Raw genomic sequence first — 144,179 nt, forward strand, 5'->3', positions numbered from 1 at the left:
CAAAGATTGAGGGGGAAAGGGGGCACCCTTGTCTAGTCCCATTTTTTATGGAAAAGGGTTGTGAGGTAGTGTCATTAACCAGCACCGACGCCGAGGCATTGGTGTACATAGCTTTAATGGAACGCATAAAAGCTAAAGGTATACCAAACTGTGTCATAGTGCTGTGCATAAAATTCCAGTGAATACGGTCAAATGCTTTTTCGGCGTCGGTGCTGATCAGGACTAAGGGATGATGATGTTTTGAGGCGTGAAGAATAGCATTAATTACTCTTGCTGTATTATCCTTTCCCTCTCTACCTTTGATAAAGCCTGTTTGGTCTCTATGGACAAGTTTAGGTAAAAGAGGGGCAAGTCGGTTCACCAATAGCTTGGCCAATAATTTTAAGTCTATGTTTAGAAGGGATATAGGATGGTAATTGCCACATTCCGTGGGGTCTTTCCCTTCTTTGGGTATAATAGTGATGTTGGCTTTTGTCATCTCTTTAGAAAGAGGGTCACCCTGCAGGGATCGGTTGCAAACATTGAGCAGGTGAGGGAGGAGGATGGTTTGGAAGGAGCGGAAGTAAAAAGCTGGGAACTCATCTGGGCCGGGGGCTTTCCCTTTGGGGAGCTGTTTAATTGCTAAAAGAAGTTCATCGCCAGTGAATGGGAATTTTAGGGCTTTAGTCTGAATATCATCAATTTGGGGTATATTAATGGAGCGGAGGAAAAGATCTATCGAGTCTTGGTGTGTATGGCTCGTGGTGTCACTATCCTGGGGAGGAAGGTTATATAGGGAGCTATAAAAATCCTTAAATCTCTGAGATATGTCCTGTGTATTAGTAAGTAAAGTGCCGTCTTTACTGCAAATTTTACAGATATAGTTTTGGGCCTTTCTTTTTTTGATTCTGGACATCATAAACTTGGACACTTTGTCCCCGTGGGCAAAGTATTTATATTGCGTGTGTAAGAAAAATTTAGCAGATTGGGTGTTTAGTTGGTTCTTTAGTTCGGCCCTTAATAGCATTAGTTTAGATAGATGGGAGTCTAGCAGGGATCTCTTATGCAGGGCCTCTATATCTCTAATGTCTTTCAGGAGGGAGTCAATGTGAGCACATCTTAGATTTTTCGTATATGAGCCTAAGCTTATCAGTTGTCCCCGGATAAAAGCTTTGTGGGTGTCCCAGAGGGTATATGGATGGATATCAGGGGTATCATTGGTTTAGAAAAATTTGCTCAGCCATTTTTGGACTCTCTCTTTATTTTCTGGGGTTTGGATCAACTGTTCATTGAGTTTCCAGTGAAACATTTTGAGAGGCTTATTAGGGGTGAGTATATGCATCCAAAGAGGGGCGTGATCAGATAGACTAATAGAACCTATTTGGGCCTTGGTGCATAATTGGATGTGTTCAGAGGAAACAAAAAGATAGTTCAAACGCTGGTATGAACCATGCGGGTTGGAGTAAAAGGTATAGTCCTTTACATTGGGGTGTAGGGTTCTCCAGACGTCGACCAGGCAATGGTCGTAGAGGGATTTTCTCAATTTACACAAAGCTTTATTAGAGATAGCAGACCTTTGGGATGAGGAGTCAATCGGGGGGACCAGTGTAAGGTTAAGGTCACCTCCCAGAACAGTCACTCCTTCTCTAAAGTGGTCAAACATCTGTAGGACTTTATTGAGCCAGGTAGCCTGGTCGACGTTTGGAGCGTAAACATTAATAAATGTGTAGACTTGGTTAGCTATAGTACCCTTTAAAATAATAAATCTACCCTCGGGGTCTTGGATATGGTCCAAGAATATGAATGGTGTGTTCCTGCTGAAGCCTATACTAACTCCTCTAGAAGCAGATGAGTCAGAGCCACAATGGTACCAATTGGAGAAGTAAGCATGGGAAAGATTTGGATAATGATTAATTCTGAAATGTGTCTCCTGGAGGAAGACTACAGAGCAGCCCCTTTTTTTCAATTCAGAGAAAATTTGGCAGCGTTTAGAAGGGGCATTAAAGCCCTTTACATTATAGGAGGTAATTTGTAAATCCGCCATAGCAGCTCATAAATTAGAGGGTATAGCTCTGCCGTTCCCTACTCCAGAGGGCACATACATCAAAATCTCTGTACGACACATACAAACACATAGAATTCCTTCCATCTGTGGGAAATCAGAGAAATAGTGCAATAGAGTACATCCTAAAATAACAAAGGAATAAACAGCATATATAACAAATAACCGTACTAGCATAACTAGTTGTAGAGTAGGCATGGTCATGCCTGGGGATGGAAAGGGGGAGAAAAAGAAAAAATATGTTAGTTATCACCAAAAGCTTAGACAGCTGGTGGGTGAGAGATGATCAGTTGTCCATAGGAAGTCTTCTTGGTGCTGTTCTCCTGGAATTCCTAGGACTCTTTTGACGCTTAGGAGTACGTAGACGTTCCCAGGTGTCTGGATGTGGGATTTCAGGGAGATTGCCCAGATCCTGGATGGGGTCCCAGTTTTCGATCCTGAGGGGCTCTATCTGCAGATGATCATAGATTGAGTCCAGATCAGTGTAGTTGGATACAGAAAGTCTGCGACCCTCAAACATGAAGGACAGGCCAAAAGGAAAGGTCCATCTATAAGGAATCCTGTGTTCTCTGAGCCAGCTTGTTATCGGTCTCAGGGCTCTTCTTTTGTCCAGGGTGGACTGGGCTAGATCTTGAAAGATTTGAATATCGTGACCGTCCCAGGAAACTTTGCTTGATTGACGGGATTTGTAAATGACTGCTTCTTTAACAGGGAAGCTGAGGAATTTACATATTATGTCCCTTGGTGGGGCTGAAGCTGCAGGCTTGGGCCTTAGGGCTCGGTGCGCTCTTTCAAGTATAACTTCATGGGCTGTTTCTGGCCCGAGAAGGGACATACATATCTGCACTACTGTGCTGGGGATGTCACCTGTATCAACGGTCTCAGGGACCCCCCTATATCGCAAGTTGTTGAGCCTACCTCTATTTTCCTGGTCTTCCAGGGAGTTGCAGAGGTAATTCATCTTAAGCTGGATAGCCTGGAAGCGCTGGGATACCTGCGTCTGATGCAGTATGATAGCCTCCTGCTTGTTCTCAAGCGTCTCAACACGGTTACCCACTTAAGTAATCTCCTGCTTGATTGCAGCGAGGTCGGAGCTTAGTGGCTCTAGTGCTGAAGTTAAAGAGGAACATAGAATCTCTTTTAAGAATGTACGCGATATGGGGAGCTCATCAGCGTCCTCCTCTCCTCCGGCTGCATGATCCGACATCTCAGGTTGTTTGGAGCGCGGGGCGCGAGTCGGGGTCGGCGCCATCTTGGTGTCTCTGGACACATGCAAAGCCGCTGCTTTTTTGATAAATTTATCCATGTCTTGTGCAGTGTGATCTCCGGTTCTGGGGCCTCCGATTTTAACCATGTTCGGATCGCCAGCATAAAGTAGTAAGGCTTCTGTGGTGATAACAGTCACGTAGCTGCAGCCTCAAGCGTCCATGTTGTTCCGGCGCTAGCTCCACCCCTGTGGAGGTCCCATTTTAAGGAGACGGGGCACTGTGGGGGGGGGGTCAGTGTTAAGGGGTGGGGGGGCTGTGGAGGTCACTGTTATAGTCTTACTGTCGATTTCTTTTAATGACACACAAAAATTAAATGAAATAGATTAAATATACCCCTGTGAAGCCGGGTCCTTTAGCTAGTATGGACATTTAATCCTTAGAGCCTCATGTACTACAACTCTTTAAGGTGATCCCCTTGCTGTTCATGCTTTAATTTAGTTGTGACTTCTATCCTAAAGACATACCATCCATATCAAAGTCCCCCATTTAATCCCATACAGCTGTAATACATATTGCTACTAAATCATTATCATATTGCAATTAGCAACTGTGGAAAATATAAGAATTACTAAAATTCTATAAATTTGCAAAGTCATGAATAACTCTCACTTTATTGTCTTGATTCTAAGAACTGTTTTAAAAAAAACGACTTATGAAAAAATTGTAAGTGTGTATTTTCTGTATTAGATTGTCAGAATTATTCTTGATAGACTGATTTCCAGTTACAAGGTCGTATATTCTTTCTTTATATGCTTTTAAAACCAAGGTCAAATAGTAGCAACAAGAGACCTTGAGCGTGTCATTGACTGGAAAAGTATAGGCTCTAAAGCCAGCACTAATTATTTACTGCTTATATTGTTATGGATATGAAAAAAGATAAAGGAGAAAGAAGATAAAATGTTCAGGGAAATAGTCACTGGCACAAATATTATATACACTTACTTTATTGACAGTATTTTATATATGTGAAACGATATTATTAGCATAAAGATAAACCTCAGGATAAAAGTGAATGAGTCCCTTTGAACACCATTTTGTTACTAATATATAATCAAGGTCCAAACAACTGCACCGATTAATTTTTTTATGTACCTACTTTATAGAGTAATTGGAAATCTGCCTTTCTGTTACTGTGCTCCAATTCCCCTGGCAGGCATTGTTCTACCATTGGAACATCAAGCGTAGTTAAATAAAGTTAATAGAAAATATTTTAGAAAAGTAATTTTTTCTAATACTGAACCACAATTAGTTAAAGCACTGAGGTATTGTTATTACTCCCGGATCACTAAACACATAATAACATTGTTTATAAGGCTGAAAAAAGACATCTGTCCATCCAGTTCAGCCTGTTATCCTGCAAGTTGATCCAGAGGAAGGTAAAAAAAAACTGTGATGCTAAGGCCAATTTTCCTTATTTTAGGGGGAAAAAACAGAATAACTCCTTGGATCAACAACCCTTCTCCAGAAATGTATTAGTTGTAACTAGAGTTGAGCGGACACCTGGATGTTCGGGTTCGGCAGGTTCGGCCAAACTTGAAAAAAAAGTTCGGGTTCGGACCCGAACTTGAACCCGAACCCCATTGAAGTCAATGGGGACCCGAACTTTTGGCCACTAAAATGGCTCTAAAATAGCCCTGGAAAAAGCTAGAGGGCTGCAAAAGGCAGCAAAATGTGCTTAAGAGCATGGCAAATGTTTTGCAAACAAATGTGGATAGGGAAATGAATTAAAAAAACTTAAAAGACCTTAAAAAAAACCTTAAAAGACCTTAAAATAAAATTAGGAATGATGTAGGAGGAAGAGGTTGAGGAGACGGTGAATGGGTGGATGTGGCAGTGTAGGCTCACGTGGCGGTGTAGGTGGAAGCGGCGGTGAAGGAGGAATAGGTAGCCATGTGTGTTATTTTGCATTTTTACATAGGGGTATCCCCCAAAATATTGGGACATATAAAAAAAAAAAAAAGGAATAAGTGCACTTGAGTACAAGGATGGATGGTTGAGGCTGTTAGAACTGTCTATTCTGCACAAGGTACAGACAAGTCTTTGTGGGATCCAGGCCTGGTTCATTTTGATGAACGTGAGCTTGTCCACGTTGGCTGTGGACAGGCGGCTGCGTCTGACTGTAATGACGCCTCCTGCCGTGCTAAATACACGTTCAGAGAATACACTGGCTGCAGGGCAGGCCAGCACCTCCAAGGCATACAGGGCAGAACCATCAGTCAGTACGTGTAGGCATGTGCACAGGTACTGTTCCACCATGTTGTTCAAATGCTGCCTCCTGCTAACACGCTCCATATCAGCAGTTGGGGCCGGTTGATGCGGCGAGGTGACAAAGCTTTTCCACATGTCGGCCATGCTAACCCTGCCTTCTGAGGTGCTGGTGCTGACACAGCTGCGTTGGCGACCTCTTCCTCCTCCCCTGTCTTTGCATTGTGCTTCCACTTGTCCTCCGGCGTCAGTCGGGAATGCTCTCAGGAGCGCGTCTACCAGCGTGCGCCTGTAGTCGTGCATCTTCCGAATACGCTCCAGTGAGGGAATTAAAGACGTCACATTGTCTTTGTAACAGGGATCCAGCAGGGTGGCCACCCAGTAGTCAGCACACGTTAAAATGTGGGCAACTCTGCTGTTGTTGTGCAGGCACTGCAGCATGTAGTCGCTCATGTGTGCCAGGCTGCCCAGAGGTAAGGACAAGCTGTCCTCTGTGGGAGGCGTATCGTCTGCGTCCTCCGTATCCCCCCCAGCCACGCACCAGTGATGGGCCCGAGCTGAGTTGGGTGCCACTAGTGTTGATCACGAATATTCGAATTGCAAATTTTAATCGCGAATATCGGCACTTCGAGAATTCGCGAATATAATACTGCTGTTCTATTCTGGGTTTAAAAAAAATTTTAAGAAAATTTTTTCCAAGACATTTCATCTGGGGCCTTTGCTGCATTTGTCACAGTCAAATACTAGCGTTAGATACTGCGGTTATATTCTGGTTTTAAAAAAACACAAATTTTTTGCAAGACCCTACATCTGGGGCTTTTGCTGCATTTGCCACAGTCAAATACAAGCGTTAGATACCTCTGTTGTATTCTGGTTTTACAAAAAAACACCCAATTTGGGCAAGACCCTACATTTGGGGCCTTTGCTGCATTTGTCACAGTCAAATACAACCAGTCAATACTGCAGTTACATTGTTGGTTGACAAATTAAAAAAAATTGGGACCGTGAAGTAATTGTATTAAATTCGCCTGTCACATTGTTGTGTGACCTCAAGAAATTTTTCCTCTTTATGACACCGACACTGCCTTCACTCTCTGTGAACTTAATTGTTGACTATTGGCGGTTACATTGTCGCCTGACATAAACCATCTGTTAGTTTGGTTGGTGAACGCAAAGAATGAGGAAAGCATCAAATAATGGACGTGGCCCCGGTCGTGGTGCTGCTGGTGAAGTTCCTGTTGCAGGGAGAGGACTTGGTCGATCTGTGCCAGGTACACCCACAAGTGAAACACCTTCCTCAGGTGCAAGTAGGCGACATAACCTTCAGCATTATTTGGTAGGACCGAATGCTGCTCTACGAATGGTAGAACAAGTACAGGCAATTGTAGATTTGGTGGCTGACAGTACCTCCAGTTCCTTCACATTGTCTCCCACCCAGTCTCCTGCTGAAAGATCAGAGTTGGCACCTGAAGCCCATGGCCATCAGTCCTTCACCTCCCCCCCTTGCAAATCAGCCAAGCAGTCTGAGCCCCAAGTCATGGAGCAGTCTTTGATGCTATTTGATGACTCTGCTAGCAGGGTTTCGCAGGGCCATCCACATAAGCCTGCCCCAGAAGTGGAAGAGATTGAGTGCACCGATGCCTAACCACTTAAGTTTCAGAATGAGTACATGGGAGGACCACCGCAGCACGTCTCGGACGATGACGAAACACAGGTGCCAACTGCTGTGGCTTTCGAAAGTGTGCAGACTGACAAGGAGGGCAGGGGTGAAGACTGGGTGGAAGATGATGTGGAGGAAGATGAGGTCCTTGACCCCACATGGAATCAAGGTCATGCGAGTAACCTGTGTAGTTTGGAGGAAGAGGCGGTGGTCGCACAGAGCCAACAGCACAGCAGAAGAGGGAGCAGGGTGCAAAAGCGGAGCGGCCGTCCCCTAGACAGTACACCTGGTACTGCCCACCGCAACAAGGGACCGAGCACACCATGGCAGTTCTTCAGACAATGTGCTGATGACAAGACACAAGTGGTTTGCGTGCTGTGCAATCAGAGCCTGAAGCGAGGCATAAACGTTCTCAACCTGAGCACAACCTGCATGACCAGGCATCTAAGTGCAAAGCACAAGCTGCAGTTGAGTAGACACCTGAAAAACCAACAAAGGTTTCTGGCTCCTCCTGTTTCCTCTTCTGCTGCAGTCTCGGCCTCTTCATCCACTTCTGGAGTGACAGTGGCACCTGCCACCCCACAAAGAGAGGATCTGCCAGCAACGCCACCACCTGGGTCATCAAGCATCTCCACAATGTCCCATGGTAGCGTTCAACTCTCTATCTCCCAAAAACTGGAGCGAAAGAGGAAGTACCCCCCTACCCACCCGCGATCCCTGTCCCTGAATGCCAGCATTTCAAAATTACTGGCCTTTGAAATGCTGTCAATCCGTCTGGTGGAGACGGAGAGTTTTAAAAGCCTTATGGCGGTGGCTGTCCCACAGTACGTCGTGCCCAGCCGCCACTACTTTTCAAGGCGAGCCATCCCTTCCCTGCACAACCAAGTGGGGGACAAAATCAGCTGTGCAGTGCGCAACGCCATCTGTGGCAAGGTCCCCCTAACTATGGATACATGGACTAGTAAGCATGGTCAGGGACGTTATATCTCCCAAACAGCACACTGGATTAATGCAGTGGTGGCTGGGCCTGAGGCGGATAGCAGTTTGGCGCATGTCCTTCCACCACCGAGAATTTCAGGGCGCTTCTTTTTGCCTCCTGTTGCTTCCTCCTCCTACTCAGCTTCCTCATCCTCTACCGCCTCCTCATCGGGTCATTGTTACACCTTCACCACCAACTTCAGCACAGCCAGGGGTAAACGACAGCAGGCAGTTTTAAAACTCATCTGTTTGGGGGACAAACCCCACACCGCGCAGAAGCTGTGGACAGGCATGGAGCAACAGACCAATGAGTGGTTGGTGCCAGTGAGACTCAAGCCCGGCATGGTGGTGTGCGATAATGGACGAAATCTCGTAGCAGCTCTGGGCCTAGCCAGTTCGACGCACATCCGTTGCCTGATGCATGTGCTGAATTAGGTGGTGCAGTGGTTCCTTAAAAATTACCCCGATATGTCAGAGCTGCTGCAGAAAGTGCGGGCCGTCTGTGCGCGCTTTCCGCGTTCTCACCCTGCTGCTGCTTGCCTGTCAGCGCTGCAGCGTAACTTGGGCCTTCCCGCTCACCGCCTCATATGCGACGTGCCCACAAGGTGGAACTCCACCTTGCACATGCCGGCCAGACTGTGCGAGCAGCAGCTGGCTATAGTGGAGTTTCAGCTGCAGCACGCACTGGTGAGTCGCTATGCGGAACAGCACCACTTCACCACCAATGACTGTACCTCCATGCGAGACCTGTGTTCCTTGTTGCACTGTTTGAGTACTCCAGGCCAGTGCCGATGACGCCGTTCTCAGCGTTACTATCCCACTTCTATGCCTCTTTGAAAAAAAAAACACTTCTGGCGATGATGGAAGAGGATGTGGCACAGGAGGAGTAAGAGGGATCATTTCATAGGGTTTCAGGCCAGTGATTCACAAGTGGCTCCGAGGGTGGGTTCCTGCACCCACAAACGCCAGGTACACAATTGTCCAGCCAGGGCACAGTTCTGGAGGATGACGAGGTGGAGCATGAGGAGGAGGAGATGGAGGAGGAGGAAACGTGTTCACAGCAGGGTGGCACACAAACCAGCTCATGGCCATCACTGGTGCGTGGCTGGGGGGATACAGAGGACACAGACAATACACCTCCCACAGAGGACAGCTTGTTGTTGCCTCTGGGCAGCCTGGCACATATGAGCGATTACATGCTGAGGTGTCTCCGCAACGACCGCCGAGTTGCCCACATTCTAACTTGTGCTGATTACTGGGTGGCCACACTGCTGGATCCCCGTTACAAGGACAACGTACCGTCCTTAATTCTCTCATTGGAGCGTGATCGTAGGATGTGCAAGTACAAGCGCACGCTGTTAGACGCGCTGCTGGTGGCATTCCCATGTGAAAGCGGGGGCACAGTGTAAGCACAAGGCGAAGGCAGAGGAGGAGGAAGAGGTCGCCAACGCAGCTGGGGCACCACCAGCACCTCAGAAGGCAGGGTTAGCATGGCCAAAATGTGGAAAAGCTTTGTCAGCACACGACAACAACCAGCACCACCAGCTGATATGGAACGTCTTAGCAGGAGGCAACATTTTACCAACATGGTGGAGCAGTATGTGTGCACACGCCTACACGTACTTTAATGACGGGTCTGCTCCCTTCAACTTCTGGGTCTCCAAAGTGGCCCTGAGCTTGCCCTTGGAGGTGCTTTCCTGCCCTGCAGCCAGTGTATTTTCGCATCACAGACAAGCGCAGCCGCCTGTCCACAGCTAATGTGGACAAGCTCACATTCATTAAAATGAGCCAGGCATGGATCCCACAGGACTTGTCCGTACCTTGTGCAAATAGACATGTATATCAGCCTTACCCAGGCATTGTTATACTACAGCGCAATTGCTCATTGTTGTATTTTTGATATTTCCCACTCTTTTGGGGTGTACCCTAATTTAAACAAAAAATAAAATAAAAAAATAAAAACCAAAAAACAGTGTTGGCTACCTCGTCCTCCTCCACCGCCGCTTCCACCTACACCGCTACGTTCACCGCCTCCTCAACCTCCTACTCCATATGGATCTCCACCTCATAGAGCAAGATAATTTTTTTCATTTTTACGTATTTTATTTTATTTAATTTTAAGTCATTTCACTAATTTGTCTGATACATTGTTGGTTACGTATCCCAAATTTTGGGCTGTGATATATCCCTGCTCTACCTTGTGGACAGGGAAATACATTTCAATAATTTGTCTGTTACAATGTCGGGTAAAATTCACCAATTTTTGGCTGTGATATACCCCTGCTCTACCTAGTAGACAGGGAAATAAATTTCACTAATTTGTCTGTTACAATGTCGGGTGAAATTCACCAATTTTTGGCTGTGATATACCCCTGCTCTACCAAGTAGACAGGGAAATAAATTTCACTAATTTGTCTGTTACATTGTCGGGTGAAACTCACCAATTTTTGGCTGTGATATGCCCCTTTTCTACCTAGTAGACAGTTAAATAAATATCACTAATTTGTCTGTTACATTGCCGGGTGAAAATCACCACTTTTTGGCTGTGATATACCCCTGCTCTACCTAGTAGACAGGTAAATAAATGTCACTAATTTGTCTGTTACATTGTCGGGTGAAATTCATAAATTTTTGGCTGTGATATACCTCTGCTCTACCTAGTAGACAGAGAAATACATTTCACCAATTTGTCTGTTACATTGTCTGGTGAAATTCCCAAATTTTTGGCTCTGATATACCCCTGCTCTACATAGTGGAAAGGGAAATACATTTCACTAATTTGTCTGTTACATTGTTGGTTGACATTCACCAATTTTTGGCTGTGATATACCCCTGCTCTACCTAGTGGATAAGGAAATACATTTCACTAATTCGTCTGTTACATTGATGGGTGACAAATGCTCATCTTTTGCGCTAGAAAATACATTTGCATCCTTCACTCCATTTAGGACAGTACGAATCAGGTGAGGCCAGAACTAGTACAGACTATAGTAGATTGGGGGGCTGACAGTGCCTACAGTTCCTTCACATTGTCTCCCACCCAGTCCCCTGCTGAAAGATCAGAGTTGGCACCTACAGCCCATGGCCATCTGTCTTTCAACTCACCCCCTTGCAAATCAGGCAAGCAGTCTGAGCCCTAAGTCATGCAGCAGTCTGTTATGCTTTTTGATGACTCTTCTGGCAGGGTTTCTGTGGGCCATCCACATAGCCCTGCACCAAAAGTGGAAGAGATTGAATGCATTGATACCCAACCACTTATGTTTCAGGATGAGGACATTGGAAGACCACAGCAGCCTGTCTCTGATGATGACAAAACACAGGTGCCAACTGCTGCAGCTTTCTGCAGTATGCAGACCGACGAGGGCAGGGGTGAAGAGTGGCTGGAAGATGATGTAGAGGATGATAAGATACTAGACCCCACATGGAATTAAGATCATGCGAGTGACCTGTCTAGTTCGGAGGAAGAGGCATTGGTCGCACAGAGGCACCAGCACAGCAAAAGAGGGAGCAGGGTGCAAAAGCGTCTGTTACATTCTTGGGTGACATTTTACCATTTTTGCCGTGAATAAACCCCTGCTCTGCATAGGTGACAGGGACATAAATTTCAAAAAGTCATCTGTTACATTGTCAGGTGACATTTTACCAATTTTGCCGTATACAAAACCCTGCTCTGCATAGGTGACAGGGACTTAATTTTCAAAAATTTGTCTTTAATTGACGCGCGCCGCCTCCTTTCATTTGATCTTTCTGCTTTAACAACTTGTCCCACATTTCCGCTCCATCACATTTCAGTCATTGACCTCCCTTGGATGTAGTATCCCTTTCTCATGCTCCTTCTCCTGCGTGGAACCCTGATTCGCCACTAACCGTGATCAACATGGTAGGCGCAGAAAAGAACATCGAAAGTTGATAGAGAAGATATCCAATTGGATCGTGTACGTCACGGGGACGTGCGATCAGGCATAAGTTATCTAGAGTCATCAAAGCGGCAGCGGGCCTCTCCTGTCTAGGGTTTCCAAATCCAAAATACCCCAGTGATATTCCCTGTAATTTTTTATTAATCATTCCAATAACAGGGCATCTTAGGAGTCCTGTATTGTTATTTATCGTCACTACCTCCCCAAGTCGGGAGTAGGTAATTGCCGTGTGCCCCCTCCTTTCATTCGATCCTTCCGCTTTGATAACTTTTCCCACATTTCCGCTCGATCACATTTCCTCCATTGACCTCCCTTGGATGTGGTATCCCTTTCTCAGGCTCCATCTCTGGCCTGGAACCCTGATTCCCCGTTACCCGTGATCACCATAGTAGGCGCATAAAAGAACATCAAAAGTTGATCGGGCAGACATTCAAATGGATCGTCGCCGTCATGGGGATGTGCAATCACCCAGAGGTTATCTAGAGTCACCAATGCGGCAGAAGGCCCTCGCCCCTAAGGTTTTAGATGGTCAGATCAGCAGGACTTGCTCCAAATGTTTTTGAGGGTCACCAGCAGGCCATCAATCATCATTTTTCAAGACTGTGTATGATGCCCTCCTTATGTGTAACAAAAGGTGTTTTGGAGTGCCGGTTCCTTGTAATTTTTGGGAGCCCTTTCACTTAGTGCATAGGCTTTATGAGCTTAGGAGTCACAGTACCTGAACAATTGTACCACAATGTGAATGAGGCCCTCCTTTATGTTACATACAGGCTGTTTCGGAGTGCCTCTTGCTTGTAATTTTTTGCAGCGCTTGCACTTTATATACAATTGAATGTACAGGAAAGAATGTTTCCTAATAATTTTTCCTGCAAAATTGATTTTTGGGGGCTTTTGTGTGTATTTTTGTCAGTCTGTAAAAGTAGCATACAACTCGGACAACATGGTTCCCAGCAGCGACCTGGGAGTCAATGATGCATCCAGACATTGTCCTCATGCTGTTCCCAATCAATTTTGGTGGTGTTTCTGTCACTTTCTGACTTTTTCCAATAGACCAGGCCCCCATCCCTCTTCAGAGCAGGGGGTGCCTGGTTGTCTCCCATTGACTTCCATTATACTCAGGTGTTCGGCCGAACACACAAATATAGCAATGTGTTCGGGTCGAACACCCGAACATCCGAATACTTTGGTGCTTTATCATCACTACTAAAGGGTTAACAAAGTTAGTAAAATCTGTTTTGAGTAACTTGAGGGGTGTAGTTTCTACAATGGGGTAATGTATTAGGGCGTTTCCACTATGTAAGCCTCATAAAGTGACTTCGACCTGAACTGGTCCTCAAAAAGTGGGTTTTAGAAATTTGGATAACCAGTGACCGTGTAATCTACCTCCAGCCACATACTTACTTGTTCTTTTATGTATGCTGAATGCATAATTTTTGTGGCCTGTAGTACACTGGTCTGCTGGAAAATTTATATCCAATGACCGTGTAATCTACCTTCAGCCACTTACTTACTTGTTCTTTTATGTACGCTGAATGCATAATTTTTGGCGCCAGTGGTGCACTGGCCTGCTGGAAAATTGATATCCAATGACCGTGTAATCTACCTCCAGCCACATTATTACTTGTTCTTTTACGTACGCTGAGTGAATAATTGTTGCGGCCTCGGAGGAATTCAACACCAGTGACGACCACGTGTTATCGAATTTCAACTATTATCATTAGGGTTTTTTTCAAAAGGGGGGATTTTGTTTTTAATCCAATTTTATATTTTTTGTTCTTTTAAATATATGTATTTGACCTGTATTTGTACTTGCCTGCAGTAAAATTGATATCCATTCACCGTGCAATATACCTCCGGCCACGTAATTACTTGATCTTTTCTGTCCGGTGAATGCCTAATGTTTGGGGCCTGTAGTCCAGTAACCTACAGTAAAATTTGGATCCATTGACCGCATAATGTACCTCAAGCCACATAATCAGAATTTCTTTTATGTCAGGTGAATGCCTAATTTTTAAGGCCCGTACTCCCGTGGCCTAAAATACAATTTTTCTAGGCTCCAACAGGGCACATTTCTGAGAATTTCCCTTTAAGACACATAAAAATGTCCCCTTATTAAGATACATATTTCTTTTATGTCACTGTCCATGTTGTACAGTAGGACTACTTGTACACTTCTACTAAGTATTTGGTGGCTGCAAATATGAGCTGAAGGTGTTTCAGGTTCACTTGCCATTAAAGTGAATGGGGCCCGCCGTGAACTCGCGTTTGCGAACCATCCTGGACGATGTTCGTTCATCACTACAAGAAAGCCACAATTAGATAGGAAATACTTCACTATTATGGGATCATTTCGAGAAATTGGAGTCGCACTTAATAGAAGATATGTGGCTGACACATGGCTGACACCGTAGTTCTGTGCACAGTGGGTAAGTTAAGTTGGTACTAAGATTACTGTCTTAGTTGCCCAAAGGAACCAATCCGATTGATCCTTTCAGCTTCCTTGTGAGCAGATAAAAATTAAAGTTTGAATAGGATTTACTGTTATGGACATAAGGTAGTTTACCTTTCCACCAATTATTTAAAATCAGCACTTATTAAAAAAAATAAAAAAAAGTTGCTTATGGTTGCAGTTCCATAATGGGTTAAAGAAACTGTAGTTGCTCTGTACACAAGTAGCCTTGCTTTTTTTGCGGGTGCGTCTGTGCCCCACAATTTCATATTCAGTTGTTGGCAACATTGATTTATCGAAGAGATCTGCAGTGTCTTGGTTTGTTTCATTGCCAACAGAAAATACAAATAATAATGATTATTTGCAATCAAGCCACAGTGGTTTCACTTAATTTGTGTGAAAATAGGGGGTTAAACTGACTTTATGCAGTTTGCAATTATTATCTTGCAATGGGAACAGGGCATACTCTTAGGGTGCAATAGGATTCACATACATAGATGCCAGTTTAGGCACTTATCCAGTTTTTCACTCTGAACCCGGCTTGCAGTCACCCATTCAGCCAGGGGTGCACCTAGCCTTTCTGCTACCTGAGGCGAAAAACTGAAACGCCTCTTCCCGATACCAATTTGTTAACCTAACTCCCTTCACTCCAGCCCTACTGTTAAAGACATACTTGGAAAACATTACATACAGCTCTACAAAACATACAGGGTAATATAGTGCCACAGACCTCTTACATCCAGTGATTTCTCCTCTGATGTAGATATTCTCTTTCTTTATCTTCTCCATTCAAACCAGATGACTACAATGATTTCTTTCAGCCATCTCTTGTCTCTGCAGAGTTTGACAAACAGAAATCTTAGTTTCCTACTTTTCCATCCTTCTCCCCACCTTCTAAACACCCCATCCTGCCACTTCTAATACTGTGCCCACTTTGCTTCCCAATACTATACTGCAGAAAAAGATAATGCCCCTGAAAATACTATTACCACACAGATAGTGCCCCTTTAATAATTATTGGCACACAGTGCCCTAAAAAATAACTGTGCCCAGCAAATAGTATCCCTGAAACTTATAGTGCCATAAACATAGTGTCTTTCAAAAATAATTGTGCTAAGCTGATACTGTCCCAGGGTGCATCCCAATGTAACAGTCCTTCCAAAGGTCCCACTAATAGTAATAATTATCTTTTAGAGTGCAATATGTGGTAAAAGCACCGCCAATAGTAATAATGTCCCTCATTTTGCCCTCAGAAGTAATAATGACCTCATAGTGCCCCCAGTAGTAATAATTCCCCCTATAATGTGTGCCTGTAGAAAAATACCCCCATATAATGTGTGCCAGTTAGTGTTGATCGAGCACCAAAGTGCATGTGTGCTCTGGCTGAACACATCAGTATGCTCATGCGCTCTACCGAGCACCTGAGCACAATAGAAGTCAATGGGAGAATCCCAGATACCCCTTGCTCAGAAGAGAAGAGGGTGTCTGATTCACAAAAAAAAGGTTAGAAATTGATGGAAACCCCATAAAATGGGTTGGAAACAGCATTAAGAGGGTGGCTGGATGTGTCTTGGACTCCTACTATCTATGACATACAATATACAACCACACAAAGGCTATATGCCAAAAGCCAGGTATGTGCAAGTCATCAATCTATCCATGAGACAGATGACATGCTTAGTCAGCATACTTTACAATGGCAGCCTTGTGCACTATGAGACATTCCAAACCAGCTCTCATCTGACTGAGAGCCAATAAGCCTCAAAGTTACTTCACATCTGTTGAATGGCTTGGGTGGACCTACGCACCTAGATCAATATCATTAGGGAGACAAAAAGTTTTCTGATTATCCTAACATAATATTCCATAACTTTTGTCATGTAAAAACTTATTTGGATAAACATGGGCATATGGGAAAGACATGCAAATGAGCATAATCTGCCTTGTTTTTCAGCTGAAAAAAACATTTGCATGGAAAATTTGCGGTCTACACTACTCATGAATAGCGCCATCTATTGGTTTCATAGTCTTATGACAAGAGTAATAGTCTTGTCAAACTATGAAACCAATAGATGGCGCTGTTCGTGAGTCATGAACAGCGCCATCTATTGGTTTCATAGTCTTATGACAAGAGTAATAGTCTTGTCAAACTATGAAGCCAATAGATACACCTCAGGTAAAAAGGTCCCAGTCAGACCGACAATCTGTATTAGACCTCATATCAGACCCTCAAACTTTATCAGACCCACAAATTGTATCAGACCTTAGTACAGACCCCCAAACTTTATAAGACCTTATATCAGACCCCCCAATCTGAATCAGTCTTCATATCAGACTCCCAATCTGTATCAGACCTCAGATCAGACCCTCAACCCTCATCAGACCTCAGATCAGTTATGAAGTATCTTTAACACCCCAGAGTTGTGTTACAACACTCCTCTACCCCGCTACTATCTGTTAAGAGCCTTTACCTTGTCATCTGATATGATTTTACATTATATCATTTACAAATGTGCATGAACCATGTTAAATGTAAATTATTGTTGTAATTTTCCATGTTCACCAGCAGGTGGTAGCAATGCGTTGGTAAGGAGTTAGCTACAGTTTAGTACATCTAAGCTGGATTGGTTCATTCCAGCTTAGCTCCCCCTCTGTGGAGGTGTGGACTATTCCCACAGCCTACACCCTGGGTGGAGAAGGAAGTTAGTGAGAAGTGTAGCCTACCCGCTGCTAGGGGTAGGGTGTGTGTGTTAGGAGCTCCCCGATATAGGAAACCAAGCCAGGATCTTGTCTCAGCTGAGACATTGATCACAATCCCCGGGCCTGAGCCCTGCAGCCTCGGCTGGATGAAGCAAGCAGACAACCTCCAGTTCCAGGAAGAAAGCATACCCTGAGATGATAACTGTGAGTAAAGTCCAGAGACCCAGGAGAAGCCATAGTCCTCCTCAGCTAGTCAGTCCCCATAAAGCAGAAGATAGAAAGAAGTGCAGAAGCCAAATTCCTGCCACATTTTTAGAGCTAAGTAGACGTTCTTTCCTGCAAGCTCCAGGTTTATAGAGCAATAGAGTCATTCCTGCCAACCATTGCCAAAGCCTGCTGGGATCTAAGACCAAAGCTGTATTTTGCTTGGATGAGAGTTATCTTCAGTAAAGACAAGTTTGAACTTTACCAAAGGTCTGTACATCAGTTTCTGCTGCAAAATCCCTCTATTACTCCTCCTATTACTACACTCAATTTATTGCAAGTGAGCCAGGAGCCAGGAGTCCAGCCATACCCAGGTAGGAGACACCGTTGACACCATTATCACCACCATACAGAGACATTATAGGCAATCACACCACTCTGGCATTCCTAATCTGGGGAGTGAGTTATAACATCTTGGAAGGGCCCTGTGATAGTACCCTGTGCACGCTGCAATTGGCGTCACGCACAAACTACAAACTATTATCCACCCATATCCTGACCGACTGCATAAGTGGCGTCAGCGTACCCTGTTCCTGGTCACTGCATTTTTTGCGTCACTGGAACAGGATCGAGCTGTGTGCCAACAGGATCGAGCTGTGTGCCAACAGGATCGAATTGTGTGCCTAACAGGATCCAATTGTGTGCCTAACACTGATACAACAGGATCGAATTGTATGTCTTGTAGTACTGCAAGATATAAGGATTGTGCCAAAACCCTGAAAGTTTACTTTTATTGCCTTTATTGCGGTGCCAGAAAGCGCTACACGGTGCGCATCGGCACTCCAGGGGTTAATCCGCCATATTCCTGTAATGGCGCCGCTTCTACATGCTCTTCAGAAGCAGGAAAATTTAAGAACGCCCTCTCAGGAGTGCAAAAATGTTGAATACGCCCTTCTAGAAGTGGGAAAACTCAAGCCTATCCACCAAGAACTTTGCAATGTGAGCGAAGGGGGTGAAGACTCCTCCCTCTGGGATCCACCCTCTTTCCCTGAGTGAGAGAGGAGACGCAAGAAACATGGCGCTTCCACCACCCAAGTGGGACCAAATGTCGATCCAGGGAGAACCAGTGTACATGGCTCACCCACCAGAGATCCAGGTCTCCCATCTTGTGAAGAGAGCTGGCTCCAGCGCTTTTGGAGTGTCCCTGGAGGCTGTAAATTCCTTAACTGGTGGCCAGATGGCCGCCATTGCTCTAATAAAGATGGCCGCCGTTCCTGAACCTGCTCCAGCGGATGATGACTTTGCGTCTGCAGTCTGGTCCCCGGAGGCTGTGGATCCCTCCGCAGCTGCCGAATCAGCGACCAAGATGGCCGTCGCACCCAAGCCCGCTCCCGCGGAAGACCTTACCTGCCAAGCCGTCCAGACGCTGGAAGTGTCTGCACCGTAAAGTGCTTCGTCGTCAACGACCGACATCCTGAAACAGGAACTAGTTGCGTCCTCGGAGGAGTTGACCGCCGTTCCGCAGACAGCCGCGACAGCTGAAGATGACCAGCAGGAGGCACCGGAACCAGACGCCCGGCCGCGACATCAGGTAGTAGCAGTTCTGTTCCCTGAGGCCCCGGTCCGAACCATTGCTGCTCCTGCACCACGCCCGGTGGGTCCCGACACTGCCACTAGGCCCGAACAGGCTCCGCTCCGCACGCTTGCTGGTGCGGCGGAGGCGGCCGGAGTTTCCACTCCACCGCCCAGAAAAGACAACCCCCAAGTCAGGAAGGCTTAACCCGGAGGTTCCGTTGGAGGTAACTGCTCATGCTTAGACCTCGTGGGAATATAAAACGGCAATGGAGGAGTGGGTCAAGCAGGTCCTAGAGGACCCTCGGCCCGGTGGTGACCCTAAGCTCATCAGGCGCACCGGGACAGTCCTATGGTTTGCTGTGGAGAGAGGAGTGGGCTTCCTCCAGGACAATCATTCCAGAGCCTAAATATTTGTGGGCCGCAGCTCCGTTAAGCGCCCCTACTTACCACAGGCCCGTCACAACCTGTATGTGGGTGACCAAGTTGAATACACCCCAATGCAATCCATTCCCTTTTGCCACAGAAGTGACCATTTTGGCCAAACCATTGTCCCCTGAACTTACCCCATAGACCTGGCAGGAAGACTCAGGCTCTGCAGAGAGAGTCCGCTGCCTTCAGGAGACCCCATACGGCAGGATGGAGGTTCAGGGAACAACCCCAGCCAGAACTGGAGCCCCTCATCCCTGACCTGGCCGCATCACCAACACTACGGGTGGGCCAGTTTAACAATTCAGTGCTGACCTTCAATCCCAGGGTGCAGCCATACGTACTCCCATGGAAGCTCCTACAGGCACCCCTAGTCTGCCTCCCAGAGCCTCTCCAGCCAGAGGTATTGCCCACCTCTTCACCGGCTAGGGATCCCGGCTTGCAGCAGGTCACTGCAGCGATCACCAGGCTGGCTGCTCAGCCAATTACAAAAGACACCATAAGAGGGCAGTGGCGCACCACTACAGCTGCTAAGCTAAGTTACCAGAGGCGAGAGCACCCTCTAATGAGCTTCAGTAGCTCTAGCAGCGATGAGGACCTGGAAGTCCTTCTCTAAAATGCCTTTCTTATCCTAAAAAAATAAATAAATTAAGAACTATTGGGAGCCACAGAGTGGACTGGTCTTGAAAACTGAGAGACTGTTGGCCAGTTTTGTTTTACTCCATTGCCACTAGTGAATACCCTCTAAATTCTTAGCTTTGTGTCTATACGGGTTAGGTATGTCGATATAAGAAATAAGTTGCAAACTAAAAAAAGGGGGGAACATAGACAGGTGCTCAATGTAGAGGCACCCTATTGGTGTTACGTTACCCGTTCTGCTGCTGTGTTATTCGCCGGCCGTGCTCTACCTGCCCATGACGTAGCGTCCCACGTGGGCGGGAGCGGCAGCTTGGAGTTTGAAAAATAGTGCGGGTATCGATGCAAGTCTTCCAATTGATGTGAATCTTTGAAATTATGCGTTCTTTGAAAAGATCGATGAGTGTCTTTTTAATCCTATATCCAAGTGCTGTGTGTGCGATCTGAAGGGTGGCGATGCTGCAGGGTACCAGTGCTTCTTCCTCAGTGGCCTGCAGCAGAGTGATATGTCCTGGCTTTTAAAGGAAGAGGTACTCCACCCCAGGGGGAGGGGCATTTTCCAATTGGTAGAAAATGAAGGGGAGTGACAGTAAAAACGTGGAGTGGATGCTGCTGTTGTTTGCAGGGTGTGGCTGCCCATGTTTTTGTACATTCATTTGTAGGTGTGTTACTGGTTTGTCATTTTCTCAGTGTGTGTTATGTGCCAATATGGCAGGGGATGAGCAATTGTGTATTCAACGGATATTTGATGGAATTGTCATATCCATCATAAGTGATTAAAGATAAGTGCGGTATTGGTGCATTATATGGTGAATGTGCGTTTCTTGTTGAATGTGCGATTTTTCTGATGCAATTTTTCTTGTGCGTTTTTTTGGGTGCGATTTTTCTGATGTGATTTTTCTGGTGCGATTTTTCTGGTGCGATTTTTTATTTTTTGGTGCGATTTTTGGGAATGTGTGTTTTCTTCTTCTTGGAGGTACGGGATGGATAGTGATATTTTCCAGGTGCTAAATGAGAAATATGGTGATAAGAGTTTTTGGAAGAATTTCTTGGGATATAAAACTTCTTGAAAAATGTTCTTAAATAAAGCTTCTAAAAAAAAAAAATTTTTAAATTTATATTTTTTATATACATTTTTTGGGTAAAGATGGTGGTGTTGGGGGACTGTTACTTTCCTTATATCTGTCAAGTTAGTATGATCTGTATAATATGTGTGGAGCCTTGTTGGTGATCCTATTGTTCAGATATTTTCTCTATTTATTTTGTTACAATAGTTTCCGAATGGATGTCTACATGAGAAATGTAAGGAGATACCCACTGCTAGGGGTAGGGTGTGTGTGTTAGGAGCTCCCCGATATAGGGAACCAAGCCAGGATCTTGTCTCGGCTGAGATATTGATCACAATCCCCGGGCCTGAGCCCTGCAGCCTCGGCTGGATGAAGCAAGCAGACAACCTCCAGTTCCAGGAAGAAAGCATACCCTGAGACGATAACTGTGAGTAAAGTCCAGAGACCCAGGAGAAGCCATAGTCCTCCTCAGCTAGTTAGTCCCCATAAAGCAGAAGATAGAAAGAAATGCAGAAGCCAAATTCCTGCCACATTTTTAGAGCTACTAAGCAGACTATCTTTCCTGCAAGCTCCAGGTTTATAGAGCAGAAGATTCATTCCTGCCAACCATTGCCAAAGGCTGCTGGGATCTAAGATCAAAGCTGTATTTTGCTTGGATGAAAGTTATCTTCAGTAAAGACAAGTTTGAACTTTACCAAAGGTCTGTACATCAGTTTCTGCTGCAAAATCCCTCTATTACTCCTCCTATCACTACACTAAATTTATTGCAAGTGAGCAAATGACACCGTTGACACCATTATCACCACCATACAGAGACATTATAGGCAATCACACCACTCTGGCATTCCTAACCTGGGGCGTGAGTTATAACATCTTTGAAGGGCCCTGTGATAGCACCCTGTCCACTCTGAAATTGGCATCACGAACAAACTACAAACTACAGGGTGGGCCATTTATATGGATACACCTTAATAAAATGGGAATGGTTGGTGATATTAACTTCCTGTTTGTGGCACATTAGTATATGTGAGGGGGGAAACTTTTCAAGATGGGTGGTGACCATGGTGGCCATTTTGAAGTCAGACATTTTGAATCCAACTTTTGTTTTTTCAATAGGAAGAGGGTCATGTGACACATCAAACTTATTGGGAATTTCACAAGAAAAACAATGGTGTGCTTGGTTTTAACGTAACTTTATTCTTTCATGAGTTATTTACAAGTTTCTCTTTGTTTACAGCCATTGACATGTCGCCGAGGTTAACACGTGAGGAGCGGATAGAAATTGTGTTGATCTCTGGTGAACGCAGTAACCGGGTCATTGCAGCAGATTTCAATGCAAGACATGTGGAATATGAAGCTTTGTAAGGAAAAAATAAATAAAAAAAAATCATCATTTTCCGCTAACTTGTGACAAAAAATAAAAAGTTATATGAACTCACTATGCCCATCAGTGAATACCTTAGGGTGTCTACTTTCCGAAATGGGGTCATTTGTGGGGTGTTTGTACTGTCTGGCCATTGTAGAACCTCAGGAAACATGACAGGTGCTCAGAAAGTCAGAGTTGCTTCAAAATGCGGAAATTCACATTTTTGTACCATAGTTTGTAAACGCTATAACTTTTACCCAAACCATTTTTTTTTTTACCCAAACATTTTTTTTTATCAAAGACATGTAGAACAATAAATTTAGAGAAAAATGTATATAGAAATGTCTTTTTTTTTTAAATTTTACAACTGAAAGTGAAAAATTTCGTTAAATTTCGATTAATAACAAAAAAAGTAAAAATGTCAGCAGCAATGAAATACCACCAAATGAAAGCTCTATTAGTGAGAAGAAAAGGAAGTAAAATTCATTTGGGTGGTAAGTTGTATGACCGAGCAATAAACCATGAAAGTAGTGTAGTGCAGAATTGTAAAAAGTGGTCTGGTCATTAAGGGCGTTTAAGCTAGGGGGGCTGAGGTGGTTAATATCACCAACCATTTCCATTTTATTAAGGTGTATCCATATAAATGGCCCACCCTGTATTATCCACCCATATCCTGACCCACTGCATAAGTGGCGTCAGCGTACCCCATTCCTGGTCACTGCATATGCAAGTCGGCATTCCAGTATCTTCATTGTGGTGCGAGCATCTTAGGATAGGCACTTCAATTCAAGTCATAAAGAAAAGACCAGCACTCACTTATTGGCAATATGCTATATATTTATTGCCACATTTTATTGCATGTGACGCATTTTGGTCTAAGTAGCTTTTCTCAGATATGACCAGACCTCAGATCAGACAAAAAAATAAAAAATAAACTTACCTCTCCTGCTCCAGGCGTGCGCTTTTCTTGCACTCACTGCTCCCTGTTCTTCTTCTGGGCCCCATGAGCTGTCAAGCCACAGTGAATGCCTATGTGCACTACATCATTATACTAGAAGCAATCAGAACGCAGTGCAGTGGTGGCCTGAAAGAAGACCAAAGAGCGATGAGTAAAGCTAGCAGTGCTACAGTCCCACGCCTCGTGCATACTAATGAACTTTTCCAGTGGAAGCACTTATTTGTAATTGATTTATAAGATGCACTGCATTTTTCCCCCCACTTTTGGGGGAAAAAGTGTGTTTTATAAACCAAAATATACTGTTACCCTGTCAACATCAATGCAAGGCATTGTGAAGTATTTCACATGAGCAAGGCCTAGTCGACATATCTCTGCTTTCCCAGTGTCAGTCTGTACAGTTTACAGAGTTTGCACAGGGCTCAGAGGGCTGTCCCTTGAGCAAATGATCCAAGGATGGATTTTATGTGTCATCTGTATTTTATGCAGACCCATTGACTTAGGACATCTTTTTTTGTGGTATGGACATAAGGACATAAAGATGTGGTCAAGCACAAGGAGGACATCTGTGTGCTGTCCTCGTTTTTTGCAGTGTCTATTGAAATGAATGGGAAAGGCAACCAAACCATAAAAAATGAGGATCGGAGGTGGATCCCAAAAACAGTTGTGTGCATGAGACCTTACAGTGAGCTGTCTTCAGTGTTCCGATGGGTTGTCTTGTCTTGTAAAAAGCAAATCCTTGTCACATTGGGGAACTTTTTTATTCGCAAACTGTATACAGTCTCTCCTTTGTATTTTACAGCCTATACACTCAAGTGTAAATTATTTTTATTTTTTTATTTTTTATTGCAGTAGTCATATAAAACTCTCACAACAACAGGAAAAAAGTTACAGTACTGCACGATAAGAAACAAAGAAAGTGCAATTTGGGGGAAACATACAGTACATAGGGGAGAATTTATCATTCCTACCACACCACTTTTGTGAAATAAAAAAGTCACAAACTCTATCACTATTCATCACTTTAAACAACACTACCAATAAATTTTGTCACACTTAACATTTTTATTCAGCCCTCGCTACATTCTCAAAAAGAGGGTATAGCAGGTGAGGGGTGGAGCCAGTGGACCCGACAGTTATCTTAATATCTGCCAGCTTTCTGGCAGAAATGAAGACAGAAATCTACCGAAGCTCCAGGCTGCCGTAGTTGTCATTCTGACACACTGGTGTAAAATGGGAATCATTGATAAATCTGAACCATAGGGTGTAACCTGAAAAGGTAAAAGTTTCTTCAGTAAAACTATGTAGCACTATTTATATGTTGCAAACATCAATCAAACATAATAAAATGACATACAATACTCTGAAGTTTATTTTAGCATTCTCTGCTTTTATAAACAGCTTTATCCAATCCTCTTCTCTAAGACTACACCGAAATGTAGATGGGTGTGGTTGGGGTGCCACAAAACTCTCCAGAGATATAGAAGATAGCCAATGTTGTCAATAGCTATATCAAAATAAACTTATTATGATATAGCTATTGACAACATTGGCTATCTTCTATATCTCTGGCCAGTTTTGTTGCGCCCCACCACACCCCTCTGCATTTCGGTTTAGTCTTTCTTTTTCCTTTTCTCATGATCTAATGCAGTTCACCCATGACCTTGGTTGAATTGATTACTGCTGGTGCAACCTACTGACCACTACTACATTTCCACCAGTTTCATTTCCCCAGGATAATCCAAATCCCTGTGTCCCTTGGCGCTTCTTCCTTTCCTTAACCTCCTTTCCCATCCACCCCTTTCATTCCCTCTCTCAGCCCTTACTCCATTTTTTCCTTTATTTGACTCTTCTCTAGGAAAGAATGGGCAGGAAGCCAAACTACTTTAGATAACAAATCAGTAACTTTCTTCCATAAATCTGCAATTTCTAGGTAAAACCATAACCTGCCCCAACGTCTGTACACCTGACCTCCTCCTGTCCTTGGGATCTTAGCAATTTTAAAGCGAACCAATGCAGTACAATCTGAAGGCAGCATGTTATAGCGCAGGAGTAGCTGAGCAGATCAATACAGTTTTGTAGAAAAAAATTATTTATTCATTTACATTTCTTGTCATTCTGCCCTTATGGGTCATGTAGGTGGTCCTATTAGTGATTGACAGTCTTCCCTGTATATGTTTATATACACTAATACCTGTCAATCACTGATAGAGCTGCACATTTGACTTCCAAACCTAGAAAGAGGAGATTTAAATAAATAAGTCACAAGTTTTACAGAATTTTTTTTCCTGACAAAATTATAAATCAATCTACCATATTCAGCTCATCCTGTTCTATAAAATGCTGGGACTTAAAATTAATTAATCTAAAATAAACTGGTTTTAGTTTCAGCACCTTAGAAAATATGACTAGTCTTGCATGCCCATGAAGACCAGAGAATGAGAGTGGTAGGAGCTCTGGCTGCAACAGTTATTCACAGTGATAATCCTCACATTGATTCTCCCTAAGGCTGGGCAGAGACGGGAGGACACATCCTTTCTTCCCTCAGGGTACACCCTGATGTTGAGGTCCTTGTTGTTATGAGTGTTGTATGAGTGCAAGGCAGAAGATGTAGGTTCCTGTGGTCAGCAAATGATGCTAGAGTCAGTAACCAGGTCGATTGTAAAAAAACAAACAAACATCTCTTTAATAAAGTGCAGAAGGAAAATCCTAGTACACCCAACGGCAACAAAACAAACAATTAATAGTGCAAACCTTCCCAGATAACCATGTATGGCTATAAGCAAGGTTGGGGATTGTAGTACTCCTTCTCTTTCTTTCCAAAGTCTCCTTCTGTAGAATCTAAGGCTGGCAATAAGGTTCTTGCCAACTTGTCTGTAATTCCCAGCTGAGGGATACAGGATTAACATACGGCCGGCCAGGATTATGTCAAAGCATGGAATGGTGTATTATTATCAATGTCACTTTCATTGTAGTAAAGTCTTTATCAGCCTTAAACAGAAAATACCTTACTCGCTGACTCCAATGCTTGGCGTTACAAACTCTAGATCTTCTAGTTCGACCTTTTCTCTCTCTGGAGTACCGTGAAGTAGAGGTGGTTTCACTCTGTGGGTTTCTCAGAGACAGGATGTTGGACTAGACCTCTAAGGAGCGAGCACATGTTGCTTCTCTCAATTCCTCAGTTAACTCTAGACTGAACTAGAGGCGGACCTAAGTACATCACTTAGCTTCCTACAAGATGGTTAACCCTGACCGATCCACACAAAGATATACTGGGTATACAATACATTACATAACATTATACAACAAGAAACAATTTACAAGTACCTTATTCTGGAGCACTGCCTTAGCTTTCCTATGGTCACAAGTCACAATGATTTCAACTTGCAATGTTTGTCCAAGAGCTAATTAATATTGTAACTTGAGGGACCGCTTTATATGTTCTTGATTGCCCTTCTATATTGAATTAGATTGTTTGGTTGTGATAGTCTCTCGCCACAATGAATATCTACATATAGTATTTATCTATTACTCTTTACGATGTTTGTTATGTGTACAGTATGTCTGTATGCTATTGATTCGTGTGGAACACAAAAGTGAACATTTCAAGATTCACCATGACATTTTTGAGGCATGTTATACAAAAGTTTATTTATATTAAGGTTTTTCATCGCAGTCTTTAGTAGTTGCTACAATCTCTATTTCAGTAAGGGGTACAAACTGTTCATTTTGCGCAGTGACATTTGCCTGAAAAAGTGAAAAAAAAATGTTTTTTTGAAGCACACACAGAAATACTTGCTCAATGATATGCTCAGCCCAAAGGCTCTCTCTGTAAAACATCTGACATGTGATACCTCATTCCACAGAATGATTTTAACACAACTCTGTGTGTCTCAATGTACAGTTACAGGCAGACAGAAGTGCAGAATGGACCCACATATTTCTAATAAACCAATCTGCAAGCGGTTATAGAGCAGGAGGAGCTGAGCAGACTGACGTGTAGTTTTGTGGGAAGTCTTGTTGATCTAGCTATTCTCTCTTCATGCTGGGCTTAGTAGTCAATCTGGCCAAAAGGTTTCCTTTTCGGATAAGTATGGTGAGTATACATCGAGATTGTGCAGAACCAAGTGTATTGAACAGTGCAGTGCCTTTTAATTCAGCTGCATACAGCTGAAAAAAGTACTGCATACAACATGCTATGTATTATACTTTGATGGTAGCCAGTGACAGTCATATACAGACAAATACAGTTTCAACTGAGCCTATGTATAAAAATCTAAATAGCGGCTCACCAGCATTATATATCACTACAGTATGTAAATCATTCAGAATACTTAAAGGGAACCTTTCATCATGAAAATCATTTTCAGTCTGAGTACAGCATGTTACAGTGTGAAAGATCTGAGCAGAATCATATATAGTCCTGTGGGAAATCATTCAGCATAACCTGTAATGTAGTGAGTGAAATCATTGTTCTTTCTGTGCTTTTGGAGTCCTGTGGCAGTCCTACTCAATGCTTCTCAGTCTTCCTGTTAGTACTGCAGTTCATGCCCACCACTGCTCCTCTCTCCGGGTGGGCATGGGTGCAACTTTACTCACCCTTCACATCTTGAAGGATGGCCAGGTCCCGCAGCTCCTCCTTAGCCTCACCCACAGCAGGACCAGCTACCGGTATCTTGTGCTTATCTAGAAGACAGTAGCCTGCACTTCCATCTTCAGCCACATTTCTCCCGTCGTACGGGGCATGTGGCTGTGCTTCTCAGGTATTAAAGGCCAGCACACACATCCTAATCTTTTCCCCAGCCTATGGTTGTCTGTCCCTGGGTATTTAAGGCAACTTCCTCAGTGGTAGGGTGCCTGTGCTTTAGGTATTCTAGCTTGCTACTCCTAGTGAAGGTGTGCTTTTCTGTTTGCCTGCCATGTACAGAACTCTGCCTACTGCCTGCCTTGACCTCAGCATGTTTAGTGCATTGACCCTCTGCTGCCTGCTCTGACCTTGGACTTGTTTAATGGATATGCACAAACTCTACCTGCCCTGACCTCAGCCTGTTCCCTGACTACGCGGTTAGCCTGTTCCCTCAAGCTCTTCGCACTGGAGTCCCTGACCCCAGTAGGTCAGCTGCCAACTACACTGAGACTATTCCATGAAAATCAAGGATCCTAAGTAAAACTGGTTAGTTGACACTGTAGTTCCTCACCCACTATCCGTTACACTTCCATTTATGAGCATGCATACAGAGCTCACTGAATAGGACCACCCACTGGAATCCTAATGACAGAAAGAACAGGAATTTCAATCAAGAAGTTATATTGAATCTTCTCCCGCAAAGCTATTTGTTAACCCTTCATAGTCACATTAAAATTTGGAAACAAACAAACGTTACTTTTTCATTGTAGATGTAACGGGGTTCCGAAGGCGCACTCAGTTTCCCATCACCCTCAGACCTGCTGCTTAGCTTCGGGAGCGAGGATCTGTGTTTGACCTTGTTCCCAGGGCAGCTTTGCTAGCTGGGAGGCTTCCTGCTCCTAGGTCTGCCTTGAGCGCCGAGCTGATCACTCGGTGCTCGACTGGTCGGTCTGTCGGTCATGTGATGCTGGCCACATCACATGACCCTCACTCCCCACTATAAATACAGGCAGCCTGCTGGCCACAGGTTGCCTGTTAATTTTAGGTATCTGGTGATTGTTTTGTTCCTGCATACTTACTTGATCCTGTGTTCCCTGACGATTCTCTGCCTGCTCCTCCTGTACTGCGCATCTCTCCTGGTATCCTGACACCGGCTTCCACTTGACGATTCTTTGCGGACTCCTTTTGTACTTTGTTTCTCTCCTGGTATTTGACCTCGGCTTTTCCTGACTATTCTCTGCTCATTCCTTAGTACTGCGTAGCTCTCTAGGTATTGACCCGGTCCGTTCACGTTCCGTTATTTGTCTTGTCTGTCTTCCCAGCACGTATCCTAAGTTAGGGACTGCCGTCTAGTTGTCCCCTGTCATTAGGACTTGCGAGGCAAGTAGGCAGGGCCAGGGGTGAGGGTAGAGCGCAGTGGTCACTATCCTCCCCCCTGTGTGTAGTGTACGTTACCGTCACAGTAGAATTTGAATTAGTAAATCTAGTTGGCCCACAACTCAGGGGACACAAGTGCATTTCTTAACCCCTTAATGACATAAATAATTTTAGCCTTACGGACCAGTAACGTTTTTCCAGCTCTATGTTCTAACTGTCATAACTTTTATTTTTTCTTTAATTTAGCTGTGACTTGAATTTTGTGCGACTAGATTTTTTTTTATTAGGAACCATTTTGGGGTTCATATAGTATATGAAATAACTTATTTTATTTTTAGGAATAAAAAACAGCAATCTTAACATTATTTTGTAGGATTTATTTTTACGGTATTCACAGTTTGGTATAAATGACATGACCGCTATTTTCTGTGGGCCTCCACAATTATGAGTATATATATATATATATATATATATATATATATACAGTACAGACCAAAAGTTTGGACACACCTTCTCATTCAAAGAGTTTTCTTTATTTTCATGACTATGAAGGCATCAAAACTATGAATTAACACATGTGGAATTATATACATAACAAACAAGTGTGAAACAACTGAAAATGTGTCATATTCTAGGTTCTTCAAAGTAGCCACATTTTGCTTTGATTACTGCTTTGCACACTCTTGGCATTCTCTTGATGAGCTTCAAGAGGTAGTCCCCTGAAATGGTCTTCCAACAGTCTTGAAGGAGTTCCCAGAGATGCTTAGCACTTGTTGGTCCTTTTGCCTTCACTCTGCGGTCCAGCTCACCCCAAACCATCTCGATTGGGTTCAGGTCTGGTGACTGTGGAGGCCAGGTCATCTGGCGCAGCACCCCATCACTCTCCTTCATGGTCAAATAGCCCTTACTTTCAAAGTTTTCCCAATTTTTCGGCTGACTGACTGACCTTCATTTCTTAAAGTAATGATGGCCTCTCATTTTTCTCTTGCCATAATACCAATTCTAACAGTCTATTCAGTAGGACTATCAGCTGTGTATCCACCTGACTTCTCCTCAACGCAACTGATGGTCCAAAACCCATTTATAAGGCAAGAAATCCCACTTATTATACCTGACAGGGCACACCTATGAAGTAAAAACCATTTCAGGGGACTACCTCTTGAAGCTCATCAAGAGAATGCCAAGAGTGTGCAAAGCAGTAATCAAAGCAAAAGGTGGCTACTTTTAAGAACCTAGAATATGACATATTTTCTGTTGTTTCACACTTGTTTGTTATGTATATAATTCCACATGTGTTAATTCATAGTTTTGATGCCTTCAGTGTGAATCTACAATTTTGATAGTCATGAAAATAAAGAAAACTCTTTGAATGAGAAGGTGTGTCCAAACTTTTGGTCTGTACTAATATATTTATATATATATATATATATATATATATATATAGATAGATAGATAGATAGATAGATATACACTGCTCAAAAAAATAAAGGGAACACTTAAACAACACAATGTAACTCCAAATCAATCACACTTCTGTGAAATCAAAACTGTCCACTTAGGAAGCAACACTGAGTGACAATCAATTTCACATGCTGTTGTGCAAATGGGATAGACAACAGGTGGAAATTATAGGAAATTAGCAAGACACCCCCAATAAAGGAGTGGTTCTGCAGGTGGTGACCACAGACCACTTCTCAGTTCCTATGCTTCCTGGCTGATGTTTTGGTCACTTTTGAATGCTGGCGGTGCTTTCACTCTAGTGGTAGCATGAGACGGAGTCTACAACCCACACAAGTGGCTCAGGTAGTGCAGCTTATGCGAGGATGGCACATCAATGCGAGCTGTGGCAAGAAGGTTTGCTGTGTCTGTCAGCGTAGTGTCCAGAGTATGGAGGCGCTACCAGGAGACAGGCCAGTACATCAGGAGACGTGGAGGAGGCCGTAGGAGGGCAACAACCCAGCAGCATGACCGCTACCTCCACCTTTGTGCAAGGAGGAACAGGACGAGCACTGCCAGAGCCCTGCAAAATGACCTCCAGCAGGCCACAAATGTGCATGTGTCTGCTCAAACGGTCAGAAACAGACTCCATGAGGGTGATATGAGGGCCCGACGTCCACAGGTGGGGGTTGTGCTTACAGCCCAACACCGTGCAGGACGTTTGGCATTTGCCAGAGAACACCAAGATTGGCAAATTCTCCACTGGCGCCCTGTGCTCTTCACAGATGAAAGCAGGTTCACACTGAGCACATGTGACAAACATGACAGAGTCTTGAGACGCCGTGGAGAACGTTCTGCTGCCTGCAACATCCTCCAGCATGACCGGTTTGGCATTGGGTCAGTAATGGTGTGGGGTGGCATTTCTTTGGAGGGCCGCACAGCCCTCCATGTGCTCGCCAGAGGTAGCCTGACTGCCATTAGGTACCGAGATGAGATCCTCAGACCCCTTGTGAGACCATATGCTGGTGCGGTTGGCCCTGGGTTCCTCCTAATGCAAGACAATGCTAGACCTCATGTGGCTGGAGTGTGTCAGCAGTTCCTGCAAGACGAAGGCATTGATGCTATGGACTGGCCCGCCCGTTCCCCCGACCTGAATCCAATTGAGCACATCTGGGACATCATGTCTCGCTCTATCCACCAACGTCACGTTGCACCACAGACTGTCCAGGAGTTGGTAGATGCTTTAGTCCAGGTCTGGGAGGAGATCCCTCAGGAGACCGTCCACCACCTCATCAGGAGCATGTACAGGCGTTGTAGGGAGGTCATATAGGCACGTGGAGGCCACACACACTACTGAGCCTCATTTTGACTTGTTTTAAGGACATTACATCAAAGTTGGATCAGCCTGTAGTGTGTTTTTCCACTTTAATTTTGAGTGTGACTCCAAATCCAGACCTCCATGGTTTGAAAAATTTGATTTCCATATTTTTTTTTTTGGGTGATTTTGTTGTCAGCACATTCAACTATGTAAAGAACAAAGTATTTCAGAAGAATATTTAATTAATTCAGATCTAGGATGTGTTATTTTTGTGTTCCCTTTATTTTTTTGAACAGTGTATATACAGGGAGTGCAGAATTATTAGGCAAGTTGTATTTTTGAGGATTATTTTTATTATTGAACAACAACCATGTTCTCAATGAACCCAAAAAACTCATTAATATCAAAGCTGAATATTTTTGGAAGTAGTTTTTAGTTGGTTTTTAGTTTTAGCTATTTTAGGGGGATATCTGTGTGTGCAGGTGACTATTACTGTGCATAATTATTAGGCAACTTAACAAAAAACAAATATATACCCATTTCAATTATTTATTTTTACCAGTGAAACCAATATAACATCTCAACATTCACAAATATACATTTCTGACATTCAAAAACAAAACAAAAACAAATCAGTGACCAATATAGCCACCTTTCTTTGCAAGGACACTCAAAAGCCTGCCATCCATGGATTCTGTCAGTGTTTTGATCTGTTCACCATCAACATTGCGTGCAGCAGCAACCACAGCCTCCCAGACACTGTTCAGAGAGGTGTACTGTTTTCCCTCCTTGTAAATCTCACATTTGATGATGGACCACAGGTTCTCAATGGGGTTCAGATCAGGTGAACAAGGAGGCCATGCCATTAGATTTTCTTCTTTTATACCCTTTCTTGCCAGCCACGCTGTGGAGTACTTGGATGCGTGTGATGGAGCATTGTCCTGCATGAAAATCATGTTTTTCTTGAAGGATGCAGACTTCTTCCTATACCACTGCTTGAAGAAGGTGTCTTCCAGAAACTGGCAGTAGGACTGGAAGTTGAGCTTGACTCCATCCTCAACCCGAAAAGGCCCCACAAGCTCATTTTTGATGATACCAGCCCAAACCAGTACTCCACCTCCACCTTGCTGGCGTCTGAGTCGGACTGGAGCTCTCTGCCCTGTACCAATCCAGCCACGGGCCCATCCATCTGGCCCATCAAGACTCACTCTCATTTCATCAGTCCATAAAACCTTAGAAAAATCAGTCTTGAGATATTTCTTGGCCCAGTCTTGACGTTTCAGCTTATGTGTCTTGTTCAGTGGTGGTCGTCTTTCAGCCTTTCTTACCTTGGCCATGTCTCTGAGTATTGCACACCTTGTGCTTTTGGGCACTCCAGTGATGTTGCAGCTCTGAAATATGGCCAAACTAGTGGCAAGTGGCACCTTGGCAGCTGCACGCTTGACTTTTCTCAGTTCATGGGCAGTTATTTAGCGCCTTGGTTTTTCCACACGCTTCTTGCGACCCTGTTGACTATTTTGAATGAAACGCTTGATTGTTCGATGATCACGCTTCAGAAGCTTTGCAATTTTAAGAGTGCTGCATCCCTCTGCAAGATATCTCACTATTTTTGACTTTTCTGAGCCTGTCAAGTCCTTCTTTTGACCCATTTTGCCAAAGGAAAGGAAGTTGCCTAATAATTATGCACACCTAATATAGGGTGTTGATGTCATTAGACCACACCCCTTCTCATTACAGAGATGCACATCACCTAATATGCTTAATTGGTAGTAGGCTTTCGAGCCTATACAGCTTGGAGTAAGACAACATGCATAAAGAGGATGATGTAGTCAAAATACTCATTTGCCTAATAATTCTGCACGCAGTGTATATATACAGTACAGACCAAAAGTTTGGACACACCTTCTCATTCAAAGAGTTTTCTTTATTTTCATGACTATGAAGGCATCAAAACTATGAATTAACACATGTGGAATTATATACATAACAAACAAGTGTGAAACAACTGAAAATATGTCATATTCTAGGTTCTTCAAAGTAGCCACCTTTTGCTTTGATTACTGCTTTGCACACTCTTGGCATTCTCTTGATGAGCTTCAAGAGGTAGTCCCCTGAAATGGTCTTCCAACAGTCTTGAAGGAGTTCCCAGAGATGCTTAGCACTTGTTGGTCCTTTTGCCTTCACTCTGCGGTCCAGCTCACCCCAAACCATCTCGATTGGGTTCAGGTCCGGTGACTGTGGAAGCCAGGTCATCTGGTGCTGCACCCCATCACTCTTCTTCATGGTCAAATAGCCCTTACTTTCAAAGTTTTCCTAATTTTTCGGCTGACTGTCTGACCTTCATTTCTTAAAGTAATGATGGCCACTCGTTTTTCTTTACTTAGCTGCTTTTTTCTTGCCATAATACCAATTCTAACAGTCTATTCAGTAGGACTATCAGCTGTGTATCCACCTGACTTCTCCTCAACGCCACTGATGGTCCCAACCCCATTTATAAGGCAAGAAATCCTACTTATTAAACCTGACAGGGCACACCTGTGAAGTGAAAACCATTTCAGGGGACTACCTCTTGAAGCTCATCAAGAGAATGCCAAGAATGTGCAAAGCAGTAATCAAAGCAAAAGGTGGCTACTTTAAAGAACCTAGGATATGACATATTTTCAGTTGTTTCACACTTGTTTGTTATGTATATAATTCCACATGAGTTAATTCATAGTTTTGATGCCTTCAGTGTGAATCTACAATTTTCATAGTCATGAAAATAAAGAAAACTCTTTGAATGAGAAGGTGTGTCCAAACTTTTGGTCTGTACTGTATATATATATATAAAAATGATGAAGAAAGGGCAGCACTCCGGTCTTGTAGTGAAATTCAGGTGATGTTTATTACACCCAAAAGCAATTCAGCATTTCAGCTCTCTCAATGGAGCCTTTGTCAAACTAGTGAACATAGTGCTCTCAACATATGTTCATGTGGCTTTTGACACTTTTGTGAATGCGGTTAGACTAGATTTGGATGCCTTAAAAATGTCTGAATATGATGGGATGTGTGTGAAAAGAAATATGACATTGAAGGAGACCAATGCCCTGAAGGAACTCTCCAATAACCCTTGTCTGACCATTAAACCGGCAGACAAGGGTGAAGCGGTAGTTGTTATGGACACAACTGACTATGTGGATGAAATTCATCGTCAATTGAATGATGAAAATGTATACCGTAGATTATCAGGTAATCCTAAGGTCGAATTTCTAGGAAAGATTCGTACGATTTTAAATTCTGCTAAAGAGGAGTGTGTAATTGATGACAAATTGCACTCCTTTCTTTATGTGGAACGACCAAGAACTCCGGTGACATATATTACCAAAAATCCACAAGTCACCAGGCCGTCCCATAGTATCGGGCATTGGTTCCCCTTTCTCTCAGATTGCTATTTTTCTAGATAGCCCTCTGAACATATGGTGATAGAATTCTAAGTCATATGTAAGGGATATGACACACTTTTTAAATGAAGTCAGCAAGGTACAACTCCCGGCACATGTCATCTTGGCATCATTTGATGTAGTCAGTTTATATACATCCATTTCACATGTCAGGGGTCTCGATGCGATGAGAGAATGTCTACTTGACACACCTTACTCTATGCAGTGTAGAGAGTTTCTGATTACACTCTTAGATATTGTGCTCACTTGTAACAATTTTTTATTCCAGGATGAGTATTTTATTCAATTACGCGGGACCGCAATGGGCTCAAATGTAGCACCAAATTATGCCAACATTTTTATGACACATCTAGAGGAGATGTACGTCTATGTTAGCCACCACTTCAGACGTGTTCTGGGGTGGTGGCGTTACATAGACGACATCTTCCTGCTATGGACAGGCTCTATTGAGGAGTTTCAACGGTTTGGTGATTTCCTCAATAGCATTGACCCAGAAGTCAAGTTCACACTTGTTGCCTCTGAGACAGAAATTCAATTTCTGGATGTGACAGTGAGTAGATCGGGTGATCATTTACACACTGATCTATTCACCGAGGTGACTGATAAAAACACACTGCTCAGATATGACAGTTGTCACCCCAGGAGCATGGTCAGGTCATTACCATATAGCCAGTTGCTCAGAGTTAGGAGGATAGTACAAGGGGAGGAGGAAGTTGTGGATAGGCTTGCAGAAATGGGCAAAAAATTTATCAAGAGAGGTTACCCCAAGAAACTTGTACAGCAACATACAGTGAGGGCTATGATGCAATCCAGAAAGACTCTATTGGAAAAAGAGGTAACCAAGGTAGATGATATTAAACGCATCCCCTATGTTACACGGTTTTCACCTTTGAGTGATAGGATTGGTGGTATTCTGAAGTAACATTGGCCCATTCTGGGCAGTAACTTCAGACATTTCCCCGAATTTGCCAACCCTCCAATGATGTCATATAGATGCACACGCAATATTAAGGACCAGTTGGTGCAGGCGGACATCGGTACAAGCAAGGTATCGTTTAGTACATACTGTTGTGCGTCTAGAAAAGGTTGCTTTCCCTGCCCTGGATGTGTGAATTGCCCATTGATTTTAAGGGGTGCCACTTTCACACATCTACAGACAGGGGATGAATATATGATCAAACATTACCCGACCTGTGACTCCTCCGACGTCGTGTATCTGTTAGAATGCCTGTGTCATCTCTTTTTTATGTAGGCGAAACCACATGGGACGTTAAGACAAGATTGAACCAACATAGATACACTATTAGGAAAAGAGGTTAGACTTACCAGTGTCTAAACACTTTACGGAAGCAAAACACACTGAGAGGGATTTACGTTTAAGGATCATTGACCAGGTCGCCATGCCACGGTGGGGTGGTGATAGGTCAGTCATGCTGAAACAGTGTGAACTCTATTGGATTTACCAATTGCAAACTTTAAAACCTAATGGATTAAACGTTGATTTTAGGGTGATATAGTCATGGACTTGTGGGGTCCTTGCCTTATATCTGGGAGTGTATATGTTGAGATTGGTGCTCTCCATTTATTGTTGTTCTTTTTATTTCAGGATATCTTGATGGAGAATATTGTCTTGATTAAGAGGACATCGCCCGACATGAAACCTCCATGTGATCATGTACCTATGCAAGGGGGTCTTTTATTTCTCCCTATATGTATTGTTTTCATGTACAAACTGGATTCCAAAAAAGTTGGGACACTAAACAAATTGTGAATAAAAACTGAATGCAATGATGTGGAGATGGCAAATGTCAATATTTTATTTGTAATAGAATGTAGATGACAGATCAAACGTTTAATCCGAGTAAATGTATCATTTTAAAGGAAAAATACATTGATTCCAATTTTCACTGTGTCAACAAATCCCCAAAAAGTTGGAACAAGTAGCAATAAGAGGCTGGAAAAAGTCAATTTGAGCATAACGAAGAGCTGGAAGACCAATTAACACTAATTAGGTCAATTGGCAACATGATTGGGTATAAAAAGAGCTTCTCAGAGTGGCAGTGTCTCTCAGAAGCCAAGATGGGTAGAGGATCACCAATTCCCAAAATGTTGCGCAGAAAGATAGTGGAGCAATATCAGAAAGGTGTTACCCAGTGAAAAATTGCAAAGACTTTGCATCTATCATCATCAACTGTGCATAACATCATCCGAAGATTCAGAGAATCTGGAACAATCTCTGTGCGTAAGGGTCAAGGCCGTAAAACCATACTGGATGCCCGTGATCTCCGGGCCCTTAAACGACACTGCACCACAAACAGGAATGCTACTGTAAAGGAAATCACAGAATGGGCTCAGGAATACTTCCAGAAACCATTGTCAGTGAACACAATCCACCGTGCCATCCGCCGTTGCCAGCTGAAACTCTACAGTGCAAAGAAGAAGCCATTTCTAAGCAAGATCCACAAGCTCAGGCGTTTTCACAGGGCCAGGGATAATTTAAAATGGAGTGTGGCAAAATGGTAGACTGTTCTGTGGTCAGACGAGTCACGATTCAAAGTTCTTTTTGGAAATCTGGGACGCCATGTCATCCGGACCAAAGAGGACAAGGACAACCCAAGTTGTTATCAACGCTCAGTTCAGAAGCCTGCATCTCTGATGGTATGGGGTTGCATGAGTGCGTGTGGCATGGGCAGTTTGCATGTCTGGAAAGGCACCATCAATGCAGAAAAATATATTCAGGTTCTAGAACAACATATGCTCCCATCCAGACGTCATCTCTTTCAGGGAAGACCCTGCATTTTTCAACAAGATAATGCCAGACCACATTCTGCATCAATCACAACATCATGGCTGCGTAGGAGAAGGATCCGGGTACTGAAATGGCCAGTCTGCAGTCCAGATCTTTCACCTATAGAGAACATTTGGCGCATCATAAAGAGGAAGGTGCAACAAAGAAGGCCCAAGACGATTGAACAGTTAGAGGCCTGTATTAGACAAGAATGGGAGAGCATTCCTATTTCTAAACTTGAGAAACTGGTCTCCTCGGTCCCCAGACGTCTGTTGAGTGTTGTAAGAAGAAGGGGAGATGCCGCACAGTGGTGAAAATGGCCTTGTCCCAACTTTTTGGGGATTTGTTGACACCATGAAATTCGGATTCAACATATTTTTCCCTTAAAATGGTACATTTTCTCTGTTTAAACTTTTGTTCCGTGATTTATGTTCTATTCTGAATAAAATATTAGAAGTTGGCACCTCCACATCATTGCATTCAGTTTTTATTCACGATTTGTATAGTGTCCCAACTTTTTTGGAATCCGGTTTGTACAAAAAAGAAATGCAACATGTACATTAACACTGACCTGACCTCCATAGAGAACCGTCCCCTTAACTGTGACCTCCACCATTTCCTGCCCCCTTAACAGAGACCTCCACAGTGCTCACCCCTTTAACAGTGACCTCCACAGCATCGCACCCCCTAAACAGTGATCTTCACAGCGGCCTCCCCTTTATTAGTGACTTCCACAGTACACCATCTCCTTAACAGTGATTTCCACAACACCCTGCCCCCTTGCCTCTACAGCAATCTTCCCCTTCCACTGACCTCCATAGCGGAACTTCCCCTTAACTGTGACCTCCACAGCACTCCGGTCCCTTAACAGTGTCATACACAGCGCCTCTGCCCTTTTAAAGCTGACCTGCAGCAGTGAAGAAAAATGGCTGGGTTGTTATGGAAACCTGGTGTAAAACTGTGTGTATGTGGAGACTAAGGACCTGCGAGCTTCTATTGGCTGATAAGGAACATGTGACCATGTGTATGGCAGTTGGGATATGAAGAGAAAGACCTGCAGGCTTCTATTGGCTAATGTAGGTCATGTGATGTGCTATATTTGCATTTTTTATATATATCAGGAACAGTACATGCTAGCGAGCTGAGACCCGGTCTAAAACATTCCAGGACACCTGATGTACCTGTGTGCTGCTTTGCCTGTGTCTGCCATGTGTTGCATGGGGAAAAGGCATCTGCTTGTCCTGTCTGCTCCTGTTGTGTATGTTCTGTGCCTTCGGTGAAAGGGCTTCTGGTTTCTCCAGAGGGAGGACATCTCTGTCTTGTGTATCGTTCATGTTAGCCTGGCAGTGCTTTGTTGCTTCTGTCCTATTTACATTCTGCCTTCTGTGGGAGGGCTCCTGGGTTCTCCTGAGGGAGGACATCTATTCTGTGTGCCGCTCTGCCACCACCATGTGTCATTCTGCATGGGGTTCAGGCTTCTGCTTGTCTGACTGTTTTCGTAGCCCTGGCTGAGACCGCCATGCATCTGTTCTGCATGGGGTCCAGGCAGCTGCTAGTGTGCTGGTTCCCATTTGTCTTGTCTGTTCTGTGTCATTTGCAGTTTGTTTGGGTTCCAGTATGTGTGCCTGGGTTCCATTCCTTGTTTGTGTGGACTGCTGAAACCTGCTTTCACTTTCAGCAGCTTTCACTTCTGACGATTGCTAACAGCTTTATCTTTCAATGTAGAGGAGATAATGTGAAATTCTTGTTATAAAACTTAGACTGTTACCTTTTACATAGGACCAGTCCCATACCTCTAGCTGTACCGAGCCTGAGATATGAGAAGAAAAACAGACCTCATCCTGCATCTGTTGCCTGCTCGGCCCTGGATGAACTGTTAGTTACATTTCTCAAATGCTGAAGCAAAGCTTGGGCAAAACTCTTAAAAAGTTAATCTGCTCAGCTCTTCCTGCTCTATGCCGCCTGCAAATTTCACTCAATGTTCAATGTGAAAGGTTCTCGGTTTTAAATTCAGTCTACTCCTGTTAATGCACAATTAAAAAAATTTAATAATTCAGGAATTAGTCTCTGTTCAACAGAAATTTACCTGTGTTCTTAAATCATTTTCTCCATTCATATACAACCAGTTTTTAATATTTTGAGATGGATGCGGAATTGGTTTAAGAAGCAGTATTTTCATATATCTGCAAAATGATAATATAATGCATTTTTGTAAAAATGTAATAATATAGTAACCAGATAATTGTGCACTGATATAACTAGAATGAAAAGGGAAAAAAATGAAGGAAAAAAACAATAAATCATATCAATAATATTAATAATGAAACACTGATGAAAACATTATATAAATGGGGAAAAGGTGGTCTAATACTCTGCCTTAGTGTAGAAAACAAAAAAAAAAAAAACATACCAATTATACATCTTAGAATGTAACCTCTACTGAAAGGTGTGTTTTAGTTTTGTATCCTTCTTGTGATAACAGTTCTGGAGCATCCATTCTTATATTATGCCATTCCTTTAATAATCCTTTTAGAAGTTATAAATGAATAAATATCAGTTTGCAATGAAGATTCAGGTGGGTGTTACTAGTTGGTGGTGGGTCCCTGCACAGTTTGATACTATCCAATCAGTGCTGCCAGTGTCAGACTGTGCAGGGACACATAATGAATGCCCAGGCCTGCTTTAAAGGGCTTCTGTCACCCCACAAAAGTCATATATTTTTTTTTGGATAGTTACATTCCTTATAGCGCGATATAGGAGAATATAATCTTGTCACTTACTTTCATGCGGCCGTTTCTTTAGAAAACGAAGTTTTATAATATGTAAATCCAGTCTCTACCAGCAAGTAGGGCGTCTACTTGCTGGTAGCCGCAGCAGAAAACCGCCCTCTCGCCGTGTTGATTGACAGGGCCAGCCGTGATCTCCTCCTCCGGCCGGCCCTGTCAGTATTTCAAAAATCGCGCGCCTCTGTTCATTCGGCGCAGGCGCTCTGAGATGAGGAGGCTCGTCTCCTCAGAACTCCCTCAGTGCGCCTGCGCCGATGACGTCTTCTCTTTCGGTGATGTTCCGAAAGAGAAGACGTCATCGGCGCAGGAGCACTGAGGGAGTTCTGAGTAGACGAGCCTCCTCATCTCAGAGCGCCTGCGCCGAATGAACAGAGGCGCGCGATTTTTGAAATACTGACAGGGCCGGCCGGAGGAGGAGATCACGGCTGGCCCTGTCAATCAACACGGCGAGAGGGCGGTTTTCTGCTGCGGCTACCAGCAAGTAGACGCCCTACTTGCTGGTAGAGACCGGATTTACATATTATAAAACTTCGTTTTCTAAAGAAACAGCCGCATGAAAGTAAGTGACAAGATTATATTCTCCTATATCGCGCTATAAGGAATGTAACTATCCAAAAAAAAAAAAATGACTTTTGTGGGGTGACAGAAGCCCTTTAAGAGTATTTGTAGCTGGCTGCGCCTCTCTGGCACAGGCTGCTGGTGGATGTCATTATTGATCTTCTATAACACATTGCATTGCTTATGCAATGGAATGTATTTTACTGTAAGTGATCAAAAGATCGCCTACTAAAGTCCCCATGTGGGACTAGTAAATAGTTTAAAAAAAAAAGTTTAAAAAAGTTTTCTTAAATAATATATATTTTTTAAAATCTTTTGCCATTGGAAAAAAGCTCTTGAGTGGAAAACATGGCTAAAATAAAATCCCCTCCACATATTTGGTATCGTCACATCCGTAATACATTTATCAGGTTATTTATCCTATACAGTATCCCAGTGGATGCCGTAAAAAGCTGCTCTACATTATACATTGCACATATCCATGGTTACGACCACCCTGCAATCCAGCATCAGTGGCCATGCTTGCACACTATAGGAAAAAGCCCTGGCCTCTCTGGTGGCTGGGACTGTGGGAAGACACACAGGCACGCCTACGCAGCAGCCCTCCTCCCCGCCACCTCGTATCTGAGCTGTAGCAGTGGCCATAACCCTGGATACAAGCAGTGTATAATGTGAAGGAAAAATGAATCAAGCCAGCAAAGGAGGCAATATAGACAGTCACAATACATTAGTAAGCGTCTTGTATTAACTTTGTCTACATGATTCATGCCATTTGCTGAAGTGAGACAACCCCTTCAAGGAGACAGCGTATGTTGTGAGTCCTTAGATATCCAGCAGTTTAAGAAGCTGCTCTACAAAAGCTCGTTTTAGATCATATAAATAGAAAAATGCTTACCTTTTACATAAGAAGAAAGCAATAGCAGCAAAGAAAGCGGGTACAATCACAAAAAAAATCCATTCTGGAAAGACGGTATTATCTAACAAAGAGAATGGAAGTATATGAAATTGATGCTATGAAGGGTTTTGTTGTTTTTTAGTATACTATAAATTTTAATCTTTTGACCAAGCTTAAGTGTAATTCCAATATTTTGTTCAAGATTTCTTGAAATAAATGTATTTAGGGTGCAGTATTGGTCCTGTATCACACCGGCAGATGCGGCTGACGATTGTCCTTCCCGACAATCACCTGTTCGTCAGTGAAGGAGACCGCTGCTATTACATGCCGCGTTCTCCTCCACAGTATGAGTGAGTAGGAGTGATTGCTATGCCTTTGCTCATCGCCAAACAAAATCATTATATGACAGCAGAGGAGAGTGATTAAACAGCAGGAAATGCCGATGGCAAACGATGATTATTTAGTCTACTTAAAAATTTGGCCGATAAACGTTCTCGTTCACCATGTAATTGGCAGCACCTTTACACAGGCAGATTATCGTTAACGAGTGTTCCTATGAACGCTTTTTAGGGTTGGCCTTACCAACCATCTCCAGGTCTAATACAGCCCTTAAAACACTTTGGGTGTGATTTATCAGAGATCGGCGATGTACACTAGTCTATGATAACCCCATGCACTGCTAGAGGCATGTCGCCTAATTTATGATGAGACATATGCTTCATCATAAATTAGGTACAGCATTCCTCAGTCTGTGTGCTTAGACTGATCTCCAGGCTGGCGTAGATTTCAGTATTCTTTTATGCCAGAAAAAGTGTAAAAGATGGTCAGTGTGACGAGCCCAATCGCCCCGTCCTCTACCTGCCTTGGTTACACCCCTTTATGGGAAAGTGCCGAAGGCAACAGAGATCCACAAAAATGATATGATAAATCAGGCCCTATATATTCTTATTTTAGTAAACCTTTTATGACTTAGAGTACTACAGAAATGTTCTTCTAAGGTTTAACCTTCATCGAAATGTGAACAGAAAAAAAATAATTGCTAGATCGCAAGATGTATGCTGACTGTCATGAGGCTGTCCCTACCTTAGCATATAAGTGTCCTTGCCTTGTTGTGACTAAGGCTACTTTCACCCTTACCTTGTTAATTCCAGTACTGAGATCCGGCAGACGATCTCAATACCAGAATTAAATGGATCAGTTTGGATTTTGCGCATCAGTATTTATCTGTTCCGTTAGGATGTGTTTGTGTGAAATCAAAACGCTAAAAAAAAAATCATCCGTCACCATTGACTTACATTGTTTTCAGTGACAGATCAGTTTTTTTTTCCAGTTTTATGACCGGACACAAAACAGAATGCTGCCGAACGGAAGACGTCCTGATGCACCCTGAATGGATCTCGTTCCATTCAGAATGCATGAGGACCAAACAGAATTTTTTTTTCTGGTATTAAGATCCTCTGCCGGATCTCAATACCGGAAAACAACAACTCAAGTGTGAAACAGGCCTAAGCAACTTGAAGTTTTCAAGGATGGAGATCAGCAAGGCACTTACTTATCCTATAGAATTCAGGCTGAATTGGCGCACAAGTCCATGCTGAGCCACAGTAATTGGATATGTACCTTACAGCTGAGCTGTTTGTCACAAGGCACCCAGCTTCCCATCCAAAAGGGGGAAAGCAGTCGGCACTCCTCTGGCAGAGTCGTGGTGCACGCGTCCAGGGTATGAAAAGCCCACTTACAATATGGAACAGAAGACCGGCAGCTTCCCATCCAAAGGCTATGCAAACATCCCGCTGCCAAGTCTGTAACAAGCAAGAAAACCAAAATGGCAGGAGTCACGTGATTAAATCATGTGACCGCTTTCTTAGGCTACTTTAACATCTGCGTTGTGCTTGCCGGTTTTGAGATCCGGCATAGGGTCTCAAAACCGCAGCACAACAATTCTGTTTTGTCCTCAAACGGGACAAAAAAGAACAAACCAGAACGGAGTTCACAAGAATGAATTCCATTGCGGTTTTGTTGCTTTTCTATGCCGGACACAAAATCGCAGCAAGCAGAGTTTTTGTGTGCAGCATAGGAAACTAAAGAAGCCGGATACAGCATCAAAAAACTGTGCCGTATCAGTTTCTTTCAGACATGAAAAAAACAGATCCGGCACTTCAACCATTGTACCGTAAGTCAATCCGGTTTCTTTATTTTCAATATAATAGAACTGGATCCATTCTGAACGGATGCAGCTGGTTGTATTATTATAACAGAAGTGTTTCACTGTGGTTTTAAGATCCTCTGCCGGATCTCAAAACCATACAGCAAAAACGCAGATATGAAAGTAGCCTTACCCATCCACTTCTTCTTCTGCGCAGGCGCTGGATGAGTAAAAATGCTGTCCGGTGTCTGTGGAGGATTCAGCTGTTCATGGGTAAGAATGGGGACATGTGATTACACCATATGACACCTTATGACCATTGTCATTTGGGTTCCAATTAATATGGTGGAAGCGGCGGTGGGATGGTTACATAGCTGGGGACCAATGAGACAAGCGCCGGTGATCTGAAATGACATGTCTATTTACTGTAGCACAGTATGGACTTGTGTACTTGTTCATTGTGGATTGTTTTAAAGTGGCCAACCCCTTTTTATTGTGTAGGGGCTTTTCCTTTAGTCACTGTCTGAGACATCTTCACTAGTGTTGGGCGAGCATGCTCGGCCGAACACAAATTTTACTGGAGCATCGCGATGCTCGGCACATCGCGGTGTTCAGCCGCAGCCAATAAACGTGCAGGTAAGTACTGGCCCTGACTGTAATGCCGTAGCCATGTTGGCTGCTGGCATTACAGTGATTGGCTGGGCGGAACGTGCCATTGAGTGCTATAAAGCACCCGATGACACGTGTTCGGCTCAGTATTAGTCAGGGAGAGCAGAAGGGAGAGATAGTGTAGGGAGTGAAATAGGAATATTTTAGCTTTTATACTTGTAGAGACCCAAAAGTCCTTTTAAGGACTATATTTGTATCTGGCAGCAATATATATTTTTAGCGCAACCTGTTTTAAATAGCTTGCAATTGTTTGGCTGCTACAGACAGCGACATTATCTGCGCTACATCTCCTGTCTAACGTATGCGCAGCCTAAAAATATCTGTAACATCCAGTGTACTTTTTCCGTACACGGTGTCTGCTGCGGACAGTTACATTACCTGCGCTAAATCTCCTGTATAACGTTTGCGTATCCGAAATATCAGTAACATTCAGTCAAATTTTTTTGTTGCTGGTGGCAGCGACATTACCTGCGCTACATCTCCAGTATAACGTTAGCGCATCCGAAATATCAGTGACATTCATTCAGTGTAATTTTTTATTAGGCGGTGGTGATAGTGACATTACTTGCGCTATACTGTAACTCCTGTTTAACATGTGCACATCCTAAATATATCTGACATTCTGTGTACTTTATTTGCACATATACTTACAAAAGCTGCGCTACTATACATGTGACATACTTGTAAGCATATATACCATTTAATAATAGGCGAGCAGTAAGGGACGGGGAAGTGGCCGTGATGCTGATTATCTTGAGACAAAAGCCATTGAAAAGCAATTGAAGGGGTTTGCTTAACTCATTTAGTTTAAATAACACGTCTCATAAATCATGAGTGTTAACTCTACTACATCCATACAGTGTACTTTTTTGTGTAGACACTGCGGACAGTGACAGTATCGGTGGTACCTTTCCTGTATAACGTTTTCTCATCCCAAATACCTGTGACATTCCCTGTAATGTTTTATTAGCTGCTGGTGATAGCATTGACATTATCTGCGGGATATCTCCTGTGTGACTTTTCCACGTGTTTGCGCATACACTTACAAATCCTACGCTACTGTACGTGTGACAGACTTTCAATCATATATAACATTTAATATGAAGAAGGCGAGCAGTAAGGCACGGGGCAGTGGCCGTGATGCTGATGGTGCATAGCAGAAGCCATGGCCCTGGGCGTGGTGAAACTGTTCCTGCTGCCAGAGCACAAGAAACACACTCATCCACGATACCTAGCTTCATTTCCCAGTTTGCAGGGCGGCGCAGAACACCACTCTTGAAGTCGGACCAGTGTGACCAGGTGGGCAGCTGGATTGCAACAGATAATGCTTCCAGTCGGTTAAGCACCACCCTGTCTTCCACAAAGTCCAGTCTCAGTAGCCAAGAGTCTGGTCAACAGAATCCTCACCCTGATACTCCTTCGACCCACCATGGAGAGTCTAGGCAAACAGGTAATCCCACACTCGGATATTCCATGTTTTCATCGCCATTCCTTAATTTGGGCTTCTCGCCAAGACTGCTTGAAGAGGGACATGAGGAGATCTTGTGCCCTGATTCCCAAACTCTAGAGCATCCACAGTCAGAAGAAGATGACGGTGGGGAACGGCAATTAGTGTTTAACAAGGTGGATGATGATGATGAGACACAGTTGCCAATAAGTCAACTGCAGTTAGTGTCTCAAGAGGTTCATGATGAGGATGAGACACAGCTGTCAATACCCGAGGTTGTTGCTAGGTAAGCAAGTCAGGAGGATGACCAGAGTGAGGAAGTGAAAGAGGAGGTGCTGGACGATGAAGTCACTGACCCAACCTGGAAAGGTGGCAAGCCGAGCGAGGACAGCAGTACAGAGGGGGAGGGATTTGCTGCACCGGAACAGGCTAGAAGAGTCAGTGGGGTAGCAAAAGGGACACAAGGCGGGCCACACCAAACAGGCCCGCGACTGTTCCAAGTAGCAACCCTTTGCACCTTGTAGGTGTTCCGCAGTATGACGCTTTTTTGAGGAAAGTGCGGATGACAATAGAATAGTAGTTTGCAACCTGTGCCATACCAAAATGAGCCGGGGCATGAACACTAGCAACCTTACCACCACCAGAATGTTTCCTAACAATTTTTCCTCGAAAATCTATTTTATCTTCAGTTTGGTGCATATTATTGTCAGTCTATAAAAGTGGCATACTACTCGGACAACATTGTTCCCAGCAGTGACCTGAGAGTCCAAGATGCATCCAGACACCCTCCTCATGCTTTTCCAGAACCATTTCAGTGGTGTTTCCATCAATTTCTGACCTTTTACTATGAACCAGACACCCCTCCCTCTTCAAAGCAGGGGGTGCCTGGTTTAATTCTCCCATTGACTTCCATTGTGCTCGGGTGCTCTGTAGAGCACCCGAGCATCTCGAGGTGTTCTATTTGAGCACCCGAGCACTTTGCTGCTCAACCAACACTAATCTTCACATTTATTGGTAGATTTGCTCTGTAGTTTTCTAAGATTTATATCCAATGACATGTGAACATCATATTATGGAATATGCATGCCAAGTTTCAAGTAATCCGTTTCGAAGGACAGTATAAGTGGTAATTTAGTATGTTCTCTACTTTGACATTCTGAAAACTTTTGAAATGGTAACTTTTTGTATACAATGTATCATACCTTTACTTATAAATACTGGTACACTCCATTCTCCCCATAATTTGCAGAATTCCTGCCTGTGCCGAGCCCTTATTTGCACATAACATTTTTTGTTCTTTACCAGATCAGTAAATATTTGTTCTTCTTTTTCAGTGTAATATTGCTGTAATATGGAAAAAATTATAAACTTTTTAGCAATGCCTTCTTTATATTCATCCATGTATAAGATCTCACCGTAGATACCGTGCTGTGAAATATGATTTGCCCCTTTGTACATGTTCATTATGCCTTTATTAACACATCAATGTTTTGGTCAGTGATTGCCATCAGTGATTTTGAGCCAAAACCTGGATTGTAGCCTCCACAAACATAAGGTCTAAGGTAAAGATCTGCACTTGTTATGTGTCACACCTGGTTTTGGCTCAAAATAACTGATGGAAATCACTGACCAAAACACTGACATGTGAACACTGGCATACATACAGGGGTCGCAGTTGCGACCGGGCCCGGCACTCCAGGGGACTCGGCTGCCTGTGGACCCCTGGCCCCGCCCTGCAGTAGTGCTGTATGGTAGGGCCCGGGGCCCGCCGCCCAGTGCTCCTCGCTTCCACGCGGCCCGTCGCCTGCCCCTTTAATATACTTACCCTCCCCTCCCCGGCCGGCGCTTCACTGTTCTGAGCGCGTACACCGTCCGGATGTAGTGCGCGCACTATGACCTGACGCTGCACGCTGTCAGGTGACAGTGCAGCGCCAGCTGGGAAGACAGAGAGAGGAGAGAGACTTCTGCCGGAGGCCCGAAGAGGAAGAGTAGCCCCGCAGCGCAGAACAGGTAAGTATTGGGGCCTGGTCAGGGGATCACTCTGTGGGCTGCCGCTGCTGATTGAGTGGGGTTCTGAAGGGGGTCTTTGGGCTGATCTGAGGTCTGATGGGGGCTGACTGGGGGACCTGGGGGTCTTTGGGCTGATCTGAATTCTGATGGGTGCTGAGTGGGGGTCTTTGGGCTGATCTGAGGTCTGATGGGGCTTAGTGGGGGTCTGATGGGGGTCTTTGGTCTGATCTGAGGTCTGATGGGGGCTGAGTGGGGGTCTTTGGGCTGGTCTGAATTCTGATGGGGGCTGAGTGGGGGTCTGATGGGGGTCTTTGGGCTGATCTGAGGTCTGATGGGGCTGACTGGGGGTCTGGTCTGATGGGGGTCTTTGGTCTGATCTGAGGTCTGATGGGGCTGAGTGGGGGTCTCTGGGCTGATCCGAGGTCTGATGGGAACTGAGTGGGGGTCTGATGATGATGGGGGTCTTTGGGCTGATCTGAGGTCTGATTGGGGCTGACTGGGGGTCTTTGGGCTTATCTGAGGTCTGATGGGGGCTGACTGGGGATCTTTGGGATGATCTGAGTTATGATGGGGGCTGACTGGGGGTCTGATGGTGATGGGGGTATTTGGGCTGATCTGAGGTCTGATTGGGGCTGAGTGGGGGTCTTTGGGCTGATGTGAGGTCTGATGGGGCTGAGTGGGGGTCTCATGGGGGTCTTTGGGCTGATCTGAGGTCTGATGGAGGCTGAGTTGGCTGATATGAGGTCTCTCTGCAGTGGCAGAGAGACTCACTGAGGCTAGCAGCAGCCATTTTAGTCAGATTACAGCCACTCTGCAGCTTTGGTTCTAATCTAACTGAAATGGCTGCTGCTGGCCTCAGTCTCTCTTCCACTGCTGCTCTTAGGGAGGCCAGACGTCCGGTTTTTAGACTCCTGGTCCGGCGCAAGGCCAGGACAGACGGCCAGAAGTCCCCCTTTTTTGTTGTTATGGATGATGGGACGGCGGGTCTGGCTAAGGCATGGTCACTTTTAGTACCAATGGTAGGGGACAGGGCCTGGCAGCATGTCCGGATCACACTGCGCGCTTACGTGGTGTCACAAAGTTATCAGTGCTGCAGGTCCATCAGGAAGTTAGAAACAGAAGAGCGTGGGAGCCACTGCTAGTCTGCCACTGCCCACTTGCCCAGTTGTCTGACTCTATACTACAGTCACTCACCCCACCTCGCCTCGTTCTCTCTCTGTCTCTGCCAGACATTTCTGCCAGCCTGAGCCAGGCCCAGGAAAAGCACTCATTTAGCCAGCCAGAGCCCACACTGAGCCGAGCCAGCCTCCAGCATTCAGCCTTGCCAGTTGCCACTGACTTTCAGCAGGTCGACTCAGCAGCTCTCAGCCTGAGCCATCCCAGCTGGTATTAGTTACTATCTGGCCTTGGTATGTTCTGTATATTATTATATGTGAGCTGGCCTGGTATAAGTTATACATCTTCTGGTATATTAAGATGTATAACTTATACCAGCTGTACATATATAATTATATACAGGAGATACCCAGGTTATACCAGCATGCTCCATATCCCTATATACAAAAAGATGTATAACTTATACAAGCTGTACATATATATTTATTTACAGGAGATACCCAGGTTATACCAGCATGGTCAATATCACTATATATAAGATGTATAACTTATACCAGCTGTACATATATAATTATATACAGGAGATACCCAGGTTACATCATCAGCGTGGTCCACTATATCACTATATACAAGAAGATGTTATACCGTATATCATCCTCTTGTATATAGTGATATACAGTATATAATATATACAGTATATACCTACATACACATGCACGCGCATGGCGGGGGGTGGAGGCAGGTTGTGGGGGGGAGCGGCGGGTTGGGGGGCGGCGACGAGGAGGGGGCCCCATGGATCAGATTCACACCGGGCCCCATGGATTGTGTGTACGCCACTGCGTGTGAATGAGGCATAATTATTGAAATTCTGCTGAGCCAAATGTTTTCAGATCTTTTATTTTTCCCTGCACTGCACCGTTATGGCAAGGCATGGGGGAGTGGTAGTTCCTGTACAATGGCATACCATTATAATGGAGGGATAGATCCGTCCAGTACAGAAATACAAAATAAAATAACACCCATGAGGTTGACAATTTTTGTCATCTACTGCCACATGCTACTCGCAATGGCTTGGTACCTCTGCCCGCAGCATCAGCGGTGGGTGTCAGCTATACGTTGTATGTGCTTACCCTGAATATTACCTTTGACTTGTCCTCTATTAATTTTATTTCATACAGAAAATTACCCTCTTCCTCATCATCATATGTAGACGTCATTCCCTCTTCAAGGCCACTAATCACGATACTTGGGGGTGGAAGCCATTTTATAATAATTTTCCCATTTTCAGATAACACTTGAATATTTCTTGGTGGGGTAAGTATTTCTACAATCAAGATGAGATTACAGTGAATTCATGTTTCATTTTGCAGTGTTGCATAGGGAAAATAGCAGTAAAGGAGCTTAGAGTAAGGTAATATTTGGTGGGGTGGGAGAGGGTGGAAGATACATTTAAATATTAGGCTATGTTCACGTTATTTCCATGCCAAAATCCACAAAATTCTGCAGCAGAAAATCTGTAGCATTTCTGCTTCCAATCTGCAGCAAAAAAAAAGGCACCAATGTGTGCATGCACACGAAGAATTCTGAAATTCTCATCTGCTGGTACTGTACAACGCTGCAGATATGCCGCACAAAAAGCCGCAACGGCAAATCCTTAGCTAATCAGTCACGTGTGAATCCAGTCTAAGCCCTCCTGCACACGAACGTGTGCTTCCCGTTGCCATATTGCGGCCCGCATTTGCGGATCCGCAATACGTGGGCACCTTTCCGTGGGCATTTTGCATCACGGATGTGGACCCATTCAATTCAATGGGTCCGCAAATCCGGAGAGTGCTTCCGTGGGGTTTCGTCCCGTACTTCCGTTCTGAAAAAAGATAGAACATGTTAAAGTGAATGGGTCAGCGATCTGCTGCGGCTGCCCCACGGACGGTGTTCATGCATTGCAGCCCGCATTTTGCGGGACGCAGCATGACCATGGGGCGCACATGTTTGTGTGCAGGAGGCCTAAGGGTCAGCTTTAGATTTCTGCTGAGAGGTCCACTGCAAAATAAACACTGGATTTATCCAACATATCTTTCCACCATGTGAACATGGCCTTATCCTGCTCGAATCCATAGAAAGTATATGGAATCTATAAGCCTCACATTGTTTTGATCTGCACGATGGGGAGATGCAGCAGGAGCCATGCGGGTCACAGGAGCAACGCAGGTGCCGGGGAGCAGGTTAGGTATACCATGTATTAGGTGCGTTTTGGGGGGCATTATAGGTTTTAGATAACCCCTTTAGGTTTTCTAGGTGCTCTTTTTTCATTTTCCAGTAGTGTATTTAGGGAAAGTAAATGAATCAAGTGCATCTCACCTACAGCTTCAGGCCTGAATGTTTTTGAGAAATTATATGAGCCACAAAAAAACCCGATCCTTATCTTATTCAGAGATGTGTCTGTACAGCCTGAGAAAACATCTTTCATATAACAGCCAACATTATTTTTCTGTCCTTTCAAGTAGTGTGGGCAAGAAAACCATTTAGCGTTTAACCTGTGCAGAGAAAAATATGTACAGAGTTAGTGCTTTTTGTTGCTTATGGCAGGAAAAAAAAATATATAATGTTATACCTCAAAGCAAGTGAGTAGTTGAGGTCATCAGGGGCTTCTGTTCCAAAGGTCCAGGAACAATTCAGACTGGTTATGTTGAATAATGTACATGACACATTGGTGATGTAAACTGAAAAAAAGAAATACACATCTTTATGAGTGAAGCGGAAATATATTCAATGCAAACAACACCTGATACCAGAACATAGGATGATGTATTTTATATCCTGAGAACTTTACAAACTCAAAGCAATGGCTATTCAAAGGGAAGTATCAACTTCCAATGGATTTACAGCTGTCGGTAGAGGTAAACAGTTTGGAATTTCGAAGCGTTTGTATAAATCCTTTACGTTATGCATTTTGTAATACAAGGCCACTCCTGTATAATAAACAATCGCTGATAAAGTAATAATTCATGGTATTTCCTGTAGAAAGTCTATAAAAGAGGAGAGAAATACTAAGCCTAATAGGGTTGTGATCAGGACATACATTCCTTATTCTGAGAATAAACTAAGTACGATATGACTACCTAACCTAACTGGACCTACTGTATACCACATTGTATGGCCGATATTACATTCATGTATGTTTATGGAGCTAACAATGACACTGACTGACAGAACTAATGGGGGAACCACTGTAATGAGTATATTCATTTATAAACAATTAGCCACAGTTAAAGGGGTTGTTTCACTTCCGAAAGTGGCATTTATCATGTAGAAAAAGTTAATACAAGGCACTTAATATATTGTAATTGTCCACATTGCCTCGATTCATTTTTCTGTCACATTATACACTACTCATTTCCATGTTTACGACCACCTGCAATCCATCAGCGGTGGTTGTGCCTGCACACGGTAGGAAAAGCATCGGCCTCTCTGGTGGCCGGGACTGTGGGAGCACACATAGGCTGGTACTTTTCCTATAGTGTGCAAGCACGGCCGCTGCTGATTGATTTCAGGGTGGTCGTAACCATGGGAACGTGCAGTGTATATTGTGATGGAAAAACAAATCAAACCAGAAAAGGAGGCAATATGGACAATCACAAGTGGCTTTTATCAACTTCCTCTACATAATAAATGTTGTTTGCTGAAGTGAGCAAGACACGAGATGTGCTGACAAGTTATTGTATGCATCACTTTGTGAATATACATGATCTACTGTATATAGGAATGAATGTGAGTTGGGAACCTAATAGCTTATTGACTTTGTTGTTCTTAATTGCTCACAGATTACTCTCTTAATAGGGTTGAGATCAGGACATACAGTACTTATTCAGAGAATAAACTAGAGTACGATATGACTACCTAACTGACCTCTCAGAGATGAAAGCTGTGATGCAGACAGTTTATTGCCCAGTTTGCATATTGTTATCTTGAAAATACATAAAGGTGTGCAATTGTGTCTTCTGTATATAGTTATTCAATTGTTTTATTGTGTAGCCTATATTGTATATGATCTAGGACTTATTGTTGTTGTTTTTATATTGTTATTCAATATTGTCAATTCAACCCCTTGTGTGAGTGCTGAACACTTTTTCACAATCACAAGTACTCTGCATAGAATCTATAGCTATCTTCATTTTAATACAGTATACTGGAAAACTTCTTTAAAGTGAATATCTCACCATGCTATGCTTATGGAAGTAGCTATATGCATCAGGGGCTGCTTGGAGAGTGATGTGGTTTTACAGGACATTCAAGATGCTCAGCAGCTCTCCATATGTTTAATAGTGATGGAGGAACATCGGCCGGGACGATTCGCGAATGGGAATGCTTGTTCGCGATCAAATATTAGCGAACCGTGAGTTCGCGGCGGACCCTATTGACTTTAATGGCAGGTGAACCTGAAAAACCTTCAGGTCATATTTCCAGCCACCAAATATTTACTAGAAGTGCACAAATAGTCCCACAACATGGACAGTCACATACCAGAGGGGGATCAATGGCAAAAATTCCCACAAAAAATTAATTTTAATCAGGGGCCATTTTTATGCGTCTTAAAGGGAAACTCTCAAAAATGTGCCCTGCTCGAGGTTAGAAAAATGTTATTTTAGGCCACGGGAGTACAGGCCCCAAAAATTAGGCATTCACCTGACAGAAAAGAACAAGTGATGATGTTGCTGGAGGTACATTAGACGGTCACTGGATAACAATTTTACTGTAGGCCAGTGGAGTAAAGGCCCCAAAAATTAGGCATTCACCTGACAGAAAAGAACAAGTGATTATGTGGCTGGAGGTATATTAGACGGTTGCTGGATAACAATTTTACTATAGGCCAGTACAGGCCCCAAAAATTTGACATTCAACTGACAGAAAAGAACAAGTGATTTTGTGGCTGGAGGTACATTAGGCGATCACTGAATAACAATTTTACTGTAGGTCAGTGGAGAAAAGGCCCCAAAAATTATGCCTTCACCTGACAGAAAAGAACAAGTGATTAGTGAAAAGGACCATTCTTTGTTCTGGGTGGTGGCGGATATGTGTGGGCTAGATTGAGGAAATTCAATTACACGTGGCCGTCACAGGTGTTGAATTCCTCCGAGATCCATGCCTCATTCATTTTTAGAAAAGTGAGGTAGTGCACACTGTCGTGAGTTAGGCGAGTGCGCTTATCGGTCATGATCCCCCCTGCTGCGCTGAACGTCCTTTCGGACAGGACACTCGACGAGGGGCAAGTCAAGAGCTCGATGGCAAATTGTGCCAGCTCTGGCAACAGGTCAAGCCTGCACACCCAGTATTCAAGGGGTTCCTCGCTTCTCAGAGCGTCCACATCGCCAGTTAACCTGATGTAGTCGGACACCTGTCGGTCTAGGCATTTTCTGAGGCTGGATCCGGAGGGTGGCTGTCGATGGGTTGGCTGCAAGAATAATCTCATATCTGAAGTGACCAACACATCTTCAAACCACCCTCTTCTTGCCAGCGCGATAGGATTGGCACCTGCACCTGTTTCTCTGTGGGTGGAAATTCCTCTGCCAGTGCCTGCAACAGCAGAATACAGCATTTCTTGCAGCAAGGCCTGGAAATGCTGCATTCTGACAGCCCTCTGTGATGCTGGTAACATGTCTGCCATTTTGTGTTTGCATCGGGGGTCTAAGTAAGTTGCCACCCAGTACTGGTCGTTGCCCTTTATTTTTTTTATACGGGGGTCCTTCTTCAAACACTGGTGCATGAAGGCCCCCATTTGCACTAAATTGGAAGCGGTGGAGCACCCCTTCTCCTGCTCATCGCCCAGGAGAATCTCGTCCTCAGTCTCCTCCCCCCAGCCACGGACAACACCAGGGATCCCCGAAAAATTTAAAGTCCCCCTCAAAGCCTGCTCTTCTTGCTCCTCCTCTGCCTCCCAGCCACCATCCTCCTCTGACTCCTCTTCAGACTCCTGCTGACTTGTCTCAGATGGAGTAGTTCCCCCTGGGAATTCATTCAGCATTGCGACTTCCTCATCTTCCAGCTCCTGCTCCTCAACGGCTTGATCAATGACACGACGCAATGCACGCTCCAGAAAAAATGTGTAAGGTACGATGTCACTGATGGTGCCATGGCTGCGTCTGACCAGTTTGGTGATCTCATCAAATTGCCGCAGAAGTCTGCAAGCGTCGCACGGTGAAAAAGAAAAACAAGCTCCCCAGAACATGTCCTGCTGCAGATTTCGTACAGGTAGTCATTAATGGCACATTGCTGCTGGAGCAGCCTTTCAAGCATATGCAAGGTGGAGTTCCAGCTCGTTGGGGTTTCACAAATCAGACGTCTGACGGGCTGGTGGTGTCGACGCTGAACGTCAGCAAGGTGAGCCATTGCCATGTAAGATCTTCTAAAATGGCCAGAGATTTTCATGGCCTGCCGCAAGATGTCCAGGACTCCGGGGTATTTGGCAACGAATCACTGCATGACTAAGTTCAGGACGTGTGCCATGCATTGCACGTGTGTCATTTTGCCCCGTTTCAGCGAGCTCAGCAGATTGGCACCGTTGTCGCACACCACTTTACCAACTGTCAAATTGAGCGGGGTTAGCCACTGATCGGCCTGTAAACGCAGAGCTAAAAGCAGTGCACTGGTGTGGCTCTTGGCTTCCAGGCCCAACAGCCGCAGCACAGCATGGCTATATATCTCACCTGGCACGTCGAATAGGTTCTGGAGAGCTTGGGTGGTGCAGCGGAAGAGGTGGTAGCAGTGGAAATGGAGGAGTCAGCCAAAGAGGAGACGGAGGATGGAGTAGGAGGAGGAGAAGAAGATTGGCGGGCTAGCAGTTCCGAGAAGCCAGAGGTCAGCAGTAGGACAAGAGGGTTATCCGGAATCATCAACTTTTTACGCTCGAACATTTGGGCCACGGAAGCCTGCCTTCTGCCAGATGAACGCGACGACGGCACAGCGGAAGGTGGAGTGGAGGACAAATGGGAGGAGAGAGGATAAGGAGAAGAGGCAGGACGGGGAGCGCTGGCAGTGTGGATTTGTGGGTTCTGATAGTGTTGCTCCCACTGGGCTCAGTGATGGGAGGCCAGGTGCCTTCTTAAGGCAGTCGTGCCTATGTGAGTGTTGGGCTTACCGCGACTTATGCGTTGACAGCACAGGCTGCAGATGGCAACACTATTGTCAGCAGCTGACATGTTAAAAAAGCCCACACAGAGAAGGCAGCAACAGTGGGGACCACCCTCCTTGGGCTGATCTGTGTTCTGTCGACAGACCGCTGGGTGGCGCCCGTTGCTACCTTCTCTTCCTCATACGATGCCAAGAATGGCTGCGCATCAGTAAGGTCTGGGAATCTATGGAAAAATAATTCCTCTGACTCGAGTGGAGGGGCTATGGTAGTGGTGGTGGTGGTGTCTTTGGGGGTGCACACAGCAGAGAGTGAGGAGGGTGCAGATACAGAGGATGAGGAGGTTGAAGAAACGGAAGGTTGAGTGAGCCACTCAACCAACTCTGTTGCGTCCTTTAACGTAACCGCACGCACCTTACCCAACTTTCCACTTAGGCTCCGGCCTGGTGCACCTGCCCGACCCCTACCACCCCTGCAGAAAGGCTTACCTCTTTCTTTGCCGGTCATTTTTAAAATTACCCTTTGCCAAAGTCCCTAGAGAAGAGCAGTATTTGTGGAAGCAGGCATATTGCACCCCTCAATCTGTATTTTGTGGAAGCAGGCATATAGAACCTCTTAATCAATATTTTGCGGAAGCAGGTATATAGAACCCCTTAATCAATATTTAGTGGAAGCAGGTATATCGCACCCCTCAATCGGTATTTGGTGGAAGCAGGAATATCAAACCCCTTAATCAGTATTTTGCGGAAGCAGGTATATAGAACCCCTTAATCAATATTTGGTGGAAGCAGGTATATAGCACCCCTCAATCAGTATTTTGTTAAGGCAGGTATATCACAACCCTCAATCAGTATTTTGTGGAGGCAGGTATATAGCACCCCTCAATCAGTATTTTGTTAAGGCAGGTATATCAAGCCCCTTAATCAGTATTTTGTGAAGGCAGGTATATCGCACCCCTCAATCAGTATTTTGTGGAAACAGGTATATAGAACCCCTTAATCAATATTTGGTGGAAGCAGGTATGTCGCACCCCTCAATCTGTATTTTGTGGAAGCAGGTTTATCAAACCCCTTAATCAGTATTTTCTGGAAGCAGGTATATTGCACCCCTCAATCAGTATTTTGTGGAAGCAGGTATATAGAACCCCTTAATCAATATTTGGTGGAAGCAGGTATATCGCACCCCTCAATCAGTATTTTGTGGAAGCAGGTATATCGCAGGCCTCAATCATTATTTTGTGGAAGCAGGTATATCAAACCCCTTAATCAGTATTTGGTGGAAGCAGGTATATAGCACCCCTCAATCAGTATTTTGTGGAGGCAGATATATTGCACCCCTCAATCAGTTTTTTGGGAGGCAACAGGTATATCACACCCGTTGCATATAGTTGTTCCAATAGTGCTTGTCCCTCTATATTGCTGCGGTATTGCAGTAAAACCGCACAAAACTGCGGCACAATACAAATTCACTATAATATACTTTCTATGTTAGAAAGTATATTATAAGTATATCACACCCCTCAATATATCATACATATCAATAGCACACCTATAGCAGTCCTTAAAAGGACTTTTGTGTCCCTATTAGCTACCGTTTGGTGTCCCTAACAGTCTGTCCCTGCTCCACAAAGCAACCTCTCCCTACACTGGCAAAAGACAGAATGTAAAATGGCTTCCAGATCAGGTTCTGTTATAGGGTGAGGGTGTGTCCATGTGCTAAATCGTCTCAATTGTCTGTCCTGTCCCACCTGATGGATGTGTCATGGGTCAAAGTTCGGCGCAATGCACAAGAATGTGGCGCATGCGAACATCGCTATTTGTTCGCATGTTCGGCGAATCGCGAACATGCAAAGTTCACCGTGATGGCCATCTTTAATGTTTAATAGGGTATTTGGAGCGCTTTTATGCTGGTTTTACAGATTGAGAAAAATTTACTTATCCTATAGATGGCACATTTTTAAAACGACATGCACTAAATTTATCACAGTGGCTCAGGCTGCATAATAATTTAGTGTAGGGTCAAGAAGTTTTGTTTAACTTTATACCAACTGTTGGTTGTCTTAGTTTTAGATAGAATTTTACTCCAGAATTGTGCAATTTTGGCAAAAATATTAGCACTGTAAGCCATGACCCCTTCCCCCCTCCTTTTCAGGCTAGGAGCACATAACTTCTCTAAAACTACATGCACCAAATTTTGGGGATGTTTTCTTTGCCATAGACATCCATTGTTTTCTGCTCCTGTTTTAACATTGTTTTTGACATTTGTTGCGGTGTCTTTTATTATAGAGATGCACAAAAGAAGTGATATTAGAAGGTGGTACAGTACATACAGTAGTCTACTGTATAAAAATGCTTGGCTTGCCAAAAAAAAGTACAAAAACTATGCAATATACTGTTTGTAAAAAGCGTCAGAAAATTCAACAAAAATGCCTCGAAAATAAAGGGACGCTCCTGCATACACTATGGGAATGTGACGCTATAAAACCCTTATGGAAGGCTACGGAAACTCTCATATACACTGTATTGAAACTACATGTTACCCTAACTCCCCAGCTGGCTCTGTTGTTGTTGGGACTCGATGATCTGCCAAACAATTTCAGGTCAATAGTCGCACATATTGTTATGGCGGCAAAACTAGTCATAACGAGACATTGGAAATCGGTGGACACTCCCCATATAAAAGAAGTCTGGCAGGCTGTGAATAACACTTGTTCATTCGAACAAACTATTGCAAGGGTCCAGGACAAACTTCATACATACCACTATAGATGGGATGAGTGGTTGAACAGTACCTACTATTGCTCTCAGTCTTGAGGGCTGTTTCTGCATTGTTTTGATGTGTTATTTGTCTTTATATTATTGTTAGACTTTTCTATGTTACTATTCAACTCACTTATCATTTTTGTTCACTTCGGTGATATAAGTTTATTATGCGACTGTAATCAAGTCTGAACTCCTATATTTGATATTTTCTCTGTATCATGGAAAAGTATTTTTTGTTTTATTTGTTTTAAAAAACTTTAATAAAAAGAATTTTACAAGAAAAATGCCTCGAAAAATGCTATTTTTGTGACTCAAAAAATGCTATTTTTGTATGAAGAAAGCCAAAGTGAGTGAGAGCCTTTAAAGTGTAACTGTTGATTTACAGAGCTATATGGCGACATGTGTCCCACGACAATTAGTCGCGCGTCACATAGGGTACAAATATATTGCAACATTGATGTCGCTCAAATGTCACGCAACAATTTTTATAATGATAGTCTATAGTGTTGCACTGGGACATGTGACATGCTGCGACTGCGATGCGATGCGACAGTCACAGAAAAATCCATTTTGGATGGATTTTTCACGACTGTTGTGTTGCTGTTGCAGCATGTCGCAGTGCGACACCATAGACTATCATTATAAAAATTGTCGCACAGCACCAAAACATGGATACCGGCTGTGTGCATTCTGTATTTTGCGGAACGGAACAGCTGGCCCCTAATATAATATTCCTATTATTGTCTGTTACACAGACAATAATAGGACATGTTCTAATTTTTTTTTGCACAACGGCCATGCTGACATAAAGGCATTTTTTTTTCCTGTCCCATTAAAGTGAATGTTTCCGCATACAGGCTGCAAAAAAATGGAACTGACAGAGAAAAAAAATACATTTGTGTTCATGAGCCCTTAAAGGCTGCGCTCACACGGGCGAGATTTCCGCGCGGGTGCAATGCGGTAGGTGAACGTATTGCACCCGCACTGAATCCCGACCCATTCATTTCAATGGGGATGTTCAGATGAGCGATGATTTTCACGCATCACTTGTGCGTTGCGTGAAAATCGCAGCATGCTCTATATTCTGCGTTTTTCACGTAACGCAGGCCCCATAGAAATGAATGGGGTTGCGTGAAAATCGCAAGCATCCGCAAGCAAGTGCGGATGCGGTGCGATTTTCACGCACGGTTGCTAGGAGATGATCGGGATGGAGACCAGATTATTATTATTTCCCCTTATAACGTGGTTATAAGGGAAAATAATAGCATTCTGAATACAGAATGCATAGTAAAACAGCGCTGGAGGGGTTAAAAAAATAATAATAATAATTTAACTCACCTTAGTCCACTTGATCGCGATGCCCGGCATCTCCTTCTGTCTCCTTTACTGAACAGGACCTGTGATGAGCATTCATTATAGGTCAAGGACCTTTGATGACGTCACTCCGGTCATCACATGATCCATCACATGATCTTTTACCATGGTGATGGATCATGTGATGACCGGAGTGACGTCATCAAAGGTCCTTTACCTGTAATTAATGCTCACCACAGGTCCTGTTCAGCAAAGGAGACAGAAGGAGATGCCGTGCTGCGATCAAGTGGACTAAGGTGAGTTACATATTTTTTTTTTTAACCCCTCCAGCGCTAGTTTACTATGCATTCTGTATTCAGAATGCTATTATTTTCCCTTATAACCATGTTATAAAGGGAAATAATACAATCTACAGAACACCGATCCCAAGCCCGAACTTCCGTGAAGAAGTTCGGGTTTGGGTACCAAACATGTGCGATTTTTCTCACGTGAGTGCAAATTTTCCCGCAACGCCCTTGTGAACCCAGCCAAACGGTCTCTCCCATGGCATCTAAACAGCTATGCTGCTTTTGCATTTTTGAATTTAAATTATCATGAAAGTAATGAACTTTGGATGAACCAAAGGAGAGCAGTGCACATTCTTAGGCATATTTTACACTTTTTATTCCATATGTAAAAAAAATAATTTAAACTTACCCTGTGGGGCATTGTAAATAAATTCTGCAGGCTTGCTTTGATATTTTATGTCGGGGGAATCACAAAGTGCATTTGATACTGACCCCACCAGTCTAGAATGCATGCGTAGTTTTAGAGTGTGATACTTTGTTGTCAATACTAGCTAAAAAAGAAAGAAAGAAAATGGTGAAATGATTAACATCAAACACTATCTAAATTTAAAAACTAGTTTTAGGCCTCATACACACAACTGTTTTTCGGATCCGCTGCCGAGCCGCAGTTTTTGCGGCTTGGGTGCAGACCCATTCACTTCAATAGGGCCGCAAAAGATGCGGACAGCACTCCGTGTGCTGTCCGAAACCGTTGCTCTGTTCCGAGGCCCCGCAAAAACAAATATAGCATGTCCTATTCTTGTCCATTTTGCGGACAAGAATAGGCATGTCTACAATGGGCTGCCCGTTCCACAAATTGCAGAAGGCACACGGGCAGCTTCCGTTTTTTGCGGATCTGCAGTTTGCGGACCGCAAAAAAGGCACGGTCGCGTGCATGTAGCCTTATATGAATAAATATGGAAGGCAGTTTTACACTTCACTCACTATTCTCTACATAACTGAAGAAATTAAATATTCAGTTTTCCTAATAATGTATTTTCTAACAAATAGAAATTGCAGGAGGACAAATTATGTGGTTCATATCAAAAGAGAAAAAAAAAGAGATGTCAATCTCTCTCACCCTCAGGGTTCAGTAACCTTCAGCACTCCAGCTGTTGTGAAAATTAAATTCCCAGCATGCTCCATTCATTTATTTGAGAGTTCTGAGAAGGGCAGAGAAAGTATGCATGCTGGGAGTTGTAGTTTCACAACAGCTGGAGTGTCGGAGATTGCCTACCCCTCGTCTAAAGCTTTAGGTGTCCACAGCCTGCTAACCCCTGAAATACGCACAGCATTTTCATGTATGCTTTAGGCCTCTTGCACACGAACGTGTGCTGCCCGTGCTGCGGACCGCAAATTGCGGTCCGCAATGCACGGGCACCGACCGTAGGCCGCATACACTTGAATGGGGTCCGCGATCTGTCCGTTCCACAAAAAGAACAAGTTCTATCTTTTTGTGCAACGGAAGAACGGAACGGAACCGCACGGAAGCAATCTATAGTGCTTCCATAGGGTTCCGTTCTGTGCTTTCGTCCCATTCCGCACCGCATCTCCGGATTTCAAGTGAATGGGTCCGCATCCGTGATGGCTGGTGACCCATGTATTGCGGAACCGCCATATGCAGTCCGCAGCACGGGCACGAAGCCCTTATGTTTGTGTTTAAAAAAATATGAGGGAACCTATGAGAAATACTGGTACAGGGTTTGAGGGGTTTGGTGACTAACATAGGGGTTCTTTCTATGGTGTCACAGTAGCCGCCTATACAAATCTGCCCTGCAACCACTAAATAAGGAACACTGGATCTAATAGGAAGTCAGTAATACCTTGGACAGGGATCAGCAACCTTCGACACTCCAGCTGTTCTGAAACTTCCAGAATCCTCCTTTTTACCTCTATAGTAGTTACAAGAACAGCCGTGTAAGTGTACATGCTGGGAGTTATAGTTGCACAGCAGATGGAGTGGAGTGGTTGCTGATCCCAGAGCTAGGATAACACGTTATGTGACCTGTTCATTATCATTATCATAAAGCAAGATATAACATACAATTGTATGATTCTAACGTCTTTTCAAAATAACTGAACTCTCCATGCAAAGATGTTAAGAATAATATAAATATTAATAATGATCAATGCATAATAATGAATGCTGATAATAATAAAACAGTCATTACCCATTTTTCTTTATCCAGAAATCGATAGGATAACTTATAGCAAACACTAAAATCTCCCCTTTCTGCAATTTCTTCTGCTTCCCAGGAAATATTGACAGAGTTGAAGCCAAAATTTGATACTGTAACATTGGGCTGTCTAAGAATAACTGCAAACAGGTTATTATTAGTATGATAATAAAAATGATGATCACCACTGTAAGAAGAAAAATACTAATATTAATTGAATTATTTTCTGTAAATTTAAGGGACTTTTCACATCTCGTACATCTTTGCTGTACGTTTGTAAACAGAAACAAAAAAGTATAGAAACATATGGCTTGATGTACCCATAAATTATAATTGGGCAAACGTAGTCCAATAGTGTATACTTTTGGCTCAGTTTGTCACTGTTTATATTTAGTGTAGCATAGCACGCTTTTCTATCCTGCAAAAAAGAAAATGTATGTACTGTAGGAAGGAACAAGGGGCCATCATTGATGGTCGGTACGTGTCACTGAGGTTTCTAGCCTTGGTGAGGTAAGAGCCTTTTTTTTCTGAAGTGTCATTATTTGCTTTGCAGTCTATCACTTCAGCTGTTTAGTATGGCTGTAAAGCCGATCCGGGACGGCTCTTACTGGGAGTAGCCAAAGTGCTGGGTCGGTGGCTACTCCCCATGTTCCATGCCAGGTCTTGGGAGGCTTATAAAAAGAAGTCAGCTTTATCAGGTGGTGTGGATTATCCTCCATCTGACAGAAAAGCTGTGAAGTACTCTGTGCTGAGGACTACAAACAGGTATGCACGCGGATACATTCCAACCGCAGAAACAGTGAGCCGGTATCCGTACTTCAGGTGTGCAGGCCGCCTGAAAGCCTGCCAGTGAACTTGTCTGGGGCTGAGCATATAGCCGGGTGTGAACTGGCACCAAGGATTCCAGGTGACCATTGTTATATTTTGCTGTGTGTGAACAAGCACCAAGACTGTGATGTTTTTGCTAAGTGTGAACAAAACACTGAAGTTGATTTCAACGTGGTTCCTTGCCTACTTTTGTATATGTCTACTTTTTTTTATTTATTTAAGTGTTACACAATAATATCCTTTGTGAAACAAAAAAATAAATTGTGTTTTAGTGTTTCCATATTCTGAGAGCCAGTTTTTGGGCTATTGTCTTAGGTAGGATATCATTTTTGCGGGAAGAGATGACGGTTTTATTGGCACTATTTTGGGGTGCATATAAGTTTTTGATCGCTTGCTATTACACTTTTTGTGACGTAAGGTGAAAAAAAAAAGGCTTTTTTGGCACGGTTTTTCTTTTTTTTTTTTTTTTTTACGGTGTTCACCTAAGGTCATGTGGTATTTTTATATAGCAGGTTGTTATGGACGCGGCAATACCTAGTCTACTTTTTTTTTATTTATTTAAGTTTTACACAATAATATCATTTTTGAAACAAAAAAAAATCATGTTTTTAGTGTCCCCATATTCTGAGAGTTATAGTTTTTTCAGTTTTTGGGCGATTGTCTTAGGTAGGGTATAATTTTTGTGAGCAGAGATGACGGTTTTATTGGCACTATGTTGGGGGGCATACGCCTTTTTGATCGCTTGGTGTTGCACTTTTAGCGATGTAAGATGACAAAAAAATAGCTTTTTTTGCACCGTTTTTATTTTATCTTTTTTTACGGTGTTCATCTAAGGGGTTAGGTCATGTGGTATTTTTTTTAGAGTAGGCTGTTACGGATGCGGCGATTCAATTTTTTTTTCTTTTTTTGGGAAAAGGACGCTTTTTTTTCTCTTGAAACTGAATTTTTTTGTAAAAATTTATTTTTTTTACTTTTTTCTTCACTTGACTTTTTTGTCCCACTCTGGGACTTCAACTTTTGGGTGACTGATGACCTTTACAATGCATGACAATACTTCTGTATTGTCATGCATTGGCTGTAAGTGTATTACACACTGTAATACACTTATAGCCTTCCTGCCTGTGAGATTCAGGGGGCTTGATCTCACAGGCTCTCCCGGACGGCAGCCATGATGCCTAAGGAAGGCATTGTGCTGCCTTCCATGCCATAGGGTCCCCGTCACAGCAGCACGGGGACCCGATGGCTGCTTCCTCCCTGCACGGACATCGCACGTGCCGTGGTCAGCGCTGACTGCAGCTGTGCAGGGGTTAATGTGCCAGCATCGGTGATTTCACTGATGCCGGCACATACAGCAGGGGTCTGGCTATCAGTGACTGCCGAACCCTTTTCGCTGATCGGGCGGGCGCATCTCCTGCACCCGCCTGATCAGCGTGCCGTACATGTATGCCGCTGGGCATGAAGGGGTTAAAGGTATTTTCTGAGATTTTACTACTGAAAACCTATCACAGGCTCTCCCGGAAGGCAGCCATGATGCCTAAGGAAGGCATTGTGCTGCCTTCCATGCCATCGGGTCCCCGTCACAGCAGCGCAGAGACCCAATGGCTGCTTCCTCCCTGCACGAACATCGCACGTGCTGTGGTCAGCGCTGACTGCGGCTGTGCAGGTCATTAGCTGTTTGAAAGGGCTGTTCATCCATCACATGGCCTAGATGCAGCTCAGGCCCATTGAAGTGAATAGGGCTGAGCTGTGGTACCAAGCACAGCCACTATCAAAGGGATGGCGCTGTGCTTGGTGAGCAGAGATAAGGCTGCGGCTCTACTGTGAGCAACAGTGACTTTTCAAACCGCTGATCTGCAAGGGTCTTGGGCGTCAGACCCCCAACGATCAGATACTGATGACCTATCCATAGGATAAAACAGGTGTAGATAATGATGAATGAGATGGGCCTGCCACCTGGCATGAGCGGTGAAAAGTTGCAGATTGCGAAGCTAAGAACCTTTGTGCCTCAATCTGCGCCAGCAATACACCTAATATAGACTTATTTCTGTTAGTAACCCCCTAAGTCTTTATGTGAACACATCAATGAGCATCAATCTAACACTCGATAAAATTAACTAACCCCAAGTGGTGCTTGGAAGTTTGTGAACCCTTCAGAATTTGTAATATTTCTGTATAAATTTGACCTAAAAGTAGATATAAATAACCAAATGAGACAAAAATATTAGAGTTGGATATTTATTTATTGAGGAAAATGATCCAATATCACGTTCATGAGTGGCAAAAGTATGTGAACCTTTGCTTTCAGGATCTGGTGTCACTCCCTTGTGCAGCAATAACTGCAAATAAACAATTCATTTGTTTGATGTGGTTTATCGTAATCTACTGTTCTTTTAGGACTTGGGTAAAATTATGATGTAGTTTTAGGTCAAATTTATACAGGTTTTTTTTTCACTCTTCTTTTATTTTTTTTTGTGTGTTAGTTTTCCTCCTCTCCCTATATTTGGAGAGAGGGGGGATGCAAGAGGGGGAGGGGGGAAAGTATGGAAAAAAGAGAGGGGGGAGCGATATAAAGTAGAGAAAGGGAATTACAACATGAAATAGAATTTGTGGGACAACTATATTGTTTAAATGCATTTAGAACGGTAGTACAGGATGTATATAACTTAAGAAGGAATATCTAGTTCACCTTGTGACCTCGTTTTAACATTATAATTAATTTGCTATGTATGGAGGAAAGCAATGTTTTTTCTATTTAATGTAATTTGAGTTTTTCAAATAAAGCATTTAAAAAATAAATAATAAATAAAAAATTATCCAGAACTAGCAATACTGAAGGGTTCGCAGACTTTCAAGCATCACTGTGTCCCTGTTGAAGACATGTATGTTGACCCTAACTATTAAAGATAAAACAATTTGTTATTTTCTTGATGTTTTTGTACCTAAAGGACTAAATAACAATTAAATGAGTTGTCTTTAGAGTTGAGCGGACACCTGGATGTTCGGGTTCGACGGGTTCAGCCGAACTTCACAAAAAAGGACACGGGACCCGAACTTGACCCCGAACCCCATTGAAGTCAATGGGGACCCGAACTTTTGGGCACTAAAATTGCTGTAAAAATGCCATGTAAAGGGCTAGAGGGCTGCAAATGACATCAAAATTTGGTTAAGAGGATGGCAAGTGCTCTGCAAACAAATGTGGATAGGGAAGTGATTTTAAATAACATAAAATACATAAAAATAAAAAAATAATAATCTTGATCTAGGAGGATGAGGTCCATATGGAGTAGGAGGTTGAGGAGGCGGTGGATGTGGCGGTGTAGGTGGAAGCGGCAGTGGAGGAGGAGAAGGTAGCATACACTGCTTTTTGATTTTTAATTTATTTTAATTTTTTTAAATTAGGGTACACCGCAAAGCATTGGGAAAAATAACCTGTGATAACCCCCTCCAGTCGTGCTAAATACACGTTTAGACAATACACTGGCTGCAGAGAAGGCCAGCACCTCCAAGGCGTAAAGGGCAAGCTCAGGCCAAGTGCCCAATTTGGAGACCCCTGAAGTTGCACGGGGCAGAACCATCAGTCAGTTCGTGTAGGCGTGTGCAAACATACTGCCCCACCATGTCACACGTCCCCGTGATGTTCACGATCCAATTTGATATCTGCTCTATCAACTTTCGATGTTCTTTTCTGCGCCTACCATGTTGATCACGGTTAGCGCGAATAAGGGTTCCACGCCGGAGAGGGAGCGCGAGAAAGAGAGACCACATCCAAGGGAGATCAATGGATGAAATTTAATTGTGATCGAGCGGAAATGTGGGAGAAGCTATTAAAACTGAAGAATTGAAGGAAAGGAAGGGGCGTGCGGCAATTACCCACTCCCGACTCGAGGAGGTAGTGACAATAAACAACAATACAGGACTCTTAAGATGCCCTGTTATTGGAATGATTAATAAAAAATTATAGGGAATTTTTCTGGGGTATTTTGGATTTGGAAACGTTAGACAGAAGAGACCCTTCTGCCGATTTGTTGACTCTAGATAACTTCTGCCTGATCGCACGTCCCCGTGACATCCACGATCAATTTGGATATCTTATCTATCAACTTTCTTTTCTGAGCCTACCATGTTGATCACGGTTATCGGCAAATCAGGGTTCCACGCCGGAGAGGGAGCGTGAGAAAGGGAGACCACTACCAAGGGAGGTCAATGGCTGCAATGTGATCGAGCTGAAATGTGGGACAAATTATTAGAGCAGAAGGATCGAATGAAAGGGCCAATTAAAGATGAATTTTACAAATTTAATTCCCTGTCACTTATGCAGAGCAGGGGTTTTTCATTGCCAGAAATGGGTTATTGTCACCCACCAATGGAACAGATTTTAAAAAATTTCGGTCCCTGTCACTAATACAGAGCAGGGGTTTATTCACAGCAAAAATGGTATAATGTCACCCAAGATTCTAACAGAAAAATTAATGATTTTTTTTTTACCTAGGTATAGCAGTGGAATATCACACCCAAAAATTGGTGAATTACACCCGAATATGTAACAGACAAATTAGTGAAATGTTGCCTGTTTACTAAGTAGAGCAGGGGTATATCGCACCCAAAAATTGGTGAATTTCAACTGAATATGTAACAGACAAATTAATGAAATGTTACCTGTCTACTAGATATAGCAGTGTTATATCACACCCAAAAATTGGTGAATTTCACACTAAAATGTAACAGACAAATTAGTGAAATTGCATAAAATAAAATACGTACAAATAAAAAAAAAATAAACTTGATTTATGAGGTGGAGGTCCATATGGAGTAGGAGTTTGAGGAGGTGGTGGACGTAGCGGTGTAGGTGGAAGCGGCGGTGGAGGAAGACGAGGTTGCCAACACTGGTTTTTGGTTTTAATTATTTTATTTTATTTTTATTAGGATACACTCCAAAATAGTGTGAAATATCAAAAATACAAGAATCAGCAATTGCGCTGTAGTATAACAATGACTGGTTAAGGCCGGTATACATGTCTATTCTGCACAAGATACAGACAAGTCCTGTGGGATCCATGCCTGGCTCATTTTAATGAAAGTGAGCTCGTCCATATTGGACAGGTGGCTGCGCTTGTCTGTGATAACGCCCCTGCCGTGCTAAACACACGTTCAGACAATTCACTGGCTGCAGGGCAGACCAGCAGCTCCAAGGCGTAAAGGGCAAGCTCAGGCCATGTGCCCAATTTGGAGACCCACAAGTTGAAGGGGGCAGACCCGTCATTTAGTACGTGTAGGCGTGTGCACGCATACTGCTCCATGATGTTGGTGAAATGCTGCCTCCTGATAAGACGTTCCATATCAGCTGGTGGTGCTGGTTGTTGTGGCGTGCTGACAAAGCTTTTCCACATTTTGCCCATGCTAACCCTTCCTTCTGAGGTGCTGGCGGTGCCCCAGCTGCGTTGGTGACCTCGTCCTCTGCCTTCGCCTTGTGCTTCCACTGTGCCCCCGCTGTCAGGTGGGAATGCCACCAGCAGCGTGTCTACCAGCGTGCGCTTGTACGTGCGCATCTTACGATCACGCTCCAGTGACGGAATTAAGGACGGTACGTTGTCCTTGTAACGGGGATCCAGTAGCGTGGCCACCCAGTAATCAGCACAAGTTAGAATGTGGGCAACTCGGCGGTCGTTGCGGAGACACTGCAGCATGTCATCGCTCATGTGTGCCAGGCTGCCCAGAGACAACGAAAAGCTGACCTCTGTGGGAGGTGTATCGTCTGTGTCCTCTGTATCCCCCAGCCATGCACCAGTAATGGCTATGAGCTGCTTTTGGTGCCACCCTGCTGTGAACACGTTTCCTCTTCCTCCATCTCCTCCTCCTCATCCTTTACCTCTTCATCCTCCAGAACTGTGCCCTAGCTGGACAATTGTGTACCTGGCGTTTTGTGGGTGCAGGAACCCACCCTCGGAGCCAATTGTGAATAACTGGCCGGACACCCGATGAAATTATCCCTCTTCCTCCTCCTCCTCCTGTGCCATATCCTCTTCCATCATCACCAGCAGCGTTTTTTCAAGGAGGCATAGAAGTGGGATAGTAACGCTGAGAACAGCGTTATCGGCACTGGCCATGTTGGTGGAGTACTCAAAACAAGGAAAACAGGTCTCGCATGGAGGCCCAGTCATTGGTGGTGAAGTGGTGCTGTTCCGCAGAGCGACTCACCCGTGCGTGCTGCAGCTGAAACTCTACTATGGCCTGCTGCTGCTCGCACAGTCTGGCCAGCATGTGCAAGAAGGATTTCCACCTTATGGGCACGTCACATATGAGGTGGTGAGCAGGAAGGCCGAAGTTACGCTGCAGCGCTGACAGGCAAGCAGCAGCAGGGTGAGAACGCCGAAAGCGCGCCAAGACGGCTCACACTTTATGCAGCAGCTCTGACATATCGGGGTAAGTTATAAGGAACCTATGCACCACGAAATTCAGCACATGCACCAGGCAAGGGATGTGCGTCAAACTGGCTAGTCCCAGAGCTGCTACGAGATTTCGCCCATTATCTCACAACACCAGGCCGGGCTTGAGGCTCACTGGCACCAACCACTCATCGGTCTGTTGTTACAAGACCCGTCCACAGCCCCTGCGTGGTGTGGGGTTTGTCCCCCAAACAGATAAGTTTTAAAACTGCCTGCTGTTGTTTACCCCTGGCTGTGCTGAAGTTGGTGTTGAAGGTGTTACGCTGACCGGATGAGGAGCCGGTAGAGGATGAGAAAGCAGAGTAGGAGGAGGAAGCAACAGGAGGCAAACTGAAGTGCCCTGCAATCCTCGGTGGTGGAAGGACATGCGCCAAACTGCTATACGCCTCAGGCCCAGCCGCCACTGCATTTACCCAGTGTGCTCTTATGGAGATATAACGTCCCTGACCGTGCTTACTGGTCCACTTATCCGTAGTTAGGTGGACCTTGTCACAGATGGGGTTGCACAGTGCACACCTGATTTTATCCCTAACTTAGTTGTGCAGGGAAGGGATGGCACACCTGGAAAAGTTGTGGCGGCTGGGCACGACGTACTGTGGGACAGCTAAGGCCATAAGGCTTTTAAAACTCTCCGCCTCCACCAGACAGAATGACAGCATTTCAAAGGACAGTAATTTTGAAATGCTGGCATTGTGGGCCAGGGATCGCGGGTGGGTAGGAGGCTACTTCCTCTTCCGCTCCAATGTTTGGGAGAAGTAGAGCCGAAAGCTTCCGTGGGACATTGTGGAGATGCTTGGTGACCCAGGTGGTGGTGTTGCTGGCAGATCTTCTGTTTGCAGGGTGGCAGGTGGCACTGTCACTCCAGAGGTGGATGAAGAGGCCGTGACAGCAGCAGAAGAGGAAGCAGGAGGAGCCAGAGACCTTTCTTGGTTTTTAAGGTGTCTACTCCACTGCAGCTCGTGATTTGCACTTAGATGCCTTGTCATGCAGGTTGTGCTCAGGTTGAGAACGTTTATGCCTCGCTTCAGGCTCTGATTGCACAGCATGCAAATCACTCGTGTTTTGTTGTCAGCAAATTGTCTGAAGAACTGCCACGCCAGAGAACTCCTTGGAGCTGGCTTTGGTGTGCTCGTTCCCTTGCTGCGGTGGGCAGTAGCAGGCGTACTGTCTAGGGGACGGCCGCTCCACTTTTGCACCCTGCTCCCTCTTCTGCTGTGCTGGTGGCTCTGTGTGACCACCGCCTCTTCCTCCGAACTACACAGGTCACTCGCATGACCTTGATTCCATGTGGGGTCGAGGACCTCATCACCCTCCACATCATCTTCCACTCAGTCTTCACCCCTGCCCTCCTTGTCAGTCGGCACACTTTCGAAAGCCACAGCTGTTGGAACCTGTGTTTCGTCATCATCCGAGACATGCTGCGATGGTCCTCGCATGTACTCATCTTGTAACATAAGTGGTTGGCCATCGGTCCACTCAATCTCTTCCACTTATGGGGCAGGGCTAGGTGGATGGCCCTGGGAAACCCTGCTAGCAGAGTCATCAAAAAGCAGAAGAGACTGCTGCATGATTTGGGGCTCTTACTGCTTGGCTGATTAGCAATGGGGGGAGAGGAAAGACTGATGGACATCGGCTGCAGGTTTCAACTCTAATCTTTCAGCAGGAGACTGGGTGGGAGACAATGTAAAGAACTGGAGGCACTGTCAGCAACCCAATCTACTATCGCCTGTACTTGTTCTGGCCTCACCATTCGTAGAGACGCATTAGGCCCAACCAAATACCGCTGAAGGTTCTGTCGCCTACTTGCACCTGAGGAAGCTGTTTCACTTGTGCGCGTAGCTGGCACAGATTGACCATGTTCTCTCCCTGCAACAGGAGCTCCACCAGCAGCACCACGACCCGGTCCACGTCCCTTATTTTACGCTCTCCTCATATTTCTCAAATTTAGGATCTTGCCCAAAATGGGTGTTTTTTTTTAATAACAGAACAGAACAACAGTATGTAAAGGGTGTATCTCACACGTACAGATGCAGACAAGGCTGCAAAATTATGATTTTTGCCCAAAATGGGTGTTTTTTTAATACCAGAATAGCACAGCAGTATGTAAATGGTGTATCTCACAATGACAGATGCAGACAAGGCCACAAATTAAGTATTTTGCCCTAAATGGGTGTTTTTTAAAACCCAGAAAATTATAGCTGTATTTCTAACTTAATTGCACACTGACTAATGCGGCAGAGGCCCCAGATGGAGGGTATTGCAAAAAATGGGTGTTTTTTAAAACCCAGAAAATTATTGAAGTATTTCAAGCTTGTTTTAAAAATAACAGATGGAGCAAATAGTGCAATATTAAGTACTTTGGCCGAAAAGGGTGGTTTTTTAATAACAGAATATGACAGCACTATATAAGGCTTGAATTTCACACGTACAGATGCAGCAAGGGCTGTAAAATTGAGTATTTTGCCCAAAAAGGGTGTTTTATTTAAAACCCAGAAAATTATTGCTGTATTTATTGCACACTGACAAATGCTGCAAAGGCATCAGATGTAGGATATTGCCAAAAATTGGTGTTTTTTTTAAACCCAGATTATTATTGCAGTATTTCAAGCTTAGATTTGAATGTCACAAAAGCACATATGCTGTGCTGGTGCACTGAGCTTGCATAAAATGGCCGCCGCCGCCCACCTAACTAACAGACGGATAAAAGTTATTTTTCTCTGTCACAGGGTTCAGGGCAGGGTAAAAAGATTGTGCACTGCACGTACATAATTAAATCTATGTAGATCGCTGCGTTAACAAGCACTTCAGATTAAAGATTATTTCCTATTCTCTCCCTCACAGCAGCAGCATCCTATCCCTACAGTAAGCACAGCAGAGTGACATGCAGCGCTACATGACTCCAGCTTACATAGAGGCTGGGTCACATGCTGCACTGGCCAATCACAGCCATGCCATTAGTAGGCATGGCTGTGATGGCTTCTAAGGGCACAGAGTTAAAGGCTTGTTGATCGGCTGCTCTGCAGCCTTTCAAAAAGGGCCAATAAATCGCCGAACACCGAACCTAAACTTTTACTGAAATGTTCGGGTTCAGGTCCGGGGTCCAAAAATCCTAAAGTTCGGTACGAACCCGAACTTTACAGTTCGGGTTCGCTCAACCCTATTTGTGTTATCTCAAGCATTTGTGGCATATCGCTAGAATATGTCACCAATGTCTGATAGTTGTGGGTCAAATCTTTGTTACCAGCAGCTATCTCAAAAACGTAGCATGAAAAATGAAGGAAAATGGATTGAGCATGTGCAACTGCCCTCCTTTCATTTCTATGGGAGTGGCGCTTGGCTATTTTCAGAAGTCCATTAGAAATTAGTGTAAAGCTCACCGCACAAGTGTGGCCACTGCTCTATTTACGTCTAGTGCTGGCTCGGTTATTTCTATCAGCCCCAATGTGAATGGAAGATGACTGAAGTCTGTTTGGCTTTCGGGTAAAAATTTGTATGGGCATAGCCAGTTTTCTTCTTTTTGGTTAATTGGTCCAAATGAATAGTACCATACCCTTTTTCAACCAATAAACCATTGATATATGACAGTGATGACAATTTATAATTCTGTGAGTAAAGGACCGACTACAGCTCTTCCTTGGAGAATTGTCTATGCTGATATAAGGGTGTAGGAAACTTTAACTTGACCATAACAAGATGCAACAAACTTAAATGGACTTTTAAAGGGGTTTTCCAGAAGTACAATATTGATGACCTATCCTCAGGATAATGGGGGTCCGATTCCTGACACTTTCAATAATCACCTGTTTGAAGAGGTTGCAGCACTCTGGTGAGAAGAGGACTGCAGACTCCTCCCAGCTTACGAAGCACAGTTCCATACATTGTATAATGATTGCGTTTGGTATTGTAGCCCAGGGCAATTGACTTGAATGGGGCTGATTTGCACATAGAACATGTGACAGAACGTGATGTCACTGGCGAGTACTGCAGCCTTTTTTTAGGCCAAAGTGTTGCAGCCTAGTGTTGGGCGAGCATGCTCGGCACATCGCGGTGTTTGGCCACACCCAAGAAACATATGAGTAAGTACTGCCATTCACTGTAATGCCGTAGCCATGTTGACTGCTGGCATTACAGTGTTTGGCTGGCCGGAACGTGTCATCGGGTGCTATATAGCACCCGATGACACGTGTTCGGCTCAGTTTTAGTCAGGGAGAGCTGGAGAGCAGAATAGAGAGATAGTGTAGGGATTGAAATAGCAATATTTTACTTTTTATACTTGTTATAGACCCAAAAGTCCTTTTAAGGACTATAGTTGTATCTGACAGCAATATATATTTTTAGCGCAACCTGCGCTAAATAGCTTGCAATTGTTTGGCCGCTGCAGACAGCAACATAATCTGCGCTACATCTCCTGTCTAACGTGTGCACAGCCTAAAAATATCTATGACATCCAGTGTACTTTTTTCATAGACGGTGTTTGCTGCAGACAGTTACATTACCTGAGCTACATCTCCTGTATAACGTTTGCGTATCCGAAATATCAGTGACAATCAGTCCAATTTTTTTCCTGCTGCTAGCAGTGACATTATCTGCGCTACATCTCCAGTATAACGTTAGCGCATCCGAAATATCAGTGACATTCAGTGTAACTTTTTTCGCCGCTGGTGACAGCAATATTATCTGCGCTACATCTCCTGTCTAACGTGTGCGCAGCCTAAAAATATCTGTGACATCCAGTGTACTTTTTCCGTAGACGGTGTCCACAGCGGACAGTTACATTACCTGCGCTACATCTCCTGTATAACGTTTGCGTATGCGAAATATCAGTCAAATTTTTTTGCTGCTGGTGGCAGCGACATTACCTGCGCTACATCTCCTGTATAACGTTTGCCCATCCGAAATATCAGTGACATTAATTCTGTGAAATTGTTTATTAGCCACTGGTGACAGCGACATTACTTGCGCTATACCTCCTGTTTAACGTGTGCGTATCCTAAATACCAGTGACATTCATTCAGTGTAATTTTTTATTAGGAGGTGGTGACAGCAACATTACTTGTGCTATACCTCCTGTTTAACGTGTGCGCATCCTTAAAATATCTGTGGCATTCTGTGTATTTTTTTTGAGCATATACTTACAAATCCTGTGCTAATGTACGTGTGACATACTTGCAAGCATATATACCATTTAATATGCGCAAGGCGAGCAGTAAGGGACGGGGAAGTGGCCATGCTGCTGATGGTGCACGCAGAGGTTGTGGCCTTGGGTGCGGTGAAACTGTGCCTGCTGCCAGAGCACAAGAAACACACTTATCTAGAAAACCTAGCTTTATGTCCCAGTTTGCAGAAGTCAGACCAGTGTGACCAGGTGGTAGGTTGGATTGCAGCAGATAATGCTTCCAGTCGGTTAAGCACCACCCTGTCTTCCACAAAGTCCAGTCTCAGTAGCCAAGAGTCTGGTCAACAGAATCCTCACCCTGATACTCCTTTTACCCACCATGGAGAGTCTTGGCAAACAAGTGATCCCACACTCAGATATTCCTAGGAGCTGTTTTCATTGCCATTCCTTGATTTGAGCCTCTTGCCAAGCCTGCTTGAAGAGGGACATGAGGAGATCTTGTGCCCTGATTCCCAAACTCTGGAGCAGTCAGAAGAAGATGACAGTGGGGAACGGCAATTAGTGTTTCACAATGTGGATGATGATGATGAGACCCGGTTGCCAATAAGTCAACGGCAATTATTGTCTCAAGAGTTTCATGATGAGGATGAGAACACAGTTGTCAATAACTGAGGTTGTTGTTAGGTCAAAAAGTCAGGAGGATGACCAGAGTGGAAGAGGAGGTGTTGGACAATGAAGTCACTGACCCAACCTGGGAAGGTGGCAAGCTGAGTGAAGACAGCAGTACAGAGGGGAAGGGATCCGCAGCACCGCAACAGGCTGGAAAAGGCAGTGGGGTGGCAAAAGGGAGAAGGCGGGTCACACCAAACAGGCCCGCAAGCACTTCCACTTCTGGGTCCCAGTGCAGTGTACATATGTCTATACCCTAGGCCTTTGAACGAAAGCGCAAATACCCAGCCACCCACCCACAGACCATAGCACAAAATGTGCTCATTGCTGGCCCTGGAAATGTTGCCATTTAGGCTTGTGGACACTGAGGCTTTCCGCAGCCTGATGGCGGCGGCTGTCCTGCGGTACTCTGTCCCCATCCACCAATATTTTTCACGTTGTGCAGTCCCAGCCTTACACCAGCATGTGTCCCGTAACATCACCCGTGACCTGACCAATGCAGTTATTGGGAAGGTCCACTTAATGACTGACACATGGACAAGTGTTTTTGGCCAGGGACGCTACATTTCCCTGACGGTACACTGGGTGAACGTTGTGGAGGTCAGGAGCGAGTCGTACCCTGGGATGGCACAGGTGCTACTGCGGGCCCTACTTTGATCAGGGTTTCTGCCCCCCACCTACATTAATGGTTCCTCCTCCTCCTCCTCCACTTCCACCATCTTCCAGCAACAGTCAGACATCAGTCACTAGCTGGAAGCAGTGTAGCACTGCAGTGGGGAAGCAGCAACAGGCCATGCTAAAACTGTTCTGCTTAGGTGACAAACAGCACACCACCGCAGAGTTGTTGCAGGGGATAAGGGACCAGACTGAGCTGTGGCTCTCGCCACTCAACCTAGAACCAGGTGTGGTTGTGTCTGATAATGGCAGTAACTTGGTGGCGGCTTTGAAGCTCAGCAAGCTCGCCAACATACCATGCCTAGCACACGTGTTCAACCTAGTGGTTCAGCGATTTCTCAAAACCTACCCCAATTTGCCTGAGCTACTGGTGAAGGTGCACCGCGTTTGTGCCCATTTCCGCAAGTCATCGTCAGCTTCCGCCGGTCTGGCAACGCTGCTGCAGCGCTTACAATTGCCAGCTCACCGACTGTTGTGCGACGTGAGCACACGCTGGAACTCCACGTTCCACATGTTGGCCAGGCTTTGTGAGCACCAGAGGCAGAGGGCAGTAGTGGAATACCAGCTGCAACATGGTCATCGTCTTTCCAGTCAGCTTCAGCTATGTACAAGCGACGAGTGGGCATTGATGTCTGACCTCTGTGAGGTTTTAAGAAACTTTGAGGAATCAACACAGATGGTGAGCTGCGATAACGCTATTATCAGCGTAACAATCCCACTTCTAGACACTACTTAAACGCTCACTGCTCACAATTAAGGCAGACGCTTTGCATGTGGAAGAGGTGGAAATTGGGGAAGAAAGTACACAGGGTGATAGCCAGACCACCCTCAGCGTGAATTGGATGATGAGCAGGAGGATCAGGAGATGGTTGCCTCCGCTACGGGGGTAGTACCCATGGAAGTTTTATTCCATCTGTTCAGCGTGGATGGGTAGAAGAGGAGGAAGAGGATGAGGAGATTGAGAGTCATCCTCCTGATGAGGACAGCGAAGTCTTGTCTGTTGGGACTCTGGCACACATGGATTACTTTGTTAGGCTGCCTTTCCCGTGACCCTTGCATTGTACGCATTTTGGCCAACAACGATTACTGGTTGTTCCCCCTTCTCTACCCCCGCTACAAAGATAACTTTTCATCTCTTATTCCTGTGGTGGAGAGGATGAGCAAAATGTTGCACTACCAGAAGGTCCTTGTGGAAAAATAGCTTAAAAAATTTCAAGCTGACAATGCTGGCTGAAGAGTACGTAGTTCCTTGGTCATCCGAGGAGGGGAGACAAGGGGAACACACAGCAGTTCCAACAGAGGCAGGGCAACACTCTCCAAAGCCTGGGACAGTTTTATGACACCCCGCCAGCACCCTCAACCTGATGCACAGCCTATTTTCACAAGGAGGGAAACATTTTGTAAAGATGGTGAAGGAGTACGTAGCAGTGATCCCTGTGTGCCTTACAACTGCCTTACTACAAATTGGCGCTCTATGCCTTGGAGGAGCTGGCCTGCCCCGCCACTAGCGTTTTGTTAGAACGTGTAATTAGTGCTGCTGGGGACATAATAACTGATAACCGCATCCGCCTGTCAACTAAAAATGCTGACTTGTTGACTCTTATAAAAATGAACAAGGCCTAGATTGCCCCTGACTTCTCTACTCCACCAGAGGAAAGCGGCTGAACATAAAGGCACTCTAAATGTGAATTTTATGGTGTATTGAATACACTGTATTCCCATGCACCCCTTCCACCACTAAAAAGGATATATGTAGTGTACGGGGACTGTAATTCCCGTCACTACAAAAGTGTCACTTGGTGTGCTGTCGTTCCTCCTTAATTATGGGGAAGTTGGTATATGTCATCTTTATAAATTGTCATGTAATGTAATGCTATGTATTTCCCTGTTACTGTGAAACTTGCATGTACAGGCCTGCTAGGGGTGTCATTCCAGCTCTTAGTCACTAGAGGGAGCTAGGGAGCCCTAGTTTATATAAGGCCCAGACAGGGAAAGGAAGGGAAGTTGAGTCTAAAGTTGAGTCTAAAGTTGAGTCTAGAGTTGTGGTTGGAGACTAGACCATGTCAGAGACAAGTCCAGGCCTGAAGCCTGCGGTCCAGGAGAGGGTTTTGCAGTCCCTGTAACCGGGTTCCAGATTCAAGGAGAAGGTTCCCCTCCTGAATTCCCATATGCCGAAACAGGAATACCTCAGTTAAAGAGCCTGAGGAAGCTGAGAGGGAGACAGAGGCAAAGCGCAGAAAAGCAAGAGGTACTCAAGATAACAGAGGAGGTACTTTATAAAGAGAGAACCAAGGATATACGCCAGAGTTAAGGTATTGGGCCTTGGAGAAGATTTTCTATGTCCCAGGATCAGTCAGGAATAGAGTGCAAGCTCCTGTACTGCAAGTCCTGTGTTTCACACTCTGAAGTCACCTTGCTTAATCTGTATTGCCTGCATCGACCGTATTGAAAAATCAACTGTATGCAAAGGAACTGTGCTTCCGTTAATGTCTCTATATGGAAACTACTAAAGTTGGAGTTTTGTTTTAACATCACGGTGTTCCTCAGTTATTCCTGCTATCAGCAAACGGCGTGCCACCGTTTAATTGGCACTGGCGTCACGAACATTTTCCTACCATCACCTGCCTATGCAGAGAGTCAGCCGTCTCAGGTTAGTGTTTATTGCACTACTACACCCAGGAACACATTTCTACACACAACTTGAGTACGCTGCACCTCTGGTTCAATCTCCCTTTTCTCGTCCTTATCCTCCTTCTCCATCATATCAACATGCTAATTAGGCGGCCCTCACTCCTAATGTTTTAGAGGGTCAGCTCAGCAGCGGGCCCTCAACCATGATGTTTTAGAAGGTCAGTTCAGCAGCAGACCATCACCCCTAAATTTTTAGATGGTCAGCTCGGCAGCAGGCCCTCACCCACAAAATGCTTTAGATGGTCAGTTCAGCAGCAGGCCCTCACCCACAATTTTTTTTAGATGGTCAGCTTGGCAGCAGGCCCTCGCCACTAATGTTTTAGATGGTCAGATCAGCAGCAGGCCCTCGCCACTAATGTTTTAGATGGTCAGATCAGCAGCAGGCATTCACCCCTAATGTTTTAGAGGGTCACCCCAGCAGCAGGCCCTCGACCCTGATGTTTTAGATTGTCAGATCAGCAGCAGGCCCTCATCCCTAATGTTTTAGAAGGTCTGCTCAGCAGCAGACCCTCACCCCTAATGTTTTAGATGGTCACATCAGCAGCAGGCCCTCGCCCCTAATGTTTTAGATGGTCAGATCAGAAGCAGGCCCTCGCCCCTAATGTTTTAGATGGTCACATCAGCAGCAGGCCCTCGCCCCTAATGTTTTAGATGGTCAGATCAGAAGCAGGCCCTCGCCCCTAATGTTTTAGATTGTCAGATCAGCAGCAGGCATTTGCCCCTAATGTTTTAGAGGGTCACCACATCAGCAGGCCCTCGACCCTGATGTTTTAGATTGTCAGATCAGCAGCAGGCCCTCGTCCCTAATGTTTTAAATCATAATTTTTTAAGGGTGTGTATGATGGCCTCCTTTATGTGTAATATAGGGTGTATTGGTGTGGCGGTTCCTTGTAATTTTTGGCAGCCCTTTCACTTAGTGCATAGGCTTTACGAGTGTAGGAGACCAACTACCTGAACAATTGTATCACAATGTGAATGAGGCCCTCCTTTATGTGATATACAGGTTGTATCGGAGTGCCTTTTCCTTGTAATTTTTGGCAGCACTTGCACTTTATATGCAAGTAAATATACAGGAAAAAATGTTTCCTAACAATTTTTCCTCTAAAATCGATTTTATCTTCGGTTTTGAGCGTATTATTGTCATTCTGCAAAAGTGGCGTACTACTCGGACAACATCATTCCCAGCAGCAACCTGAGAGTCAAAGATGCATCCAGACATCCTCCCCATGCTGTTCCCGAACCATTTCAGTGGTGTTTCCATCAATTTCTGACCTTTTTCTATGAACCAGACACCCCGCCCTCTTCAGAGCAGGGGGTGCATGGTTTAATGCTCGGGTTTTCCCATTCACTCCCATTGTGCTCGGTAGAGTACCATAGCTCAACCAGAGTTTAAATGTTGGTGAAACTCCTCTAATTCAAGGGTGTTACCCTCCCAAATCATGAAAATGTCATAGATCTAGCGCCACCAGCCCAGGACTCTCTCATAAATGTTGGAGCGATACACCAGTCGATCCTCAACCTCCGCCATGAAGATGTTAGCATAGGTCGGGGCCACATTGGACTCCATGGCCACCCCACGCTTCTGCTGGTAGAAGGTGTCACCAAAGAGGAAATAATTCCTCCTCAGGACCACCTCCAGGAGGTTGAGGATCAACCGGCACGCCCCAGGAGAGAGACCCGTGCTGGCCAGGGCCATATCGACGACATTAAGCCCATATGTATGGTCAATAGATGTATATAATGATACAACATCAAAGCTGACTAGCAAAAACTCCTTAGGTAATCTGATTTCATTCAATTTAGTCAGAAAGTGACCCGTGTCCCTAATGTAGGATGGGGCCGAGGTCGCATGGACACACAAGTGCAGTAAGCCGGATTGTGACTAATGCACACTGGCGCAAAATTATTGGTTTTTAGTAGTGTTGATCACGAATATTCGAATTTCGAATTTTTGTCGCGAATATAGGTACTTCAAAAATTCACGAATATTTCGAATATAGTTATATATATTTGTAATTTCGAATATTCAAATTATTATTATTTTTTTTTTATTTTATAAAAAAAAAATATATATAAAATTTTTTTTATCAGTACACATGATCCCTCACTGCTTCTAGCTTGTGGGCCAATAAGAAGGCTGCAATATACTTGACTTTAGGAGTAGTAGTGTTTGCGAATTTTGCTCTATATTCGATTTTTTTGAATATTTGCTATATTGCTATATATTCTTGTTTTAGAATATTACGAATATTCGAAAAAACTAAGTTATAGCAATATAGAGAATATTTGAAAAAAATCGAATATAGAGCAATTCAGCTAATATAGTGCTATAATCTTCGTCCAAAAATTTGCATATTACACAATTCCAAAAATTTGCATATTACACAATCATTACCTTTCGAGAAAAAAAAATCGTGAATTTTAAAATATTCGACGAATATTCTACAAAATATTCACGAAATATCGCGAATTCGAATATGACCCCTGCCGTCATCACTAGTTTTTAGTTCGTGACTCCAATTGCAATGTGCGCAGGTTATAGTCTCAGGGCCCTTTAAGATGTTATAACTCACGTTCCAGGTGAGGAATGCCAGAGGGGGGATAATGTCTCTGTGTAATGTCAACGGTGTCTCCTACCTGGGTACGGCTGGACTCCTGGATCCTGGCTCACTTGCAATAAATTGAGTGTGGTTAATAGGAGTAATTGAGGAATGAATGAGATCCAAACAGGTAATATGATCTAACTTGTCTTTACTTAATGGGTGCAGCATAAATCCATACAGGTACAGCAATAGTCCTTAGGTCCCAGCAGGTATTGGCAATGTATGGCAGGGGTTAATGCCTCTTCTGCTCCTATACTATATGCCCGGAGAATCTGGCAGGTATTTATCTTCTGCTCTGTCTGTGGTCTGCTTGATATGGGCCAGACTAGCTGAAGAAGGTATTTGGCTTCTCCTGGTCTCTGGATATGTACTCACAGCTTGGCTCACAAAGAATGTTTCTTCCTGGAGGCTGGAGATGGCTGCTTTTCTTGTCAACCAGCTGAGACTGATGGCTCAGGCTGGGAAGAGTGATCTTGGCCTCAGCCGAGGTTCGATCCTGTCTTGGGATCCCTGTTTCTGGGAGCTCCTACTAACACAGCCTTCCCCTAGCCGGGGTGGCTGGTACACTGACTAGAACTTTCTTTCCTCCCCATGAGGCAGGATGTGGGAACATTCCACACCTCCTCAAAGAGGGGGGGGAGCTAGATTGGAATGAACTATTCCAGTCTAGCAATAATAAACTGGCTATGGTCCTGCTGCATACTGCTGCCACCTGCTGGTGTACATTAAGAATTACAGCAAATATATAAAACAGGCATAGAAATACATATCATGGCAATGCACAGTTAGATTACACTAGATGGAAATACACATATACACCTGACATTATTGTAGCAGGGATAAGAGTTTAGTGACATACTCTGGGATGTTACACAAGATATTATCCAGAAAGATGGAGACAGTGTTAAAAATAGAACTCCTGCCCGACACAATAGGTCGGCCAGGGGGATCCACTAGCCTTTTATGAATCTTCGGCAGCACGTATATCACGGGAGTGATGGGATGGCTGACTCGTAAGTAATTACTCAAGTCATCATTGATGATACCCTCATCCACAGCCTTATCCAACATCACTCCCAAGATACCCGCTAGATCCCATTTGGGATCCTTCATGAGGACCTCATACACTTCGTCATCCAACTCTCTGGCAATCTCTCCCAAATACAGGTCCCCGTGTCCATCACGACCACGGCACCACCCTTGTCTGCCGGTTTCACAGTAAACCTTCTATTACTTTCTAGATCCTGTATGGCCTGTCTTTCAATCACAAATAGATTATGGCTTGATACTCTAGCCCCTTCAGTATGCAAGACATCAATATGTTTTTTTATAATCTCAATATATGCCTCCACAACATGATTGCTCTGTGGTGGAGCAAATTGACTCTTATTTTTTAGCCCCAATTTGTGACATGATAATACAGTTCCAGAGTCAACAGCAATCTCATTCTTGTTAATATTCTCTTTCCCAGAGAAAAATGCTTTCAACCTTAGGCGTCTATAGAACCTTTGACGGTCCAGTTCTAATTCAAACCAGTCCCAAGGGGTATTTGGGCAGAAAGTTAATCCACGGCTTAATACTTGGATCTGTGCTTCACTTAGCTGTATGGAGGAAATATTGACAAAGAGGTCTACTGTTTCCGACCCCGTCTCGTGGCACGGCTCTGTTGATGTTTCGGAGGGCCTGATTGTATCGGTGGTAGATTTTTTGTGGGGTCGGTGGTGTTTCCTACCGCCCCTTCGGTGTCCACCTCCCCTCCTCCTCTGTTGGCTCCTAAAAAATTCTATGTGCCTGACTCATCAGAGTCTACATTAGGGACACGGGTCACTTTCTGACTAAATTTTATGAAATCAGATTACCTAAGGAGTTTTTGCTAGTCAGCTTTGATGTTGTATCATTATATACATCTATTGACCATACATCTATTGACCATACATTTGAGCTCTGGTGTCCGGGGACTTCAGTTCACTGTGACTGTTTCAGACAGTGAGCTACAGTTTTTGGACGTCAGGGTTTAGCTGCAGGATGGGGTACTTAAAACCAATCTCTTTCAGAAATCCACTGATAAAAACACACTGTTGATGTATGACAGTAATCATCCACACAAGATGGTTGACTCGTTGCCATGGAGCCAATTATTACTGGTACGCCGGATTGTGTCAGAAGATGATATTTTTGAAAAACGTGTTGATGAGATGTGTAGGAAGTTTACAAACAGGGGATATCCCAAGAGGTTGATTAGATGCACTAGGAAGAGAATTACAGACATTGAACGCAAGGGCACTCTAAATGTGAGCCCTAACAATAGAATTGAGACGAGGATCCCTTTTTTGTCCGTCTATGGGGAGGGTAGTGGAAAAATTGCCACAATCCTTAGAGAAGAATGGCAGATCCTGCATAGCGGCCTGCCCACCATTAAGGAATTTGAATCACCTCCCATGATGGCATACAAAAGGGGCCCCAACATTCGTGATCAAGTTGTGAAGGCAGATGTCGGAGGGAAAGATTTAGACAGACAACTACTCCTGGCCCCCAAAAAATATGTGAATTTTCCTTGTCTCTCATGCTGCAACTACAGTGGCATCATGAGAGGTGACAGCTTCCCACATCCATACAGTGGTAAAATATATAGGTTGAAAGGATATTACACATGTAGATCTAGAGACGTCATTTATATGATACAGTGCCCATGCAGTTTCATATATGTTGGTGAGACTACAATGGAATTAAGAGAGCGGATCAATAAGCATAAGAGCACAATAAGGAAAGGTATGATTATTAACCTGTAGCAAAGCACTTTATTGAATGTGGGCATTCCATAAATCAATTATGTTTTCGAGCAATAGATGGGGTAGGTTATCTCAGAAGGGGAGGGGACAAGAATAAGATTCTGAGGGGAAAAAAGAACTCAAATGGATACACAAATTTGAAGTCACTCCAACCTTATGGATTAGACATTGAGTTTAATGTTGCCACAATTGATTAAGTTTGGGTTGTGTGATTTCTTTGTGGGTGTACAATTTTGTTATTGTTTTTACATACAGTGGCCTTTTCCCCATCCAGGATTGTCTGAGGGAGAGTATATTGTAATTCTGTCTTGTGATATTGGCGGAGCAGGAGATGTTGATGCCCGCATGTGTTGTTGGGGGGACAGAATTAAGTGATGAGGAGTGTATATAGTGACATTAGGACATGGATAATGCCTCTGCAAATTGGAATAAATATAGGGTGCCCTGATCGAACTTGTGAGTCTGACATTGCTGGAACATGCGGATCAATTACCTGGACAGTCTGGGGTCATGATCCCATAATCTATACTCTATAGTGTGGATTGGGATGACTGTATAGGTGGTTGAACACAGTCTATATTCATGGGACTGCTGTAGATCCGTGGATACCTTTGGTGGCGCTGTGGGTTGCCGTGGCAACATTGGAATGCCCTCTGTGAGGTCAGTTAGTTGCGCGTCGATGCCAGGATGATGTAATTGAGAGCGCTTGTCGCGACTGTATGACACCGGCAGTGGAGGACGCTTAGGGGCGGACCCACGGACGCATTATAGGGATCATATATGATGACGTGAGTGATTAGACAGCTGTGTATACATGCGCACTGAGCGGTAAGGAACGCCGAACATGGCAATTTTGCTCTACATTTGGTGCACAGCAATTACAGATGTCATGCGATGATGGGGTTGACCTATAGGACGATTGGTGGACACTCAGGTTAGACATGTAGGTAAATTAGGCTAAAGAGTGGCTATGTAAATATGCATTCTCATTGGTCAGTCTGTGCCATTGCCTGCAATTGGATAATCTGGATGGGGGTGGCGGATTTGTTTTTACTATAAATATATGTAACACAATGTGAATAGGCTTGACAAAGGCTGTGTATCAGCCGAAACGTTGCCATGTGTATTATTGCTTTGAAGTCCAAATTAAAGTCGATGATGTGAGATGCTGCTGATACCGTCTGCATTTATCTATATACTCCGGCCGTTGGATCCAAGGCCATTGGTGAGGCTGTTGCATCTATTTAGATACATCAACAAGGACCGAGTGGTGCTGCTTCTACAGTTTGTTTATCCTGAGGATAGGTCATCAATATTATACTCCTGGAAAACCTATTTAACACATCACATGAAATTGTGAACATGAACTTGTAATGTGTGCTGCACCATGGTATTTACCACATAAAATGTGAAGTTAAAGTTTGCTACATCTGTATGTAAAATATGAAACTAAAAAACATTCATGTCATACTTACAATTTACACTTCCATGTGTCACATATACTTGTTGGTAAACCGTCATGTATGTAAGGACTACCCAAAGATATTTATTTCCTTGACAAGCCATTATCCAATATGATCCCTTAAACAAATGAAAATATAAATATTCTTTAACATTTGTATAGTACCTTGAAAAACCATTCATACCGCTTGAACTTTTCCACTTTTTTTTTACATTACAGACACAAACCTAAATACATTTTTGGGGGTATTTTGTGTGGTGTGCATTTGTATTCAGTCCTCCTGAGTCAATACTTTGTGGGACCACCTTTCATTGCAATTACAGCAACATGTATTTTAGCATATGTCTCTATCAGCTTTGTACATATAGAAATTAAATTTTTGACTATTCTTCTTTGCAAAATAGCTCAAGCTCAGTCAGATTGGATGATGGGATTCTAAATGGGATTTAGGGCTGGACTTTGACTGGGCCATTCTAACATGAATATGCTTGCTTCAACCTAATCAAGACACTGGGTAGTGCACAACATTATCTGAGAGGTCCAAAAATGTCCAGGCTTCAGAAGGGTTCCAAATGAAAGAACCAAAGCCAGAATGTGGGCAGTAGCAGCACCAACTATCCGGCCAGAAGTAGTAGAAGGTCACAGTTGTCAACACTAGCCTTGATGAAGTAATTATATATATATATATATATATATATAGTGGGGATTTGCTCTGGTAGACAGGTTAGCAGACACAGTATAGACAGGGCCGCTGATAGGCCAGTACAGCTGGCCCAGTTGTACCGGGCCCGGCTGGCAGGGGGGCCCGGGCTGCCGACTCCCGAGCCATTTTAATTTTTTTGCTGTCAGTGGGCTGGCTCCAGTAACAGCAGGCAGTGTGGGGGCGGCGCTCACTCACTGACGTCACACGCCTGCTCCTCCCACTAGGCGGCGCAGGCGCGTGACGTCAGTGAGTGAGCGCTGCCGCCCGCACTTGTTACTGGAGGCTGGAGGGTGGAGGGAGGAGGCAGGAGCTGAATGTAAGGTAGTATTTTAGTAAAGAGATGAGCGCTGTGCCTGTGCTAAAATTAAAGTTACTGTCTGCAGCCTGCACGGCTGCACCGATTTATTAATGTATACTACTGTGAGTGGCGGGGGGGGGATCTATATGGATGACGTCATGACGGCACTGTTATAGGGAGGGCGGGGGATCCGTGGATGGCACTGTTATGGGGGGGGGGGTCTGTCATGTGGATGACACTTATGGGGGGGGCCGGGGGGTCTGTGGATGACACTGTTATGGGGGGGATCTGTGGATGACACTGTTATGGGGGGATCTGTGGATGACTGTTATGGGGGGGATCTGTGGATGGCACTGTTATGGAGGGTATCTGTGAATGGCACTGTTATGGAGGGGTATCTGTGGATGACACATAGCATAAGATGCTATATACGGTATGTGTCATCCACAGATCCCCCTCTATAACGGTGCCATCCACAGATCCCCCCATAACAGTGCCATCCACAGATCCCCCCATAACAGTGCCATCCACAGATCCCCTCCATAACAGTGCCATCCACAGATCCTCTCCATAACAGTGCCATCCACAGATCCCCTCCATAACAGTGCCATCCACAGATCCCCTCCATAACAGTGCCATCCACAGATCCCCTCCATAACAGTGCCATCCACAGATCCCCTCCATAACAGTGCCATCCACAGATCCCCTCCATAACAGTGCCATCCACAGATCCCCTCCATAAAAGTGCCATTCACAGATCCCCTCCATAACAGTGCCATTCACAGATCCCCTCCATAACAGCGCCATTCACAAACGAACCCCCAGCGCCATAAATATCACTTGTAGACAAATCTGCATGTTGTTTCAAGGCGGCGTCTGGGGAGGGGCCAAGGGCGGGGCCAGGGGTGTGGCTGAAGGAGGGATCAGGGGGTGGAGCTGAAGGGGGCCCCGTCATGTATGCTGTACGGGGCCCCATGATTTCTATCAGCGGCCCTGAGTATAGAGGCAAGGAACCAGGTTTTAAATCAAACTTCAGTGTTTTATTCACACTCAGCAAAACATAACAGTCTTGGTGCTTGTTCATACACAGCAAAACAAAACAGTGTTCACCTGGAATCCTAGGTGTCAGTTCACACCCGGCTGAATGCTCAGCCACACAAAAAGTTCACTGGCAGTCTTCCAGGTTGCTTGCACCCCTGTTTGCAGTCATCAGCCTTCAGCAAAGAGGCTCCACAGCTTCACTGTCAGATGGAGGTAAAATCCACACCACCTGATAGTGCTCACTGCTTTTTAAGCTTGATAAGACCCGGAATGGAACGTGGGGAGAAGTCACCCACCCAGCACTTTGGCTACTCCCACTTAAAGCCGTTCCGGATCAGCTTTACAGCCATACTAAACAGCTGAAGTGTCAGACTGCAATCTGCAATAATAACACTTGAGAAAAACCGGCTCTTACCTCACCAAGGCCAGGAACCTCGGTGACACATACCGACCCTTAATGACGGCCCCTTGTTACTTCCTACTATATATATATATATATATATATATATATATATATATATATATATATATATATATATATATATATATAGCTAGTTTGATTATAATCAACAACACCCCCCCCAAAAAAAATAAAAAAAAATTAAAATTGATTGGAAATGTGTTTGTGAAATGGATTTCTGAATACATTTGTTATCCCTCACAGATAATTTTGTGTGCTGGCCTGTGTATTGGTGTTGATATATTGGTGTATATGCTGGTTTAATTAACATGAGTCCCAAAAAAATAAAATTTCAATCATGTGAAGAAATAAATGAATGTTAACGGATAATTAAGGGACAGGCCTGGTGCTCAATTTCTTATATCTGACAGGTAGATTGCTGCCCTATATACTGTATATACCCTGTGTCTTGTAGTAATCACATATATATGCTGGTTTAATTAAATTCACCACCCCCAAAAAAAGAAATTCCAACTGTGTGGAAATGGGATTCACAGAAATAGATCATTGATGCCTGATGCTTTATTTCACATTAACACTTATAAGTAGATATTGTATAACTTTAAAAAGCTTTGACTTATCCAGGCCATTCTGAGATTGTTTTTTCGTCACATATTGTACTTCATGACACTGGTAAAATGGAGTTAAAAAAAACTATTTTTTTTATTTATAAAAAAAATACCAAATTTGCCAAAAATTTAGAAAATTTGCAAATTTCCAAGTTTCAATTTCTCTACTTCTATAATACATAGTAATACCTACAAAAATAGTTATTGCTTTATATTCCCCATATGTCTACTTCATGTTTGGATCATTTTGGAAATTACATTTTATTTTTTGGGGATGTTACAAGGCTTAGAAGTTTAGAAGCAAATCTTGAAATTTTTCTGAAATTTTCAAAAACCCACTTTATAAGGACCAGTTCAGATCTGAAGTCACTTTGTGTGGCTTACATAAGACAAACCACCCAAAAAAAAAAAACATTCTAGAAACTACACCCCTCAAGGTATTCAAAACTGATTTTACAAACTTTAACCCTTTAGGTGTTCCACAAGAATTTATGGAAAATAGAGATACTATTTCAAAATTTCACTTTTTTTTTGCAGATTTTACATTTTAATATTTTTTTTTCCAGTTACAAAGCAAGGGTTAACAGCCAAACCAAACTCAATATTTATGGCTCTGATTCTGTAGTTTACAGAAACACCCCCTATGTGGTCATAAACCGCTGTACGGGCACACGGCAGGGCGCAGAAGCAAAGGAATGCCATACGGTTTTTGGAAGGCAGATTTTGCTGGACTGGTTTTTTGACACCATGTCCCATTTGAAGCCCTCCTGATGAACCCATAGAGTAGAAACTCTAAAATGGAGCCAATTTTATAAACTATGGGATAGGGTGGCAGTTTTGTTGGTGCTATTTTAGGGTACATATGATTTTTGGTTGCTCTATATTACACTTTTTGTGAGGCAAGGTAACAAAAAATAGCTGTTTTTGGCACCGTTTTTATTTTTTGTTATTTACAACATTCATCTGACAGGTTAGATCATGTGGTATTTTTATAGACCAGGTTGTCTTGGACGTGGCAATACCTAATATGTATACTTTTTATTTATTTATGTAAGTTTTACACAATGATTTCATTTTTGAAACAAAAAAAATCATGTTTTAGTGTTTCCATAGTCTAAGAGCCATAGTTTTTTCAGTTTTTGGGCGATTATCTTGGATAAGGTATGATTTTTGCGGGATGAGATGACTGTTTGATTGGCACTATTTTGGGGTGCGTATGACTTTTTGATTGCTTGCTATTACACTTTTTGTGATGTAAGGTGACAAAAAATTGTTTATTTAGCAGAGTTTTTATTTTTTACGGTGTTCATCTGAGGGGTTAGGTCATGTGATATTTTTATAGAGCCGGGCGATATGGACGTGGCGATACCTAATATGTATACTTCTTTTTTATTTATGTAAGTTTTACACAATATTATCATTTTTAAAACAAAAAAAATCATGTCTTAGTGTCTCTATATTCTGAGCCATAGTTTTTTTTATTTTTTGAGCGATTGTCTCTGGTAGGGGCTCATTTTTTGTGGGATGAGGTGACGGTTAGATTGGTACTATTTTGGTGGGCGTACGCCTTTTTGATCGCTTGCTGTTGTACTTTTTGTGATGTAAGGTGACAAAAAAATTGTTTATCTGGACATGTGATATGTTTATAGAGCCGGTCGATACGGACGCGGCGATACCTAATATGTCTACATTTTTTCCCCCCTATTATTTACCAATTTTTTTTTACTTTATTTGGAGAAAATGACGTTTTTGTTTATTTTTACTTGAAACTTAAAAAAAATTTGGTGGGGGGGAATGTTATTTTTTCCACTTTTTTTTCCCACTATTTTTTGTCCCACATTGGGAATTCAACTTTTGGCGGTCTAATCCGTTACAATGCATTCCAGTACTTCTGTATTGGAATGCATTGGCTGTATGGGTAATACAGTATTACTCATACAGCTTCCGGCCTGTGAGATCCAGGGGGCTGGATCTCACAGGCTCGTCACCAGAAGGCAGCGCAGATGCCTCAGGAAGGCATCGCGCTGCCTTCCATGCCATCGGGTCCCCCCTACAGCACCACGGGGACTCGATGGCACCGCCGCCGCCCGCAACATGAAAAGCCGCAAACCGCAGGTCTGAATTGACATGTGGTTTGCGGTGATCGCCGACACGGGGGGGGTTACGGGACCCCCCCGCACATTTAGCCAAGGTGCCTGCTCAATGATTTGAGCCGGCACCTTGTTCCGATCACCGCCCACCGCGCGGCGGTGATCGGAAATACACAGGGCGTACAGGTACGCCCTGTGTCCTTATGTACCAGGATATCAGGGTGTACCTGTACGCCCTTTGTCCTAAAGAGGTTAATTAAATTGAACAAGTCCCAAAAAATTTAATTTCAACCATATGGAAACTGAATAAATATAAACAGACGATTGAGGCTTCAAGCTCAATTTCATATTAACACTCACAGGTAGTTTGCTGCTATACTATGTGTTTTGCTGCAGTAATCATGTATATATGCTGGTTAATTAAATTGACCTCTCAATTAAATAAATAAATTGCTACCTTGTGCAAATGGAATTCACAGAAATGGAAGACTGAGACTTCACACTTAATTTCAGGTTAGCGCTCACAAGTAGATAGCGGCTATACCATGTGTTTTGCTGTAGTAATCATGTATATACAGTATGCTGTTTAATTAAATTGAACCCCATGTCCCCCCAAAAAATAAAAAAATAAAAATTGCAACCACATTCAAATGGAATTCACGGAAATCGGAATAATCAAAAACAGATGATTGAGGCTTGACACTCAATTTCACGTTAGCACTTACAGGAAGATTGCTGGTATACCTTGTGCATTGCTACAGTAATCACGTATACATGCTCCTTAATTAAATTGAAGCCCACAAAAAAAAAAGTTTTCTGTGAAAATAGGCGGAAAAAATAAAAGACTTAGTGGGTTTGTCTGAAACGTACCTGAAAATATTGTGGTTTGTCTTCCGTCCGAAAAATAACACAGTTCGAATCAAACCCAGTTGAGTCCGAACTGGTTAGCTCATCCTTAGTTCCTTACTAGCCACCACTATTGCTGAAAATACCCATCCCTGCCTTTTACTCTCACACAGTAGAGAATATGGCCCCCTCAATGGAATTATTGCTGAGCGGCAAGGTGCACAACACTATCAACACCAGGAGGAGCAATTATGACCAGGGACAGAACATATCCTTCATGATCCAATGGGTCAATATTTTGCATGGCAGTGGCAACGATGAACAACTTTAATGTCTGTCATGTGCTACTGACACCTCCACGGTTGTGCAGATCTAGTTCCTACACGAGGTGATTATCCACCTCCTGCCTTTCTTTCTCAATTGCCATGTTCCCATCTTGGACAGAAACAGGGCTAAGCATTGTTTCCATTTCCCCTATGCTTTCATGTATGTAAGTTGCAGGTTTGCCATGTTGACTTGCAGCGAGATAACAACTACCTTTTTCACCACTTGATATGTGGCATTTCAACTCATTCGAATTCTACCTTGCATTTGCTGGGATGTCAGTACATTGGTTTGTAAACCCCCGGCACTGCTTTGGGTCACCATTGAAATGTGGCGGAGCTGAAAGACGAGGTTCTGATCCTGGTACTTAGGGAGAGAGCGGAGCAGAAGTCGCATTAACCGGGTTAGAGAAGCTTGATGACGCTGGATTAGCCGATGTCAGATCATTTAGACACATATTCACATTGAGTAGGTAGGATAATATTTGATCCTGACGCTCACACTGCTGAGCCAACTCCTGGTGTAACTCGGTGGTACTTGGAGGGTTCGTATCAGTGGGGTCCATGGCCTGAGCAAACTGTTATGCAAGCGGGTGTGGACCCACTGCGCCACTGACTGGGTATACTCCGGAGGGGCGTAACTAAGCAGCTACCTGGTATTCACCAGAGCCCCTGATGGTGGGTATAGGCTTGGGCCGTAGGGTAGCTGCCAGGTGCCACTCCAGAGTCATCCCCAAGTCAGTGGCAGCTGACCAGGGGGTCAGAATGCTCTGTGCAAGCACCGAGGGGACGAGTGTGGCCAGGAGGATCCGGGTCAGGACAGGCAGCGATCCAGCAATGTCAGTAAGCAAAGTCCTAGGTCAGAGGCAGGCGGAAAACAAAGTCCATAAACAAGATCCGAGGTCAGAGGCAGGCAACAAACAGGCAAAGTCCAGGAGTTCAATAGCAGGATTTGGTACACAGGAAGGCAGACAAGATAAACACATTTGCACAGGGACTAGACAAGCTAGACACTGAGGTTGCTCAGGCAACTTCCTGTAGCAGGAAGCGCCTTTAAATACATGCTGCAATCCGGCAATTGGCTGCTGAGACAGAGGTCGTGTATGTGTTGCCACATAGGAAAGAGAGACACACCCACGTAAGCTTCAGCAGCAGTGCAAGTCTCCAGCGGCAAGGAAACACTGGCATGGATCACATGTAGCAGATTGTTGCTGCCCGTGTTTGTCAGCTGGGCGGCAGGAGGGAAAAGAGGGAGCCCGGCGACCCGTGCCTGCTGATAGGGGCAGCGGCGCCGAAACAGGCCGCTGGGCTAACATTTCTCATTTTTTTGTTCTTCTGATGAATCAGGAAAATGGTAAAATAAAGGCCAAATAGTCACTAGTGACCCCAGAACAGACTGGTGAAGTGGCAACAGCAAGAGAAGTCAACACAGTGGCCAAGTCACAGAGTGGTGAATGTGGCAACAGCATGAGGAGTCAACACAGTGGCCAAGTCACAGAGTGGTGAATGTGGCAACAGCATGAGGAGTCAACACAGTGGCTCAGTCACATAGTGGTGATCATGGAAACAGCATAAACAGTCAACACAGTGGCCCAGTCATATAGTAGGGAGGATGACAACAGCATGAGTTGTCAACACAGTGGCCCTGTCACATAGTGGGGAGGGTGGCATAAGCATGAGATGGCAACATAAGGAGTCAACACAGTGGCCCAGTCACAGCATGTTTAGGGTGGCAACAGCATAAGGAGTCAACACAGTGGCCCAGTCACAGAGTGGTGAGGGTGTCAACATCATGAGAAGTCAACATACTGGCCCAGTCACAGAGTGGAGAGATGGGGGACAACAGCAGTGGCAGTAACAAAACAAGATGGTGGGTCGCAGTAGGAGAAGATGTCAGCAGAGGCAGCAGGTGTGTGACAGCATCAGAATAGTGGCTGAAGCATGTGGCCAGGAGTAATGGGCTATTTTTCACAATGTTCTGGTGTGGCCGCACACTGCAGTCAGAACATTACTGCCAGAATGATCTAGTCTGATGCATCAGGCAGCGGTGTATGAAAATTCCGGCTGATCCACTCCTGATTCATCTTTACAAAAGGATAATCTCTCTACATTTTGTGTTGAAAAGCGAGTTCTCTTTGGGGTAACGGTGCCCCCCCCCCCCCCTTACACTAAACATCCGCTTTGATGCCACAATGCTGACCAGCCAGAAAAGCTTATCCAGGGCATACTCAGCCAGTTTTGGCCACAATTACAGTTTGGCTGCTCAGTAGTACAGGTGATCTTGGATCTGGGGTGACAGAGTGCTCTCCAAGTATGCCACCACCTGCTGGTTCAGGTTCTGCTCCATGTCTTGCTTCTGCTGGCTGGTTTCTTTAGTAGGCGGATGAAGAAACGTGCTAATCAGAGACTGGAGACTCAAGGTACTGCTGACAGCTGGTGCTGCTCCTGCCCCCCCATCCCCCTCCAGAAGTCATGGCAGTGGAGCGTCAGAGCAGAGGGTCCTCTAAGTCAGACCTGCGTGACGATGGGCGATGGCGCACATAGGCAGCAACCAACTGACTACATAGGATATCTCTATAGAAGTTGAGTATATCATCCATCTCAGCAGGTGTAAAAAAGGCCCTCATTTTGGCCCAGCAGTGAGGCTTAGTAGTCATCCCTCTGCCGAATGGGGACAATGTGTTTGTCACTACGCAATCAACTCAGCATGCATCTGGACATTTGCGCAAGGGACTCGGATGGACTCCCTGCCTCTATCTCCACTGAATACTTCCAAGGTTTGTCGGAGTTATCTGCCTCATCTTCCTCATCGTCCTCCAGCTCCTCCTGCTTTTTTCTTGTCACTTGTGCAGATAAAGCACCTAATTCTGTATACATTTCCTGGGCGTTAATGTCCTCCTCCTCCGCCAGTTAAGCCCCCACAGGACTCAGGTGGCTGTGAGATGTAGGCACCAGATTTATCAGCATCTGCTCGAGTAGTAGTACGTGAAGGACATGACATGGAGTGGAATGACATCATTCATCCCGTAGTCCTGGCAACTGACAAATAAAGTGGCCTCCTCAAAGGACCTGAGCAAATGGCAGGTGTCACGCATTGTCACAATGAGTATCATCAAGAAACTGGTCACTACCTTCCTCTTCTCATATATTTGGTGCAACATGTGGAGGGTAGAGTTGCAACGTGTGCATGCATATGAGGCAATGTTGTTGAACAATATTCTGCCTTTGCAGCTCAAGAGTGAAATGCATGCAGTTGGGTGGAAGACGTCAGGAATTGAGTTACAACCAGACTAAATAAGTGTATCATGTAGGGCACATGAGTCAGCTTTCCTTGACACAGCAAGATAGATAGAATGTTCTTCCTATTATCGATGACCATGGTTCTGATCTTCAATTGTCGAGGAAACAGCCAGCATTCAATTTCTTGGTTGATGCCACAGAGCGGTTCCTCCCTGGTGTGACTCCCAGGCTGGCCCGGTGCATAACAGTGTGACACCGCCGTGCTCTGTATAGGTGGTATGCTGGAGGACCACTCCAAACTGTGCCTACAGTGGAGGCTGAGGACAAGGTTGAGAATGAGGAGGCAGAGGAAGACTTTGGCCGAATCACAGCATGAGAACGTGGAAGTGACATTGCCATCACCTGGCGTGCTTGGGCAGGAACCACCATTACCCAGTGGGCCATAAAGGACATATATTGTCTTTGACCATAGTTACAGCTCCACACTTTGGCGCTGCCGTGAACTGTACCAGAGGGTCAAGGACTGGCCCACCTTCTGCTCAACATACGTGTGCAGGGCAGGTACAGCTTTTTTTTTAGAAAAGTAATGATGGCTTGAGACTCTCCAGCTTGGGTAGGCACAAGCCATCAGTTCAGTGAAATGGGCAGAGACAACTACATGGAAAGGGAAGGACTGTAGCACCAGCAACATGGCCGGGAGCACATTCAGCTTCTACGCAGTTGAATGAATGCACGCATATTGTTGTCTTTTTGCAATAGCCCGGTGATTAATTACTGGTGAAATGCATGACTAGGAGTAGTAGTAGGAGGAGGAGAACCAGTAGACAATGAGTAGCCTTGACTACTGGAGAAGGGGCCACAGTGAAATGGAGCAGTTGCTGTGTCATGCAGTACCAGTACTTTAGTGGCATGGTTTTCCAAGGCCACTTTATGGTGACGCTCTATGTGTTGACACAGGGCTGTGATGCCAACATCCTGGCTGCGCTTCACATTCTCCCCACAGATCCTACATATGGTGAGTATGGCAGTTTACCACAACCAAGGAGTGGTGACTGCCTGCCGCTGCCTCTAAGAAGCCGTGCACCATTGGGTATTTCCAGACAGGTAGACTCCTGAGTAGCAGATGGTCTACCACAGGCATGCTTAGCTCCAGATCTCACACTGCTGCCACCCTGCTGGCTGGCCTCACTTTCACTCTGCTGACTCAGCCACATGTTGCCAGCCTGCCGCTGTCTCGTGGGCAAGCAGCCACCCTCACCCCCTGATGATGATGATGATGATAATGAAGCCCCCTCTTAACCCGGCTCCCTCGGTTACATCATCATCCACTACTGTTTGCTTCTCACTTATGTCACCCTAACAAGTGTCATGGCCGCGTCCCTGACCGTTCACTCCTATGTGACTCTCATCATCGCTATTTGCACGCCTACAGGAGGAAGCAGCAGACCACTCCTCCAAATCTGGGCTGGGCAACTGTCCTCAATAAGCTTGTCCTCACTGAAAAGTGGAGCAGAGCCGGCAGCTTACAATATTTCCCCAACAGAAGGAGTAGAAAAAGAAAGAGGCAGGTTCAGGACAGGTGAGGGCACGTGGTTTGTTCCTGGGTCATGCCAACTAAGTGTGGTGGTAGAGGAACCCACCGACTCCTGCCTGTGGGTGTCTGAAGTCAGTTGAGATGACTCTAAAGACCAAGTCAACCATTCGAGGACAACTGGATTGCTAGTCAAAATACGACCGCTGGATGACAGTGGCAGCTCTGACCTATTGCTGCAGCTGCTTCTACCACCCCATCCCCCTTCTTCTGATGCTACTTCTGCTGGCTCTACCTCAATTTTTGTCACTGCTCGTTCCTTTGGAGGGACCTGGCACCTGTCTGTTGGACATACTGTACAGTTAACAGTAACTGTATGCAGTAAGTAAAATTAGTTATTCAATGTCAATGTGGATACCCCAATAAGAGTAGTATTAGTAGCTTATTCCCCCTAATTTGAGAATTAAGGCCTAATAGGATTGCTTTTCTAAGAAGCAAGGTGGGCACCCCAATCACAGTTAAATTACACTACTTATTCACCCCTGTTTGAGAATCAAGGCCTAATAGAATTGTTTATCTAAGAAACATGGTGGGCACCCCTACATCATTGAAAATAGGCAGCTTATTCACCCTAATTTGAGAATCAAGGCTAAATGGAATTACTTGTCTATAAAACCATGTGGACACTCCAATAACAGTAAAAATAGCTTATTCACCTTAATCTGAGACTCAAGGCGTAATATAATTAGTTATCTATTTAACAAGGGGGACACCCAAATAACGATTAAATTACACAGCTTATTAACAGTAAAAATAGCTTATTCACCCTAATTTGAGACTCAAGGTGTAATAGAATTGCTTATCTATTTAACAAGGGGGACACCCAAATAACGGTTAAATTACACACCTTATTCCGGGTTTAAAGTTGAACCTGGACATACACAGAATTTCATCCAGACAGGCCCCCTGATTAGAGATGAGCGAATTTCATATTTTGAAATTTGTTTGCGCTTCGTTTAGTGGTAAAAGCAGAATTGCGTTATGGATTCCGTTACCACCAGACCATAATGCAATTCTATGACCGAATGCATAACCTAATGCCTTTTAGAGGCATTCCGTTATTCATTCCGTCATAATAGAAGTCTATGGCCTGCATAATGGATCCTGCTTTTACCACCAAACGAAGCACAAACAAATTTTATAACATGAAATTTGCTCATGCCTACCCTTGATATTAGCATCGGAGCATTTTCAGCTGGGCGGAGGCTTCCACCCAGCAGTGTTCCAGGTGATGTCGCCAGTTCTGATGGGGGGCTTTAGCGCTGTCCCAGCCGTTTTACAGGCCCGGGCAGTGCTAAAGCCAGCCCATTAGTGCTGGTTGCGTCACCAGGTTCACTGCTGGGTGGAAGACTTAACAGTTCTTTATGGAGAGCCCGGTACTTCACCGGACCTCCTAAAAAAGACTTTTCCCTGTGCAATTCAGCACAGGGCAAAGGAGAGCATCAGAGCGTGAAATGCTTCGATGCTCATATCAGAGGGCCTGCCTGTCTGGGTGAAATTGTGGGTATGTCCAGGTTCAGCTCTTAACCTGGACAATCCCTTTAAGCTTCATTCACATCTCCTGTGAACATTAGTGATGGACGAACATCGGCCAGGACGATTTTGCGAACCGCAAGTTTGCGACGGCCCCCATTCACTTTAAAGGCAAGCGAACCTGAAAAACCTTCAGGTCCTATTTGCAGCAACCAAATACTTACTAGAAGTGCACAAATGGGGGCGTGGCCTGAGAGCGCATGGAGTAAGTCGCACCGCTGGTAGCTCCTGCCAGCATCCTGAGTAATTGAGTGGTAGCACTCTTTGAATTATCGATCCAACCTTACCTGGTGGTAGTGAAGTGACCGGAGGGTGCGGTGGTGACTTGGTGAGCTCCGACATGCCGAGGAAGTCCAGCAAAGGGCCGCGGGCTGACAGGCCAGAGGTGAGCCAGCATGGCGCCGATGAAGAAGAGGGGACGGCCTTACAGCAAAAGATGAGCCAGAGTGCGGCTGCCAAACTGAGCAGGTTTGCTCGTGCTGATAGCGGTGTGGGTGACTGGGCTGAGGGGAAGGAGACTGATGCGCATACCTCCTCTGAACAAGAGGACGGATCGCTCGATCGTGAGGCCCTAGATGCAGTGAATTGGCCGCCATTAACCCCGGCACATCCAGCTAAAAATATAGTAGGCCCCAAGGCTGCGGCCAATGAAGAGCCCACACTGAAAGATATTATGGCCGCTGTGGCCAGCTGCAACAGTACCCTGAAAGTACTCTCAGTACAAGTCGGCAGCCTAAGGTCGGATGTTTCTATAATTAGGCATGACCTGCACAAGATCTCAGAGCGCACCTCTGAATTGGAGAAAAGGGTGTCCACCATAGAAGATGATATTCAGCCTTTGCAAATGGCGGCAAAAACAACTGCTAAGGACATAGCTGCCTTATACGCCAAAACAGATGATTTGGAGAACAGGTCCAGAAGGAATAACCTGCAGATTGTGGGAATGCCAGAAAGGACGGAGGGGGATAATGCCACAGAGTTTGTGGAAAAATGGTTGCATCAGTTGTTCCATGAGAAAGGTCTATCTTCCCTATATGCGGTGGAGCGGGCGCACAGAGTCCCCATGCGGCCGCTTCCGCCAGGCAGACCTCCCCGTCCTATACTGGCGAAGATCCTGCATTTTAAAGACCGGGACACTATCCTGCGGCAATCAAGGGACAATGAGGAGATGGTCCTGAATGGGGTTAAAGTGTCCATATTCCCGGATTACTCCAACGAAGTACAACGGAGGAGAAGTAGATTTATGGATATAAAGAAAAGGCTGAGAGGTCTACAAGTCCAGTACGCTATGCTGTTTCCTGCTAAACTGCGTGTGGTGGCATTGGGATCCACCAGATTTTTTGAAGATCCGGAGGAGGCGGCGCAGTGGCTGGACGTCCACGAGCGACAATTGAGAAGTGGAGCCCTGGACACTTGAAGGAGGCAGATATATGGTTTCATTTGTTCACTTTATATATGCATTTGCACTCTAAGGTTGCTTTAAATGTTGCACCAGTTAAGGAGTGTACTATGTAATGCTACCACATGGTAGATCCTGAGGAGGGAGTGGGTGGTTGAGAGAGTAAAATGTATTTCTCAGATGTGGGGAGGATTCTCTACCTGAGGAAACGAGTTATAATCTGTTATGATTATTGTAGGTTGGGGGGCAGGTTGCTCTCGGATTGCCCTGTTTTAATGTGTGAAGTGGATATAGAGGGGACAGCGATCCCCAGTTATAGTAACCTGATTATGAGAGGGAGGGAGGGGGGTGGGGGGTCAGGGAGAATGTTGGGGGGAAGGGATAAGGTCTTAAACTATGAGCAAATGTTCTGAGTGGGTTGGGAGATTCAAGTATGGTTTGATGTTTTACCATGTCACAGGTGATTAGAGTTTTAAGCTGGAATGTGAGAGGGATGGCAGATGCACGGAAAAGACAGTGTATTTTTCAATACTTGGGGCGGTTTCAGCCGGCTATAAGTTGCCTTCAGGAAACGCATTTGACTGGAGATAATTTACACTGGATGAGTAAAAATTGGGTGATCCATGCGTTACATTCAACTCATTCCTCTCACTCTAGAGGGGTAAGCATGATTGTGCATAGTAGTATTAGGTATGAACATATGCAGGATTGTGTGTATGCTGAGGGTAGATATGTGTGTGTTGTGTGTAAGGTGGATGGAATACAGGTAGTGCTGGTGTCTGTGTACGTGCCTCCACCGTTTGCTTCCCCATTGATAAGAGAGATTATGAACTTTGTGGCGGACTTCCCTGGGTTGTCGTGGCTATTGGTTGGGGACTTCAATTGCACGCTGAATGACTCTCTAGATAGATGCCGGGTGGAAGGAGCAGGTGGTTTACCGGGGAGTGTGGCTCTCAGGAATATTATGGGTGAAATAGGTGTGCAGGATGTATGGAGACTGCGTAACCCTGATAAGCGTGAATTCTCATGTAGATCAGCCACGCATCATTCGCTATCGCGTATTGATTTGGCCCTTGTTAATGATATAATGCTGCCACTGGTTAAGGATGTTGTCTATCATCCTCGGTCGTTGTCTGACCATTCTTTGGCTCAGATTGATTTGTGCCTGGGGGTGCTCAGACAGGGACCTAGGCTGTGGAAGTGTAACTCTCATTGGCTGAATGTGTTGGGTGACCTGTCTGGGATCTCTCTGGAGATTAAGGAATTTTTTAATATCAATACAGGGACGGCTTCGATACCAGGTGTATGGGACGCCATGAAAGCATTCCTGAGGGGAGTCTTGATGAAAGAAATTAACAAGCATAAATCTAGGTCTAGGGAGGCGGATTTAAGGCGCATGTCCTAGTGGCTGAGGCGGAGAGAGAGTTTGGTAGATCCCCCACCCTGATTAATAGCGAGGCGCTGGCGGTAGCTCAGGAGCAGCTGAGGTGTCATTTAGGGCAGGCCGCAGAAAGAAAGAGAAGTTTTTATCGTCAGAGATCCTTTGAAGAAGGCGAGAAGGTGGGTCATCTGTTGTCGGTGGTCTCACAGGCCCAGAGAGGCTCCTCTTGTATTCAGGAACTGAGAGATGACATGGGGAATAGTAGCCAGGACACGAAAGGAATATTAGATATTCTAAAAAGCTTTTATGTATCTCTATATGCTTCCACCGGCTCTAGTTCTGAGGAGGCTCTGAATGATTTCCTAGCGGAGGCACAGTTATCGGTGCTGTCAGAGGAGGATAGAGAAAGGTTGGAGGAGCCGATTACACTTGAGGAACTAGAAGCTGCGCTTGGGGACATGGCAAGTGGTAAGGCGCCTGGAGCTGATGGTCTCCCAGTAGAGGCGTATAAAAAGTTGCAAGGGATATTACTTCCTGAGTTACTTAAGGTGCTTGAGCACTCATTGGAGGCAGGTTCGTTACCACATTCGATGCAGGAAGCTATAATTGTGGTTATACCTAAACCTGGAAAGGATCCTAAAATACCGGATTCCTACAGACCAATTTCACTTCTCACGGCTGATGTTAAGCTCCTGGCGAAGGTGTTGGCGAACAGGCTGTCCAAGGTGATTCTGACCATTGTACACCCGGACCAGACGGGTTTTATGCCTGGGAAATCGACTGCTATTAATCTCCGTAGGTTGTACGCTAGTTTAAATATTCCGGCGGATAACTGTGGAGACAGGGCCTTACTTGCGCTCGACGCCGCTAAGGCGTTTGATAGTGTGGAATGGAGTTACTTGTGGGGGGTCCTGAGAATTATGGGCTTTGGAGAGCGGTTTATTCAGTGGGTACAGGTCCTGTATTCTAGTCCTAAGGCGAGAATTAGAGCGAATGGAGGGTTGTCAGATTGTTTTGCCCTTGCCAGGGGCACCAGACAGGGATGCCCATTGTCGCCCTTATTGTTTGCTCTTGCAATAGAGCCGCTTGCGCCGTATATCCGCTTATCAACAAATATAGAGGGGTTTAGATACGGTGGGCTGCACAACAAAGTGGCTATGTACGCTGATGACACTCTGCTTTTTATGGGCGATACTGGTGCGTCCCTGGATGCGGCCATGGCATTGATAGACAGATTTGGTGGCTTCTGATAAATTGGCAAAAATCCTCTTTGATGCCAATTGATGGGCAGACCCTGTCGGGTAGACAAGTAGATAGTCGGATTCCTTGGGTGGATAAATTTAAATACTTGGGATTGTATATATCACCTAGATTGTCGGAATTTGAGGACCTTAACTTGTTTCCGTTGCTGGCTACTTTCAGGCTAAAGGTGAGGTCATGGTGTAGGCTCTTTCTTTCAGTAGTAGGTAGAGTGAACCTCTTAAAAATGGTTATGATGCCCCAGTTGCTATATGTATTAAATAATGCTCCCGTGTGGATCCCCCTGGATAGATTTAAGAAAATTCACTCTATATTTAGGGATCTTATTTGGAAATATGGTCAGGCTAGGATTAAACTGGAGACATTGCAATACTCTAAGTCGGAAGGGGGCTTGGCGGTTCCTAATGAATGGATTTATTTCTTGGCTTCCCAATGTCAACATTTCAAGGGGTGGATTGGTTCCCAAGTGCCGGATATGACTGGACAGATATTGCAGTATTGGTTGGGCAGTCAGGATCTCATGGTAATTCTGGAAGGGTCAGGTATGCATGCTGGGAGGGAAAAACTCCCTCTTATTGAACTTATGAAAAAAGTTTGGGCAAAGGTGAAGCAGCTAAGAGGTGTAGGTGGAATCAGTGAACTTTCTCCTATCAGAGATAACCATCTGTTGCCTGAATTTTTTGCCATGACAGGACTTCGGAACTGGGAAAACTATGGAGTGACAAGAATTGGCCAATTAATTGAGGATAAGATATGTAAGTCATTTCAGAAACTGCAGCAGGAATTCAATATTCCCAGGGGATGGTTTTATAAATATCTTCAAATAAGACATGCTCTTGAGGTTACACTGCGGAAAGGATGTGTGATAGCCCAAATGGAGGTGGTTCATAAGCTTGTTCTCCCGACAGGGGGGGGGGGGGGGGGGAGAGGGCTGATATCACAGGTGTACGCTCTTTTACTTGAAAAATTTTTAGAGGGGTTTCCGCTCTCAAGAATGAAAAAATGGGAGGCTGACTTGGGAGAAATCTCTAAGGATAAGTGGGATGAAATATTGGAAGGAGTCCCCAAGGTGTCCTTGAGTGAGCAGGGCAAACTGTCCCAACTGTTTATCATACATAGAGTGTACAAAACACCGGTGTTCCTAAAAAAGGTTGGAGTAAGAATTGATGACAAGTGTCCAAAATGTATGGAAGATGGTGCGGATTTGTTGCATATGCTGTGGTCTTGCTCAGTAATTGGTAATTACTGGGAGGATGTGAGGAATATGATTAACAATAAAATGACGCTGAAAATTCAAAAGGATCCCAAGGTGTGTGTATTGGGATATGTGTCTGAGATTGGAGGGACTGAATTGGTCAAGGTCGCTGTGGGGAGGTTGCTATATGTGGCCAGGAAAATGGTGGCTATGAGGTGGATCCAGGGAAGTCCGCCTACACTGGGTGAGTTTGAACGGAAGGTACATGATATGTTGATTATGGAAAAAGGGGTGTATGTGAAGAGAGGGTGCCCTCAGAAGTTTGATAAATCTCATAGCCATGTGGTTATATAGGGGTGGATTGGTTCCCAAGTGCCGGATATGACTGGACAGATATTGCAGTATTGGTTGGGCAGTCGGGATCTCATGGGAATTCTGGAAGGGTCAGGTATGCATGCTGGGAGGGAAAAACTCCCTCTTATTGAACTTATGAAAAAAGTTTGGGCAAAGGTGAAGCAGCTAAGAGGTGTAGGTGGAATCAATCGGCTAGGTTCAAGACTAGTTCATTGAGTGGGGAGTTGGTAGGGAAGGGGGGGGGGAGGGGATTCGAGATTGTTAGGTCTTATGCAATTCCTTGTCTCAATATTTGCTTATACAAGTGTAATTGTTATGTTCGGATACATGATATAAATGTATGTTGATAGTCATACGGTCAATGTTGTACACTGACTCCACATGATGGATATAGTAAGAAAAGACATTGTATGGTTTTTGTAATATCCTGTATTTATTGCCTTAATAAAAACTATTTGATTCAAAAAAAAGAAGTGCACAAATCGTCCCACAACATGGACAGTGACGTACCACAGGGGGATCAATTGCAAAATTTAGCAAAAAAATATGTATTTTAATCAGGGGCCATTTTTATGCGTCTTAAAGGGAAATTCTCAGAAATGTGTCCTGAGACTCCAAATTTTTTATTTTAGGCCACGGTCATTAGATATCAATTTTACTGTAGGCCAGTACAAAGATGTCAAATACATATGTTTAAAAGAACAAAAAATATAAAATTGGAATAAAAACATGGCTAACAAAATCCCCCCTCTTGAAAAAAAAAAAAAGATAATAGTTGAAATTCGATAACACGTGGTCGTCGTCAACAGGTGTTGCATTCCTGGGAGGTCTCAAACATTAGGCATTCACTGGACAGAAAAGAATAATTGATAATGTGGATGAAGGTACATTAGGGAGTCACCATATAACAATTTTACGGTTGGCCAGTTACATTACAGGCCCCAAAAATTATGCATTCAACGTACATAAAAGATCAAGTGATTATGTGGCTGGAGGTCTATTAGACGGTCAATCGATATAAATTTTACTGCAGGCCAGTGTACTATAGGCCCCAAAAATTATGCATTCACTGTACATAAATGATCAAGTGATTATTTGGCTGGAGGTATGGTATATTATACAGCAATTAAATATCAATTTTACTGCAGGCGAGTGTAGTACAGGCCCCAAACATTAGGCAATCACCGGACAGAAAAGAACAAGTAATTATGTGGCTGGAGGTATATTAGACGGTCATTAGATATCAATTTTTCTGCAGGCCAGTACAAATAGCTAGCTTGAGGAAATTCAATTAAACGTGGTTGTCACTTGAATTCCTATGAGATCCATGCCTCATTCATTTTTATAAATGTGAGATAGTCCACACTGTCGTGAGCAAGGTGAGTGCGCTTATCGGTCACGAACTACTGCACGACTAAGTTCAGGAAGTGTGCCATGCACGCCACGTGTGTCATTTTGCCCTGTTTCAGCGCGCTCAGCAGATTGGCACCGTTGTTGCACAGCACTTTACCAACTGTCAAATTGAGCGGGGTTAGCCACTGATCGGCCTGTGACTGCAGAGCTTAAAGCAGTGTAGGACCGGTGTGGCTCTTGACTTCCAGGCACAACAGCCGCAGCACAGCATGGCAATGTCTCACCTGGCATGTTGAATAGGTTCTGGGGAGCTTGGGGGGTGCAGCGGAAGAGGCGGTAACAGTGGAAAAGGAGAAGTCAGCTGTGGAGGAGACGGAGGATGGAGTAGGAGGAGGAGAAGAAGAGACAGACCTGCTTGCAATCAGTGGCAGTAACACCAAATCCACACGAGTGCTACAGTTTACATGCTTGACGTCTGTTAGAAGGTTCACCTAGTGGGCAGTAATAGTTATGTCCCTTCCCTGCCCGTGTTTACTAGACCACGTGTCTGTGGTCAGATGTATTTTGGCACCGACATTGTGTGTCAGAGATACATTCACTTGCCGCAGAAAGTGGCTATATAGCTCTGGGATGCCCTTCTGGGAGAAATATTTTCTTCCGGGGACTTTCCATTGCGGTGTGCCAATGGCCACAAATTTTCTAAAGGCCTCCGAGTCCACCAGTTTATATGGCAGTAATTGGTGGGCTAGTAGTTCCGAGAAGCCAGCAGGCAGCCGTTGGGCAAGAGGATTATCTGGCATCCTAATTTTTTACACTCGAACATTTGGACCACGGAAGCCTGCCTTGTGCCAGATGAACGCAACAACGGCACGGTGGAAGGTGGAGGACAAATGGGAAGAGAGAGGAGAAGAGGGAGGACGTAAAGCGCCGGGAGTTTTGTTTTGTAGGTTCTGACGGCGTTGCTCCCACTGGGCTCGGTAATGGGAGGCCAGCTGCCTTCTTAAGGCGGTTGACACTAAGTGAGTGTTGGGCTTACCGCGACTTATGCATTGACAGCACAGGCTGCAGATGGCAACACTATTATCAGCAGCTGACAAGTTAAAAAATGCCCACACTGCGGAACCATATGTCGGTGTCCTGGGAGCGCAAGATGTGCATGGTGGATTGCTCGCTCCAGATTCATTTGCAGCCTGCTTTTTGCCTCCTGTGCACTGCGAGTTCTGCCTGCTTCTCCTCCTTTTCCTCCCTATCTGCTGCTCTGTATATCCCTCTTCCTCTCTTGTGGGCACCCACGTGACATCCATCGACACGTCATCATCATCACCTTCACCACCACTGACATTAGAGATCTCAGAGAAGGCAGCAACAGCGGGGACCACCCTCCTTAGGCTGATCTGGGTACTGTCGTCAGACCGATGGGTGGTGGCTGTTGCTACCTCCTCTTCCTCATCCGATGCCAAGAATGGCTGCGCATCGATAAGGTCTGGGAATCAATGGGAAAATAATTCCTCTGACTTAAGTAGAGAGGATATGGTGGTGGTGGTGGTGTCTTTGGGGGTGCACACAGCAGAGAGTGAGGAGGGTGTAGATACAGAGGATGAGAATGGTTCAGAAGCTGAAGGCTGAGTGAGCCTCTTAATCAACTCTGGTGCACCTTCTCCAACTTCACACTTTGGCTCTGGACTGGTGCACCTGTACGACTCATACCACCCCTGCGGAATGGCCGTCCTCTTCCTCTGCCTGTCATTTTCAAAATGACTCTGTGACAAAGTCCCTATAGAAGAGCAGTATTTGTGGAAGCAGGTATATAGAACGGCTTAATGATTATTTGCTGGAAGCAGGTATAGATGTAGTAGAGTTAACACACATGCTTTATGAGAAGTGTTACTGTATCTAAACTAAATTTGTTAAGCAAACACCTTCAATTGCTTTTCAATGGCTTTTGTTTAAAGATAACACAATGAGTTAGGACATTTGAGTTTAGAGTTTGAGTGTTAACTCTACTACATCTGTATATCAAACCCCTTGATAATATATTTTTTAGGGGCAACAGGTATATCACACCAGTTGAAATTATTTGTTCCAATAGCGTTTGTCCCTCTGTATAACTGGGGTATCTCAGCAGAACCGCACACAACTCCTGCAAATTACAAATGTACTATATGGAAATGATATTATAGGTATATCACACCCCTGCCTCAATCAATTTTTTTGGGGGGCAACTGGTATATCACACCAGTTGAAATGATTTGTTCCAATAGCGTTTTTCCCTCTGTATAGCTGGGATATCTCAGCATAACCGCACACAACTCCTGCAAATTACAAATGTACTATATAGAAATTATATTATAGGTATATCACACCCCTGCCTCAATCAGTTTTTTTTTTGGGGGCAACTGGTATATCACAGAACAGCATGCAAGAGGTCACTAAATCTGGCATTGCTGGATTCAACCATTCACTGCCCCAAATTCAGTGGGCCCCATGTTCCATGTTGACAGGTGGAGGGGCCAATATATGTAGGCATGGCTAATATAGATAGGTGGGGCCAGCAATACTATAGTGCAGCACAGAATTCTTCCCAGCAGAACCAAATACACAGTGCAGCACAAAATACCACCATAGCATTCAACTCTATTGCCATTTAAGAACTGCAACACAGCTCATTGCAGAACGGCACTTTCTTCTGCCATCAATGCTGAAAATTAATGCTGAGAGCATCATATCTGGTGGTTATGAGATGGCCTTGGGTGGCCAACTGGGCATCGGCCCACCAGGAAATTTCTCAGTAGAGTCTATGGCCAGTCTGCATGCATGTAAGTGTAAACAGGGGAGAAGGGGACCCCAATTTTCACAATAGGGAAGACTAATGGAGGTGGAACCATCCCTTATCAGTGTACAGATTACAGATGAAGCTTTAAGTGTCTTCTTTAAAAAAAAAAAATTCCTCTTAAGTTAGGTTCAAAAATAGTATTAGTATTTTTTGTATGTATTAGTATTGTAAGGGATCGCTCTCTCTCAGGCGGTCGCAGTTCCAGACATCTTCCCCAACAAAAGGATTTAATGTCCAAACTGGTGGCTTTATTTTGGCACTTCAGCACCCACACAAACATAAACATCAAATAAACACCTGCCCTTCTAGGCACTTGCTAATACACAGTAGTTTTCCCTGACTCACCTATAAGCACAGCTTGTACACAGGGTCTCAGGCTCCAAACCTTAACAGGTCTGCTCATCAGACACAAGTCCAGACAGGGAAGAGATCAGGTTTCACATAGCCTCGTGGCCCCTCAGCCCTCCTGGCTGAGACCACCCAGCCCCCTTGGGGGGGAGACGGTCCAGAAGTCCTCAGAACTCTGACTGTGCAACCCTCTTTCCGTAGGCATTGCTGGGCCTCCCAAACTTTAAGCTTTACAAAGCCTTGTGGCCCCTCAGCCCTCCTGTTTCCAAGTTTTCTCTCTTCCCAGACTGAGACACAGAGGGTTGGTTTTATCCCTCCTCGATTACAGCAGGCCTCACCTGCGATGACCTCAGGTAAAAGACAACACCTGTACTGGAAGGGTGTGGACTGGCAGATCCCACTACCAAGCCTATCCACCAGTCCAAATGAAATCGAGCCCAGAACAAAATGTAAACAAAACTGTCTCTGCCCCTGCAGCTTTCTGGATTTTATTTATCTCACACAGCTGAGGTATCTGGGTGGGATATACACACCTTCCAGCACCTATACTGTACACATCACCACAGTATATTCATCTAAAATTATAAATATTATCACTTTTTGTATCTTTTACACCATCATTATATAAAAATATCCTATTATATGCTCAAATGAGAAAAGCAGAGTAAAACCCCATCCTGACACATTGCTTTATAATCTTTCCATTTTTTACTCCCTGCCTTCCTGGAGCCATAACTTTATTGTCTTTCTCTTAACATAGTCATATAAAGGTACGATCACAGAAATACCATATGTGTATTATTTTTTAGGGAGGGAAATCGCCCATTTTGTTTCCGTTATACCATTCACTCATATTTTAATAGTATGGGCATTTTGGGATGCAGCAATGCAAATAATCTCAATTTTTTATATTTTTTTTTTTTCTAAAATGAGAAAAGAAGGGCTATTTGAATGTTTTTATATATATATTTATATTTTTTTCACTGATGTTGGGAAGGGGTTAAATACAGTAGAACTACTTAATTGACAGCTTGAAGTGATTGTTGCAGCTGTACATTCCCTTTCCATGTAACCTATTGCAGCATGTGGATGTCCTAGAGGGGGGTTTGACAGCTTTGGGCCCCCTACAATATATCGACTGGAGTGGAAAGCACTGTACTCATTATGACCATGTATTAAATATTTACATGTTACAAGGTCGCCACATATTTCTTATAATAAGCAATGCACTGAGCTTTCCCTGGGTAATATCAGCTAGTCACCCTAACAGAAACCTAGATATCAGTTGACCACTCTGGTGGCTACTTTCTATGACAAAGATATATGTGCCTAGATATGACAAATGATAAATACTTCATCCAGAAATGAATCTTGTGAGATAATATATTTGTATATGTCTGTTCCACAAATTATCTTTACTACACATATTTAATACCATAACCTTCAATTCACACAAGTTCCTGAATCATACTGTACGTGTGTCCATATTTACTCCTCATTCCATATTTATTATACTAATGTTCATATATTTACAAAATGGGAATATTTATTTCTGAATTATTTCGGAAGTATTGTGAAATTCTGAGAACTAGAAGTATCGGCAATAACATATTACTTCTACATATGAGACACACAATGCTGATGCTTACCCGTTGTCTCACACATAGTATTCCAAGAATCCCATCTCAAAACCTTGAATTACATCCAACAAGCAGTACAGGACTTCAGACATATTCTGTTACTTCTTTATTTCTGTGATGATTGAATTGATTGAGATTGTGCATTTGGACTATAGAAGCTTTAAGCGATTAATAATGATTGCATACAAAACACTAGTTCCTTAACAGAAGCTTGTGCAATTCAAACCGAAATCTCATAGAAGACAAGGAAGTAAGCAGAAAGGAAGTGTGTCAGGCATACTAACGTGCACACCAGGATGAGGTGGATATGTGGCTGTCATAGTACAAATATAGAATTTACAGACAATGTTTACTGAAGCAATCATAGACAACCACAGAAACAGCATGTGGTATAAAAATAATAATAATTATTATTTTTATTATTATCATTAGTAGATTCGGCCGGTTCGCCAATTTTTTTTAAAAAAATTGCTTTGATCCCAATTTATTTGCGGCGAATCGCATACAAAAAACCTGCTAATTCCTGGCTGTAGAGAGCCTTTATAGTGGTGTAGAACACTGTGCCTTGCAGTAACAACCATACAGAGTCTGCTGTGGTAGATAAATTATACTGTGAGTCATTATGACATGCAGATGACAGGCGTCGCTCTTAGAATCATTGCACACTTCACTTATTTGTGCAGTTATGGGGCCAAAACTGACCAAATAACTCAAGTATGAACTCAGCCTCACAGGTCGATGTTAGCACCAAGAAGAAGCGCACTCCTTTTACACCGTAGTCAGCTGATTCCACATATATGCCTACAGACCCTGTTCTATTAAACGCTTATACAAGTAGAGCTCCCGACAGAGTGGAGAGGATGTCAGCAGTAAGTTTGTGTTGACGTCCCTGATTATTTTTCCCTTCCTCTGATCCGTCAGAAGAATAAACCCCAAAAAACAGATCCTGTCTGTGGAGCATCCGCCTTCACTCGGTCACTATTTGCTAATGCCCAAAAAAACAGGAGTGGATCCAAAACAGAGATGACCGAGTCAACAATTCAAGAATCCCTGGGTTTCTGGTCAAGACATGACTGCTAGCTGACACTGGGAGCTCAGGCCTCTAGAAGTGACCCCTGCCACGGCCCCTTACTCTGCTGCGACCTCTGCCTGCGCCAGAAACCTTTAGGCCACTCCCCTTTGCAGGGCCTGGCACTTCTCTGTCTGACATATTGTTAGATCAAATAAATAAATAAAAAGGAAATTTAAACACCCCAAAAAAGTCTGTAATTTTCTCACTTCACCACACAACGGCCAATAAGCCCTTTTTTCACACTAATGCACACAAAAAAGGTCTTTAGAACATACAAACCGGATTCCAAAAAAGTTGGGACACTATACAAATCGTGAATAAAAACTGAATGCAATGATGTGGAGGTGCCAACTTCTAATATTTTATTCAGAATAGAACATAAATCACAGAACAAAAGTTTAAACTGAGAAAATGTACCATTTTAAGGGAAAAATATGTTGAATCAGAATTTCATGGTGTCAACAAATCCCCAAAAAGTTGGGACAAGGCCATTTTCACCACTGTGTGGCATCTCCCCTTCTTCTTACAACACTCAACAGACGTCTGGGGACCGAGGAGACCAGTTTCTCAAGTTTAGAAATAGGAATGCTCTCCCATTCTTGTCTAATACAGGCCTCTAACTGTTCAATCGTCTTGGGCCTTTTTTGTTGCACCTTCCTCTTTATGATGCGCCAAATGTTCTCTATAGGTGAAAGATCTGGACTGCAGACTGGCCATTTCAGTACCCGGATCCTTCTCCTACGCAGCCATGATGTTGTGATTGATGCAGAATGTGGTCTGGCATTATCTTGTTGAAAAATGCAGGGTCTTCCCTGAAAGAGATGACGTCTGGATGGGAGCATATGTTGTTCTAGAACCTGAATATATTTTTCTGCATTGATGGTGCCTTTCCAGACATGCAAGTTGCCCATGCCACACGCACTCATGCAACCCCATACCATCAGAGATGCAGGCTTCTGAACTGAGCGTTGATAACAACTTGGGTTGTCCTTGTCCTCTTTGGTCCGGATGACATGGCGTCCCATATTTCCAAAAAGAACTTCGAATCGTGACTCGTCTGACCACAGAACAGTCTTCCATTTTGCCACACTCCATTTTAAATGATCCCTGGCCCTGTGAAAACGCCTGAGCTTGTGGATCTTGCTTAGAAATGGCTTCTTCTTTGCACTGTAGAGTTTCAGCTGGCAACGGCGGATGGCACGGTGGATTGTGTTCACTGACAATGGTTTCTGGAAGTATTCCTGAGCCCATTCTGTGATTTCCTTTACAGTAGCATTCCTGTTTGTGGTGCAGTGTTGTTTAAGGGCCCGGAGATCACGGGCATCCAGTATGGTTTTACGGCCTTGACCCTTACGCACAGAGATTGTTCCAGATTCTCTGAATCTTCGGATGATGTTATGCACAGTTGATGATGATAGATGCAAAGTCTTTGCAATTTTTCGCTGGGTAACACCTTTCTGATATTGCTCCACTATCTTTCTGCGCAACATTGTGAGAATTGGTGATCCTCTACCCATCTTGGCTTCTGAGAGACACTGCCACTCTGAGAAGCTCTTTTTATACCCAATCATGTTGCCAATTGACCTAATTAGTGTTAATTGGTCTTTCAGCTCTTCGTTATGCTCAAATTTACTTTTTCCAGCCTCTTATTGCTACTTGTCCCAACTTTTTGGGGATTTGTTGACACCGTGAAAATTGGAATCAACGTATTTTTCCTTTAAAATTATACATTTACTCGGATTAAACGTTTGATCTGTCATCTACGTTCTATTACAAATAAAATATTGACATTTGCCATCTCCACATCATTGCATTCAGTTTTTATTCACAATTTGTTTAGTGTCCCAACTTTTTTGGAATCCGGTTTGTATAACTGCATCGCTGAACGGCAAATATATATTTCTTTTGCCACTAAAACACACAAAAAAGGGCTTTAGAACATATAACTGCACCGCTGATCGGCAAATATATTTTTCTTTTGCCACTAAAACACACAAAGGGCTTTAGAACATATAACTGCACCGCTGAACGGCAAATATATTTTTTCTATTTCCACTAATTCACGCCACAAAAGGCTTTAGAACATATAACTGCATCGCTGAATGGCAAATGTATTTTTCTTTTGCCACTAATACACACAAAAAAGGGCTTTAGAACATATAACTGCATCGCTGAACGGCAAATATATTTTTCTTTTGCCACTAAAACACACAAAAAATGGCTTTAGAACATATAACTGCACCGCTGAACGGCGAATATATTTTTTCTATTTCCACTAATTCACGCCACAAAAGGCTTTAGAACAGAAAACTGCACTGCACTGCACAAGGGCAAATATATATATATATATATATATATATATATATATTTTTTTTTTTTTTTTTTTTTCAACTAATACACGACAAAAAGGGCTTTAGAACATATAACTGCACCGCTGAACGGCAAATATATTTTACTTTTGCCACTAATAAACGATAAAAAGGGCTGTAACTTTAGCACTTCACCACACAACGGCTAATAAGCCCTTTTTACCACTAATACAAGCCAAAAAATGGTTTACAACATATAACTGCACCGCACAAGGGCAAATAAAACGTAGAAATATTTACTTGTAATAAATCCTGTTAATGCCTGTTTCAAACAGCACTTTCACCCTAATAAGAACGGTTTGCTGGAATTACAGAGCTGTATAATGGCAATTTGGATCCCCAAGGTGTAATAGGATTGTTCCTATTACCCATGCTGTAACCTCCCCTACTGAACCCTGTTCAACATAAATGCTGGGGAATGATTCCTCCCTATCCTTTCCCTACACCTTCTATTATCTTGCCATGCACTTGTAAATAGTTTTTTTTAAAGAATTACCTTTTTTCTAACACTGTCCCTCGCGCCTGCTGACGTCTCTCCCAGCACTAAGTACACTGGTAAATGGGGAATCTAAGATGGCTGAGGCTATTTATAGGGCTGTGACATGACAGGGCTGGCTGGCTGCTGATTGTCTGCATGCATGGCATTATGGGTCATCCCTTCTTCCTAGAGTTCCTTTCTCCATGTCCTCACACGTGCAGCAGCCATTTTAGGAAAAAATTTGATGCGTTACCACAAAGCGCAAGGAAATTTGGCTTCGGTGCAAATCAAATTTTTCCTCAAATTCGGATTGAATTCCACTTCGTCAGCTTTAATTTGCTCATCTCTAATTATTAGCATTATTATCATTATCATTAGTGTTATTAATATATATATATATATATGTGTGTGTAGAAAAAATCCAAGGCAGCACACAGTAATCCGTGAAAAACAGGGTGTTTATTCCCCCATGTGAGACAGCAACGTTTCAGCTCTCTCTATGGAGCCTTTGTCAAGCCATAACAGTCTGTGCACATACAGGTGTTTATAAAGCATACCAAATTGCAATATAATTTACATGATTATACAAAAAAAAATTATAACAAAGTGAAAAATAGATAATCCAAATTCATGACATACATATCTGTGATCGATCATTGTGCAAAATTCCTATCAATGTTCCATGTGATATTTATAAACAGTATAGAATCCATAAAAGAGTTGATCCACAATTGTAAACATGATTAACAATAAATACAAACAGGTGCCTATAATTGTGTAGATATTAAAAAGAAATCAAATGGAGATCTCACATACTGGAACAGACAGCAGTTTGTCTGCCCCAGTATGTGAGATCTCCATTTGATTTCTTTTCACTTCGTTATACAAAATTCTTTTTATAATCATGTAAATTATATTGCAATTTGGTATGCTTTATAAACACCTGTATGTGCACTGACTGTTATGGCTTGACAAAGGCTCCATAGAGAGAGCTGAAACGTTGCTGTCTCACATGGGGGAATAAACACCCTGTTTTTCACGGATTACTGTGTGCCGCCTTGTATTTTTTCTACACATATTTGAATTGGATCTAGTCCGTGGTCTACTCTAAGGAATTGCACCTCCATAGTGTGTGCTGCTCATCTACTTTTTGCTTTTTATATATATATATATATATATATTTATATATATATATATATATATATATATATATATATATATACGAAAACGAAGAAAGGACAGCACTCCAAGTAAAAAAGTAGTGGTCTTTAATCACCCATCCATCTGCATGGGTGATTAAAGACCACTACTTTTTTACTTGGAGTGCTGTCCTTTCTTCGTTTTTGTTCATCTGGGGTAAGCAGCGATATCCCTGGACGTAGCACCCATACTGTTTGTCTCCAGTGCCGCCATTATTTTCCTTTTTTTATATATATATATATATATATATATACACTGCTCAAAAAAATAAAGGGAACACAAAAATAACACATCCTAGATCTGAGTTAATTAAATATTCTTCTGAAATACTTTGTTCTTTACATAGTTGAATGTGCTGACAACAAAATCACACAAAAATAAAAAAATGGAAATCAAATTTTTTAACCCATGGAGGTCTGGATTTGGAGTCACACTCAAAACTAAAGTGGAAAAACACACTACAGGCCGATCCAACTTTGATGTAATGTCCTTAAAACAAGTCAAAATGAGGCTCAGTAGTGTGTGTTACCTCCACGTGCCTGTATGACCTCCCTACAACGCCTGTGCATGCTCCTGATGAGGTGGCGGACGGTCTCCTGAGGGATCTCCTCCCAGACCTGGACTAAAGCATCTGCCAACTCCTGGACAGTCTGTAGTGCAACATGACGTTGGTGGATAGAGCGAGACATGATGTCCCAGATGTGCTCAATTGGATTCAGGTCTGGGGAATGGGCAGGCCAGTCCATAGCATCAATGCCTTCATCTTGCAGGAACTGCTGACACACTCCAGCCACATGTGGTCTAGCATTGTCTTGCATTAGGAGGAACCCAGGGCCAACCGCACCAGCATATGGTCTCACAAGGGGTCTGAGGATCTCATCTCAGTACCTAATGGCAGTCAGGCTACCTCTGGCGAGCACATGGAGGGCTGTGCGGCCCTCCAAAGAAATGCCACCCCACACCATTACTGACCCAATGCCAAAACGGTCATGCTGGCATTGCTGGAGGATATTGCAGGCATCAGAATGTTCTCCACGTCGTCTCCAGACTCTGTCACGTCTGTCACATGTGCTCAGTGTGAACCTGCTTTCATCTGTGAAGAGCACAGGGCGCCAGTGGCGAATTTGCCAATTATGGTGTTCTCTGGCAAATGCCAAATGTTCTGCACGGTGTTGGGCTGTAAGCACAACCCCCACATGTGGACGTCGGGCCCTCATATCACCCTCATGGAGTCTGTTTCTGACCGTTTGAGCAGACACATGCACATTTGTTGCCTGCTGGAGGTCATTTTGCAGGGCTCTGGCAGTGCTCCTCCTGTTCCTCCTTGCACAAAGGCGGAGGTAGCGGTCCTGCTGCTGGGTTGTTGCCCTCCTACGGTCTCCTCCACGTCTCCTGATGTACTGGCCTGTCTCCTGGTAGCGCCTCCATGCTCTGGACACTACGCTGACAGACACAGCAAACCTTCTTGCTACAGCTCACATTGATGTGCCATCCTGGATAAGCTGCACTACCTGAGCCACTTGTGTGGGTTGTAGACTCCGTCTCATGCTACCATTAGAGTGAAAGCACCGCCAGCATTCAAAAGTGACCAAAACATCAGCCAGGAAGCATAGGAACTGAGAAGTGGTCTGTGATCACCACCTGCAGAACCATTCCTTTATTGGGGGTGTCTTGCTAATTGCCTATAATTTCCACCTGTTGTCTATCCCATTTGCATAACAACATGTGAAATTGATTGTCACTCAGTGTTGCTTCCTAAGTGGACAGTTTGATTTCACAGAAGTGTGATTGACTTGGAGTTACATTGTGTTGTTTAAGTGTTCCCTTTATTTTTTTGAGCAGTGTATATATATATATATATATATATATATATATATATATATATATATAATGTGAAGTTTACAAAAATTTGATTTGGAAGATTTGTCGAAGTTAGTCTAGAAATTCCATTTGTTCCAAATAAATTCATCATGAATTGCTATATATCAGAAATACCCATAAGTCACAGTGGCAGAGGGAATGTATGGACCGGGCAGTTGCAGTGAGCCGTCTCCATATGTGGTGGGTGCCAACTGTATCATACAGCAGACACACAGCTGCAATGACAGGGAATGGTGATCTCACAAAAATACCATCATTTAACCCCTCAGATGCCGCAATCAACACTGATCGCGGTATCTGTCAGGTAAGGCAGAGGTATGCTGCTCCCTCTGCCTTCAGATTGGAGCCCCCGCAGTAAAATCGCGGGGCTTTAATCGGTTACCATGGCAGCCCGGATGCTTTTGAAGCTTCCTATGGCTGCCATGGTAACCTTCCGCTGCGCTGTGAACGAGATACAGCTCAGCAATAAATGCTATTCACCTTAATAGATCTCAATTCTGCTGATTAGGGTAAGGGATCAAAAGATCCCATGTTCTAGCCCCGTAAGGTGCCTAAAAGTTACCACTGTAGAAGAAAATTTAAATCACCTTCCTTTCCCAATTTTACATATATATAATAAAAAAAAAAACATACAGTATTAGGTATTACCGTGTCCAAAAATGTCTGAACTATTAAAAGATCAATAAAAATATTCTGTATACTATATCCTCTAAAAACAATACAAACAATGAAGAGCGTTCAAAAACGGACTAAGAATAAATATAAAAATGCACACATTAAAAATGTAAATGGCTCTGTTCTGTCTAATTGAAAATAACAGAAAAAAAACTGAAATTATTTTTCAACACTGTAGACATGATTCCCTTTAAAAAAAACTATGATTTCCATATTCCAAGTGTAAAACTATACAAATATATACTATGAACCTGATGGTAGTTTGCTTTAAAAATGTATTAGGGTTAAAACCAGATGGGCCGATTATGGTGGATGGATCAGATATGGCTGCAGGATTATTTCCATTAGGGTCAGGAGCCTGAAAACTAGTACTGTAGCTGCCATATAATACGTTAGTCAAACAGGGGCTGTTGCTGGTATGGGCTTTGGCTGGTTATAGTGCATGACACAATATGCAAATTACTGTTGTTGTGGCCTGTAATCTCCTGTAAATGCCCATAAAGGTGTCACATGAGGCCAATATTGACCACTAAAAACATTTTACCTAATAATTAAAGTTGTACTTACCTTTAACCCTTGCGTCCTGTAACTACTTAAGAAGAGTACCTCATGGCGCAGCAGGTGACCCACAGAGGAGAGAAAAATGGTCATGGTGCATTTCCCAAGTGACAAGGGAAGACAACCCTCCCCCCCAGTTGTGAAACCACTTTTTCAACCCCAACCACTTTCCTGCTCTACATGTGGAAGTCCCTTTTTCTGACACCTGCTTTTCTTCCTTTTCCACATCATCTAATACCAATGACAATACGTCATCAGGAATATTCAGCTCCTCCTCTCTCTACATCTTACTGACTTTACTTGGACATGGAGACCACAAAGGGAGATTTGGAAGAAGTAAAGCCATTCCTATACACACAACAAATTTAGCAATAGTCAATGCTCAGTTAACTGAGGATAACCCAAATTTCAGAATGAACACTTCATAGATTATAAACGGCGGGTACCATATAGATAATACATATCTTTTATTTTTTAACTTTTAAAACTTGAATTTACATTGACGCAGAATTACTTTTTGTTTGATGGCATCTTCTACCACCAGCTCAGGGGCACTGCGATGGGGAGTCCTTGTGCCCCATCGCATGCAAATCTGTTCTTGGGCTGGCGGGAGAAGAATATTGTATTTGGGGAACCAACGATTCCATCTACTGTAAATATCGTCATGTAGGCCAGATACATTGACAACGTCTTCCTCATCTGGAAAGGAGGAGAATGGACGGCTTCAATGATTGGATACTATGTATCAATAAGAATGACATAGGCCTGCGGTTCATCTCAGAATTGAAAAATAACATCCTTCCCTTTCTGGATATTGAGATCAGGAGGAGGCCTGGGGGTGAAATACAAACCAAAATGTATAGGAAACCCACTGCTACGAATTCAGTACTTAGGTGGGATAGTCACCACCCCCAGTCCTTAAAACAGGGAATTCCAGCCGGACAATATCTGAGGGTTAGGAGGAACTGTTCATCTCTAGATAACTTTAAACAAGCAGGGGACCTCAGAGAAAGGTTGTTAGAAAGGGGATACCCTAAATCGGTCCTGAAAAGGGTTTATCAGAGAGCTCTCAAGAGTAATCAAACAATTCCTACATCCGGTAAAAAAACTGAATATGACTAACACAATACGCCTGATTGCTACTTTTGATGGAGCAGCTAAAGAGATCAGAGAGGTGATCTCAAAACACTGTGGGATTCTCCAATTGGGTCCCGATATTAAGGATGCAATCTTGGAGACCCACAGATTACATATCAGAGGGGACGCAGCCTACGAGACCGGCTGGTCCATATCCACTTTAGTGATCCATCTAGAAAGGTAGGAGGAGGTTAGCTCTGTCCGGTGTGGGGGTGCTTTCATTGCATTGGATGTGTGGCATGTGCGCATATCGCCCAGGGACATGAATTCACGAGTGGTGTCACCTAAAAAAGATATCCAATTAGACAATTTAATAACTGTCGGTCTAGGGGAGTCATCTATAAAGCGACATGTGAGTGTGGCCTGGAATATGTGGGCAAGACCTCTCGTGAGCTCAGGAGGCGCATTGGTGAGCATCTGGGTGATATGCAATATGGAAGAGATACCCCCTAGCTAAACACGCTGAAAGCCACCATGGGGGAATATATTCAGAAATGAAATTCATCGGAATTGAGATCGTGTCCCCCTTCCATGAGAGTGGTGATTGAAATAAAAAAATCTTGCAATGAGCGACCTGGTGTATTTTTGAATTACGAATGATGCAGCCAAGAGGTCTTAATGAGCAACTGTTGTATGGCTGCTATATCTAACTGTATGCATACTTTCGGCAAATAAATGTGAGTGAGTTATATATTTTGGAGAATAATGTGAATAATGCGAACAATGTGAATAATGAGATACCGTGACAGAGGTGTATAATTTGGAGAACAATGTGAGATGTCACACCAGTTTGGACTTTTTACCTTTGCCAGCATAATCCCTATGTGTTCCATGGACTGCCATCATACAGGCATAGAGCATATACCATTTGTGTATCTATCGTTGATGGGCGTGGAGACCGAGGATGATGTATGCCCTACTCACCTCCTCCCCGCCCTTTCTCTGCCACACTGCATTGTGATCGATTGGGATGCATACAGAGATCACATAATGCATATCATAGTGGTCATGTGATACACATGTCATTCGGCCAGAGCACATGACCGGTCATGTGGTTAGTCACGTGGTTTGGGGGGGCAGGACCGGTGTCCCGGGCTGCCTGTAAAAAGCACTAATGTGGACGTCGACTCTGTTGCTGACACACGCAGGATGCCAGTCCCATTCTATGTCTATCGATACATGAGAAGGAGAGCTAAGTATTTTATTTTGACTTTTGGTGTTTGACTATCACCGAGCCAATGTGAATTTATTATAGTCTGACATTAGGGTCCCTCATCTTAGCTATTGACGAAGCTGGGGTAAATTGTGGACAACTATCATGTATTGGCACTAGGGTCCCTCACCTTAGCTATTGATGAAGCTGGGCAGTCACTTTCGCGGCGCAGGAACAAAGATGAACAGTCAGTTAGTCTACTGGTTCTGTGGGGCTGCCCTTGTTAGGGTGAGCGATAATACTCCTGGGATACGAGGGTTGACAGGGTCACATAGATGTAAGAGTCCCAGTATTAGAGACCCTGTGATCCCCAGCACCAAGTACTAAGTAGTGCTGCGTTTTAATGTGGGTTTGCACAAGTGTGTTACTTATATTGATTTATTAGGGCAACTGTATTAAAAGGAAAACAATAAAAGTTAGGTATTATCTATAAGGTACAGTTAGTTTATAATCTAGGAAGTGTTCATGAAGAAGTAAAGCCAACAAAAGATGACGATGGTCATCATTAAGACCTGCCCCCACAAGGGGTGCATAAAAGACAAAAAAAAAATCATATTCTACTACATACTACTTTCATAGTCAACCACATGAAAAGGGAAGGACTGTAGTACCAACAACTGTCTTTTTGCAATCGCCTCGATGATTGCTGTTGAAACAAGTGATGAGGAATAGGAGGAGGAGGAGCATCAGGAGCTATAGACAACATTGTAGTTGATGGGAAGGAATGACAGCTTCCTTCTGCTGACATTGATGAGCCCTGACTGCAGGAGAGGTTGGAGATGCCGCGGCTGCTACATCAAGCTGTAACACTAAATGAGTGGTGTGGTTTTCCCATGCCATATGGTGATGTTCCATGTGTTGATGCAGGACCGTGCTTCCACCCTGCTGTCTGATTGGTACACTTCCACACTGCTGTCTCACAGGCATTCTGCCACCCTCACTCCCTGATGTTGACCATGCCATCTCTTATCCTGGCACCCATGTGTGATCGGCTACATCATCATGTACATATGTTTGTGAGTCACTTGTATCACTCTCACCTGTCTCTTGAGTACATCCCTGACCTCACGCAACATTTGCTCCCACCAGACTGTAATCATCAGTATTTCCATGCCTAAAAGAGTATGCAGTGGACCTCTCCTCCATGTCTTTGCTGGCCTGTAACTGCTGACTAACAGAAGGAGCAGCAAAAGCAAGAGACAGGTTCAGGACAGGTTGAGTGCATAGAGGTAGCTCCTGGGCCATGCCAACTAAGCATGGTGTCAGACGAACCCACCAATTGCTGGCTGTGTGTATCTGTTGTAACTTGAGATGATTGTGAAGAGCCAGTCCACCTGGATTGTTGGCCAAAACCCAATTGCTAGATGACAATAACACCTCTGGCCTGTTGCTGCGGCTGCTGCTACCACCACCCAGTCTTCTGCTGCCACTTGTGCTGGCTAAAGCACCATTGTTGCCACTGTCTGTTCCTTTGGGGGGCCCATGCAACTGTCTGTTGGCCGTAGTGTATAACAACTGTATTGCTAATGGAAGGCATCCACTATGATAAGTTTTGCTTCACTTCACACATGTACAGGGCAACATATTTAACCGTGACCTAATGCTGATGCTATGTAGTGCAATAGCTAACAGAAGAAATTTTCTATAATCAGTTTAGTTCAACTACACACATGTACAGGGCCAAATATTTAACCATGGCCTAATAATGATGCTATGTAACGCAACAGCTAACAGAAGACATTCATTATAATAAATTTTGCTCCACTCCTCACATGTACAGGGAAAAATATGTAACCATCACATCATACTAATGCTATATAATGCAACAGCTAACAGAAGGCATTCGCTATAATCAATTTTATTCCACTGCACACATGTACAGGGCAAAGTATTTAACCATGGCTTCATACTGATGCCATGTAGTGCAGCAGCTAACCGAAGGCATTCGCTATAATCAATTTAATTCCACAGCAGACATGTACAGGGCAAAACATTTAACTGTGGGCTAATACTGACACTATGTAACGCAACAGCTAACAGAACGCATTCACTATAATCAAGTCAATTCCACTGTATACATGTACAGGGTGAAATATTTAAATGTGGTCTAATACTGACACTATGTAACGCAATAGCTCACAGAAGGCATTCACTATAATGAATTTACATGTACTGTACAGGGTGAACTATTTAACTGTGGCATCATTTCTGAGATTTCTGAGTTGTGTTATCTATACTAAGCAAACACCTTCAATTGCTTTTCAATGGCTTTTGTCTCAAGATAACGCGATGAGTTAAGAAATTTGAGTTAAGAGCTAGAGTGCTAACCCTGCTACATCTGTATGTAACAAAACAGCTAACAGAAGGCATTCACTATGATAAAATTGCTATATTGCCCACATGTACATAGTGATATAGTTACTAGAGATGAGAGAATTTTTTTAAAAATTTGATTAGTCGGTTTGCCAAATTTTTGGGGGAAAATTTAGATTCGATCTGAATATATTTGTGGCGAATTAAGTTAAAAAACTGATATTTCCTGGCTGCTGAGAGCCTTAATAGTGGTGTATTAAACGCGTAAACAAGTAGAGCCCCCCTAACAGAGTGGAGACGGCGCCAGTAGTAATTTTTTGTTGACGTCACTGATTAATTATCCCTTTCTCTGATCCGTCAGAACAATAACAAAAAACGGATCCTGTCTGTGGAGCATACGCCTTCACTTGGTCAGCATTTGCTCAATAATCCATCACTATTACTAATGCCCAAAAAAAAACAGGAGTGGATCTAAAACAGAGATAACACGTGAATGGAATATTTGCATGTTTTCTATCTTTTGTACCCACTCCTGCTTTTGGCTACCAAATCATAAGCCAAATCTGATGGAACCATACTGGCCTTACAGCTGCTACACAGACAGGATCCGTTATCCGTCTCATTTTTCCTTCCTTCTGACAGATCAGAAGAAAGGTCAAATAAATGATGATGTCAGCCAGGCCGAAAGCCAAAATAGTGGACCAGTCATGAAGTGAGGAGGGTGGGAACAGCTTGATAAGTCCACAGAGTGGACCTATGACATAGTGGTGAGGTGGAAGCAGCATGAGGAGACTACCGAGTGGCACAATGACAGAGTCTGGAGGTGGCAGCAGTATGAGGAGGTCACCGACTGGCACAATGACACAGACTGGATTTGGCAGAATCAGCAGAAGGCCACCGAGTGGCACAATGACAGAGTCTGTAGTTGGCAGCAGTATGAGGAGGCCACAGAGTGGCACAATGACAGAGTATGGAGTTGGTGGCAGTATTAGGAGGCCACCGAGTGGCACAATGACAGAATCTGGAGTTGACGGCATCAAGAGAAAGCCATGGAGTGGAACAACGACAGAGTCTGGAGCTGGCAGCAGTATGAAGAGGCCACCGAATGGCACAATGACCGAGTCTGGAGGTGGCGGCAGCATCAGGAGGTTGTCATTGTTTTCATGTACTTTTTTTATATTTGTTGTTTCATAATATATATTTTCCTCACACTTTCACACATCACACGACCTCACACGATGTCATTCGGTCCATACAGCAAAAGAAGCTTTTTAGTCACCCATCAATATTACCGGAATAAAAAATACTTTGAAAGAGTGGAAAATGATAGAGTCTGGAGGTGGCGGATGCAGCAGCATCATGAGAAGGCCACCGAGTGGCACAATGACCGAGTCTTTAGATGGCAGCAGTATAATGAGGCCACAGAGTGGCAAGGTGACATAGTTTGGAGATGGCAGCAGCATCAGGAAGCCACAGAGTGGCAAGGTGACACAGTGTGGATATAGCAGCAGCAGCAGGAGACCACAGAGTGGCAAGATGACATAGTGTGGATATAGCAGCAGCAGCAGGAGACCACAGAGTGGCAAGGTAACATAGTGTGGATATGGCAGCGGCAGCAGCATGAGGAGACCACAGAGTGGCAAGGTGACATAGTGGGGATATAAATCCACAGGATTTACTTTATGCTGTTGAAAATAAAACAGGGCGCACAATAGGGTAATACCGTTTGTAGACAGGTAAAATAAATTGTTCCAGTGCAATGCTCACCTTTGATGGTTGTGCTCCCTGTAGGCACAACTCTAGTGAAAGCTTGTCAAGACATGTACTGGAGTCACGATTTGATGGTGGATCTGAAGCCGTGAAGGGATGACTTCTTGTCGGAGATACCTGAGGTCTCCAAGAAGTGGTAGGATACAGAAGTAAGTAGATAAGATATCCCAGGGCGCAAGAATCCAGTCCAGATGGTGATAATGAGAAGATACTTTTATTGCAGAAGTACAATGCGTTTCGGGGAATAGTTCCCCTTCTTCAGGTACATAACACGCGCTCATTGTGAGTCAGGGAGAGCTGCGGTTAGGAAGGGACAGATAGTGTAGGGAGTTTGTGATCGCAATTTATTCAATTTTAAAGTGTTTCAAAGACCCAAAAGTCCTTTTAAGGACTATTGAGTGTAGTGGCAGCAATTTAATCTTGCAAAGTAGTCCGATTATTTTTTTTCCATACTTTGGAAGGGTGTCTGCAGTGACTTGTGACATCTGTTCAGCAATACCTTCCTTGTGTCAGGGGCAGAGATAACATAGTAACATAGTACATAAGGCTGAAAAAAGACATATGTCCATCCAGTTCGGCCTGTTATCCTGCAAGTTGATCCAGAGGAAGGCAAAAAAAAAAACTGTGAGGTAGAAGCCAATTTTCCCCACTTTAGGGGAATAAAAAATTCCTTCCCGACTCCAATCAGGCAATCAGAATAACTCCCTGGATCAACGACCCCTCTCTAGTAGCCATAGCCTGTAATATTATTACGCTCCAGAAATACATCCAGGCCCCTCTTGAATTCCTTTATTGTACTCACCATCACCACCTCCTCAGGCAGAGAGTTCCATAGTCTCACTGCTCTTACCGTAAAGAATCCTTTTCTATGTTTGTGTACAAGAATATTATTGAAAACAATTATATTTTTTCCATAATTTATCCACATTTTTCCTATAAACGGTCCCTGCAGTGAATTGTCACACCTGTGCTGCAATAGCGTCTGTGTGTCAAGGCCAGATATTGGAAAAAAGATTAGTGAAAACAATTATATTTTTTCCATAATTTATCCACATTTTTACTATAAACGGTCCCTGCAGTGAATTGTCACATCTGTGCTGCAATAGCGTGTGTTTGTGTCAGGGCCAGATATTAGGAAAAATATTACTGACAACAAATATATTTTTTCCATAATTTATCTATAATGTTTATATAAATGGTCCCTCCAGTGAATTGTCACATCTGTGTTGCAATAGCATGTGTGTGTTAGGCACAGATATTGGGAAAAATATTAGCGAAAACAATTATATTTTTTCCATAATTTATCCACATTTTTCGTATAAACGGTCCCTGCAGTGAATTGTCACATCTGTGCTGCAATAGCGTCTGTGTGTCAGGCACAGATATTTGGAAAAATATTAGGGAAAGCAATTATATTTTTTTCCTAAATGTATCCACATTGTTCCTATAAACTGTCCCTGCAGTGAATTGTGACATCTGTGCAGCATCTGTGTCAGGGCCAGATATTAGAAAAAAAATTAACGAAAACAATTATATTTTTTCCAATATTTATCCACATTTTTCCTATAAACGGTCCCTTATAACATATAACATTTAATATGAAGAAGGCGAGCATTAAGGGACGAGGAAGTGGCCGTGATGCTGATGGTGCACGCAGAGACCATGGCTCTGGGTGCGGTGAAACTGTGCCTGCTGCCAAGGCACAAGAAAAACAATCATCCAAGATACCTAGCTTCATGTCCCAGTTTGCAGTGTGGCACAGGACACCACTCTTAAACTCAGCCCAGCGTGAGCAGATGGTCGGTTGGATTGCAGATAGTGCTTCTAGTCAGTTAAGCACCACCCTGTCTTCCACCAAGTTCAGTCTCAGTAGTCAGGAGTCTGGTCCACACAATCCTCACCCTGATCCTCCTTCCTCCCACCATTTACAGTCTTGCCAAACAAGTGATCCCACACTCGGATATTCCGAGGAGCTCTTCATTGCCATTTATTGATTTGGCCCTCTCGCCAAGCATGCTTGAAGAGGGAACTGACATATTGTGCCCCGATTCCCAACCTCTTGAACATCCAGAGTCATAAGAACATGACGCTGGGGAACGGCAATTAGTGTTTAATGAGGTGGATGATGAGACACAGTTGCCAATGACTCAACCGCAATTACTGTCTCAAGAGGTTGAGGAAGAGGATGACACACAGTTGTCAATCACTGAGGTTGTGTTTAGGTCAACAAATCAGGAGGATGATCAGAGTGAGGAAGTGGAAGAGGAGGTGCTGGATGACGAGGTAACTGGGAAGGTGGCAACAAGCCGAGCAAGGAGAGCAGTACAGAGGGGGAGGGATCTGCAGCACTGCAACAGGCTGGAAGAGGCACTGGGGTGGCAAAAGGTCGAAGGCGGGCACCACGGAACAGGCCCGCAACTGTTCCATGGTGCATCCCCTTGCGTAAATCTCCCTTGCCAAGGGATAGGTGTTCGGCAGTATGGCACTTTTTTAAGGAAAGTGCGGACGACAAAAGAATAGTAGTTTGCAACCTGTGCCAGACCAAAATGAGCCGGGGCGCGAACACTAGCAACCTCACCACCACCAGCATAATCCGCCACATGGCATCAAAGCACCCTAATAGTTGGGCCGAACGCCTGGGTCCACAATCTGTGTGCTGGTCACACCACTGCCTCCTCTTCCCCTGTGTTACGTGCTGGCCAATTCCCTGTCCAAGACGCAGGCCTGGATGCCTCCTGCCCTGCACCTGGACCTTTGAAAGCACCATCAGCGACCACATCCGCTTCCCTGTACCAGCGCAGCGTCCAAATATCATTACCCCAGCCATTTGAACGCAAGCGCAAATACCCAGCCACCCACCCACAGGCCATAGCACTAAATGTGAAGCTTTCCAAATTACTGTCCCTTGAAATGTTGCCATTTAGGCTTGTGGACACTGAGTCCTTCCGCAGCCTGATGTTGGTGGCCGTCCCTCGTTACGCAGTCCCCAGCCGCCACTATTTTTCAAGGTGTGTTGTGCCAGCCTTACACCAACATGTGTCCCTTTTAAATCACACGTGCCCTGACCAATGCAGTTACTAGGAAAGTCCACTTAACCACGGACACATGGATAAGTGCTTTCGGCCAGGGACGCTACATTTCCCTGACTGCACAATGGGTGAATGTTGTGGAGGCCGGGAGCGACTCGTACCCTGGGATGGCACAGGTGCTACCGACGCCAAGGATTGCGGGCCCTAATTCCATCATGGTTTCTGCCAACACCTACGTTACTGGCTCCAATTCCCACTTGTCCTCCTCCACCTCCTCCTCCAATTCCACCTCCGAATTATCCACATGCAGTACCAGTCAATCATCAGTCGTTAGCTGAAAGCAGTATAGCAGTGCAGTGGGGAATCAGCAACAGGCCGTGCTGAAGCTGATCTGCCTAGGTGACAAACAGCACACCACCACAGAGCTGTGGCAGGGGATAAGAGACCAGACTGAGCTGTGGCTCTCACCACTCAACCTAGAACCAGGCATGGTTGTGTCTGATAATGTCCGTAACTTGGTGGCAGCTTGGGAGTTGGGCAACCTTAGACACATCCCATGCCTTGCCCACGTATTCAACCTTGAGGATCAGCAGTTTCTAAAAAAATACTCCAATTTGCCTGAGCTACTGGTGAAGGTGCGCCGAGTGTGTGCACATTTCTGCAAGTCACCGACAGCTTCAGCCGGTCTGTCAACTCTGCAGCAGCGCTTGAAATTGCCAGCTCACCGGCTGTTGTGCGACGTGACTATGCCCCGGGATTCCACAATCCACATGTTGGTCAGGCTTTGTAAGCAGCAGAGGGCAGTTGTGGAATACCAGCTGCAACATGGTCATCACCTTTCCAGTCAGCTTCCGCTATTCACAAGCCAGGAGTGGGCATGGATGTCTGACCTCTGTTAGGTTTTACGCAACTTTGAAGAATCAACACAGATGGTGAGCGACGAAAACGCTATTATCAGCATCACCATCCCACTTCTGTGTCTTCTCAAACGCTCGCTGCTCACAATTAAGGATGATGCTGTGCATGTGGAAGAGGTGGAAATGGGGGAAGACATTACACAGGTTGATGATAGCCAGACCACCCTCAGTTCGTCCTCTCAGCATGAATTGGAGGCTGAAGAGGAGGAGGAGGAGCAGGAGACGGTTGCCTCAGCTACAGAGGGTAGTACCCATGGAAGTTTTTTTTTTTTTTTTTAACACAAACTCCCTCTTTCAAGATATTTTGTTTAACATTTTTTTAAATACAGGCAATATAAAAAAAATTCTGTAATCAAAAACATTATTTTATCGCTACCCCCCACCCCAACCCAGACTGAGAGAGGAGAAAACAAATAATTTTTTTTTAAAAAAAATTCAATTTTAAACAGTAATAAACCATTTATTCCATATTTCTCTACAGCCATTTTTTTCCCCTGTTATCCTTGATAATCCTTTAAATTTTTATGATTTGATTCACCGCTCTCTTCCATTCACTTACAAGCAGCTGATCTTTTTGATTCCATTTTTCTAAAATAAGCAACCTAGCTTAAAATAATAATAGGCACAATGCCTGCTTGTCCACTTTCCTTAGTCTCAAATGACTAACACCCCCCCAAAATACAGTCCACAAAATCCCCGTATATCCGCAGTCCCATAACTTTCTCAATAACGTTTGCGATGTCAGTCCAATATCTAAATAATTTTGGACATCTCCAAACCAAATGGACAAGCCCTGCCTGTTCTTCCCTGCATCTCGAACATTCATCTGTCACTCTTAGTCACCCATTTTTTTCAAAATGACAGGGGTACGATGTAATCTATGAATAAAGAAAAAATTGGGAAACCCTATGTGAGGCTTTCAATGAAACCAGAGACCTACTATTAAGAACATCCTCCCATTGCTCATTTGATAGATCTGGAATATCTTTTTTCCATTTCTCTTTTACTTTTAATTTTATCTTTTGTTGTGATACTTTCATCAGAAGTGTATATCTCCTTGACACAGAACCCCTGACCTTTCCATCCCTGAGAAACTGACCAACCTCCTCTGAGAATATCTTTTTATAGCTCTCGATATCGACTACCGACTTAATTGCCGCCCTCATTTGCAAGTATTTAAATCGATCTTTATTTGGGATCCCGAAATCCTTCAACCTATCACCTTCAAATATATGTGCTACCAAACTTACAGACACAAATAAAGTTTCTGTGTGATACCAGGAATAAATGAGCAGCAGTCCCAAAAAGTCGGAGTGAGTCCCTTCTCCAATAAAATCCTTAAGAGTACATACATATGGGTCCGCGCTAAATTTGAATGGGGAGTGTTTCACAAACAGGAAGTCTTCACGGAGATTTTGCAGCTTCACAGATGCATCCCCGGTATATGGTCTCGATACCAACCAGCAAAGCAACTTCCTTCAAGAGGAACAGATCATAGTGCAATACCCGAATCTTTTTTAAAAGGTATAAATTATTGTACTTACAATAAAACAACTTGCATATAGTGTGTAAACTTGCCCGACCCGGGTTTCGCCTTTGCTTCGCCTGGGGCGTCACAATCAAATCCACCCAAACTCTGATCTCATGAGCTTAGGGTACTATGTCATTTCCGGTTTCCAGAATAAAAGTTAGTACAAAATCTCATAATGTTCTCATATATAAAAATAAAATATGCGGCATATATTCAAACACTTACAGCGATAAACTTACCCCTCTACCCTCCTAATCTATATATTGTTTAATCTTATAAACCTCCCATAAATTTATATTATCCCAGAGTGGAGTGAATTCCAAATAACCTTTTATACCCATTATTTATTTTTTACCTCTCTCCAAATATAATCCATCAGATTTAATATCTAATCTTACTCAATAAACCCGACTCCAACAACTCCAGTAGGCTATTTCGTTTAAATGTAATCCTCATTTCCATTAAATATCCTCTCAAAAAAGTACTTATTTCAATCTCTTTAATATCCCCACACTGTGACACCAAAAAATATAAAAAACAATTGGGAAGAGCTAATCCACCGAGCTTATCGGGCAACTGAAGTATTTATTTTTTTAATCTACAGGGTGGGATATTTATATGGATACACCTTAATAAAATGGGAATGGTTGGTGATATTAACTTCCTGTTTGTGGCACATTAGTATATGTGAGGGGGGAAACTTTTCAAGATGGGTGGTGACCATGGCGGCCATTTTGAAGTCGGCTATTTTGAATCCAACTTTTGTTTTTTCAATAGGAAGAGGGTCATGTGACACATCAAACTTATTGGGAATTTCACAAGAAAAACAATGGTGTGCTTGGTTTTAACGTAACTTTATTCTTTCATGAGTTATTTACAAGTTCCTGACCACTTATAAAATGTGTTCAATGTGCTGCCCATTGTGTTGGATTGTCAATGCAACCCTCTTCTCCCACTTTTCACACACTGATAGCAACACCGCAGGGGAAATGCTAGCACAGGCTTCCAGTATCCGTAGTTTCAGGTGCTGCACATCTCGTATCTTCACAGCATAGACAATTGCCTTTAGATGACCCCAAAGATAAAAGTCTAAGGGAGTCAGATCGGGAGACCTTGGGGGCCATTCAACTGGCCCACGACGACCAATCCACTTTCCAGGAAACTGTTCATGTAGGAACGCTCGGACCTGACACCCATAATGTGGTGGTGCATCATCTTGCTGGAAAAACTCATGGAACGTGCCAGCTTCAGTGCATAAAGAGGGAAACACATCATCATGTAGCAATTTTGCATATCCAGTGGCCTTGAGGTTTCCATTGATGAAGAATGGCCCCACTATCTTGGTACCCCATATACCACACCATACAATCAATTTTTTTGTTCCAACAGTCTTGGAGGGATCTATCCAATGTGGGTTAGTGTCAGACCAATAGCGGTGGTTTTGTTTGTTAACTTCACCATTCACATAAAAGTTTGCCTCATCACTGAACAAAATCTTCTGCGTAAACTGAGGGTCCTGTTCCAATTTTTGTTTTGCCCATTCTGCAAATTCAGTGCGCCGATCTGGGTCATCCTCGTTGAGATGCTGCAGTAGCTGGAGTTTGTAAGGGTGCCTATTGTGAGTAGCTAATATCCGCCGAAGGGATGTTTGACTAATGCCACTCTCCAGTGACATGTGGCGAGTGCTACGCTGTGGGCTCTTGCTGAATGAAGCTAGGACAGCCACTGATGTTTCTTCATTAGAGACAGATTTCATGCGTCCACATTTTGACAAATCCAACACTGAACCAGTTTCACGAAACTTAGCAAGCAGTTTGCTAACTGTAGCATGGGAGATGGGTGGTCTAGTAGGGTGTCTTGCATTGAAATCTGCTGCAATGACCCGGTTACTGCGTTCACCAGACATCAACCCAATTTCTATCCGCTCCTCACGTGTTAACCTCGGCGACATGTCAATGGCTGTAAACAAAGAGAAACTTGTAAATAACTCATGAAAGAATAAAGTTACGTTAAAACCAAGCACACCATTGTTTTTCGTGTGAAATTCCCAATAAGTTTGATGTGCCACATGACCCTCTTCCTATTGAAAAAACAAAAGTTGGATTCAAAATGTCCGACTTCAAAATGGCCGCCATGGTCACGACCCATCTTGAAAAGTTTCCCCCCTCACATATACTAATGTGCCTCAAACAGGAAGTTAATATCACCAACCATTCCCATTTTATTAAGGTGTATCCATATAAATGGCCCACCCTGTAGATACCCCACTTATCCAAATAGATTCCCTAGTCAAACTATCTAAGGTCATAAATATCTTTTTTGGCAATACAATTGGAGCATTCTGTAATATATATAGCACCTTGGGGAGGAAGAACATCTTTATTAGATTAATTTGAGCCATCATTGATAGTGACAATCTATTCCATATATGGATCTTCCTCCTAAATTCCTTGAAAAGAGGGACAAGATTTATTTCCACATAATCTTCCACCTTTCTTGAAATATGAATTCCTAAGAATTTAAAACTCTAACTTTTTTTTAACTACGTGCACACCATAATCGTTGCTCAACTCTTCATCCCCTAATAACATCAAGTGTGATTTCTCCCAGTTTATTTGCAATCCAGAAAATTTACCAAATTGTGTGATAATGTTCATTATTATACCTAAATCCACTTCCGTATTACCTAAATACAACAGAATATCATCTGCGCACAACATTATTTTTTCCCTACACTCCCCATATTGAATACCCTCTAGATCCTTTTCCCCCCCGAATGATATTGGCCAGAGGCTCAATTGCTAATGCAAACAGTAAGAGGGATAGGGGACATTCATTGCTCCACCCACGAATACCGTTGCCACGGGCTGGGAATATATTAATTTAATCCAGTTTATAAAATGGTCTCCGAACCCGAAGCAACTAAGGACTTCCCACAAATAATCCCATTCTATGCAATTGAAAGCTTTGATTGCATCCAAAGATAGTATACCTTTTTGTGTTTCTTTTCCTTTTCTTTTTTTATTACCCTCTATATTAGCAAATACCCTTCTAATATTGGAGTTGATCAGTCTCCCAGGGATGAAACCTGTTTGAATGAATCAAGGTTTTTATTATTTTTGAGAATCTTTCCGCTAGAACCTTTGCTAGTATTTTAATGTCAGTGTTCAACAAGGATATAGGTCTATATGATTCTGTGCTTCGTTTATCTTTACCCTCTTAAGGGATCAGAACTATTGTAGCTTGATTCATTGACTCTGGCAGTTTTTCTTTTTTCCTTAGCCTCACATAGGGTGTCCAACAATTCTGGCAAAAGTATCTGTCCAAAATACGTGTATATTTCAAAGGGGAAGCCATCTACTCCTGGCGCTTTACCATTTTTTACTGTTCTCACCGCCATCTCTAATTCTTCCAGCTGTAGTTCCCTATCCAATTGGTCTCTCTGTTCTGCAGTCGACTTTCTCTTAAAAGGTATTACACCGAGATAGTGACGAATTTCCTGTTTGGTTTTCTGTATCTTTGATTCATATAATTCTTGATAATAAATTCGAAAAGTCTCAGTTATCTGTTCCGGGGTTCTAACCATCTGTCCCTTCTTATCTTTTATTACCCCTATCCAGGTTTTTTTGTTGTTGATTTTTAACTGTATTGGCAAGGATCTTACCCACCTTTTCCCCCTCAGAAAATAACTTTGCCCCATGGAAGAACAGTGCTGTTTGAGTGCTTTCCATTTATAGCTCTTTAACCATCTCCTGCACCTCTTCCCATGTTTTTAAACTCTCCGCAGTAGGGGCTTCTATACATTTTAACCTTGCAAACTCTAGTTCCTATTCTGCAATTTTAATTTTCTCTCTATGTTTTTTTTTTTAAGGTAATTCACGTTTTTAAATAAAATCCCTCTCAAAAAGGCCTTGACTGCATCTCAGATCACCAACTTATTTGCAGAATTCCTATTGACCTGAAAAAAGACCTGTAGTTCTTTTTTAATTTCATCCTTCTCTTTTATCAGAGTTAGGCTACATGAACACGACCGTGCTGTTTTTTGCAGTCGGCAAACGGCGGATCTGCAAAAAAACGAAGCCTCCTGTGTGCCTTCCGCAATTTGCGGTACAGAACGGGCGGCCCATTGTAGACATGCCTATTCTTGTCCGCAAAACGGACAAGAATAGGACATGCTATATTTTTTTGCAGGGGCCACGGAACGGTGCAACGGATGCGGACAGCACACGGAGTGCTGTCCGCATCTTTTGCGGCCCCATTGAAGTGAATGCAAAAACGGCGGCTCGGATGCGGACCTAAGCAACGGTCGTGTGCATGAGGCCTTAACCAGTTTGGATTTAATTTAAACGTAAATGTTCTGTGACTATACTATTCAGATCCATCACTACAGCACAATGGTCTGAAAGCACCATAGGAACATATTTAATTTTTATATTATATTTCTCCATAAATTTTTTATTACCTAATATCATATCTATTCTTGACCAAGACTGATGTATTTTGGAGTAGCAGGGGTAAATTTTATCCTCCGGATGTAATTTACGCCAAATATCCACCCAATCCAGCTCAGATAGTAAATACTCGAAGTTGTTCTTATTGGGCAGTGTTTCACTCTTTGTTAATCTATCCTTACTGGCATCAATAACCACATTGTAGTCACCCGCAGCAATCAACATACAGTTTTGCTTATCTATCATATAATTCTGTAGTTCCTAAATCACATCCGGCCTATATGGAGGGGGGATATAAATGTTTGCAATCACCATTTGTACACTGTCTATAATACAAAGCAAAAATAAAAACCGGCCGCTGTCATCCACCTTACAGGAGACACACTCGAAATTAATCTTTTTATGAATCAATACAGATATTCCTCTTGAATATGATGTATATGTAGAATGGAACCCCTCCCCAATCCATCTTTTTTCCATCCACCTCAAATTACCCCTATTCAAATGCGTCTCCTGCAGGCAGACGACAGCCGGCATATATCCCCTTAACCAATCAAAGATGACAAACCTTTTTAATCTCTCTCTTAACCCCCTAACATTAAGTGAAACAATTCTCAACATTCAAAACGTGATACGAGAGAAAAATAAATAAATAAATAAATAGATAAATAAAATAAAAATTAAAAAATATTTTAAAAAAATAAAATAAAATCTTTCTCTGCCCTCCCCCATGCAGCCATCCTCTGGAGACCAGAGACAGCCCCCAATCTATGCATATTCCTCCCTATATCCCCCTCCCTCGCAACAATTTTTGAATTCATATCATAGGCTATTCATCTCTGCCCATTCGTTTGCTTCTTCTGGCGAGTGGAAAAACAATACCCTGTCCTGGTATTCAACCCAGAACTTCACCGGAATAAGCAAACTGTACTTTAAACCGGCTATTCTCAGTTTCCTTTTTATATCTATATATTTTTTTCCTTTTTTCACTGGTAGCATAGGAATAATCCGGATAGAAATGTATCTTTCTTCTATTCATCTGGAATTTATCTGAACTTCTGGCATCAGACAGAATGGCATCAAGGTCCCTAGCAAGAAGGCATTTAATCAAAATTTGTCTCGGCTGAGCACCTGGAATGCTCTTCCTACTAGGGACCCTGAGAGCCCTCTCCACTGAAAAAAGACTGGATAGTGAACCCGGTTTACAGTTGTCAATAAGCCATTTATCAATATATTCTCCACATTTAGCTCCCTCAGCACCTTCAGGAATCCCCACACATCTTAAATTTGCTCTCCTTGATCTATCCTCAAAATCTATCATTTTACTTTCAGCATTTTTCTTGCTTTTTTTTAAAGATGTTACTTTATTCTCAGGTTTATACACTAATTCTTTCAAGCCCCCTACTCTATTCTCCATTGCATATATGCGTTCTCTTAATTTAGCAAAATCCTCTCTAATCAAGGACACATCGGTCTGTATTGTCCCGATCTGAGGAACCAGTTTCCCCATCACTTCTTCCAATCTGGACACAGTAAGGATAATGTCTTTAACCATTTCCCCTTTAGGTTCCATTATTACATGGGACTCCAATGACTCATTCAAACCCTGGTCCCCAATCAGGCAGTCAGCTGAGCCCTTTCCAGCTCCTCCGGGACCCTTTATTGGAGTTGTGGGGGTCATATATTTATTTATAGCACTTTGCTTTTTGGGTTTTCCAGGCCTGTTCCCGATCTTCTGTTTAGACCCTGCTGATCATCCCTTTTTTTTGGTGCCATTTCCAAAACGACCGAGCAACCCCAAAAGTTAACTGCGGATACAGCCGTTAAAACAGCACCACAATCTGCAAGACACCGATATATTTGTCTAGAAAGTGCTTGTTGCTTTATTGATTCCTTTAGTTGCTTTGTTAGTAGATGTTAGTAAATGTCAGTTATATGCTGTTACAAACAATCCAGTTGTTCATCCTCCGTCCATCTCATTTGTCCAGACAGCAGGAACATAGTCCCACGTTGTTAATGTAAGGAAGTGAGGAGACAGCAAGTTGTTACTAAGGAGTTTTAGTAGGAGGTTAATAGATAAACCCGAGAGAAGGAGGGGGGGGGGACAGTAACTGACTCTGACACCAGTTTCACGTCTCAACAACTTCATAAGACAGGCTTTGATTTCCAGTGGCTTCTCTTCCCCTCAAACCTCTGGCTGTCACGACCCCAAACCTTACTCAGTGGGCCATACAGCAGGTCTTTTACACACAGAGGTTAACTTCAGAGGGATTCACTTACAGTCCACAATTCCAAAGCCTTGAGAGGAGCCCCCCTGCATGCACCCACCCAAGATTTACAACGTCCAAGCCACCACCACCTCCTCAGAAAAAGAACTTCTCCTCCTACCTCCTTTGCAGACCCCTTCACTTCCCGCTCCAGTGAACATTCATACAAACAGGGACGTCTCCGGATCAAACTACCGACTGCCAGCACTGAGAGACATACCGCTTGTGTTGATTTCTTTCACTCCTGTGTCTCATCCCAGCCCGGGGACATCACGAGACGGTCTCTGGCCGTAGATCAGTTCGTCTCCTGTTGATCTCACATGCAGCCAAGTCGTCCCGTACTTCACTCTCCTCAGTGCAGCGTTCCCACCTGGCCCGCACACACTTCCAGGGATAGCGAGGAAGAGGGCAGAGCCTAGTGTCACACATCAGACGCTCTCATACCTCAGATCACCCATGGAAGTTTGATTCCATCTGTTATGCATGGGTGGCAGAAGAGGAGGAAGATGATGAGGAGATTTGGAGTGATCATCCTGATGATGACAGCAAAGTCTCGCCTGTTGGTACTCTGGCACACATGGCTGACTTCATGTTAGGCTGCCTTTCCACGCGTTATATGCATTTTAAACAACACGGATTACTGGTTGTTCACCCTTCTCGACCCCCACTGGTGGAGAGGACGAGCAAAACAGTGCAATACCAGAAGATCCTTGTTGGAAAATTGCTCCAAAATTTTCCATCTGACAACACTGGCGGCAGAGTCTGTACTTCCTTGGCCAACCTAGGAGGGGAGACAAGGGGAACACAAAGCAGTTCCAACAGAGGGAGGAGGGCAATACTCTCCAAAGCCTGAGACAGTTTCATGACACCCCGCCAGCACCCTCTCCCTAATGTGCGGCCTACTGCCACAAGGAGAGAAACATTTTGGAAGATGGTAGAGGAGTACATAGCAGACCGTGTCAGCGTCCTCAATGATCCCTCAGTGCCTTACAACTACTGGGTGTCCAAGCTGGACATGTGGCACAAACTTGTGCTCTTCGCTTTGGAGGTGCTGGCCTGCCCTGCCGCCAGCGTTTTGTCTAAGCATGTAATTAGTGCTGCTGGTGGCCTTATAACAGATAAGCGTATCCGCCTGTCAAATGAAAATGCTGACAGGTTGACTCATAAAAATGAACAAGGCCTGGATTGACCATAACTTCTTGACTCCACTGCTGATGAACATAAAGGTACTTTACATGTGTTGTTTTAAATATAGTTAATAGACTGTATTCCCATGCACCCCTTCCACTACAAACAAGGGTATATGGTTGAATCTTCCTTTTCTCATCCTCCTCCTCTTCTTCCGTCATATCAACCTGCATTGCTTATTTGTCACATATAATGGCCTTCGAATATAATTTTTTAGAGGGTCCGCTCACCAGCAGGCCCTCACATATAATTTTATACAGGGTCCGCTCACCAGCAGGCCCTCACATCTAATTTTTTAAAGGGTCCGCTAACCAGCAGGCCCTCACATATAATTTTTTAGAGGGTCCGCTCACCTGCAGGCCCGCAACTCAAATCTTTTACAGGGTCAGCTCACCTGCATGCCCAAACCTAAAATCTTTTACAGGGTCAGCTAACCTTTAGGCCCGCAACTTAAATATTTTACAGGGTCAGCTCACCTGCAGCCCCGCAACTCAATGTGAATGAGGCCCTCCTTTATGTGATATGCAGATTGTATCGGAGTGCCTCTTCCTTGTAATTTTTGGCAGCACTTGCACTTTATATACGAGTAAATATACAGGAAAGAATGTTTTCAATCAATTTTTCCTATCAAATCGATTTTTTACTTTGAATACAATAATAAATATAGGACCAGGCACTCAGATATGGAATCAAACCAAGATATCTAATTTATTGGAAAATACACCTACACCACTGAGGAAGGGGTATTTTAGAAACCCCGAAAAGCGTATGGTCTATACCTTGTTCCAGCATGCTGGCATAGCGGTTCCCCCGAATTCCAAAATTTAACGGCCTTGTTAGATACCGGCAATCTCTAAAGGATCCTCCGTTCAAAAGCTCCGGGTCACATGAGCGTCAGCAAGACACGTGAGTGGGCATTCATGTGGCGTCTATTTTAAAACTGAAAGACAACGAGCATCTTTAGACACCAAGTCTCCGCAAGGACAAGGAGACACCGGTCGGACACAGGTAACAGTGGCACAGTTGCGTATAGTAGGTGGGATGCCACCTTGACATATTACCGCACTGTGTCCATTTGTTTTTTGCCTTGTGACTGGTTGCATATGTTGTCCGCTTGATACCTCTGACAGGAGCATTATATAAGACTGATTACCTTCCCAAAAGCCGAACATAACTGTTTGAAAGGATGTTTAAAGAAAGTTGGTAACTATTGCCATTATAACAAAGGAAAACTACAATCCCGACCATCTGATTGCGGTCTCACATTGCAGTTATATCTAGACCCATTGATGAGTATTGATTGACTGCGGTTTTTTCACGATATATATCCATTGCTGCCAATTGTGGATTTAATGCTGCTTATTTGATTTTAAAGCTGTATATTTTAATATTTATTTAGTTTTACTGCCATTTAGGTGTATTTTCCAATAAATTAGATATCTTGGTTTGATTCCATATCTGAGCGCCTGGTCCTATATTTATTATTGTATTTGATTGTCTTTTGTGACTGGGTGGGTCACAAGGACCAAGAGCACCTTATCCTTATGACTCAGCTGTAGTGATCCACAGTCATTTGTGCAGATTTTTTACTTTGGTTTTGTGCATAAAACCTTAATTAGATTGTGGGCCTGGTGATCAGTATAAGGTTTTTTAAGCAGCATCAGCAGCAGCATGGTGATAAAAATGAGTGGCAAGGTGACATACTGTGGAGATGGCAGCATGAGGTGGCCACATAGTGGGACAATGACTGAGTCTGGATAAAAGACTAAGGCCACAGATTGTTTAGAAAGATGCAGATGGAAAGAAATCTGTGGAGCTGTATGACGGTCAACTGCAGATTAATGCAGACAAGGGACATAGCTATCGGGGAAACAGGGGAAGCTGCAGCTTTGGTGCCCTGACCTAGAAGGGGCCCATCTAGGAGGAGGAGGACTAAAAGATTTGGTTAGGGCCCCCTCAACAGTATTACACAATGAAATTATATACAGTGACAGTATAGACAGTGTATAAAACTGATGGAACAGCTGCCTGCCCTGGTCTGAGAGAGCGATCTTTACTAGCCACAGGAATGGGGGCGGCATGAAAGGAAGGGGTCTCTAAAAAATTACTGTGGGATGAAGCCCCATTCAAAAATTTGCTGTGGGGCCCAGTCATTTCTAGCTACGCCACTGATGTAAGTTGGGTTTATATATAGTAAGTTGGGTTTATATATACCAAAACCTTAATTAGATTGTGGGCCTGGTGATCAGTTTAAGGCCTTTTAAGCAGCATCAGCAGCAGCAGCAGCAGCATGGTGATAAAAATGAGCGGCAAGGTGACATACTGTGGAGATAGCAGCATGAGGAGGCCACACAGTGGCACAATGACTGAGTCTGGAGAAAAGACTAAGGCCACAGATTGCTTAGAAAGATGCAGATGGAAACCATCTGTGGAGCTGTATCACGGACACCTGCAGATTAATGCAGCCATCAAAATCAAGTTGGCTTTGTCAGTTCCACCTCAGCTCACAGCAGGCCCGCACCTAATATCTTTTACTGGGTCAGATCACCTGCAGGCCCGCAACTCAAATCTTTTACAAGGTCAGCTCAGCTGCAGGCCCGCAACTCAAATCTTTTACAGGGTCAGCTCACCTTTAGGCCCGCAACTCAAATCTTTTACAGGGTCAGCTCACCTGCAGGCCCGCAACTCAAATCTTTTCCTGGGTCAGCTCACATGCAGGCCAGCAACTCAAATCTTTTACAGGGTCAGCTCACATGCAGGCCCACAACTCAAATCTTTTACAGGGTCAGTTCATCAGCAGGCCCGCAACTCAAATCTTTTACTTGGTCAGCTCACATGCAGGCCTGCAACTCATGCTGCATTGCTTTGAAGTAGTATCCATAGCCGTTTATCAGGCTCCCTCTCCAAAATCGAACAATGATTCCCCGTTACCGGTGGTCAGTGGTCACCATGTTAGGCGCATAATAGAAAGTTGATAGGAAAGATATAAAAATGAATTGTGGATGTCACGGGGACGTGGGATCAGGCAGAAGTTATCTAGAGTCAACAAAGCGGCAACAGGGCCTCTCCTGTATAACGCTTCCTCATCCAAAATACCGCAGTGACATTCCCTGTAATTTTTTATTACTCATTCCAATAACAGGGCATCTTAAAAGCCCTGTATTGTTATTTATCGTCACTACCTCCACGAGTCGGGAGTGTGTGATTTGCGCGCCACCCGCTTGCTTCCTTGGATGTCGTAGCCGTTTTTCAGGCTCCCTCTCCGGAATCAAACACTGATTCCCCGTTACCCATAGTTTACAATGGTTTTGAGCTGACAATTACATTGAAAGTTGATAGGCCAGACATCCGAATGGCTTGTCGCCATCACGGGGACGTGCCATCGGCCCCAGGTTAACTAGATTCACCAAAGCGGCAGCCGGCCACCACCCATAATGTTTTAGATGTCAGATTAGCAGGACCTTGCTACTAATGTTTTTGAGGGTCACCAGTAGACCATCAATCATAATTTTTAAAGGGTGTGTATGATGCCCTCCTTTATGTGTAACTAAGGGTGTATCGGAGTGCCTCTGCCTTGTAATTTTTGGCAGCACTTGCACTTTATATACAAGTAAATATTCAGGAAAGAATGTTTTCTATACATTTTTCCTCTAAAATAATTTTTTCCCTTGTTTTTGTGCATATTATTGTCATTATGTAAAAGTGGTGTACTATTCGGACAATATAGTTCCTAGCAGCGACCAGCGAGTCCAAGATGCATCCATACATCCTCCCCATGCTGTTACAGAACTATTTTGGTGGTGTTACCAACAATTTCTGACATTTTCTTATGAACCAGGCACCCTCCCCTCTTCAGAGCAGGGGGTTCCTGGTTTAATGCTTGGGTTCTCCCATTGGTTTCCATTAATTAGCTTGGTCGAGCACCCGAATATCACGATGTGTTCGGCCCGAGCACTACGGTGCTCGATCAACACTAATAGTGTGGATATGGCCGCAGCATGAGGCAAGGTGACATAGTGTGGATATAGCAGCAGCAGGATACCACAGAGTGGCAAGGTGACATAGTGTGGAGATGGCAGCAGCATGAGGAGACCACAGAGTGGCAAGGTGACAGAATCTGGAGTTGGCGGCAGCATGAGTAGGCCACAGAGTGGCACAATGACAGAGTCTGGACGGGGCAGCAGCAGCAGCATCAGGAGGAGGTCACAGAGTGGCACAATGACAGAGTGTGGAGGTGGTGGTAGTATGAGGAGGCCACCGAGTGGCACAATCATTGTTTTCATGTACTTTTGTATATTTGATATTTCATTATATATATTTTCCTCAGACTTTCAGACGTCAAATGACATCACACAACGTCATTTGGTTCATACAGCAAAAGGAGTTTTTCAGTCACCCGTCAATATTACCAAAAAAAAACACTTTGAAAGAGTGGCAGAATGACACAGTCTGGAGGTGGCGGATGCAGCAGCAGCATCATAAGAAGGCCACCAAGTGGCACAATGACAGAGTTTGTAGATGAGGCCACCGAGTGGCAAGGTAACATAGTGTGGAGATGGCAGCAGCATGAGGAGACCACAGAGTGGCAAGGTGACATAGTTTGGAGGTGGCGGCAGCATCAGGAAGCCACAGAG

At 43.9% G+C, this 144,179-nt stretch overlaps 1 protein-coding gene across 5 annotated transcripts; it reads right to left on the reverse strand.

Moving 5' to 3' along the window:
- Positions 1-24,202: 24,202 nt before the first annotated feature.
- On the reverse strand, positions 24,203-111,708 carry LOC120994857 (interleukin-5 receptor subunit alpha-like). 5 transcript variants are annotated; one of them, XM_040423710.1, is made up of 12 exons: positions 111,506-111,708; positions 87,053-87,158; positions 63,758-63,903; positions 61,957-62,098; positions 52,673-52,781; positions 52,420-52,595; positions 51,204-51,385; positions 48,138-48,279; positions 42,674-42,755; positions 40,521-40,617; positions 24,641-24,718; positions 24,203-24,609 (listed from the first exon to the last, which is right to left on the reverse strand). In XM_040423710.1, exons 2-12 carry the CDS (start codon positions 87,141-87,143, stop codon positions 24,589-24,591), a joined length of 1,266 nt encoding a protein of 421 aa, XP_040279644.1. In that variant the 5' UTR covers positions 87,144-87,158; positions 111,506-111,708; the 3' UTR covers positions 24,203-24,588. The 5 variants fall into 5 exon arrangements, 4 of the variants coding, with proteins under 4 accessions (XP_040279644.1, XP_040279642.1, XP_040279645.1 ...); XM_040423708.1 differs by having other exon boundaries at positions 51,192-51,385; XR_005777485.1 differs by lacking the exons at positions 24,203-24,609; positions 24,641-24,718 and adding exons at positions 24,861-24,873; positions 25,274-27,194 and having other exon boundaries at positions 51,192-51,385.
- Between the last annotated feature and the right edge of the window lie 32,471 nt (positions 111,709-144,179).

This window comes from Bufo bufo, chromosome 3, assembly GCF_905171765.1.
Source record: "Bufo bufo chromosome 3, aBufBuf1.1, whole genome shotgun sequence".
Classification (NCBI taxonomy): domain Eukaryota; kingdom Metazoa; phylum Chordata; class Amphibia; order Anura; family Bufonidae; genus Bufo; species Bufo bufo.

What these genes read in the sequence shown, in the direction of transcription:
- LOC120994857 (XM_040423708.1), bottom strand. Translation starts at nt 87,143, where the DNA reads ATGGCTTGTCAAGGAAATAAATATCTTTGGGTAGTCCTTACATACATG. An exon ending in ATTCAGGCCTGAAGCTGTAG is followed by an intron (nt 51,386 to 52,419) that starts GTGAGATGCACT and finishes TCTTGATTGTAG; the next exon opens with AAATACTTACCCCACCAAGA. An exon ending in TGACAACTACGGCAGCCTGG is followed by an intron (nt 24,610 to 24,640) that starts AGCTTCGGTAGA and finishes CTTCATTTCTGC; the next exon opens with CAGAAAGCTGGCAGATATTA.